Raw genomic sequence first — 144,179 nt, 5'->3', positions numbered from 1 at the left:
TAATGATAAGTAAGTGGTGACTCTGAAAATTTTATAGCCACCAAATTAAGAAAACATTGGCAGCAGAGTCCTTGTTTTCATTCAAAATAAGCGACCTGATGGAGCATATTAACAAATAGGGACATGATTTATTCATTACCATTTGCTCCATCTTGACTGAGAAAATGAAATTGTTCTGCAGATGCTCGATACACTCTGAGACCTTTCCAATTTCTTCCCTGGCCTTCCCTTGTTAATTATTCTTGTTTTCTTTAAAGGACTGCAGACAAATAAGCAATATCCTGCCTCTGTGGCAAATAATTGATCATTTGCCTTCTTGAACTTCTTCATGGATTCTGTCTCTCCCCAGGTTTACTTAACGCCTTGAGCAGTGTGATGGAATTAGAGTGATTTCTTACTGGAAACCATGCACAGAAAGGAGTAAGTGCTTCCTATTTTGGCCACAGTGCAAGATAAAGCAGATGACTAGAAAAGGCACTCCATCATATCCCTTTAAAACATGTTTCACTGATCTTCTTTATCTCAGGGAAATTTTGTTCCTACTCATCTTTTCTGTTGCTGTTCTTATAAGTATCCATTTCAAATTATAGAGTTGAAATAGAAAAGCCACACTAGACTTCTAATGTGATGTGTGAGTGTAAATAAATCAAGTAAGATTACTTTGCCTTTACTATTAAGTAAGACATTATGAAAACATCTTACATCAATTATTTTTCTAAAATATCCTTATAATGAAATTTTGTGTCAAATTAAAGATATTGTCCAAATTGAGGTTGGGATTTTAATCACTGTCAGAAACAATATCTAAGTCAGGAATTAGTAATTTTCTGATCTACTGCAAATAAAGTTTTATCAAAATATATCCATGTCCTTTCTTTTGCACATTGTCTGTGACTGCATGCATCCATGCTACAATAACAAAACTGAGTATCTGTAACAGAAGCTACATTCTGAAAAATCTAAAACATATTCTCTGGCCCTTTATGAAAGATATTTGGTGACTCTTTGTGGTGGGTTGAATGTAATTGGCTCCCATAAGCTCATAGAGGGTGTGACTATCAGGAGATGTGGTTTTGTTGAAGTAGGTATGGCTTTAGAGGAAGTGTGTCACTGTGGGGATGGGCTTTGAGGTCTCCTTTGCTCAAGCTACATGCAGTGTGACACTCAGTTAACTTCCTGTTTCCTGTGGATCAAGATGTAGAACTCTCAGCTCTTTCCTAAGACCATACCTGCCTGTATGCCACCATGTTTCCTGCCATGATGATAATGGATTAAATCTCTGAAACTGAAAGCCATTCCAATGAAATATGATTTTCCTTTATAAAAGTTGCTGTGGGCATGGTGTCTCTTCATAGCAACTGAAACTCTAACAGAGACACTCTTGTATAAATAGAAAACTTGGAAACTGGTCTTTTATACTACATTACATTGAAGCTAATGTCTAGGTTTATTTCTAAGTGAAGGAGAACTTGGAGATATTTCAGAATTTCATGGGAATTAGTAGAATTGGCCAAAAGGGGATATCATCCTTTAATAATCATGCAGTTATGTCCAGATAATGTTATCATAATGAGAGATATAGTAAGTAAAAAAAATGCATCAACACTCCTAACTGAACATAAAGTTCGCTCACAGAACACTATAGAATATAGGAAGTGACAGCTCACTACCACTGTTTGGTACCTGAGGAGCACAGCATATTGCTAAACTAGGAAAATATCAAAGTAAAACCTTGAACAAGGACACCTTCTTTTGATGAATGTGGCTTTCTCATCATTGGAAAGTCAAAAGCAGTTAAGCTGAGGAGTGTATTGGTGTCACATCAACCTCTAGGCTGTCTACACTCACATCTTTATACCATGCCTTATTTCTCTTCTAAGTCCTCTAGGTGACTGATGCTGGGAAGTGTTCATTGAGATGCTTAGCCTTATTGGAAATGTCCATTGTGGCTACCATGCCTGGACTCTTCCTTCCTAAGCTAATCTTATTTTCTTATGTTGTGGTGGGGTACAGCTGTGTACTGACTTGGCCTGGCAGTACTCTCTAGGACTCTGTAGCAACTTTGAGCTTCATCTCTGTGCACAGATTCTTCTAAAATGGTCCTCATTCTCAAACCTTAAACATTAGTAACACTTTTCAACTTCCGATTCATAAATTCCTATCTTGTGATGCCTTCATCTTCTGTGACTGACCAAGCAAGATACACCGAGTGACAAAGGACTTGGGCAGAATCTTGACACTGACCAGGTCATTGGAGTGGAAAAGGAGAGACAATAATGTACAGCTAAGGCTGGATGATGTGGATGATTGTGTACCACAATGATGCTCCATACAGGGATAACAAATTATTTGTTTTCATCATCTATGGGAACATATTTAAAAAATCAGACTTCATAAACATGAAGATTGGGATAAAATAGTAGGAAATATTTGTCAAGAATTACAAAGTTTGTGAGGGAAAGAAATCCACACACAAGATAATCTCAATCACTTGGGATAGGCAGGTGGATATAATGTTTAAAATTGGCATAATACTTATGATCTATAAAGTTTTCTCTGAGCTATGTGATTGTAGTAACAGCTCTTTTTTCATTAATACTAGAAATATCTAGATGCAAAGTAAAAATATAATAGACCCCAAATTAAAAAAAAAAACACAAAGATCCACATTTGAATTACTATGAAAAAATAAATAAAAAAATTTTGCTTTTCTTTCTAGTTGCTTACTGGCAGCTACTTTTTTCTTTAGAATCTGATCTTTGAGTAAGCATTTTAAAAATGATATTTGAATCCGAGAATAAGGTTTGGAGGCCGGAGGGCAGAATACTTGGCAAAGAATAACATAGTTGTAACCCAGCTCCCACATAACAGTCCTGTGCAGACCTGTCCACCCAGCTGCAGGCGAGGTTGATGTAGGAAGGTCACTAGTATTAGACTAGAGGAGAATCTAGTAGCCTAGGTCAAGGTGAGGCTCTGCATTAAAGGAACAGGCAGAGAGTAATAAAGGTGAACAACACACATACACACACACAGACACACATACACACACACAAAAGTACATATACACGTGTGTGTATACGTGAACACAAATAGACTAAAAGCAAATGAATAATCAGTAATTGTAAAAGAATAACAGACTAAATGAGCTATAGAAAAAACACTCCATAAAGAAAAAAAAGTGGAAGGGAAATGGGTACATTCTTGTAGATATTTCAGAAGAGCTGTCTGATATTTCAGGATTCTGGGAACCAGGTGAACTGAGAACTGGAAGATAAGCATAGGCTAGGTGCTGCCATGCCTTTGACCCCATGGAGAGCCATTTAAGGAGAGATGGAAACTAGTGGCTGGTCAGAAAGGGAGTGTTAGCTACTCTGACAATTATCTTGAATATGAACAAAAGACACAAGTCAAATTTGGCAACTACATCAAAACCCTAGGTCCTGGGTGAAAGGATCCATGAAGATGAGCAGTGCTGGTTTAAAAGACCAACATAGGCATGGTACCTTGAGGAAAATCAGGTGTAAATAAAAGAATGAGACCAACCACCCTGGAAGCAGAGCTTTGAGTGGACAGGGAATTTTCCTGACAATGGAATAAAGTTTCTTGATAGGATTTTAGAAAAAACAATGAGGTGATTAGGAAAAATACATGGTTGATGTGCATAAGAAGGCATTGCCGGTCAAGGTGCTCATTTAGTGAACACTTATTTAAGGAGAGCCTTCTATATGTTAGAGCTCGCTGTTCTAGGCTGCTGAAGATGAAATACTAGGACAAACCACAGTAGGACCTCAGAATGGTGGCATTCCAGGGCTGGGCGATGTTTAAAGAAAAGAATTATTTATTCCTATGAAGAGGCATGATACCTGCTTCATTCCATGAACTGACAATTTATTACATTTTCCAGACCCTGTGAAGGGAGTGCACATGGAAAGGAGCATGCATTTAAGAGCCAGGCTGCTTAGGAAGAGGTGGTTTTTCTGCTCTACCCAGAAGAGGACAATGGTTAAGATGAGTCTTAAAGGGCATGTAGGTTCTCAGCAGGTGTCGCACGTAGGCAAGGGTAGGACACACAATGAGCAGTGTAAGCAAAGGCCAGGAGCCTGACAGAAGAAGCCAGAGGGAACAGGAAGATGAGTCACACTAGAGGAACCAGAGGAGCGTGAGCTTGAGGACGTGAGAGGACAGGAGACTAACTGCAGGAGTGTGCCTTTTGAGAGGAGGCCAAGGATGCATAGTAGCAATGAATAGCTCTGTGGGATTAAGTGGCCCCAAAGTTCTGAAAGACTCTGGCTTGGAACACTTTTCACATTGTTGCACGCACGCGCGCACGCACACACACACACACACACACACACACACACACTCACATAGAGACAGAGAGACATAGACATAGAGATGGAGACAGAGACAGAGAGACAGAGAAAAAGGGAGACAGAGAAACAAGAGACCGAGAGGAAGACAGACAGACTGGCAAAGTGCTACTGTCTGTCGCAATCCAGACAGCTGGCTCAGTCAGACTTGCAGACTGGATGGCTGAGAAGAGTACAGCATGCCTCTGTTGAGCGAGGTCCAGCTTGGCTGGAAGGACAGTGGTGAAGTGAGACTTCAGGCATGATGGAAGCATCCTCAAAGTGAAAGATTCCACTGGGTCGTGTGGGCCCGTAGTTACATGAGACATCTGGGTAGACACTGCCCTGGATCCTTACTCAGGCGACGTCACTGTGAACAGTGGACTCTTGCTTCCCTGTGTGGTCCAACTCTTATCCAACTGGAACAGGCCAGGGTCAAGGAGGCCTTCCTAAGTTCTCAAATTTGGAGAGTCGATTTGTGAGCAGAACTGCTTGAGATAAAGACACGTACTTTGTCATCATGAGAAACTTTTTACCCTCTATACTAAAAGATACCGAGTTACAAATGCAAAAATACAACCTGTGCTTACATTGTCCTTTTTTTTTTTTCTTGCTTAGATTTTATTTTGATTTCCTGACAGCAGATACTTCTGAATTTTTCTGCTGGTGGTTCTCAGCTGACAAAGCTCTATGCACATCACCCGAATCCAGAGATCTGTACCCCAAAGAGCACCTAAGTAAACATTTAGTAATAAATATTTTTGTGACGCTTTTGAAGAATGTGATATTGGTCCATTTGAGGGGTGCCTCTCTTTGTGTTCAGACAAGCCTTGGCACCAAAGTAAGACTCGGGAGGCCATGGAGCAGGTTTAAAAAAATTGTCTCTGTCCTTAAAACGTCTGAGTTTGGGAAGGATACTTCCCTATTATTTTCTGTCCCATTTATCAGCAACTTTTAAATTAAGTTTCCAGTTGTGAACACAAGCCTCCCTTTTCCAAAAGCTTAAAACCAGAAACAGTATTGAACTTATAGATGCTGCATGTAAGTCATTTTGCCATGTAAGTGTACTTACGATGAAGCTTATAAAGTAGGCATAATAAAAAGGTAACAACTAATAACAGAATGCTACCATTGTTGCAATATGCTTTAATAAATTGCTAAGTAACACATGGAACCGGATGACTGCCATGGTACAAGACTTAATCACGCTGTTCAGAATAATACAGAGTTTAAAAATTATGAATGTTTTCTTCCTGGAATTTTTCCATGCAGTATTTTAGACTACAGCAGCTGAAAATTCAGAGAGGGAACCCATAAAAAAGAAGGACTCCTGGATCCTGCCATTCTTCTGGTCAGATGCGATTTCACGTTTATCAACGTGCAGCATTCTTCCTCTTGAGAGCCTGCTGTGAGTGTTGTCTTAAGATCTTCATTACTCTGTAGATGACACGTGTTCCGGCCCCAGTGAACTCAAATCCTGACTCACGGAGGGAGGTCTTTGGGTTCAGTCCTCCTATGGGAAGCTCTCCGTGTGCGCGCGCCGCCATTCGTCATGACCCTTTCTTTACAGTCTCGGGGCCAGATTTCAACTCCTGCCGCAGCTCTTCTGCCCAAATCAATTTGTATCAATTTTTCAAGTCAGATTTCGTGAGGCACTGGATCCAATGTGCTACAAACATCCAAGCAAATGACTTGGACGCCTTCCTTCATCCAGAGACTTTGTCATTAGATTTTTTTTATTTTTAAGTAGGGCTGGGATGGGTAGGGAAGCACCAGGTTTCACTGGCGTAATAGGCTGGACCACCTCAACACTTAGCGAAAACTCGTGGGTGGAAAAATTGACACAGACACAGTTTAGTCCTAAAGATAAGCTAAAAGGCTTTTTTTTCCCCAAAGAAACTGATACACCAGCTGTTCCTCATATTCTTCAGCTCATTTTGTCTAACAAGGCACCCCCCCCCCCTTTCAGCAGCTCTAGCCAGGAATCTTGGCGTCATTTTTGATTTTCTCTTATCCTTTGATCTGTGAGATGAAGCGAAATTTGGAGTCTATTGGGTTCTCTGCAAGGCGTTCTATGTTCCCCTTTCTCCAGCACGTAGGCAGTGATTCCATTCCCAAGACCCTGAATTCATTTCCAGCTAGCTGTAGCGGGCTGCAGTTCTTGACTTGGGCATCAGGTTGTCACGTGGCTGTTTTGGCGGTTTTAAAGTCAGCTGGTCAAGTTGACCCCAGTGCCCCCGGCATAGGCCTCATTACTCAGGCACTTCATGTTCTTAAACGAACTTGCTCAGAAGCTTCGGTTCATATCGTCCCTTGTCTTCTGCAGAGAGCTGAGGGCAAACAGAATTTTCTGGAATGCATTGCCGTCTTTCGTTTTTAATGTCTAAATGCATCTACCTTAGTAAACAATGAGCAGATTCTGTGTAGTTGTATTTTAAACGCATCTCTGAACAGAAGAGAAACTATGAAGCACTTCCCTGTATCATCTGGGAGCATTTGCATTTGGAAAATCCTACAGAATATTGTGCAGTTTGCAAACGTAGATAGTTCTAGCCTAGATTCTGCCTCTCGGCCCAAATCACCCTGATGGAAAAATAGTTTTGAAAAAAAAAAAGGTACTGTCATTAGCGATTGTAAGGGGCATGTGTAACCCCTTTGGATGTATTTGTGTGTGTCCCTACTTGTCCAGTAAGAATAGTCCCTCGTGCTTTAATTTGAATCATCTGCGAGGTACCCTGGTCATGTCTGAGCCTATGAACTTTGCCCTATGTAGTCTTCTCAAATCTTTTCACCCAAAATGCATTTTGTAATATTTGACCTTTTAATCGAGAAAATCAAATCCTCTTGTAATTAAATTAAACTTTCCATGGGATGAGCCCAGCTATCAAATGTCATCTTATCTTCAGCGGCAGGAGATCATGCCGGAACATCAGACACTGTAGACACAAAAGTCAAAACAGATCATTAACACCAGGCTAAATGCTTCTAGACAGTTTTACAACGTCTTCATGTTTAGCTGTTAAAAATAAGCTGTCAAAAACTAGGTTGCTGTCTGCTCATAGAGTACAAAGCATCATACTAAATACATTTGCTTTGAAGAATGGCTGGACAGCTCTGATAAAGACAACTTACTATAGACACATGAATGCTAGAGTGAGTGGAAGTGCTTTTCGTGAGACTCCACCACCAATCCTAAACACACTGTGTTGTGTTTATAATGGCACCCTTTGATAATAAACACTAGTCAAAAACGAGAAAGGACCAATTTGACCTTGCTGATTGAACGTGAGAGGGTATAGCATAACTTATCCTTAAATAATAACATGTTTTAAAACTTTCTTAACAATTCAAAATGGACTTCAGGGACCTGCAAGAAATGAGTGGGTTAAATCCTCATTTTCAAACTGCAAAACTATGTGTTGTCTTGCCTATAGCATGGAAAAGAATATTTTCTAGCTATCTTCTAGACAGGGAGTTCGTATCTAGTATATATAAGGAGCTGCAAAAATTAAACACTAAAGAAACAAAACTGTCCATCACTACGAATAAAAAACAAACAAGAAGCCAAAACAGTTCTCAAAAAAAAGAAACACAATGGCCAACAAATAACTTTGAAAATGTACAGCCCCCTTAGTTGTCAGGAAAATGTGAATTTAAACTATTTTGACAATCTATAGCATTTTTTTTTTGTCAGAATGGTCATCACTAAGAAAATAAATAACAATCGTTGCGGTGGATGTGAGGAAAGAGGACTTGTACACATCTTTAGTGGAATGCAAACTTGTGAAGCCACTGAAAATCATTGTGGGGGCTTCTCAAAAAGCTAAGTGATAGAATGTCATATGACCAAGATATGCCACTTCCAGACATGGACACCAAAGACTTTATATCCTACCATAGAGATATTTGTACAACTGTGTTTACTGCTGAATTATTATTAACAGCTAGGAAGTGAAACCTGACCCCCACTTATTACAGATCCTCTCCAACACTTGAGAACCACAGTGGGTGTAAGAGACAGTTGTAGCAGATGAGGCTGAGGTCCCTCAGGTTGCAGCAACACCTGCAGTAAACTTCCACCGAGTCCTCCAGTTTTCTCACGTTGCTGTCTTTGACTTATGCCATGGATCTCCTCTGAAGCCAGACTATAGCCAGAATGAGTTTCAGCAAGGCAGTGCTTGACCAAAATGGTATGCAAGCCAGTATATCAATGACCCCTCCCGAACCCCGTGTGGAAAATGCTGAGATTCTGTGGATTTTCCTCGAGCAGTGCTTCTCAACCTGTGGGTCACAGCCCTTTGGGGGGCTTGAATGACCCTTTCACGAGTGTTGCCTAAGACTATCAGAAAACACAGATATTTATGTTATGATTCATAGTAGTAGCAACATTAGAGTTTTGAAGTAGCAATGAAAATAATTTTATGGTTGGGGCTCAGCACAACATGAGGAACTGTATTAAAGGGTCACAGAATTAGGACAACCAAGAACCACTGCTCTAGAGTAACAATACAAGGTCATCATAGCATCAACCTTGCAAACACATTTGCATGTTGGATTCCCTTCTTATCTGTCCTTCAATCCTGCAAGCTCATTTCTGGTTTGGGTATCATGTCTTTCTCCAATGGATTACTGTATACAATCCTTCCCTCTGGATTCCGCTAAGGAATCTCATCACTAAAAACAAGTCCTGGAGAGAGTAAGATGTTCATCATTCAAGCAGCAACACTACAGCACATTCAACAAGAGAGCTGAGGCAACAGCAGCCGGTGGGTGAGGTTTGGAAGGGAAGGGGACTTTTTTTCAGAATTCTATCCAGTGCTACTCCATGAGGAAAGAAAGGTGAGCACAAAACCTGGCTATATTTTCATATTCTGTTTGAGTGAATGAAAGCCCAGATCTCAGATTTGCTTAGACAGATATCAGCAGGAGCCAAGGTAACCCCTGGAACTATTGATAGAGTACTCGGAAGATTTAAATATGTTCAGGCCTGGAAAGACATGATCTTGGCTAGTTAGCAGTAAATAATTAATCTTCCTTAAAAACAGATCTGGCTTTCCCTCTGGGTACCTTGAAGGTAACTTTTAAGCCTTTGAACTGTGCTGATTTAGATGTGTATCTTTGTTTAGCTGGAGGCCTCGTTCCAGTTCAGATCCTTGATGCCAATAATTTGTGGAGGAGATCCATGGGAAACATGTTATCAGTTTGGTCCCTGTAAGAGCTAGTGAAGGAGAGCAGCCATGTGGTGAATCAGTAGTGTTCACAGAACTGAGCCTTAATTAAGCTCAGGACATCTCTGATTGGCATTACTCCATAGCTATGGTTAGTAATTCCTGCTAGAAGAAACAGACATTGTCTTCACTGCTGCTCTAGACTTAACTAGAAGCCCCAAACATGATGTCTTCTTGCCCTTTTCCAGGTCTCCTCCCTCTCTGATGATTTCCATCAGTGATTTAATTGCTCATTGCTAAATATAATGGCTTTTCAGCATCTTGGGGTGGTCTTTACATCATCCACACTTGCAGTTAGTGTCAGAATAGTCAAGAGATGTTATATCACTTAAACTGGTGTTTATAAGAAGGAAAAAAGCATGGAGTTGATAGCTAATGTTTTGAGGCTACTGATGGGTAACAGCCACTGGCTGTGTCTATCAGCACAGAACTGTATCGTGACTTCCCTTTGAAACAGGTGCTGGAGTCTGATAAACCAGAACACAGAGCATGAATGGGCTAATCCTTGTTGTACAGTCATGATTTGAAGATTGGCTGGTGACTAAATTAATATCATCGTGCCTTGAGAATTGTGATAGTAATTCTGGTTCAGAGAGTATTAGCACCTTTTCTTCCTGTAAGACATAGCTGGAATTGAGGCTAGATTGGATTAGTTATGTCCAACTTTTGCACAAAGCTGCTGATTGCCATCTCACAACCTGGAGAAGATTGCCTTTCCATTTAGATTTCTGTAATTGGTTATGAGAATATATTTAAATACCAGAGAAATCCTTTCAGTGTTCATAAGCCAGAAAAAAAAAAACCCACCTGTGTTTAAATGTGTGTTCATCAGTCTGTCTCAAGGCAGGGGCTGCAGATAACATAGCTCATTTGTATTTTTGGTCTTTCCTATGTCAATTTCCTAAAAGTACTTTGCATCTAAAATGTTGCTTTCCCACATGGCATACACTCAATGCCAACTAAAGAAGAGTTAATGGATCTCACAATAATGAGTGATCTGTAAAGTGAGTCAGAGCGACAGGACACAGTGACAAGTTAAAATTTGCTCATGAATTGTTTACTATCTAAGTTACCCTTTTGTTTAAATAGTTATTCAAAAATTTACAAAACTGTTAAATGCTAGATTGCCCAAGATTAGAAGAGATGATTTTATTAAAGTATTGGAAATATTGAGCAGAAAATACATAACATCAGTACAGATTTATAATGCTGTCTTCTTAAAGCTTAGGATCAAAACATAAAACTCTTTAAATCCTTTAGTCTTGTAAACTCATCGTATGGATGAGTTTCCTATATAGCTCCAATTATATATGTGTGTGTGTGTGTGTGTGTGTGTGTGTGTGTGTGTGTGTGCGCGCGCGCGTGCACGTGTGTGTGTGTCTGTGTGTATGTGTATGTATTGTTTTTCATACCCTTAATACCCTTATTTGATATCCTCCTTCTGAAAGTGAGCTATACACAATGGACTTGTTTCTAATGGCTACAACTTCTAAGACTAAGTGTGAAAAATCAGTGCTGTCCATAAAGCTCATACTGTGTCTGTGTGTGGTGAGGGAGATCTTCCTTAGTCATTGTTCCAGTCATCTGCCGTGTTCTAGCCTGTGTTGTGAAGGGTCTCTTATAAGTGGCCTCCATGAAACAACCTGCAAGACGCTGAGGCCTTCTATGCACCAGCTGCTAAGCAATGGAATTTCCCCAGCAGCCATGTGAGCTTAGGAGAAGATCCACCCTCAATCAGGCATTAAAGTGACTGTAATTTACACCTAGTAAGTAATGTTGAGCCAGGGGATCCAGATAAACCACAAGGAACTAAGATATAATGACTGTTATTATTTGAGGCCAATAAGCTTTGAGATAGTTTGTTATGTGTCCATAGAACATTAGGTTGCCTGGGTTTTAATTTCAGCTTTCTTCCCTTCTGGCACTGTGATTATTCACTTGTTATTTAAGCTAATTGTACCTTCATTTGTTTAGTTACCTGCCAATTTTTCCTTAAGAGTAGTTCCTACCCAATAATATGGAAAGCAATACAGAGGATTTGTCCATATGATGAGGTGAGTATGTATTCACTGCATTTCCACTTGGGCTCACCTCCTGTAGATAAGTGTGATGACTACTAACAAAGGTGACTGGCAGTGGGGTCATCACATACATACTGAGCAAGTTTTAAATGATGGCATCTACAGGGATTAACTACCAGTTGGTTCCAATATGCAAATGATCAAATCAAGCAACTTGAAAATGCAGTTTGAAAAAATAAAAGTCAGTGCTGCAATGAGCCCTTATTGAGCACCAAACATTTCAAACAATAAGGCACCAAACTTACATAGCATAATTGTAACACCAAATACGTAGTTCCAAGTATTTAGAGTGTGACGGTAAGAACTGATGAGTGAACTACATTGTGAGTTGAGGATGAAGGTCAATATGGGTGGTAACCAGAAAATAGAACCACCAAATCGTACTCTTCCCATTGTGAGTCTTATACAGTGGACTATTGAGTCATCAAAGCTTTCTAAATTCAGATTGCTTTATCCACAAACAAACAAACAAAGTAAATGTATTGCATTAGTCAGACTACTGTCTTCCTCCAATACAGTAAATATTAATTAGTAATATTTGACATCTATAATTATGGTTTAATAAGTACTAAGTCAAGCCAGTGGTGTTCTTGTGAGTCAAGCTATATATAATTCAATCTACTTCTACCTCAGACCTTCTCTCAGCTAGTTCTCTACATATCATGCATTTCCTTTTATCTTTTATAGTTTAGAAAAGCGCTAAGTCATGCTTTTGAGAGACACGCAAACAGCCAAGATTAAGGACACAGTCAGGCTAGGGTCCTGCCAACTTAATTTCATTTAGGGGTTCCAGACTTCCAGAAACCTTTCTTCTGGGCTAGGAAGACATTTCAGGAGGATGTGATGGACTGGCAACCCTTGCCTGAGTAACTTGTGTTTTCTTGCCAGCCAACTACAATAACATCAGCTTGAAGTGATAAGAATATTGCTAAATTTGTTTAATTAATGTCAAGTCCCAGAAAAATAAATCACTATTAATTCTTGAGTTTGGCTTTTGGAAATAGTCTTGCTCTGTCTTCTTGGCTGCCAGTGGAGTTTGGCTGGGGAAGTCTCCCACTTGTGGAGGCCAATCAACTCAACCATTGTCTTTGCTGTTCTTAGTTTTTCAAGGTGAAATTTCAAATAGCTAGGAGGAGCTCTGTAACAGGTCTCTCATTTCTCCTTGCTATAACCCTGACAAAATCATGACATTGACAGCTTTTTGTGTAGATTTGGACCTATTACCAGAATTATTATCTATTTTTTGGTAGGGATCTGCACAATGTTCAGGTAACTTTACATTAATAAGGTTCCTTTAAAAAGTATGATTAAATTTTAAGGAAGGAAAATTTCTACATAATGGGAAATAACTGATTCTCAATTCTATTTTCCACATTTTGGTGGTATTGGTAGGATACACAGAGTCTCTTCTCTTTTACATCTCTTCCCTGTAATTTGGGGGTTGGAGAAGTGGGCTTTCTATGTGTGTGTGTGTGCGCTTGTGTGTCAATATGCACATGAGTGAGTGTGTGTTCATGAGTGTGTGTGTATTTATGTTTGAAGCTCTATCTACTAGTCATGACCTTTATTTTCTTCTTCCTGTTGATTTGAATCTGCCTCAGATATACTACTAGGCTCTTAGGCATGCTTTCCACTACCGTGCTACACACCCAGCCATAATACATTATTTTCTTTATAAAAAGAGGTCAATGTCTGTGCTGCTTGCCTTGGCAAAGTCGAGTTTTTCAAAGAATTTCTCTTCTCAACTGAGGAACACTTACATTGGCTAGTTCCTTTCTTCTGAGGTTCCTCTAGGTTCTCTTTTTCAGTTCTGTTTTGACTGGCATCTCATGCTTACAATGGGTGGCTTTTGTCTCCTTGTAGTCTGTTGTGTCAGTCATGAGCGTGTTAGAAATGCATAGGTTGAATCCTGGTCTGGACTAATCCACGGAAACTCAATCTTTTGCGTAATTATGCCCTCTTGATATATTTAACCACAGGTCATTTCAAATTTCATTCCATTTAAAGGATTCTAAAAAGCATTATTGATCTGTGAATTCTTGGATGTCAGGGATCCTATCGTCTTCTCACTAGATGTAACCTGTTTTAATCCTTTGGATTCTCTGAGAAATGTCTGACCCAGGTCAACACAGAAACTGCTTTCTTCATGCCTTTGTATTGCTGCTGAGGTATCCATTAGGAATCTGGCCAAGTTAGCAGGTCAAGCCTCAGTTGATTCTAGTAGAGGTTGTGGAAGGTTGGCATAAAGAGAGTTGGCCTGGGAGTCCGAGTTCACGGCACTGACATCAGAACACTCAGAACAGACAGTTCTCTAGGCCTCTTTTTCAGACCCATTAATTCAGAAGTGGCAGATGGCTGTGGGAAGATCTTCAAGACCTTTCCATTACTGACATCCTGAGAGCTGTTTGCAATGTTTACCTACACCAGTGGACTGCGTAATGATATCTTTATTTCAGCAGAACAAGAACGACTGCCACATAGGAAAAGTCAGTCAGTCTATATCTTTTCTTTTGTTCTTACGACTTGTGACATCTAGGGCCAATTCTGACGAAGGAATTAAGTCACTAATGAAAAGAGAAAGGGAGATTGTTTATGGATTTTTGACACACAGTGTCATGTCTTTTATCACCATGACAAAATGCCTGAGATAGACAACAAAGGAAGAAGAAAGGTTTGCTGGGGCTGTGAGGGTTAGACATAACTTGACAAATCTAGACACACCCAGGAGGTGGGTCTCTGGCCTTGTCTGATGGGGGTTATTCTTATACCATTAATTAGCCATGCAGACCCATCCACTGAGGGTGGTAGCACTTCTGGACTGGGATCCCAGATTGTATAAATGGAGAAAGCAAACTGAGCTGCAGTATGCATTTATTGCTCTCTTCTGGTGATGCAGTGTGACCAGATACTTCAGGACCCTGCTACTTAGACTTTCCCATCATAATGGACTGCACCTTCAAATACCAGCCAAAATTAACTCTTTCTTCCTGAAATTGCTTCTATCAGAGCATTTTACCACAGCAACACACAGAACAAAACCAAGCCAGAGCCCACAATTTCAGAGATGTTTCATGACATGGTCCTGTTGCTTGGAGCCTGTGTTGGCAAGCACAGTGTGGTGAGAGCATATGGCAGACCAGTCCTGCTCACTTCATGACATGGAAGAAAAGGAAGGAGAAGAAAGAGTCAGGGCTCCAGTATCTGCTTCTAGGGCATTCTTGCAATGACTTAACTTCCTCCAACAAGGTCTGGTCTCTCAAGTGTTTCATAACCTCCCAGTGATGGGGTAGTCTTGGGACCAACCCTTCAACACCAGAGCCTCTAGGGAACATTCCAACCCCAAATTAGAGCACATGGCATCTATTAAGTTATCATGGGAAATTAAGAATTTGCTTCCTCTTTTTCATCAAATGTTTGCTAGACAGTCAACTACAGTAATTTCTGAGTGTGCCTCATGGTCACCACCTACTATTCTCAGGAAGCAATGGGAGTCTTCAAAGCCTTGAGTTCATTTATCCCTCAGCTGTAATCATCAAAGCCTCTTTTACCAGGTGAGAACGCACACCCAGTCTGCTGTTTTCTTACACAGCAGTGGTAGAAATGACAGGCAAAGAGGGGATTAAGGTGGTGTGGAGGGTTTTACCTGCTTCTCCAACAGCCTCGCAGTGATTGAGGGATCCCTGCTCTAAGGCTATGAGGGTGTCAAATACGTAGTACTTGGCACAGGGAAGATGAACTAAGCGTCAGTTAATTATAGCCTATTGGAGAAGGACAGTACATGCTCTGGCAGGTCACTTGGGAAAACTAATCCATCAGGAGCTTGCTAGGCCAGCTTTACAGGACAAAGACTGTAGAGTACCCTGATTCCCACAGCAGCTTGGGATTGACTTGTCTGAACAGTTCCTTGGGATGATGGGAAACAGAGCCACCACTCAGCTACACAGCGGTTTATGGTTCTTCACTCAGGAATAGAGTGAGGAGTGGAGCATCCAAAACCCTCTGTTTGTAGCGGACCCCGAGCAATCAAAAACACTGAGCAATCAAAGACATTGAGCCTGAATTTCTGCCTCTATGTCACATAGACATAGGAGATTCCTGTCTATTTTATGTGAAAGTAAAATGATGAGACTTAACAGTATCAAATTTAAATACATTACGTGAACCTTTATCCTCAAGAAATATAGACTAATACTTCTTAATAACATATCAGAAGATCACTCAGAATTTAATGAGTAACATCAAACAATGCCCCCCTTCCCCCGCCTCACAAAAAAAATTTTGTTTGGCTGGAAGGAGCTAGTTGTATTTTAGATCTTCTCAGTTTTAAGCTTTGGGGATTTTTTTTTTTTTATCTGAATGATGGATAATGTTTGCCTTTCTCCTGGATTTTGTGACTATGTATCTTTTTGTGATTTTCATTTGCCTTTTTCCTAAAGCCCTTCGGTCTAGGTAGCTTGTTAAAGCTTTCTCTGCATCTTACAAAGTTCAACTTAGCTCTTTTCTTTGTTTTTCATTGTGCACATTTGTATTCCTAATTTTAGGTTCGCTCTGCTCTTTTGTATGTATGAACATGCTTCAAAAATAGTCATTTAATGGATTGACTTGTAAATATTGGTATAAATTATAATACATTTAAGGCTTGGAAACTGTACAGAACTGAAGGGCTATTTGTCCAATGAATGTTGATGCATCTTCTACAAGGGGACAGACTGTATGGCAGTGGTTGTTTCTCTTTCACTGATACTTGTTTTATCATCTTGGGGGAACTGGAGTGGCTGGTCATCCCACTCAGTGTCTTCCGTGCACCTCTATTTCAGAAGGTCACAAATACAGAAAAGATGATTGACATGCCACATTGTAGTATGTCATTTTGCACAGTTGCTAGCCTTAAAAAGGTATCTATTACCACGGAAGGTTTTATCTGATGAAGGAGTAACAGAATATAGCCAGTTAATCAGTGTCTCAGTGCTTTGAAAGACGTTATATCCCACTGGACGAGCATCCTCAACTTGGAGAGGATTTTTTTCACTCTAATTCATGTGACTCTAACCTGAGGATAAAACAACAAATTGCCCTGAATCAATGGGAAGGTACAGGTGTTCCAAACTGTGAACATAAATCCATGTGTAAGAGCATTGTTGTAAACTCCAAGTTAAAACTTCACGTTATGGTTTAGCATACATCTCATACCATATTTTCAGCCACGGTGGCGTCTCTGAGGACAATGGTACACTGACCTCTTTGGTGACCTATGGGCAGGAGAGTTGTTGAGAAGGCAGTTTGGGGCCTCTTGGTTCAGGCTGACCAGCAGGGGGCATTGGTACTCCTGCAGAGGGGTGAGTGGTGATGACCAGTCAACAAGATGCCCCTGAAAATGCAGAAAACTATATAAAGAATAGGGAGAGATTTCATGCATGAGAGTGTGACATGAGGCACAAGCTGAAGTCACCAGCTGAAGTCACCCAACCAAGTCTGTCATAGACAAAGAAAGTGTCAAGCTTTTATCTAAAACAAAACATAAATAACATTCCAATAAATATTCTTTTTTGTTTGTTTGTTTGTTTGTTTGTTTGTTTTTTCGAGATAGGGTTTCTCTGTAAGCTTTGTGCCTTTCCTGGAACTCACTTGGTAGCCCAGGCTGGCCTCGAACTCACAGAGATCCGCCTGGCTCTGCCTCCCGAGTGCTGGGATTAAAGGTGTGCGCCACCAACGCCCGGCTCCAATAAATATTAAGCACCATCATTCCTAAGGGCCAGCATGCTAACTAAGAGACATTCTAAATAATGCTATATAACCCATATCAAGGGAAAATTTATATAGTCTAAAATAACTTTATTCTGTAGTTTCTGGTGTTAATGATATCTAATATGTTTAATATTTTTGAAATTCAAACTCACACATGAGTGTACACAGATCACCTTGTTAACATATGCAGGTATCTGTCCCAATACTTTGTATGGAATGGTGAAGTAATTTATATAGAGACATACAGCTAGATGAATTGATGTCAGGTACTCTGAACACAATTCTTTTTCTCTTCCTTCTCCTCCTCCTCCTTCTGCCACTATCTTTTTTTTTTTCTTTTTCTTTTTGTGTCTGTCATGTCCAGTTCTATTCTAGGTGTCTGGGCCATCCGGCCTCTGGTCCATGGCCCTCCAGACAGTGTGGGCTCCCTCTCCTGGCATGGGTCTCAAGTTGGGCCAGTCATTGGTTGGTGCCTCCCACAAGTTCTGTGCCACTTTTATCCCAGCACATCTGGCAGGTAGGACAAATTGTAGGTGGAAGGTTTCATGGCTGGGTTAGTGTCCCAGTCCCTCCGCTGCAAGCCTTACCCGGTTACAGAGGATAGCTGGTACAGGTTCTGTGTCCACCATTACTGAACACATTTCTTATTGGCTCCACTTACTTATAATGCTCACTGTGTAGAATTAAATCACAAGTATTAACTGACCTATTGTGTTTTTCATGAGCTATTATGGTGCTTTCTAATTTCTTACACGTTTTAAGAGAACTTCACCAAGACCAAGTTGATCATCTGGTCTAATACATTAAATACATCCTAATACATTAAACTGCCTTGCACATACGAATTCAGAAAAGGTAAAAGGAATACTGCTTTTCAAAGAGCAGATTTTTTTTTTGTAGGAAAAAAACCCCCACTATTTCCAGATGTGGTTACATTTCCAGTCTTTTAGGAAAGTGCTCATAGCATCTTGGGAAATGAGGACTTGGAGCTGTTGGGAGGGTGCATTCATTTTGTTTGCTGGGGATGAAGGAGAAGATGAGTGTCCAGCTCCGGTTCCCAATGTGCCCACAGCAGTGTGACACTGCTGGATGTGTTTTCCAGAAGCAGACAGCTGTTTGGCGTCTCCCTATGCACGTTGCATCATTGGCTACCTTACAGTAGTAAGTAGTATCTGGCTGGTCCCTACTGAACGTCGGGGCCTGGGGTTTGCCACTCATATTCTGCCCCACTTCTACTGGGCTGTGTGACAAACACAAAAACAACCCTAAAAACCACACACGGACACAAGGGGTCCGTTCTTCGACCAGGGGGCTTCTGGGTTGGTATGTAAAAAGCTTCCATTTCCTGAAATATGCTACAGTAACCTGGTTATACAGTTTCTTTTCATCACTACAATGTGGTTCCTCCCAAGAGGCCTTGCGTGTGCCTCTTAGTTGCCTGTACTGAGCATTTCCCTCACACCACTTATCAAGCTACATTATAATTTCACACATCTCTTCCCCATTAGACTATAAACTCTGGAGACAAGATTTGTGCTGATGTTTTTATCATTGATGTTGTTCAGTCATGCAGCCAGTTGAGGTTTGTTTTTTCTTTTTTTCATAGCTTAGCTATCTGTTAAACATCCACTATAAGCTACAAATATTATGTAACATATGCATGCTTCGGATCTGCTCTCATTTGCCTTTCTGTTGTGATAAAACACGCTGACAAATCAATTTGGGGAAGGAAGGATTTCCTTTGCTTAGACATTCCAGTCTATCATTCAGGTAGCCAAAGCATAAACTCAAGGCTGGGGCTTGAAGCAGAACCCAGGGAAGAATGCTGCATACTGGCTTGCTTCCAGGCTCGCAACCTACTACCTGTCTTTCAGAGCTTAGAGACCTATGCCCAGGAGTGGTACCACCCACAGCACCCTGGCCCGGTTGTACCAATTAGCTATTTAAAAAAATGTTCCATAAACATGCCTATAGGCCTAACCAATCAAGAGATTCTTCAATTAAGAGTGTTTTCTTTCAGGGTGTGTGAGGTCGATAACAAAACTAACCAGAAATGGATCAAAGCACATATTTTCACTGTACTAAATTATACAATCATTGATCTCATAGTCTAATAAGGCAGGAGGGTATTAATCATATAATCAAACAGATATAATATATAATGATTAAATGTGATCAAAGAAAGTCCAGGGTATCATGAGATTAATTATATCTGCTGGTGGTCCAAAATGAATTCTTTGAGCCAAGTCACTTCTGAGATGAAAAGGGATTCAGGGTTCTGGGCTGCTGACGTGGCCCAGAGGGTGGAGGCTGTCATCTGGGTTCCTTTTACTGAACTCACATCAGTGTGAGAGGAGAGATCAACTCCACAAGTTGTCTTCTTATCTCTCACACATGTGCCTCCCCCCACCCACTTATTGTGTCCACACAGTAATAATAAATAATGAAAAAGGTGGCCAAGAGCTAGGTAGTTAGTTAGCTAGTTGGGTAAGGGTAGAGTTAGAAACAGGACCTTCACACAGCTTTACCCTTGGTTTCTCATACTCTTCATCAGCCAAAAGAAAATGGCTTCCTCTTCTCAAACTTGACAATATTGCCCCTCTGAGCACTCTGCTCTGCTTCTTGAGCATGTGTCTAACTCTACCCCCATCTATCTAGTTGACTAACTAGCTCATAGTCGCCTGGTTGGTCTTTTCAGGGACCCAGGTTTGGTTCCCAGCCCCACATGGTAGCTCACTGTCTTTCAGCTTCCACCGGCACTGCACTCACGTGGTGTCAAGACAGACATGCAACACTCCTATTCCCAAAGTAAGGAACAAATAAATCTTCTTTTAAATGTAGTTCAGGAGGGACGATGCATCACTGACTTTGAAATTCAAAAGCCCTGTGCTGATCTTTGAGAGAAAGTAATTTTCAAATTGAATGCAAAGTTTGATTGTTCATTTGTTTATTGCTTTAGAGAGTGGCTACACCCAATGCCAAGTCTGAAAGCATGCCGAGGCCTGCTCTGGCTCTCCGGGGCAGAGAGCTCTGTACCCTCAATTCATTTCACACTGGTTGCAGCACAGAAAAGGGGGTACAGTGAGCCCCACAAAGGCACCCTGAACTGTGATGGAAACGCTTTTCAGTTTCTTCAATGGTTTAGTATATTTTTTTTATTTTGCTAATGCCAGCTTACTCTTGCATTCTGTGTGCTCAAATCTCTCTCTCTCTCTCTGTCTCTCTCTGTCTCTCTCTCTCTGTGTCTCTCTCTCTCTCTCTGTCTCTCTCTCTCTCTCTCACACACACACACACACACACACACTTTGTCTGAATAGGAATCATTTTTAAGAAGAGCATAGTGGTTTTGTCTACATCAAGGGATCTTCTTTTGATCACCATCCTGATATAGTCACTGCTTGTAATGCTCTTAGGAGACAAATGGTTAGCTCCCATGCCCACGGAAATAGAGTCTGAGACCTCTGACCTTTCCTTCTCTCCAGATGCTCCATTTTGTGAGTGAGATCAATGTCTATTTTTTCCATCTGTCTCCAACTATTGACCCCCTTGTCCCTTTTTCAGCAGCTCTGTATCATTTAATTCCAGATATATCAGAACCTTCCAATTCATCAATAATCTGACATGAATTCTTTTCTCTTTAGTGCTCAGATTCTGAATGGAGGCTCAGATCCATCCCATTGTGACTGCAAAGTTCTCCACATCAGCATCCAAAAGGAGAGTTTTTAAAAAGATTTGTTGTATGGAGTGATTTTGTGTGTGTGTGTGTGTGTGTGTGTGTGTGTGTGTGTGTGTGTACCCATAGGCCAGAAGGGTGTGCCTAATCTCTCTGTACTTGGAGTTATATGCGTTTTGTGAGTCACCCAACATGGATGCTGGGACCCAAAACTTAGGTTCTCAGCACAAGCACTCTCTCCAGCCTCATGAAAAAGTTTATTTGAAACCTTCAGAGCTAGCCATGTATTTATTCAGATGGATAAGTTCTATCAGCATTGCTAAAACAGAGAGTTAATTCTTTCTGTCATTAAGAGATGACAGTAATCACCCTCAGATTCCCCAATGCCACAAGACTAAGCAATGGCATGCAAAGCTAATCCCATTGGCCCTTACATGCATAAATTCAACAGGAAATCCCAACACAAAACATTAAACCCTAGGCAGACTTAATTTGCTCTGCTACAACAAAGCTGAGGGCCAAGTGATGAAATCTTCAGCAAGAATATGCCATCCTATTGTTTCTGTCTAGTAATATAATTGGTATTGCATAATCTAGAAGAATGAATTGGCAAAAATTTATTTTAATAAGAAACAGCAAAAACATACAATGAAAGACAATAAAATAATCCTGTTAGTGAGCCCTGGTGCTTCTTTTTTCTAGTATGTTAATCTTTTCTTTCTGCCACAGTTGGGGACGCTCTACTTTCTGAACCTTGCAATTAGGCTAGACTATGAAACCAGTCCCTGGAAAATATTGTGAGAAGTGATATTCTAACCTGCTCTTCCAGGCTAGAGCGTTTAATTGGGGCTGCTGCTGCTGTGTGTGTTCTCTTTTCCTGATGCATTGACTGAGAAAATGCCCAGTACAAATGATATGGGATGGTGGAGACCAACCCATCCAAGACCACTGTAACTGCATAAACAACACGTGCTTTGGAAAAGAATCAACAGACATCTTTAGCAAAATAAAAGACAAATAGATATTCTATAAAACCAGTGAGATTTTATATAGTACCATAGAATCCCTGATCTACCCCGATGCATATAGTGACCTTGAGGAAGTTAATTTCTCATCAAATATCATAATGCTACCAGATTTTGCCTGATGACACCCAATATTAAATATTACCTGAGAATGAAAAGAAATTATTATAAAACACATCTTTTTTTTTTTTTTCTGGTCATGGCTTTGTTTAGCCCAAATGAGTTTGGGTTTGGAATAAGGTGTATCATATGTGGTGATGATTTTAAATACAGATATTAGTTATTTTACACTCATTATTCATTTACTGTGTATGCATGCATGAGTGTGCATGCACATGTGCCATAGCATGCATTTGGAGGCCAGAGGAAATCCATGTCAGTTCTTTCCTATCACACAGGTCCCAGGGATCAAATTTATGTCCTCATACTTAGATGTTCACCTTTACCCTCTGAGCATTCCTACTGGCCCCTGCATTAGTTTTTAAAGTCCAATATATTGAGGTAAAGCTGCTTCAAGCATTCACTTTTATAATATTTCACGAAAGCACACATTTTTGTCAGCACGACCTGTGTAAACAGAAGCCTGGGAATGCGCCTCAGTGGTCCAGCTTTTGCACAATGTGTATGAGGCCCAGGATTGATCAACAGGCCCAAGACCCATGCAATAGAACATCTCCACTACCGTGGACATGTTCCTTTTATCCACACATAACAAAACTTTTTTGTTTAATCTAAGTTGTTGTATTACCAGTAAAGACTTGGGAGTCAGATATTGGGGTGAAAACCTGATATAGCAAAGAAGTGGAGAAAGAGTGATCAGTTGATCTTCCCTTTCTTACCATAGACCCGGCAAGCTCCACTCTCCCCAAGCACCCAGGATCACAGGGCAAAATCTCCAAGTCCTCCCTTCTCTTTCCGGTGTATCTTCACTTCTGTATTCCTGGCTTCTCTATGGCTAATTCTTGTCAGTTAGTTGTTGGCTCCACCCCCAATTCAAGATTAACTTTATTAACACAGTCTCGGGGTGCTGTGGATATCGCTCTGTGTAAATAAAGTTCTGATTGGCCAGTGGCCAGGCAGGAAGTATAGGCGGGACAAGAGAGAAGAGAATTCTGGGAAGTAGAAGGCTAGGGGGAGACACCGCCAGCCGCCGCCATGAGAAGCAACATGTAAAGACACTGGTAAGCCACAAGCCATGTGGCAAAGTATAGATAAGCAGAAATGGGTTAATTTAAGATAGAAAAAGTAGATAACAAGAAGCCTGCCACAGCCATACAGTTTGTAAACAATGTAAGTTTCTGTGTGCTTTCTTGGTTGGGTCTGAGCGACTATGGGACTGGCGGGTAAGAGAGATTTGTCCTGACTGGGCCAGGCAGGAAACTCCAACTACATCGGGGTATCAATATCAATCAAATATCCCACAACACTTCCTATTTTCTTTTCCAGCCCCAATGCTCAGTCATTTCTGTGATGTATATGTCCCTGTGGTTTTGTACTCTCCATATATTCAAACTGACGGAATAACATGGTGTATGAGTCCTTTTGCTTCTGACTTCTTTCAGTTTACATGGTGCTTCTGAGATCACACTTCATGCTTTTTGTACCTCAGTAGTAGTTTAATGGAGTGACAGCATATGGTGATCCATTCATTAGTTGAGAGACATTAGCGCTGTCTTCAATTTGGGAGCATTTATAAATAGAGATGCCATGAACATTCACAGATCTGTTTCTGTGGACACATGACTTCGTTACTGTTAGGTAACAACTGAGAAGAATTGCTTTGTTATATTGTAACTCCATATTTGGCAAAATTACATTTTAAAGTGGTGATAGCCTATGCATGGCCACTAGGGATATGTATGAGTTCTAGATGCTTCTTATGTTCATCAGCATATTGTATTATCAAGTTTTAAAGTTTTATTTTCTTCAGTATGTGTGAGGCAGTTTGACTCTTTGATTTTGTAGCTGGCATTTCCTAATGACTAATGGTTTGGGATATCTTTCATGTGCTTTTTAGAATTTGAATTTCACACTATTCTTTGGTGAGTTGTTTATGCAAATCCTTTGTCCACTTTTTAAAATATTTTCTGTATTTTAGTATTCAAATGTTAATGTTCTAGGTTTAGATATATATTTTAATTTTTTAAGAATTATGGTACATATATACAATGGAATACTACTCAGCAGAGAAAAACAATGACATCATGAGGTTTGCAGGCAAATGGATGGATCTAGAAAAAATCATCCTGAGTGAGGTAACCCAGACTCAGAAGGACAAACATGGTATATACTCACTCATAGGAGGATACTAGATGTAAAACAAAGATGACTAGACTACTGCACAACTCCAGGGAAGCTACCTAGAAAACGGGATCCTAGGAAAGAGACAGGGATCACCCAATGACAGAGAAATAGATGAGATCTACATGAACAACCTGGACGACAGTGGGAGAAATGAAGGGCAAGGTTTGAGGGAAGGGAGGCTTGGGGGAGCAGGAGATCCCACCTGGATCAGGAACAGAAAGGGAGAACAAGGAATGGTAGACCATGATGGATGAGGACCACATGAGAACAGGAGTGGGCAGAATGCTGGAGAGGTCCCCAGAAATCCACAGTGATGCATCCTCTGTAGACTACTGGCAGTGGTTGAGAGAAAGCCTGATCTGACCTAGTTTGGTGATCACATGGCCAAACACCCTGACGGTCGAGCTGGAACTCTCATCCAGTGACTGACGGAAGTGGATGCAGAGATCCTCAGTCAGGCCCCAGGTGGAGCTCCATGTGTCCAGTTGTCAAGGAGGAGGGACTGTGGGAGCGTGAATTGTTGAGCCCAGGATTGGAAAAAGCACAGGGACGAAAGGCCAGACGAATGGAAGCACATGAATTGTGAACCAAAGGCTGTGGAGCCCCTAGCTGTATCAGGCCCTCTGGATAAGTGAGACAGTTGAGTGGCTTGGACTGTTTGGGAGGCATCCAGGCTGTGGGACCTGGACCTGTCCTTAGTGCATGAGCTGGCTGTTTGGAACCTTGGGCTTACACAGGGACATTTTGCTCAGCCTGGAAGGAGGGGACTGGACCTGCCTGTACTGAATCCACCAAGTTTAAATGAATCTCCAGAGGAGTCTTGGCCCTGGAGGAGATGGGAATGGAGGGAGGAGATGGAGGGAAGTGGAGGTGGGGGTGGGAGGGGGGAGGACAGGGGAACCCATGGCTGATGTGTAAAATTAAAACACAAATATATATAAAGAATTAACTGTCTTGTTGTATATGTTTGAGTGGTTTTTGCATGTATGTATTTGTACCAAGCAAGTGCCTGATGAAGGCAGTAGTCAGAAGAAGGCATCAGATCTCCTGGGACTGGAGTGACAGATGGTTGTGAGCCATCATGTGGATGCTGGAAACTATACCAAGGTCCTTTCTATGAGCAACAAGTACTCTTAATCCCGGGGTCATCTCCCCAGCTCCTGGTCATATATTTCCAGCATAGGTCTTTTGTCATATACATGTGATTCCTGCATCATTTTTTACAACCAGAGAAACTTAGCTGAAAAGGACATTGGATTGAAATGGGTAAGAACATTGGCATGCATGTATCCTTCAGCTTTTCTCACCCTTTGGGGAAAACAATGGGTAAACATGGTATACATAACCTTATATACTTTCTTGTACTTGTATACACAGTAGAACAACTCATCACCTTCTCTCATGTCCACCTCCTCTTTACTTCAGTAACCACCTTGGAATATCTTCCAGCCAGAAGCCCCACATCACTCAAGGATTTATCCCAATTCAGGATGTCTTGGAGATGAACGGGCTATATTGGCTTCTACCTGTAGTCCCAACCACCTGGAAAGCTTGAGATTACAGGATTGTTTGAGTTCAGGAGTTCAGGATGAGACTAGGAAACATTGCAGATACTTCTGAAAAAAGTACTATGATGGTACTTTTTTTGGTAAGTGTCTTTAATATTTCAATATTTCAGTTTGCCTTATTTCGGCAACTTATTTTATCTTGCAAAGGAACTAACTAAACTTTATTTGACCATTATGGATCACCGAAGAAAGTGAAAATAAGATTATTTTTATTTTAGCAGTTTTGTCTATAATAATAATTTGAGTTGGTTATGAGCCTTGGAATCAAAGGATCATTGCCATCACAACTTAATGCTCTAATTAGAAAGTAGCATTTAAATTGACTTGTCTCCTTTAGGACAGTTTATAAATTCATTCTGAAAACTTTGGTAGACCAATTTTCTACCTTAATTAAAAATGTTTTCACAGGCCCTTTCTAGGTTTGAAAATTGCTGCCACAATTAGCAAGAGTTCTAACTAATACTTCAATTGCAATTTTCCACATTGTATTTGCTTTTGCTCAGTCTCTCAAGGGTTAGAAGAAAATAAACTCAGATTCCATTTCAATACGTCACCAATAACATTTACAATAGAAATTTAAATTGCATCAATTTTTTGTGAATACTTGGAGTTGATAAGTAAATTTAAATTAAGATATTAATCATCAGTCTCTACCCTAAAAGTACATTTAATGTACTTTTAGGGTAGAGACTGATGATTAAAATGAATAAATGAATACTACATATGAAGATCAAAATAAAATATTTACCTTGTAGAATTTAATATCTTTATGTCTTTAATGTAAATCAACTTTCATGAGGGATATTTTTGTTTTTTTAAGGGTGTTTTTATAACATGCAAAATAATTCCCTTTCTTTTCTATTAACTGTATAATGATACAATTAAATTCTTACTCTGTGCCAACTGAATTCATTTCCATCTATTGTCAATATGCTTTAACATGTACTAATAGTAAATAATCACTGAAATAGAACTTGAAAAATGCATATGAATGCTGCGATTCCCAAAGGCAATAAAGACACACTGAGAGATGAAAATGTAGCATGCAGAGCATCTCCAGAGATCAAACATTTCATTTCATAGCCGAGTATCAGGAACTAGAAATGTCCCGAGCCCAACAAGTCTTTGGGTATCAGGTGAAAGGTGACATGGGAAAGAGAAGCAAGGACAGAGCCTTCTTTACTGAACACTTAAAGTATGATGAAGTTGCTCGACAAGCTTTGCAGGTACCGACTCTTGTCTCCTTGTGGTATCTAGTCAAGCTAATGGCACTCCCATTGTGTACATCACATAGCCTGGAAAAGGCAGGATCAGGACTGTATCCTGGCAATTGAACCGATTAGCCCATAATTCTATCCAGTGTGCTCTGATACCTCTATATCTCTCAACAACATAAATTAGTGGCTCAAAAAGACCATCCCTCCTAATGTCTTATTATTTTGTATTGAGCATTATCAGGGAAGACTATAGGAAAATATGATTCTGTCTTCATAGAGGTTTTGGCTGATGGGTAACCTAACATGGGCTCTTTAAGTATAATACAAGTAGGGATGGAGAGCTGGCTCATCAATTAAGAACACTTGCTGCTTTTATAGAGGACTCAGGTATGGTTCCCAGTACCTATATGGTAGCTACCAATCACCTATAACTTTAGTCCCAAAGAATTCAGCATACTCTTTTGCACTTTAGTAGCACTAGATAGATGTGTGGTACACATAAGTACATGCAGGCAAAGTACTCGGACACAGAATAATACTCTAAAATTAATACAAATGATATTTAAAAGTCATGAAAATTTATAAATCTGAATGCATATTGTCCTTTTCAGAGTAGTCATCTAGGGAGCTCTTATATGCTAGAAAGATACTATTATTGATCAGAATATTTTTGCACTTTATTTTAGATTTGTCTTAGAAAGTCGGGCACTTAGAATATGTAGAACTGAATGCTAAACACGAGTATGACAGAACCCGAGTTAAGGGAAGGATATACTTATAAACAAGAATGAGTTCTTTTTATATCCAAATTGTCATTCACTCAAGATCTAAAATGTTTAGAATGTTTGAAAAGTGGAACCACCACAGTTTTCTAGTTTGGTAAGGGGACTAGTGCCTAAAGAAAGAGCTTTTGATGACGTGTGTTCTGGTGTCTTTTACTATCACTGACAGTGCTAACAGTGGATAGACTTATGCCTAACATTTTTTTAATTCAGAAGAATATTGGATATTTTTATGCCAACAGCAGTACTGTACTGTCCTTTGGTTTTCCATACTGAAAGTAATAGTTGTAATGATTCATTGCTGGTGTTTATAATTTTAAGCATAAAAGAAGTTTTCTTGCAATTTTACTTCACACACACATTTTGTATTTTACATACAACACACACACATATACACACACACACACACACACACACACACATTTCCCCATCGAGAACTGTTACAAAAGGAATTCATTTTCCCCTCTCTGGTTGAAATGTGCAATTTCTTTTTTTGCTCTTGAACATGAAGAGAGATAAATTGGCAACCTTGCTGTGAACTGAATTCTCTCCTTGTCACTTGGCGAGGAAATGTAGACTAGGCCATCTAAAGCCATTATGTACAGACTAGAAAAGTCTTCTACTTTCCATTCTTCCTTCCCAAAGTGAAATAAAACATTTCTATAATGTTTGCAAGGCATTAGTTTTTACCAAATAACTAAAACATACAATTTAGATAAAATTTTTTAAGACACGATTCCTCTGTGTTGTCCTAGCTATCCTGGAACTCACTCTGTAGACAAGGATGGCCTTGAACTCACAGAGATCTAACTGCTTCTACCTCCCAAGTGCTGGGATTAAAGGCATGTGCCACCGTAGTCTGACTGAATTTTCATTCTTAATGTAATTTCTAATATCTCATTTTGTAAATTGATACTTAAGGTAGATCAGGGAGTTGCAGTGAAAAGTTCTCTGACCTGGGAACATTTGGCAATGTCAAAAGACATTTTTATTATACAGTTGGGAGATGTGTTCCTACCATTTAGAGGCTGAGTCAAGAGATGTGACAGAACATGTTTATTGAAGATGGTGGTCTCCTAAATGAAATCATCACCTAGACCCAATGTCAGTGTTGATTTAGCTGAGAAGCCCTGGTCTACATATTCAACAACATAAATTGAGACAGGAAATTGATAAAGTAACTGCTGAGGAGACTAATCCAAATTAAAGTGAGGAAACACTTTGAAAAACAAGTTTTCAGAGCACCAAATGGCACAAAATATTTACCTTTCAACTTTCAAGATTCCCTAGTTAAATTCACCTGCAATAGAGCTGAGAGGTGGCCCTGCTGACGGGTATGTATGCAGTTGAAACCCACAGACTTGACCTCATGTTTAAAAATGTATCCTTAGCAGAGATGAAGAAGTCAAAGACCTCAGGAGGAGATCAACCTGAATCATTCAAATTGTTCCTCCATTCCAGGGCAGACATCTTACTTAGAAAACAAGAGAGGCCATGTTCTAAAGACAAAGGAAGAAGTTGGTGTTATGTAGTCACAGGCCAAGGAACATGGAGAGCCACCATGGCTGAGCCACTTAAGGAAGGATTCTCCATGGGAGTTTGCAACTGGAACATGCCCTTGCCAGCACACTGATTCACACTTTGGCCCCAGAACCGTGAAATGATACCGTTCTGTAATCTACAGACACCAGTTCGCAGTCATTTGTTATAAGAGTCCCAGGAAATTAATGGTCCACTGAATTTCTCTCATCAAAAGAACTCAAAATAAGAAAGGAAAAAAAAAAGAAGTCTTCAGGGACAAAGTTCTTGAATAGTTGAAAAGAACAGAGTGAACCTATCTGACTCTTTATCCCTGCCAACAGAGGGGGCCAAAAGGACTGCCAGGCCAAGTCAGTCTCCTGGGGAGCCCTCTACTGGACACTGTGTTCAGCCAGCCTGAACTGGCAGTGAAGGGTGAGCCTTATATAGACATGAACCCCAAAGCCAAAACCAGAACTGAAATACATTTAAAAGGTCAATGTTGGGAAGGTGATGTTTGCTAGGACATTTGCTCCAAGGGTACCTTCTCACCCAGAGTGCAAAGATCACAGTAGGGAATAGAGTACATCAAGACACGGAAAAATCCCAGCATGTGAGAATTTCTGAAGCATGAGTCCTTCCGTGTTGCTCATGGTTCAGAACATCCGAAACCTGAGTCTGCTGGCAAAGCCTGTGAAATCCAAGAGTCACTGGTTCAGCAAACACCTATTGGGCTTACTGTTCTGGATTGTCCATCAAAGCCCTAGAGGGGTTCCCTCAGCTCAAACTTAGCAAGATAATGAATGAATTTGTTGATAGTGATTGGCTCAGAGATAGGTTAATTTTGTAATTTCTTAGACATGATAAATGATATGTAGACACTGGAGTTAGAACATGGCTTAGTTAGAACCTCCCTTAGAGTGAGAAGCTTAGGATGACCCTTAAGCAGCATATCAAAAGGAACAGTATTTTATAGAATTATTCTTTGCTCTGACAACTCTACCCTGGCATTTGTAGTTCAGAAATCCTTCATTGGGGCTGGAGAGCTGGCTAAGCAGGTAAGGGCCATTGCTGCTTTGGCAGAAGGCCTGGATTCAGATCCCAGCATTCACCCAATGGCTAACAAACATCTGTAATGCCTCAAGAGAATCTGATGACCTCTTCTGTGGACACCGCATGCACATGGTACACAGACATACACATGAGAAAACTCTCATACACATAAAAACAAACAAAACACCCCTCGTTACTAATAAAGCCTTCTGTTCATATACATTCATTCTGAATGTCATTCTAGAGGTGTATAGTTTTCTTTAATTTTCATGGTCAATTTGTTTCTATCTTTATTTCTTAGGAATTCTGTGTGAGGATATGAGATACTCTGTGCTACACACACTTCATTTGGTGACAGCAGGGTTAACATTCCTAGCTCTAAAGTAGTGTGGGGAAGGTACTCTAAATGATTTGTGTTAAGGAAGAGCTATGCCTTGCTCAGACAGTGAGCAACACATGGTCTCCATTGACTTCTGCAGAACGTTAGGTACCATGATGCTTCCTACAGAAAAATGCTATATTTTGAGCAGAGGCATACAGGCCTTGTCCAGGCTACCGGGGATTCAGACAAGACCATTACAGTTTACTCTTCTCATTGCTAAGGAGTTTAGTGTGGAATAAGAAAACATTATTTAGTGTTTAGGGGTTATAAGGAAATTCTGATGTAGAAAATTTTCTCTCTCATTCTTGAGATCTTCCTTGACATGAGATATCTATTTTGCAATTTATACTTTTGAAAAGCTCTTCCATGGAACTCTGTGAGCTACAAAAACAGCCTGTGTGGCAAAAGTATGACCATGTGTGCAAAGTGGCGTGAGCAATGTGATGATAGCCTGATTATATTTAATGCCCGTTCCACCAGGGGAAACACATGCCCAGGAAATCTAGCCAAGAACCCATGGCTGGGGAGCTTACACACCCAGAGTTTCTATACCTGGGATAAAACTATGACTATTATTTTGCTAACTGGACAGAGTGTCAAACTGTCATCTGAATTTTCATCTCTGTATCCATAGACCAGTGCAGCATGCAAACATCCTCAGAGAAGTTTCTTTGTGTAGTGGATGGCAGTTAACCTAGAAGCTCACAAGTGCTCAACATGTCTGTGGTGTGCTCATCGACAAATGTGACATCTATCATTCCCTCACTTTAAGGCTCAGGTTCCATCGAGAAAGATGGGGTGGAAATACTGTAAGAGGCAGAGGGCTCAGAGGATTGGGGGGAACGGTGTTTTGATACAACAGGACCAGTCCACTCATAACTCACAGGAGCTATGGCTGCCTATGTAAGACCTGCACATAATCAATCTCAGCGTGAACTGGAGAAGGGATCCTGAGCCCCCACCCACAGCTGACCAGTTATTCAGAGTTGATGGCTTCTGAGGGAGTGAGAGTCAGTTTGATCTAGGGGTGTGGCCCTCACTCGATTAACCATGCTTCACTGAATGGAGCCATAACACACCCAGGAATAAATTGGCAAAATAAATTCCACTGGGTGAGAAAAAGAGAGGAGGACACCACAGGATGGGAAGGATGAGGCAAACAGACCTAAGAAAAGTTCAAGGGGAGGAACGGGTGGCGGGTATAATCAAAATACATTGTATTCGTGTATGATACTCTCAAAGAATTAATAAAAATATAGTTAATTTAAAAATTAAAGATCCTCGGTGAAGTTATTTTGGCTTACAAGCACTCCACCCCTTAGAGCTAAGTGCCTTAGGTTTGGTGGTCAGAGGGTGCTTTACATTTATTTGCACAAAATTGTACCCATGTACCATTAAACTGAAATTATCAGGAACTAATATTTTATCTGTCACCTCTCCAATTCTTTTTCTGCCACTTGCATTAGACTAGCTTTCCCGGATTAGTTCATCTTATTTTTGTATCTCCCCCTGTTGCTGCATTAACTCTAGGAGGTGGAAAGGAAAGAGAACTAAGAGAGAAGTCAGGGAGCTTTATCACCAATTTAACTTCATACACGTGGAAAGGAGCTAAATTCATTGGCTAAGACAGAAGGCCATCACTGGATGAAGTTACCCTGTGGCTCGTCCGCGCCAGAACTTGACGGTAGTGAAAAATGCCCTCATGTGCAGTTTAGTTTTTGGAAAGCTGCCTCTTGGGGTTAAGGGACTCTCCTGGCAGGCCCTAGTGCGTTTTGTGGGCAAGCTGGGAAGCTGCTTCCCGGCAATACAATGGTGGGAAATCAACACGGCTGTCCCTCTTCAAGAATTCCTTCCAAGTCTCTAAAATATGCTTCAAATTCATTTGCAGGACAAAAATAATAGATGCTGAATCATAGGGTTCTGCTCAGAGGACTGGGCCTGATGTCTGCGGTGCAGGAATTCGTGTTCTTTCTGTTTACAAAGCCGTAGTTCTAATACAAATAAATATTAACCCGACCCACTGGAAAGAAAGGGAAAGGGTTGGATTCTATTTGCAGATGTTAACTAGAAAAATGTGGAGTTCTAGGTCAGTATTTAAACCTGTAACACTGTGGAGAGGTCTTTGAAGAAATTATAAAGACAAGAGAAGGTAATAGAAATGAACAGGTATGATCAATTATGATATATATACATACATATAGATAGATAGAACTATGATATATATATATTTATATATGTCATAATAAAATCTTTTATCTGATATGTTACTCAAACAATGAAAAAGTATAATTTGGACGTTCTCACATTTATACTTACTTGTAAGATGCATCATATGGACCACAGCAGCCACACAAATCGTTAAATGCAGAGGCTGCTGTTTCTTCTAGTACATAGCCAAGATCATTTTCAACCAATCTAACCCAGATGGTTTCATCAGCTGTGAGAGTCAGTGGATTCTCTAGGCCTTCGCTTCGCTGTCTGGTAAAGCCATACCCCTGAGCAAAATGGAGGATTTCATGTGAAATTATCCTTGAAGTTAATTGTTTATTACTGCAAGCTCAAATTTCCACATATGTGTACATAAGTGATGACTAGTTTTTAATGTGAGTATATCTAATACAATATTGAATATTCATTCATATTAAAAGGTTATGTCTTGTTTATCTGAAATTCAACTTTGTGTTTTCTGTATTTTTATCTTTACTCCTTGAACTTGACAGTGATTCTTATCTGGATATTCTGTCACTTTAATTAGACACTTCCATTTTCTGTGTCTGCTTGTCTATGTGTGTGCATGTGCACATATGTACATGTGTGTGTTTTACACACCTTCCACGTGGTTCATCCCCTAGCAATTCCGCCTAGTTGGTAATTTTCTTTCTTTCTCTGGTGCTTGTAAATCTGCCATTGTAAAAGCAACTTTTAAGGCATGAATTACACCCCTCTGTGTTTTGCCAAGCATAGAATGCAAGCATCCTGAAGATTTGACTCAAGGTTGAAAGTGTACTCTGATAACAATGCTCAAAGCAGACTGAAGAGCCCCCCTTGCCCTGATGGCACTGAGGCAGAGAGTTGGTTTGTCTGCCCAGCTGCCTGAAGAAGTGCTCCACATTTTGACTTTCATCACTTTTACAACTACTGTCCATCCACTCTGCACTAGCATTCTAGATTACAATACTTACTAGTGGTTCTGCACACAAGCACACACACATACACATGATTGCACATCTAAAAAAAAAAATGACTGATATAATGATGACAGTGTGTGTGTGTGTGTGTGTGTGTGTGTGTGTGTGTGTGTGTGTGTGTGTGCTTTTGTATCGATGTATGCAAATGTGCGTGTTTCAGATTTTCCTCCACATAGCTTATCTGGACTCTCTATAGCCATTCTGCCAAGTTGGTGATTTCTTTCTGTCTCTGTTGGTTCTAAATCAGACAACCAAACTGGTTGGGGTGATGACTTAGAGAGAGCAAAAATTAGCCTGAGTGCAGGTCTGAGGGACTCTTCTCTGAGAAAAGAGCCTGAGCTTTTGCATGTGATTTCTATTTTGAGTCTTCAGAGGCTGCTCCCCGCCACCACTTCCTGGGTATAGCTGTGTTCCCGGTTCTTGAGGTTACTGGAAAGACGACCTCTCCGTAAGCAAGTGGCTTTTTCTAAATGTAGTTCCTGAGTTTTAGAAACTAATGAGAATTTGGCAATGCCTGGCTATCAATAGCTTGTCACTACTAGGCTGTGAGCAAAGTGGCCTCAATTATAAGTGGCTCCTTCAGTTTAGGAGGATCTGGCCATTCTATTTGAGAAGGACACTGGCCATTGGCATCTGGTGTAGGTTACACTTGTTCCATAGGCATCTTCCTTTAGTGTTCCCCAAATAAAATATAGACTGAGCTATCACTTGAAATTTGCATAAGTAATGGCTATGTCTTAAAGTGAATATACCCAATGCAACATCGTGGATAAGTTTACCTCAAAAATTATGCTTTATTTATCTGAAATTCAACTTTAATTGTGTGTTCTGTATTTTTATCTCCCAAACTTAGCAATAATAGCCCTTTTTTTCTAGGAGTTCAGTCACTTTGATTAAACATTCTATTTTCTCCCTTTCCCTTGGTCTCTCCTTTCCCACATGTTGGCCAGACTGGCTTAGTTAGGTTGAATTGGCCTCATCTTGTCCTTGGTTATAGTCTGAATATTCTATACAATAAGGCATGATTGTGTGGGACATCAATTAATTTGAAATAAATGTCTTAATATAAAAATTGCACCTTATTCTATAGCAATTAAAGTGATGCTAACATATATGTGTATATTGTATCTTTACAAGACTGTGGTATATTTGGATGACAAACAGTATATGACAATGACCCCTTAAAATTTTGATGCCTAATGATGACAGAGCCCTCATATTTTATGGAAGTGCCCTGTAATATACACACAATGACAAAACTACCTAACAGCACATTTATCAGAATATATTTTTATTAAAAAGTGTTCATAACTATACATACACATATTTCCATAGATACAAAGTGGCCACTAAAAATAGAAATGCACTTTCCCTTTAATGTTATCATCTAAAATTTTTAACAAAAATATTTAGAAGTTTCCAGCAAGTGGTTAAGTTTCTGAATCATGGAGGAAATTACCTAAAACATAATTTTTTATTGCTCTAAAGCTGTGGTCAGTGACATTAAATGTCTTAATTCCCTTCAAGCAGCCAATGTACTGTGCCAAGAACATCAGGATCCTCCATCTTTCTTTCTTCATAATAATGCAATGATGATGCATTTCAGAAACTTGCTTGTTATTACTGGATACTTTAGAGTTTTTCTTCATTATTAAATATTAACTTTTTTACTCACTCACAGAAGAAAAATAAAAAATAAAAAGCATGCTCTAGAGTTTACCTCAGATTACAATCCCACTCACAGTCCTCCTATCCTGGGACAATGGAGAAATCCTTTGAATGTTCTAAGCACCAGCTCCAGTATCAGGATAAAGGGCAGAAGATAACAATCCCTCAGACTGTATGAAGATGAGATGATGGGACATAAGTGAATTTGGCCTTACACAGTACCTGGCCTATAAATGTTACTCTGAGATGTAGTTAGTATTAGTCATCAAATTATTTGACTAATGGAGCAGTATCTCAGCAATTGGTCGTGGATTCTTGTAATAAATCTGGACTTGATCATTGAAGCCTTTCTCCTCTTTTCTTTTTGTTCTACATATTGTAGGGTGTCTTGAATAGTTAACTAATACTCTATAATATCCTCTTCACTTTTTGCTAAATGCTCATAGCCATATATGGAGAATGGCTTTCTCTTTGGTCTCCATCTAACAGGCATTATGGACAGATAATAGGATAAATTTGCATGCCTGGATGTTTCCTTTGAAAATGGTAGCTCCTAAGTTTTCTTCATCCCTTTTATAATAACATCCATATCATGCTCTGTTGAGTACAGTCTCAGCTACAGTTCGTCTGTGGAGAATGGGAAACAATCTAGAAGAAAAGTTGATCGGAAACTTTTGTAACCTTCTATTTTAGATTTTATTGTTACTAGTTATTATTGAGAGTTAATTTTCCCCACTTTTAAAATTGCTTGGCATACACTTACATAAGGAGTTTCAGCCATCTCCACCCCCTCACCTCTTGCCTCACCACTTTCCTCTCCTGTCGGCACCTTATCAACAAGTACATAATCTATGTCTGTGTCTTCTCTTTGTGTATGGCCCATTGGGTGTAATTAGAGTTACCTGGCACCATGGCTTCACCAAAACCTTACTTTGGTCAACTTTACAAGTGTTCCATATGTAAAATATTACTTATATTCAAGATAACGTGTTTAATTTAACTAGGGTCCCCTATTATTGTTAAATAAATAAAACATAGCACAAATATAGACCAAAAGGCTGTACAAATAATTATTTCCAATGCAAAAAAATAAAATCAACCAACCAACCACCCAAACCAAAAATAAAGCCAATGCCTTAGTTAAGGTTTCTATTGTTGTGATAAAATACCATGACCAAAAGCAACTTGGTGAGCAGAGGGTCTATTTCATCCTACACTTGCATATCACAGGACATAATGAAAGGAAGTCAAGGGATGTAGGAATTGAAGCAGAGGCCATGGATGAATGCTGCTCACTGGCTTGTTCTTCATGGGTCATGCAGCCTGCTTTCTTACACAACTCAGGACCATCTGCCCAAGGGCAGCATCACATATAATGAGCCAGGCACTCCCATATCAGCCATTTATCGAAATATTCCCACAGTCTTGCCCACAGGGCCAGTCTGATGGGGACACCCTCTTAATTGAAGTTTCCTCTTGTCACATGACTATACTCATGTCTACAGAAAGAAAGAAAATTTTTAAAAAAAGAAGAAAGAAAATAAAAAGAAGGAAATAGCACCAACAATGACAAGTTTTCAGTTGGAAAGAAAGGCTCTTTCTGACAAATACCCTTATCTGAAAAATTCCAGGTTTGATAAAGTAATATTGAACCAATATTCTTTTAGTTCATATTACATAAGAGCAAACACAAAAGCATTATTTTGAAAGGTAAGATGAATCAGTCTACAGCAAGCATTTTCCCATCTAATGCAGGCATGATTGGGCTATGGTAAGAGTGAACAGTAGCCCCTCTTGTTAATGCTGCCACTAGCAGTTCTCTCGCAGTATTAAACCACACACATCTACATTCCCAAATGTCTTGTGATTTTCTCTCACATTTTCAATGACAATAGCACAACTCTAACATTTTAAAGTAGGTCCCTATCTTAGTCTATATGTGCTCCTATACCAAAATATCTGAGGTTGAGTAATTTATAAACAAGAATTGATTATCTTGAATTTCAGAAAACTGAGAACTCCACAACCAAAGGGCCAGAAGGTTTGGTGGCTGAAGAAAGCCTGCTCGTTGGTATATCTTTTCTTTATGGTATCCTCATAGTGGAGGGAGTAAGGCTAAAAAGAAATAAACATTGGATCCTCTTATAAAGGAAATGGTAGATGGTAAAACTGACCCTGAACTCCATTAATGAGGTCTTTGACCTCATAATTTAATCAGCTCCTAAATGCCTCACCTGTTAATACTATGACATTGAGGTTTAAGCTCCAATGTAACTATTAGAAGGCACACATACACATTGAAGCTGCAATGTGTCTGTTCACTCATATTAATGAACACTTGTTTTCCATAAAGAGAAAAGTTAGCCTAAAATCCATCTAGCATGGTGATTCAGCCATTTTTGATGGGCTAGAGGTGAACAGCATGATGTCAACCACAGAGCAAACAGAACGGACAAGAGAGAGATTGCTGTAAAGGGACATCCCTCCTAACTAAGTGGTCCAGAGACATCAGGAGAGTCTAGGTGAGGAGAATGCCAGTAGGTATGTGTATGCAATGCTACCAGCTATAAAAAGTAGATGAAAAAACCCTGATTGACAGATAATTTAAATGATCCATTAAATAAAGTGGTATAGCTGTTATAAACCCAAGCAAAATTTCTTTAGGATGCCTGGCTGAGTATCCCAGACAAAGAACAGTGTTCCTTTGACTTTGAATCACATTCTAAGCATGGCAGACTCCCTAGAGAGGGAGGCAAAATAGCTTGCATTTTAGACAGCGGCAGTATCAGCTGGAGTGGTGTTGGGAAGCCAATGTTTCCCCTGTGGCATACAGCAGGAAGGGTGATGGTAAAAGCAGACTCTCACCTGTGAGTTGCCATGGTGATAGAACCTGAATTAATGGGATTCCATGTCTCCAGCTTCAAGAGGTGATTTAGAATGTGGGATAGCAACTGCTCTAACCATTGGCATTTGGGCGCCATTGACAATGGGAGTGTTAGTTAAGCCTGACACAGACAGGGCATCCATCCTTTCTGCTACTCATTGACCTTTGCACCTTTGGTCCTATAGGCGCATTTCCCTAGCACATCACATGGGATGTTTTCCTTGTGGTCTTGACAGCAGTGACCATGGAAACAGTATTTTAAATTTCAAACATTTCCACAGGGGATCCAAGGGGCAAGACAGGAGAGCCTTGGCTGGCAAGTCATGCCAGCCAGTGGCAAGAATTAACAAGTGCCCTGAATGACGTCAGAAATATTAGGCAGAGAAACTAAAAGCCACAGACTTCTTCCAATCAAACTAAAAAGTGGTTTTAAAAAATATACAAATATAAGACATTAATATAAATGGGCGAATCTCTCCTCACTGGTAGATGGCATTCACAACACCTAGGTTTTACTTAAATCTGTGATCTCACATACTTATTCATCAATGTTACTGAGAAACAGTCACTGAACATTTGCAAGGTGCTAGACATACTGCTATGAGCTGGGGATATATTAGAAATGAGCTAGACACAAACACTAATTTTCTTTTGTAGAATTTTCTGCTTAATTGTTATATATCTTCAAGGAAACTTCAGTTGAAAAAAACATTATTTAATTAATCTGAAGCATATAAACACAATTATGTAAAAATGTAAAGTTTTTTTTATAAATGATTGTGTAAAAAATGAAATCCTGGAAAATCTGCCTTAAGGCTAGATATAGATATCATTTTGAGTATGCAGAAATACTGATTGTTGCTATTGTATTCTAACATTTGTCAGAAACATATATATGCATATACCTATAATATATACATATATGTGTATGATATATGCACACATAATATATACCATACATGTATATATGTGTATATGTATATATTCTGTCTAATTTCTTCATTATAGCATAAAATGGTTCTTCTCCTCTGAATGAGGCTCTCATCCTCTTATTTGCATCCCATAATTTCAGCATCCAATAATGAAAGTGTCTGTACTACCTAGATGAAATAAATCTGTCCCACCAATCAGGTAGATAGTAGATATTGCTGTCATCCCATTATTCTCACAAATTGACAAATATTTTTAATTTAGGAAAGAGAGGTTAAATAATTATGTATGTTCTGACACACACACATACACAGACACAAATCACTTCTGTTATGATAAATCCATTTTCTTGGAATACCAGTACATGGTCTGAAACAGAGTGTGGTCATTTGGGTATAGTGTTACCAGTATTATGTATTTGACAACACCTGCCATGATAGGTGTCTGTGATGAGTCAAATAAGATAAATTGTTGTTAGTGCTTAAGAAGTGATGACTTTCTGTTGTCCCTTCAAAGAGTGTGAATGTGGACTATGTTTCATATTTCAGAATAAAAAGGTTGCAGTCTTTTAAGAAAGATAAATTAAAAATACCAAGATGTATCTAGCTGAAAGATGGAAGTGCTGAGGGGAGTCATGAGAAATAACTGGAAATTGTGATGGATTGCACTTGTGCTTCACCTTGAGAAAATGGTAAGTGTGTTTGCATGTACGAATTAGCTGCAGCAATTCCAGGCAGGAGGAAGTATGGATCTGGTTATGAACCTGAGGGATTTGCAGAGGAATAAGTAGACTCAATGGGGTGCAAATGAAATAAGATCCTTCCAAGAGCAGATAACTTTAGGAAAGTCTGAAAAGTGAACGAAAGCTGTTTCATGGGTCGTGAGAAATCAGCCCTGACATGCTTTTGTGTAGAAAAGTAGATGCTTTAATCAGTGGCTGTAGAAGAATTAATCTGACATCTGTGCAAAGATTTGAGGTACAAAGGGCAAGACAGGGAGAACATGGAGACAGCTAGCCACTGGTCAAGGGTGAATCATTGCCCCACACATCCAGCTACAGGGGTACCTGTAGGAGACGTACTGTGGTAAATGGACTAGAGTACAAGCCGGAAAAGAGTCATTCAATGAAACAATGGAAGACAGAAGAGGACGGAGGAGAGCGATGAACTTGGGAAGGCTGGGCTGAAGATGAGGAGAAGCAAGATCCCTGCTGTGGAAGATCCCGAGTAACAGAGCGTTTTGGGTTGAAAAGACTAATTTTGGAAACATAGTTAATAAGTGATAATTGGAGGGACTTAAGAGAGATTATTAGCAGGGCCCCGACTTTTGCTGACCTACTGCACCCTGGTAAAATACACACATTATGAAGCCATGTTTAGAGGCAAATGGAGTGCCGAGGTCACTGTATGCCCCTATATCCTCAAACAGGTCATTCTCAGAGATCATCCCTAGACGAAAATGCGGAAAATGTACCATGTTCAAATTAGCATGCAAAATAAAACATCATTGCGAGGTAAATTATGTGATTATGCCATGAATAATGCATCAGTGCTGGCAATACAATTAGCTGCTTATAATATAATGATGTAACTATTACATTCATGTACAGTAAGCCTGACCTAAATTGTGCTAGTAGTAAGACCAAGTTCAAAAGCAAAAGAAAGCCTCCACTGTCTCCAGCCCAAAGCCACACAATGGTATTTGTTACTTGTGGAACAACAAAATAAGTAGGCAAAACACTTTCATTGTTAGAGTTGGTTACACAAAATAGAAACATTTCACATATGAATATTTCATAAGATATTGAGTAAAGTTACTTTTACCAGTATTATGACCTAGTTGATATATTCATAATAAATATGTATCTTGGCTAACTTTAAGATTTTTATGTAAAAAGCACATAGACCAAAACTTAAGCATCTAGAAATCTTATCTTTTAAGTTTTATTTTGTATTTGGTTCTTTTGACTGCGTGTATGTCTGTGTATCACATGTGTGTTTGGTGCCTATGGAGGTCAGAAGAGGGTTTTGGATCCCCTGGGACTGGAGTTACATACAACTGTGAGCCACCATGTGGGTGCCAGAAATGTAGTGTAGATCCTTGGGAATAGTGACCAGTTATCCTAAGCATGAGACACTTCTCCAGCACTGTTCTCATTTTTAAATTTCATTTCATTTATTATGATCTCTCTCTCTCTCTCTCCCTCTGTGTGTGTGTGTGTGTGTGTGTGTGTGTGTGTGTGTGTGTGTGTGTGTAATGTGTGATGCACATGTACTACAAGTGTGGGCATGCTGCAGTACAGGTGTGGAAGTCAAAGGATGACTTTTGGGAGTTTGTTTTTTACCTTCCATGTGGGTTTCTAAAGTTGAACTTAGGTTTCAGACTTGCAGAGCAAGCCGTTTTTATGTGCTGAGCCATCTCACTGGGCCAATACCCGACTGTCCTGAATGAGAAGCATTTTAACTCTAACGAATCATCCCTTAAGCCTTTCAAGAGAGCAAAATCATGAGGTTGAATAGACACAAGATGATCAATGCTCGGGTTGGATCAATAAAGAAATGGCATCTCCAGTCAGCTTCAATAGAAGCTTCACTTTCTGGAGATTCTGTTCACTTAATCCACTTCAGTCATGTTCATGATGAAATTTGCTCTCCCTTGGGCTGGGATTTTGTTGGCTCAAGGCTAAGTTTGCCCATAACTAGTCACTCTAGGGGGGTTTCCTTGAAACTTAATTTTCTTTCTTTTTTTTTTTTTTTCATTTTTCTTTATTAAGAATTTTCTACTCACTCCACATACTATCCACAGATGCTCCCTTCCTCTCTCCTCCCCTCCTCAGCCCTCTTTCATAAGCCACCCCACATTCCCACATCCCCCAAATTGAGGTCTCCCATAGGGAGTCAGCAGAGCCCAGCACACTGAGACTAAGCAGGTCCAAGCCCCCTTCCCACTGCACCAAGGCTGTGCAAGGCATCACACCACAGGCTCCGAATTCCAGAAGCCTGCCCATAGACCAGGGACAGATCCCGATCCCCCTGCCTGGGTGCCCCCCAAACAGTTTGAGCCAAACAACTGTCTTCTGTATACAGTCCCATGGGGGCTCCACAGCCACCAGTCCACAGTTCATGGGCTTCCACTAGTGTGGCCAGTCATCTCTGCACGTCTTCCCATCATGATCTTGACATCCCTCGCCTGCAGTATCTCTCCTCTCTTTCATCAGTTGGATTCCTGGAGCTCAGCCTTGTGCCTGTCTCCATCTATCACTGGACAAAGGCTCTATGATGACAGCTAGGTTATTTGCTAGGCCGGTCACCAGAGTAGACCGGTCCAGGCACCCTCTGGACCACTGCCAGCAGACCAAGATGTGGTCAACCATGTGGATTCCTGAGAGCCTCCTCAGCACCCTGCCTCTTTCTATTCCCATGATGTCCTCATCTATCATGGTATCTTCCTCCCTGCCCTCCCATTCTGTCCCTGTTCCAGCTTGACCCTCCCATTTCCCTATGTTCTCACCCCAACTCAGCCTTATTCATAATAGCAAGAACCTGGAAACAACCTAGATGCCCCTCAACTGAAGAATGGATAAAGAAAATATGGCACATATACACAAAGGAGTACTACTCAGCAGTAAAAAACAGTGATAGCATGAAATTTGCAGACAAATGGATGGATCTAGAAAATATCATCTTGAGTGAGGTAACCCAGACTCAGAAGGACAAACATAGTATGTACTCACTCATAAGTGGATACTAGATGGGGGGGAAGGGATGGCCAGACTGCAACCCACAACTCCAGAGAGGCTAGCTAACAGGGAAAGACCCTAGGTGGGACACATGAATGACCTTGTGAAGGAGAAGTGGATGAGATCTACATGAGTGGACTGGGTGTGTGGGGGTGGTGGCAGAGGAACTTAATTTTCATGGTCTTTAAGTGCTGCCAGGTCTCATGGCAAAGAATCCATCTGGGCAGAATGGATCCAGGTGACTGCTAGGAAGTTCTGTTTTACTACCAATTAATGGGCGGCAGTGAGATACGGCTACACAGAGTGCTCACTTCTCAAAGTTCTTGTGACCTGGTTGTTGTGAGTACTCTAACGGGGGAGGACAATATGGTTCTGAGGATCAAGTGAAATTCTGCTTCTCAGGCGGGACATACATTTCACTAGGAATTCCCACAAGAGCAGTTCTGAGTCTGTTATCATCCTTCTTGCCTATGACACACAACGTATACATTAATGTACATTTGTTTCACAGACCATTCTCACACACATTATACACACACACACACACACACACACACACACACACACACACATATATATACACGTATGGCAGAAAAAGTTCATGAAGAAAGCCTCATCTTATGTTTTTCATATTTATAAGCTCTTTTAATGTATCTACCCTTTCCCACACAAAACCAACCTACAAACAGGACTACCATTTCTGGAAATACATTGAAAACCCACAAAACCTGTTTATTGGGAAACATTAAAAAGACTGAATAAAGTACCCAAACACATGCAAACATGCCCACGCTCACATTGTTGAGCTGGCAAGAATCATTAAAGTATGCACATGTAAGAACCCAGAACAAGGAGGTCTAGAAGAGCAACCAGTCCTCTCTAGTGCCATCTAAAGAGTAGTGTTGAGACTCACCGGCCAAATGGAGCAGGAAAACAGACAACTTTGGGCTTCCCAATATGTGTCCAAACTTCATGCAAAACTGGAACTTCACAAAGATCCTTCGTGAAATGATTAGGAACAAATTTGAGTAACTGTCCTACAAAGGCTGGCATCAAGGGAAACGAACTCTTTCTTGCTTTATGTAGGAGGAAAACAAAACAAGAAGTAAACTAATGAATAAAACAACAGAGCAGGATGCAAGCCCAACACACCGAACTCACAAATCTCTCTACACAGTAGCAAAGAGCAATCCAAAAAGAAAATGACACTCTCCCCTCCTTTTTTTTTTTTATATAAAAAGCATCAGAAAGAACAAAATACTTAGGAATAAATTTAGGCAACGAGACAACAAACATTAAATTACAAAAAGGTCAATTAAAAAAAAAACTACATGAGATCCACTTAGAGAAACATATTTTGTTCTTGAGTTAGAAAGACGATATTGGTAAGATGGCAGTAACACCTGAAATAATCTATGGATTCTATCAAAAACGTGTGCTTGGGTGTTCATGTCAACCTTATTCACAATAGCTACAAAATATAAATAAGGGTGAGGATGTAGATCACTGTAGAGCCCTTGCCTCACAGGTATAAAGGTTTGATCTCTACTACCCAATCTGGACACAGAAATCAGATTACAAATAGAACATGCTGTAGAATTCCGTTTATATACCACAAATTTTGCCTTGATTTGGAAAACACAAAACAAAATGAAAAACAGATTAAAAAACCAAACAACACCTCCCCCCCACCCCAGTATTCCTACTAGGAGTGTATGAGCACATGTGGACCCTGACTTGGGTCTGTACTCTGAATTTATTGTTGCTTCTGTGCTTCTGATTGGTTGTGCCAGCAAGTGGATGGAATTTTCTAGAGAAATACTCTCTCTGTCTAGGACTCAGAATAGCCCTGCAGAAGAGCCTCATCAAGCCTAACTTCAGAGGAATAAGAGAATTATAAAATGCAACAGGAAATAAGATCCCCAAGTCTGATAAAAAGTACAAATTCCAAAGGAAAACCACACCCACAAGGACTGTAGGTAGCAGAATTCCTGAATTTTGCATGTGATAAGAATGCCCCATCTTTAGAGATTCTTTTTGAAGAAAGGCATCAAGCATTTCCAGTATGAGAGCAATGAGTATAACACGGAGAAAACTGACCAGATAGAATTTATTTAAAAAAATTAAAAATATAAAAACAGCAGTGCTGGGAGTTTTATGTCAACTTGACTCAAGCTAGGATTGTTTGGGAAGAGCAAACCTCAATTGAGAAAATGCTACCACCAGATTGGTCTGTGGAAAAGCCCGTTTTCCTGAATAATGATTTATGTGGGAGGGCCCAGCTCTCTGTGGGCGGTATCACTCCTGGGCGGGTGGTCTTAGATGCTGTGTGAATGCAGGATGAGCAAGCTGCAGGGAACAAGCCAGGAAGTAACACTCTCTATGACCTCAGTGTGAGTTTCTGCCTCCAGGGTCTTCTGCCTTGAGTTCTTCTCTGACTTCCTTCAGTGATGGATTGGACCTCAGAGTTATAAGTTGAACTTAACCTGTTCTTTCCCAAGTGCCTTTTGGTTGGGGGTGTTTTATCACAGCAATAGAAACCCCAATGAAGACAATACTTAAAATAGATACACACAATTCTTGAACTCTAATAGGGAGTAGAAATTAGACAATGAACACAGCTAAAGAGACAATCCACAATTGGAAGTTCAAGTAGAAGAAATGACTCAAAATTCAATTTGAGTAAGGAGAGCTTAGGCAACATTAAACGTACAGGGTCTGGCTTATGTTTTATTATTATTTCACAATAAAATATAGATATGAGAAAAGCATCAAAACAGAATGATATAATAGGCAAGAATTTTCCTACGGCAGTCTCAAATAAACAGCATTTACACATCTTAGAAGAAGAGCGGCTCACCACAAAGACAGCACAGGATCTCCAGGGAAGCCAGAAGAAGATGAAAGGTACCATAAAAAGGCTTTGGAAATGACCACCTAACTACCAACGAATTGAATATTTACTAGAACTTAGTGAGGACAGCAAGGTGGTGGCAGTGCCTGACTAATCCAAGTGCTGAGAAGATAGAGGCAAGAAAATTAGGAGTTCAAGGCCAACCTGGGCTGCCTTAGGCTCTGTTCCAAAACAAAACAAAAGATAATAAAGGAAAGCACAAGAGGAGCAAGCTATGAAAGAGCTCTGACTTTTATAGAAACCTCAGTGATGTAGACACTATTGTACATACTCTAAACCAGAAAGCATTAAGTTCAGCTTATTTCCCAAGTCTGCAACTAGTGAGAAAGAAAACCTTAATACCCACGTCTGTATGACCTACAGCCTAGCTAGTCTTCAGTCTCTTTGCTTATGCTTCTATAATTAAAAATGTCTTTGCTATGCAATTTAAGTACCAAGAATCCTAATTTGTTTTTTCTAGCTCTGAAGCTTGGAAATTCCAGAGTGAAGCTGCTGACTGATCCAGTTTCTGGAATGAAGGATCTCCTCCTTTGCTGATGGCCACCTTCTTCCTATGTTTTTTCATGGGGGAAATGGGAGTGGGGTCAGGTCTCTAGAGATAGGCAGAGGGGCAGAGGGCTGACGAGAGAGAACATGGATCTTCCCTCATCTTCTGAGACTGAAGTCTTACTGGATAAAGGCCTTACACTTTAACTTTGGGTGCAGGTTAAATATTCTGTCTTTTTTTTTCTGTTGCTGAAAACAGAACACCAGAATCAAGGCAAGTGTGCAGAGAGTGACTTATTTTGGATCACAAATCTGGAGATAGGGGGATAAGAGGCTGAATAAACCAATGGTCTTTGTACTGGCAGAGTCCTAATGTGATGTCCGGCATGTCACAGCAAGAGGAGGTGTGTGTGTGGTGTGTATATGTGTGTATGTGTCTTTCTGTCTGTGACTGCTGTTCCCTCTTCTCCCTCCCCGCCTCATCTTAAAAAGCCACCAACACTGAATTATGAAGGCTCCATCCTGATGGCATTATCTGTTCATAGGAAACTCCTGAATCTGCCTCCAAACACTATGGATCAATTAAGTCTCCATCAGCTCAATACCTCCCAAGGAATAAACTCCCAACATGCATTTCAGAAATGAAGTGTTGTTACTCAAAGCACAGTAAACCTCATCTCCAGGGGGCAGTCACACTCAATGAAGCAGCTGAGGGCAAGACAGTTGAGTCTCTAGAGTCCTTGTCTTTCACAAAGCAGGTTTGTGTCCAGACCCTATGGTTGAGTTCACCCTATTCCTTAATTAAAGAGCAAGTTTCATGGTGGGTGTTCCTTTCTCTCCCCTCCAACCGGTCTCTCAGCAGCACCTTCCTGGTCTGTGCCCCAGGAGGCCAGCCTCAGCAATTGCTTTTTTGTTTGCAGGTTACTGATTGCATTTGGCTCCTGGATAAACTGGTAGAAGATCAATGCTCAGGGAGAAGAGAAGCCAAGGTATTAATTTTTGTTTTCTCCCCTGTGGTAGTCTGCACCTTGTGTGGCTGCTCTAATCCTCCAAGGCTTCGGCTCCACCTGGGCACTTCCTCCCTCATCGTGCTTCTAAAAGCGCTCTGGTAACATTTCTTCTTCCCTTTACCCCTTCAGCTAAGAGGTAGCCATGTTGCTAGAGCTGGGGGTAACTCTTGAAACTGTGCCCAGGCCTCCAACAAGAATCTTGCCATTAACATTTCTTCATTTAAACCCTACCATCAGTGAATTCCATTTGTTTGAGTTCCAGGACTTGGCCAGCTTTGCTTAATGATCATTTTTCATTTAAATCCTAGTTGTGTGGACTTACATGCCATTTCCCATTTATATTTAAGGGGGAAGGTTTATAGATATTCATCAAAACTAGAAGTGAGACGTGAAAAAGAAAAGGAGAAAATGCTAGAATTAGTTATAAATTTGCTTAAAGACATTGTCCCTTACACCTGTAGAATCCCTCTCATTTGCCAAGGGATCTCAGAGGAACCACACAGACAAATGCCCACTGTCTTCTTATGAATAATCTGAGAGTCATCCTCCAAGTCCTCTTCATCGCTTTAATGGAAAGGTCTGGAGGGGATCATTTTTCTCCCCATGAATCACCTTTTCAATTTCCCTACTTTGGAATGAGAAGTAGCCATTTTCAGTACTGAGTTTAAAACAGGTCATTTCCCTCTTGCTCTGTCAGGGGAGCCTGGCCTCCTTAAACTGGGTGACTGGGTTTGTCCATGGAGTCCCTCTAAGCAGTGTGTCCTCGGTGTTGAGCATGGGTGGTGGAAACAGCTGGAATTGCTTTGTAAACATGGAAAGAAACTCTGAAGGAAGGTCTAAAGGCAGCAGGTCTCACAGCGGGCACTCAGGAAAACCTTCATCAGGAGAGCAACTCCCTGGACCACAGGCAGCTGCAGGTCCAGATGCTCTATGCAAAGCAGGCTTATTCTCTGATAGAACAGTAGAGAGGGAAGAGCAGGAGACAGGTGAAGGGGACAGGGATGGGGAAGGGACTTTGCTGTGGTGGCCAGCTTTGTTGCCCAGACTGAAGACTGTTCTTGCCCCAATGTAAGGGAATTGGTAAGAAATGGCCTAAAGGGAGAATGGATCTAAAACTTACGCTAACTGAATTGAAACTCAATTTACATTATTCATATTATAAAGACTTTTCAGCACCAGCTCCTCTCTTCCCCTTTTCCTTCCTTTCTCCCCTACTCTCCCATCCTTCTTCCCCCTTCCTCTCTCAAACAGACTCTCATGTAGTCCAAACTAGCTAAGGACTCAAACTTGCTACGGAGTAGTCAAGTGTAACCTTGACTTCTGATCCGTCTACCCTGCACCTCTGAAGGATTACAGGCATGCTTCACAAGAGCTGGTCTATGCCATGCTGGGGGTTGAACACAGGGCTTCATGCATCCTAGGCAAGTGGTCTATCAAAGGAACTATATCCCTGCCCTGTCCAGGGCTATTTTTGTATCCCTGAATTGTAAGAGTTGACCCATGTTATATGGCCAAGGTGAGAGACTCCAGGCGGGAGAAAATGGCTTTTCAATAGGATAAGGCCTTTGATACTTCATTTCTTAACTAGATGGAGCCCCCCAAAAGGAAGCCAGCTATGATAATCAGCATCTCCTTGGGGCTTCCGTGGAATAGTTATCCAGCTCTGGGTTTTTGCATACGGAACACCTTCAAGATGCGAGACATGACTTTGTGGACTAGTATGCCCAGCATACAGAGTGAATTCTCTCCTCAAAAAAGTAAACTTTGAATATCGACTAATCATTGACTAATTGCAATAGTGTTCCCATGTTCTATTTTCTTGTGTCCTTTCATCCACAAGACCTACCTTAGAAGAGGTGACCTCAAGGACACTGTTCCTTACCCATGCCAGGACAGAACAGCATCTGTCACAGTGTGTGTTGGTAAAATTTGTCTTTAAGACTTGATTAGTGCTGTTCCAGGAGGAGGAGGGGGAGAAGGAGGAGGTATATTTTCTAGCTAGATTCTGTTCTGAGGAAATATTTCTGAACTGGCCCTGCAACATGCTGTATATAACATCACTAAAGCCAATGGAAGCTTTTCATCCAGGGAAAATCCACAGCAGCTCTCTGTGCTATGCAGGGCCAGCAGCCAGGGACACCTAAGGGCAAGCGCTGGCCTTGCTCTCACTCTGGGCCACGGAATGACAAAGGGAGAGATGAGGGAATGTCAAGTCAAACAAATCATAGCTCTTCTCTGGTAGCTTTTTTGACCTTGTTCTGAGGTAAGTCACACAGGCAGGAGGGACGTTCAAGGTAAGCACTGTTTGTCATCTGAGGCTTCTATCTGCTCCAAAAGGAACCCTAAATCTCCCTTATGGAGGCATTGACATTTAGTTTGGCACATTTTCAGATACTAGAAAAAGAAGCATGACTTGACAAGAAAAAAAAAAGTCAAGCTAATACAAAGCAGAGGGAGGCCATTATTTCAGTAATTCAGAGCTGATTGACACAGAAGCATGCAAACACGTTTCCAGATACTGGATTTTTTTTCTTCTCCTTTCCTTCCTTTCCTCTTTTTCTTTCTTTCTTTCTTTCTTTCTTTCTTTCTTTCTTTCTTTCTTTCTTTCTTTCTTTCTTTCTTTTTTCTTTCCTCCCTCCCTCCCTCCCTCCTTCCTTCCTTCCTTCCTTCCTTCCTTCCTTCCTTCTTTCCTTCCTTCCTTCCTCCTTCCTTCTTCTTTCTGTTTCTGTCACTGAGTAACAGTGACAAATCCCTAATCCAGTAAAATTACTTTCCCCTTGCCACTACTAGAGTCCTTTCTCGATCTTTCTGTGCTTGTTTTTCCATCATGTGTGGTTTTTATTTATTTTGTTTATCCAGGATTTGTCATGTCACATATCAAGCTTTATCTCATCTGGAGATGAAGGAGGAGGTTTACCAGAGAAGCAACAGCATTCATTTTAGGGTGCTTATAAATCTTAAATTTGGCACTTGCTTATCTGATGAACCTTACTGTCTGTACACATTCCAAGTTTCAGTTAAATCCCTTCTGGGGCAGGATGCAAATTTGTTCATTTGAAGGGGTGTATGTGTGTGTGTGTGTGTGTGTGTGTGTGTGTGTGTGTGTGTGTGTTCTTTTATCTGACAAAATGATCGAGTCACTTTCCGAAATTAAAACCTAAGAACTCTTGAGGGACATTGAGTACACACATATCTTCTAAGATAGAGATACAGTTCATACTTGATATGCTCGCTAAATATTTTATTTTCCCCCTTGTTCAAAGGGGTGCTTGATTCTGCCTCCACACACCTCCGCCTTTTGCTCTGCTCTTCTCCAGTCTGCACACCACGTGATTTCAGTAGTCCTGACATTTTAAGGTGGTATTTGATCCTTCCAAGTCTTTGAAGATCATTTTCTTCAGACTAGCTCTTCAGCATGCCACCTTTAAAGATAAAAGGCCAGCCTGTGAGTGGGATCAGGAGCAGAAAGTTCAGTTTTGTCATCCCAGCAATGCGACACCTTCCACACCTAATACCTCCCACGAATTAGTTATTTGAGACAGATTTTTTTTTTTTAAGAAGAAAAAGAGACTCAGTGTCAGAAGTGCTAAGATGCCATGCCCAAATCATCCAGAGTCTCTTGAACTTTGAGAGGTTAAGAAAAGACAGCCTGCTTTCCCGCTTTCTACTGTCCTTATTAACTTTGACCTTAGCCATTTCTCAACCTGCTGCTTACATGTCCATTCTGTACAGGAGAGGTAAAGGAAGCTCCAGAAGAAATGCAAACAGCAGAAAAATGGCTTTTACAGGAAGTTCAGCAACCCCTGAAGAGATTGAATACCACGGTGTGCTCAAGTAGCCCACTTCGTTTGTTAAATGAACTTCCCGATGTGTTAAATAACTCTCTTTTTTAAGTGCACAGGGTTTGTGCGGCCCTCCCCACTGCCTCCCTTCCCATCTGCAGGATTTATGATGCTCTCTTGACAGGCTCCATATGCCTGAGGCCCATTAGGTAGGAATGAGGTTTCACCTCTTCTAATCCTGGAGTCATCCTGGGGTGAGTGCTCTTACTTGACAGTGTCTCTGCAAACCTGCAAAACAAACACCAACAGAATCACCTGGAACAGAAGCTTTTTGTGAAGAATGCTATTCCTGTAGAGTTTTCTTCCCTGGAAATTATTATTATTATTATTACTAAAAGTTTTGCTGATTTGACTATTTATGCCCTACTGAAGTTAGTTGCAAAATGATGCAAAGTTGTAAATATTGTTACTTGCAAAACAGTATCACAGACCAGTAGAAAAACTTTCAAATTCACCTCTACCATGTGGCAATTAGATGCCGTCCAGAAAAGTGTCCAAGCAACTCAGTGTTCTTCCTCTGCTCAGACTGCCAGTCCAGTTCAGTTTCGACCCAGAGTGGGTTTTGGGTATGAGGGCCAGGACTGCCTCACGTCTTCCATAGGATCCTCTATGATTGACTGGACCCATTCCACTCTGGAGGTCACTAGATGTCACCCCATACTAGATCTCTGGCTTTGAGTGGCACAAATCTTCACATAAAGCTTCTTATACCCCTTGCTTCATAGTCCCCAACAGCTAAATCTAGACTGTGTGGTACAGAATACAGGCCGGTAATTGCCCTTGCCAGATTCAAACCTTAGCTTCACACATAAATGAATGGGGCAAGTTAGGTATGTTCTCTGTGCACAAGTTAACTCAGTTGCAATGTAACAATTACAGTATTAACTGCATCAGGAGTCTGAGAGGATTATATAATTCACATGGAGCTACATAGGAAAATAAAAGCATTCATGTTTGTATAGTAGTATATTAATATTCTTTTATATTTCCATTGTATAAATGTGTATTTATTTCTTTCTTAATGTCATACAGAATTGACACAGAGATGGCATTAGCATGGTTCATTTGGTTCAGAAAACATGTACTTGCCCACATTGTAAACTGAGGCCACTTCTGGGAACCCTGAGGAACAGGATGTCTTGCTGTGGAACAGGGTCTCCTGCCTGGGAATAAACAGAAGATGTTGGTATATGTGGAAGGTTCTGGCACTGTATGAAAATAGCGCTCACTGCTACGTTGAGTGTATGTGCAAAACAGAAGCCAGAAAACCAGAGTTGCTATGGGGCTGTGCATCAAGCGAGTGTCTGAATAATTTCAGGTGTCTGAACTTCTTTCCTGTAGAACTTTATAACTGCACACACTTAGACACACCACTGCCATGCTAGGAGAATGGTCATGGAGCATGTTCCTGCTGGGGCTGACATGTAACAGGGAGTGATTGACTTGAAAGCAGGATCCATACATAGGTTTATTCCACTGGTGGGTCTGCTCAAATTCCTTTCAAATGAGACTGCAAATTTATCCCTTCTTCTTCTTCTTTCCTCTGAGTGGTTTTATTACTAGATCAAAAACTACCTAAAGCCAGGTCAAGTACAATTATAGATAATTCATGTCTTCCGACCCTGTAAAAGGCAGAGAAATCTGAGTATCTTTTAGTTAAAGGAGTAATAATAATAGTTCTTAAAAGTCTGGAAATACTGGTGACTGATGCCCACCTATCCTGAGGCCTCCTTGCTAACACATGAGCTCAGATGAAATCTAAATTTGGTATTAGGAGCCCACTGCTCTGTTGATCGCTTGAGATACAAATGTCATAGTTTTGAGTCTCTGGAAACTGCTGCACTTAACTTCCAAACTGTTGCTTTTTAAAAGTCTAATTTGGGTACATTCATGTCACTGTCTTATAAAACAGTAAGCCAAAAAAAAAAAAATAAATAAAAATGGCAGCAGAGACATTTTTTTCCAGCCGATGTCAGCACAAAAGGGTGACTCGGTTGTTTCATCTCACAACAGCTGCATGCTTTCATTGACATTTGGTGACCTTTCTTTGTGCACCCAGCCTGACCTCTTAGGTTATTTCCTGGCCTCCCTTCTGTGACCTATGACCGAGGCTGACCTTTAGCTGGAGAATGTGACATTTTGTTCTCCTCTAGCTGACATGTGATGCTCTCATTATTCAAAGGTATGTGAAAATAATGACCCTGAGTGACCTTTGAGTTTCCTTTCATTTCTTGGTTGTTTTTGGTGCTTGTTCAGCATGTACTGGCCTTGGCGAAAGGGGATGAGGGTAAGGGACAGAGTAGGAGAAGAAGCCAATGTCTTTTTTTAAAACTCACAATTCTATCTACTTTCCTCCTAGACCAGCCTCTCTCTACTGTGCAACAACACTTCAGTGTTTCCTGTTTCTAGATTCGGGAACAACGTGGGCCTTCAAACAATAGGTCTTCTTGGAATGTAAGCACTTCAATGTAGTGAGTGAAGTTACTTATTTATTTATCGTCCAACTAATGATACCCCTACATTCCTGAAGAAAATTTCCATACATTAGTGTTTGTTTCATACAGAAGGAAATACATAAGAAGGTAATGTATGGCAAAAGGAATAACTGAGAAACTTGTCATTTATGTTCTCTACGTGTGTGTGCGTGTGTGTGTGTGTGTGTGTGTGTGTGTGTGCCAAGCAGATTCTGAAAGCATTCTGTTGGTATAGAAAACATTTTTGTTTTTATCATATATTTTAACAAATTTGATTATACTTAAGGAATTAATGTCACATTAGTTAAAGAATGCATGGATATTAATATGTAAATGTACAAGCAGGTCAAAAATGAAAAGTGAAATTCAATCTGAGCACTGAGGAAATAGTTGTCATAAATTACTTATGTATTTTAGAATCAAAGTGGAAGGTATTTACCCACAGGAATTAGATATTAAAAATATTTATCTCTAAGTAACCCATTAAATAATTTATGATTTCTGGCAATAAGCTTTTCAATAAGGCAAAGTATATTTCCACTTTGACAAAATAATAGGTCAGGAATCCGAATTCTTTGCATGAGGCACGTATCGGCTTGCATTTGCTCCCAGTCAATTCTCACTTCTCCTATAACCATCTCTGGAAGAGCTCCAGCCCATGGAGAGAGTGGATGACAAAAGTTTGCATTGCTTGGCCCAAATGTAAGCATTGTCATTTAGCCTGAGACTCTACAACTTTCCAAGGCCCGGTGCAGAGGTGCCGATGAGGTCATCCCAGGGCCTAAGTCCAGCATCAACTGTGGGAGTTTTAGCAAGAACACAGGGCTTTCTGGGTACGTGTTCAAAGACAGAAAAGGTCACCATGCTGAGGCCATTTTGTCTTCTGAAATTTCACCTCCAGACACTTGAAGAAAAGAGCAATTGCAACCAGTACTGTGTTTTGTTGTGTTTAGTACAGTTAAAAAATAAAACAACATCTTGCATCCCATGAATCTTTTCCTGTGTATGACTTAGTTAACAGTTTTAGCTTGCTTCTAGAAAACAGCAACTCAGCAAGCAGATGTCCTCCAAGACAGTTGCTGAAATTATCATCTTCTCAGGGTCATAACGTCTGTGGTTAGTTGCAAAAAGGCTAGGACAGAGGTGGGTGCTTTAAGAAAGCCATGGTTTCAAGTGTCCCAAGGATCTTCGACTCCTCCTGAGTGGTACCTTCTGGAGGAAGGATGCATTGACCCTCAGTTTGTAAGATGATGCCATATAAAGGTGCTATATGGGTATACAGTCAATACATATTTGAATGATATTTTATACAGAGAACTCCAGCAGTGATAAAAACACAACTTCCCCTGTACCTGGCCTTCAAGGAAGATGTACACTTCCTTAGAGCACACTGAAGTTTCTAACTCACATAAGCAAGTTTGCAAGTTTCAGAGTTGGACAAGATATGGTGGCTCAAGTCTACAACCCCAGGTCTTGGGAGGTGAAGTGGAAGCTTAGCTGTAAGTTCAGGGGTGACTTATGCGACATGGCAATGTGCTGTCTCAATACAAAAGTTCTGTGGCTCCAAGAAAAATGAAGAACTTCAATCCATGTGTTGTTATAGTTTTAATAGTTCTATTCAATGAATTCTGGTGTTCTATTCACAGATAAGTTCTTGGCTTACCTATAACATTTATGTCACATGCCTTTTTTTATGCCTATCATCAATCAAACATCTTTTTTATGTATATCATCTACCAAACACCTAAATATACTTTACAAGTCATTAAATACAGGTCCATTAACTCCTGCAGCATGGTAGGGGCATTGTCAAAGTCAGTATCCTGGTACTCAAGCAACACAGAGTCAAAGCTTAAGGCTTCCTTGCTTCAAACAAACTAAGGAGATAATGAAGTGTGAGATTTAGTCCCCTTAATTAACATGACCAAGAATCACAGCAGAAAAAAAAATGTAGTATTTGTTCAGAACAGCTGCATGCTTATTATCCACATTCGACATGACTGTTTGCTTCTTTACGTTTCTTTTCTCTCTACCACTGAAAACCTACTTTTTTGGCAACAAAACCAAACCCCAAACAAACTAATGAAATGCTGAGTAGCCCAAGAAGAAGCCTGGACACTTATTCTGAATTAAGTCCCTTGGGATTTACAATTTGCAAGTATGATCTTGTGGGCTACTTTGTTTCTATTTCAAATAGGCTTAATGCAATAAATGGTCAAGTTCTCCAGTGAATTAATGATGTTTCATGGGTTCTCTGTTGAATTCAAGAGGATCGTGCTGTATGCATTAAGAACCAGAAGTGCATGAGGAGTGTATGAGCTGCAGGGGCAAAGAGGTAATGCACAGGAGGTCTAACAGGAAAAGCATTGCAACTGGGGGATTTGATGCCACTGACAAACAACTAATGGATTATTTGATCACAACAGTTTCTAAAATGGAGAAGCCATTGTCTGCTATTTTTAGGGCTTTACATAGGGGTAGTTACACAGACTTTAAAGACATCTTGAACTTCTTGACTCAGGAATCCTCTGTCTCCCATCCCCCCTATTCTGTGGTTATTTACTTTAGGGTTTAGGATCCTGCATTTGCGCTTAGCTCATTTTGTTCTCTGTAAAGATCCTCAGTTGTCAGGCATTTAGTCACAATTAAAGACAAATGCTTTCTCTATTTGGAAAAGTTTTCCCTGATTATAAAATATGACTTTCTCCTTGTGTCCCCTTTCATAGACAAAGAGCCTTTAAGTAAGGACCTAAAACAGAATATCTATGGAGGAGAGAGTAAGGCACCCTCTCCAGACCCCCCACCCCACCCCACCCCAATAACCTCACATGGAGGAGACCTAAGATCTGATTGCTTCTTTGAGGAACTACCTAATCACCATTTAGATGTCTTTAAACACAAGACACTGTGCGCTGGAGGTACATTCTTAACAGTCGTAAATCTAGGCCTCCTTGGCCAAGTAGGACTTTTCTGTGTAAGTTTTCTTGAGCACCAGTAACAGTGCACATAAGAAGAGTAGGAAAGAATCATTTTTGTTTGGCCTGCTCCTAATTCCCATAGCTTTACACACCTACAGCTTAAAATTGGCCCATGATTCCCAGATCAGTACAAATTCAGATAATATCACTAAAACTGGGGATATCAAAGCCTTCATGGCTCACACAGAAAGAGACATTGTAGTTTGTGTAGACGCTGAGGATGAATGCACATGTTTGTTTCATTTCATATAACAAAATAATTTCCCCTTATAATTCTTTATAGAATCATAAAGAATTCTGTCACACTCACAGTGAGGACCACTGTAACTCTTGTTAATGCCCCCGAAATTCTCAACTTCCTCCTGAGAAACAGTCTAGAAATCATTAATATTTGTGCACATTATTGACTCAAATGTACATGCTTCTTCTTTCTCTTTGAAGAAACATTCACCCTAATTTTTGACATAAAAATACATGAGAATGTTTTTTTTATCTTAGATCCATTAAGTCCAAAGTCTAGCATTAGTTTACTTTAGAACACGGGAAGAAATGATAATAAAGGAAGCCAGGGAGGATCCAGTAGGTGGATTCCTACTTTGTCTAGTAAAAACAAGTCAGAGGACCTATCCCATTTGCCACACTGCGCCAGTGGACTACCTCACTGTAAAAATCAGGAATAACCAGAATGTGTTTCAAATATCAGATTTTTATCCTTTCAAGTCCAATTGACTTGTCTTACTGATATAAGTGAACACATATTCCTTTAGGTCAAGAAAGTATTTTGAAATGATGGTTTTTAAATTAATAATAAAATCTTAGATTTTTAGAAGTCAAAAATCAATAAATTATTTTATAGGGCACACAAATTCCATATCTACTATTGAATGAAATTAAAACACTCTCTATATACATAAAATCAGCAAAGGAATTTATTTCATCAGAATACTGGTTAATTTATAGTATTAAGTTAAAAAAGGTGAAAGGAGATAATTCAATTTAGGCAAAGGTGTAGCACAAGCATGCTATAGAAAAAAATCAATGTCACGTAGAAGCCATATCTGGAATTCAGATCACATTCTGATGTACTCCAAAACATTAAGAGCAGCGTGTGTGTGTGTGTGTGTGTGTGTGTGTGTGTGTGTGTGTGTAAGGGGTGCCGTTGTTCTCCAATTAAATGTCCTTTTCTCACATCTATCACCCGTAACTTAGAAGTTAATCATATGGATTTACAGGGATGTTGGAGGAGTAAAAGGTGAGGGGAGTGGGGGATGGCCTCTGACAGGAAAAAAAGGATGGGTAATACAACATTTTGAGACAACCATGAATTACCAAATTTAGCCTGGGATGGAGTAAGGGTAAGTTAAAGGAAAGTCATTCAAACAGCCATAGTATTTATATTTCCTCTTTGTGTGTGTGTGTGTGTGTGTGTGTGTGTGTGTGTGTTAGATGTCATTGTCATTCACTGGAGACTGTGTTCGAAGCCTGGGAAAAGTCAGCTAAAGAATCCCAAATCATCCCAGAGCCTGTAACTTGACCCTGTAGGTTTCCTAAGGTTGGAACTGTTCCTTGGGGGTTTGCTTCAGACAGGTATGGGAGGTAGACACAGCAGTGCTTGCATTCATTTGTTGAAGGCTAGCCCAGGTACCGGCAGATCCATTTCCATGATGGAAAACTTGGAGACAGTGGCAGCCACTTGCTCTTAAGCACTAACTGTGGGAAAAACTTGGAGGTGGGAAAGTCCCTTAAACATGAACCAGAAAGAGAAGTCAGCTTCGATGCATGATTCTTTTTCCAAAGGAAAATACATAAATCTGAAGAGGAATGTAAATCAGACATTTTGAGGCAGGGTCACATGAGCTCTTTGTTGCCCTCAAAGGCCCTGGATATATGTGCAGTATTGATGGAATGAGTTTTATAAAACCAAGATAAATTATAGTTGACTCTGTAAATTTGGAAAAGGACACAGCAAACTCACATGTGTATAGATTCCTGTAAAATTCTGGTTTTCCAGTGGTTTTATGTCCTCTTCTGAGGATGATAATTACTGAAAGCTATGTAGGCCAGTTGACAGACATTTAAGAGACTAGTAATGTGTTATTGATAATATTACACTTTCTTTTCCTGTACTCTTCATGGAATGCTTGGTCTGTTAGCATAAGGAGCAAGGAAATAACATGAAAAGAAACTCAGGAGCCATAGGCAGCTGTGTTAATTGGCATGATGTTGTCACAACCTTAGCCATCACTAAGATATCTGTTCATGCAGTCATGCTCCACATTCTAGTAGTGTGGGTCTTATATGAGATCTATACTCATGACAGATCATAAGATGCCACTGGGGGTAGAAAGAGTTAGGAGGAAATTAGTAGACCGCATGTAGTAGATATGTATGTAAGATCTTTTCATAATGATGAAAATTTATAAATGATGATAGATTTAAATTAAGTGGCTTTTAAGAACATTGGTCATTGATCTGATAAACTACTATAGTTATTAGGACCTGCTGTGCAAAGAACCATTTTCAACAGGGAAACCCTGTCTTGAAAAACCAAAAAAAAAAAAAAAAAAAAAAAAAAAAATGTGTGCTGCTCTATAATAAAAATTCTTTGGAAAAATACAACTTCCTGCATGCTGAATGATCATTATTCAACATTAAACATCTCGGCCAGGAAAACATTTTAAAATTTGAAACCATTTAAGGGATACAGGGTGTGTGCATGTGTGTGTTGTACTGGGTACTGATACCAGGGTCTATACATCCTAGGTAAGTACTCTACCATTGAGATATACCTTTAACCTTAAAAAAGAAAAAAAGAGAGACTTCAACTTACTATCCTCCTGTGTCTGCTTCTTGAGTAGCTGAGATTATAGACCTGTCCCATGAAGCCTGCCTGGGCCTGATTCCTTGTAGAGTGTTGTGACATATCAATTCCTTGTAGAGCGTTGTGACATATCAATGAAAAGGAAAGTTAGAAACTGTCCTTTCCTTGCCAGATGGCTGATGAGGCTTCTTGGTGGCTTGAATGATGGCACATCCTTGGGTGTACTGGAAGCTCCTGAGTACAGGACTTAGAATCGTTTTTAAAACACAGGAACCCTTGCCTTGATAAATGAGGGATGAATTACAGGTGAATGCATGTCATTACCGGGAAGAAAACTTCTCAATCCAAACAAAAAGACTTGAGCTATCAAAAAGGGAAAAAAAATCTTCTCAAGGAAAGATTATGTAGAAAGCGTTTGATATGGGCATGCCATTTGACAGATCACATCCTCTTTGGAATAGTGGCCATTTGAGAATCTATTTCAGTTCTTTTCCTAGAAGCAACTCATTAAACTCTTGACTCCCTTTAGAAAGGATCCCTAGTAATAGCCATGTGAAAGGTGATGGGTTGTCACATGACATTCTTTAACAGAACCCTCACTGCTGACCTCTAGCAGTGGTCAACCTTGGGTCTGACAATGAACATTTCAGTTTCTTTCCCACCCCACTTCCTCTGGAACCCTAAAGAAGGGACCACTACTCTGCCTTGTGGGCCTGATCTCTCCTCCACTGCTCTGTCATCTGTGTGTGTAACTATGGTGGTAACATCTCCTCTAATAAATCTCTTATAAAAATGACAGCTTTCTCTGGGCCCCTCTTAGACCCGCACTTGAAATGTTTTGAAGTGTCTGAGAAACATAAAAAAAATTTAAATTTGAAAGATAGCACTCATTAAATTAAGGTTGATTAAACCTATGAATTCAATGTCCCATTCACTTCAGTTTTACAAAATTGAAACAGTTTGAATACCATTTTTTGCTGTTGTACTAGGGCTTAATCACAGACCTTAGCACACACTAGGCACCCTCTACACCCTATGCCCCTACTTCTGACTTTAATACATCCTTTTTAACATTTTGATCCAAGGTTTACCTAAGTTGCTAAGGCTGGCCTTGAACTTGTGATTCTTTTGTGTCAGCCTCCAAGTACTGGATATGTACCACCGATCCTAGAGGAGATGGCTATTTTTAAAAAAAAAAAAAACCTTGATTCTCTTTCTCCTGATGCAGATTTTCTGTCTTCTTTTGTAGGGGATCACACTTTGTTCTTATTTATCCCTTACATGTCTGATAAATTTAACAGATCCCCTTACTTGGTATCTGGAAGGGAAATTGCCCTGTCAATCATTTTCCTTCTTTGGTTTGAAAACCACGTTAATGGGGTCACAGCAGTCCTGTTTTTCTTTCCCGGCTAGCTCCTCTCAGGACTCCAATTGAGACACTGGGAGAGTGGAGAGGAGTCTAAGGTCCTGGAGGGGAAGGGATTTGTAGGAGCCCTACCTAGAAGTCACTGTTTCACAGGAAGTCTGTGAGGATGATGATCCTTTGCCAGTCAGTCTCAACAAGATGATATTATTAGATATTATTATGAAGGGATGCATAAAGAGCAACCTGGCAGATGAGCTGTCCCTCCTCCCCACCCTACTTCTTATCCACCAAATGCCGCAAGAGAATGGGAGTTAAAGCCATGACATGCTCTATGAGTAAAAACGAACTAAAAGGTCTGAGTCATCACGAACGTATCTATACGGGTTAATCTCAAGAAGCCAATTTCCCAAGCTGAAACCTGTTTGAAAGGGTAGATGAACTCCAAAAGATGCCTGCCTCTCTCTGGAGCCAAGATAAATGCCTTGTGCTGTGTCAATGTTTGCACTGGGGTGAGATTCTCACCGGTGTTTAAAGCAGCCCTGGGCCCCCAGCTGGCCAGAGTACCAGGGTGGGAAGCATGACTGAGCTATCTCTCTCAGGTCGCTGAACTCCGGAATTACTGAAGGATCAACATTGTGCCAACAGTCATGACCTCTCTTGGAGTTCTGTGGCCATGGGCTCTTTTGCTGCCTTTCTCTTTGCCACCTGCTCTACACATAATCTTGTGTGTGTGTGTGTGTGTGTGTGTGGTGTTCTCTTTGTCACAGTATCTTTTTATTCCAAATTCTGATTTGCCAAAAAAAAAAAAAAAAAAAAAACAAAAACAAAATCATTTTAAACCTACAATCACCTCCAGCATTTCAGAGGTTCAGTATAAAAAGATTTGACAGCCCTGGAAAGGACATCATTTATTAAGAATCCCGTGGATAGCACATGTCCTGAGTAAAGTAAGTATCACAGGAACTACAAAGTTTTACTACACAGTTGTACAAATCAATCTCTTTGCCTGGTGGACTTCAGCTGGATACGTTCACAGTGCAGAGCACGTTGACAAGGATATATGCATAGGTACTTGGGATCTTAGCCTTATGGGCCAGCATTGCCCCTACTAGATTTACCTGAATATGAGTTTATAGTTGGGCTTCACTGACATTGGATAGAATTCGGGCATATTGGTTCTTTAATATTTTAAGCATCTAAAGGGATCTCTAAAATAAATGCCTGCCAGTTACTAAATAATAACACACTGTTCACTCAGTACACCTTCCTTCAAGTTTCATGGGCACTGTGGGGAACCAGCAAACAGGCTTCATTATCCCCACCTGAGTGGTGAAGGAGTCTAATTTGAAGAGTTGCAGAACTCATGCTTTGTTTCTTCCACAGTAGTCAGCCATTGCTTCCCACCCTCCACTCATGAAGAGCAGCGAGTTCACTCCCAGCACTGTCAGGGAACAGATTCTGTTTGAAGGTGACACCCAAACAGTGCTGTCAGGGTGTGGGGACCATTCTGCACATAAAAGAGAAATACCCAGTCTGTGTTAGCAAAGTCCCTATGATCCCCAGTGTAACTGGACAAGAGGAAGGACCAGAAAGTGGTGTCGTCATTTGGAAGTCCTGCTTTGGTGTCCTACACCCGTGGCTTTGATCTCCCCACCTCCCCAGATGAAGGGTATGTGGTTATTGCATCATACTTTGGTTCTGTGTATACGATTTTTTAAAAAATCTTTACTCAAAAAAATTAGTGTTTAGATATAAAGTACCTTTTTCAAAGGTTCATGAATTGAAGACTCAGTCCCTAGCTAGTGGTGTTACTTCAGGAGGTTCTAGAAACTTTAGGTACTAGAGTCTAATAGCAGCTTTATCCCTGGCCCCACTGTGACCAACCTCTATCTCACTCTCTTTGCTTCCTGTTTGCCATGAGATGAGTGGCTTCTAGTTCATGCTCGCTCACCATGAAACTTTAGTGAAGTCAGAGACTGTGGACTGAATTCTCAGAAGCTATTCAGCTCAAGTAAATCCTTTAAAATGTTAGATATTTTTGTCACAGTAAGGAACGTCGAATTCACCAAGTAAGTAACCTGTTACATCCAGAAATGAGTAGCAGGCAATAATGTGAAGTGTTATTCTCAGAAATATTTGCATCGCAATTAACTTCTGCAAAGGGAAGCATCCCTTGGCATTAATTAGTGTATGGTAAGGAAGAGGCAAGAAAGGTAAGGCAGTTGCTTAGATGTGCTATCCAAACTCACCTAGGTGGAAAAACATGCTGCCCAGCTTCTGGGATGGGTAGTAAGCAGACAGCCTGCCCAAACTCACCTACATGAAGAGAATGCGATGGCCAGCTTCCTGGGTGGGTTTGCAGACAGCCTGTACCACATATCCCCAAGAGCTGACTCAGCTATAGATCACTGCCTCTCTACACAGGTGTCCCTCTGTCTTCAGGACATCTATGTCCTGACCGGCAAAAGGTGACAGGAAGAGCAAAGGGCTCATTAACAGGTAAGGCACTCCTCCAAGCTCCCTTCTACAGTGGCTCAGGCTTTGACTGGCTGTAAACTTACAGGTCATCTTCTCCCTCGGTTCTCAACGGCAGAAGCCTGGTGCAAGCTGTGACCAGCAAGAACTGAGGAGAAGGAATACTCCAGAGAAATACAAGGTGCCAGATGGTCTGTCTTCCAAAACCTCCTTTATGATGATGTGTAGAGAAACACGTGTAAGAGGGGCCACAGCCAGAAACCAAGAGAGCAGGGAAACAGTTACACATAGATGATTAGGGAGGAAAGAATCTGAATACGGAGATCGCAAGAGATGAGGATGTTGTCACGAGATTCTTCTGGGAGGTTATCAGGAAGCACTGTGTTCAAAACAGCCTCTGGCTCACTTCCTGTCTTTGCAAGTTTCTGTCTGGGACTCTCTGGAGGAAGAGGGGGGTGCTTGGTTCTATGAGGGATGTAATATACTTCCAGTCACAAATTTGCAAACTTCCCTGCCAAATTACTCCCAAATTTAGATTTTTCTTTTTTTCTCCAGAGAAGGTCTTGTGTAGCTCACCCCAGCCTTCGTCTTGTTATGCATTCTTTGCTGTCTTTGAACTCCTGACCCTCTGGTTTCTGCCTTCTGAGAGCTGGCTTGACAGAACCATGCTACTCTACCTCCCTAAGACTTGGCATAGTGACGTCTTACTGAACCTGTGGTTTGGTTTTATGTTACTGTACATGCATCTAGTATACAAAAAAAAGTTACTTTTCAAATTAATAACAAAATAATCTGATATTTTTAGGTTTTACAAATGTTCTCATATTCTTTATCTTAGGTACTTTTCTCATTGCTGAGGTCAAATGCCTGACGAAAGACAACATAAGGGAAGGAGCATCTCTTTTGACTTAGAGATAGAGGAAATACAGTCCCTCAAGGCAGGGAGGGCATGGTGATAGGAGTCTGAAGCCTTGAATCACTTTGCGTCTGCAATCAAGAAGCAGAGAGAGATGAACTTTAAAATCTAGTTCACTTTCCCTTTTAAAATTCAATCTAGGACCCCAATGACAAAAGAACAAAGCTGCCCATAGTTAGGGTGGGTCTTCTTATCTCAGTCAGTCCAACCTGTAATCCCCCACACAGACATCCCAGAGATTTGTTTTCATGGTGATGATAAATCCCAATGAGGTGACAATCATGATAACATGTCACACTACCTTTTTATGTTTAAGAGCCATAGAACTGAGATTGGCAATAGGGACAAAAGGGACAATAGACCTCATTGGCCATTCCTGGCTAATTGCATGAAAAGGTCCGACCTTTCTTGTAACAGTGGTATCAGATAGCACAAGAGATGCAACTGGGTTTCTTCAGGAATGCAGGATGGACTGGTTTCCTTGGGAAGTACTGGCACTCAGAACACGGACTTTACTGCTGTGCCAATGCTTACTGTAGAAGTGAGGACCCAGTTTGAGTGATTAGACTAGTATCATCCCCAAGTGGCACTTTTGAGTTCACGTTAGGATTTGGAAAATTGATTCTTAGTCAAGGTAAGTGTTGTAGTTTGAATGCAATTGGCCCCCATGATCGCATAGGAAGTGGCTATTTGGAGGCGTGGCTTTTTGGAGTGGGTGTGGCCTTATTGGAGGAAGTGTGTCACTGTGGAGGAGGACTTTGAAGTTTCCTATGCTCAGGATACCACTCAGTGTTTCAGTTGACTTCCTGCTGCCTGAAAGATATGACTCTCAGCTACCACTCCAGCACCATGTCTGACTGAACACTGCCATGCTCCCTGCCATGCAAATAATGAACCAAAACTCTGAAACTACAAGCGAGCCACCCCATTGAAATGTTTTCTTTATAAGAGTTGCTGTGGTCATGGTATCTTTTCACAACAATAGAAATCTAACTAAGACAGTAAGCATTCATCTATTCAACATTTTAACACATTGTTTTTGCATCTAGAGGCAGCTTGAGCCAGTATTTAAAGTGAAGAGCAGGAGATGAAGAACTTATGCGCTCAGAATAGCCTAGTGAAAAAGCATGAGTTGATGAGACATGATCTCAACTTGAACCTCAGTGTGTCGCCGTTCAAGCTCTGAAACTAGGACAATGTATCCTGAACCCCACTTTTCACATCTCTATTCAGGAGATAATAATTATTGTCTTCAGGGTCATTGTGAAGTTTGCATTATATCAGGTATGGTACATGCAGGATATAATTGGTACAAAAAGTACTGAATCTCTTATTGCTTATGGGTAATATAGGTTGAACATTTTTATTCCTTGATGATATTCTGGATTTGCTCCCTGCCACAAATTTTTCATCATTGTGACACAGGAGGGTAACAATACCTTGAGAAACATCGCCCTCTCCATCTCATCTGATTTGATTTCTAGAGATAGCTTTCTTTTTTTGCTTTGACACTGATACAATCATATTCTCAATCTCTGAGATTCATGACTTGTGTTCCACATTTTTATATGGTGTGATTCATGTGTCACTATATTTTGAAATATAAATACCATTAGCATACATAGATACTTCTTTTATCATTAAATTTTAGCTCTAGAGAAAGGTTTCTAGTTGTCAATGCTTCATTTTATATGTTGTAAAAGTCACTGTACTCTGCATGATCCATTTTGTCAACGTGTACTTAATTCTCTGTTGTGAATACTCCAATAAGAGGTTGTGTGGTGAAGTGTAGCAGGAATCTTAACAGGTCTTATTAATAAAATCAACCTGAGGCCAGTTATTGGGGTGAATGGTGGAAGATCAGAGAAGCAGAACAAGCCACAGCTGCCTCACCTGGCCAGTTCCTCAGCTGATCCTGTTTTCTCAGACTGAAAGCCTCTGAGTCTTATCCAAATGAATTTCAGCTGAATTGTTGTTCCAAAGCCTAAAAGCTTAACCAGCCAAATGCTTCTAATTTCTGGTCCTCATTCCTTATATACCTTTCTGTTTTCTAACATCATTCCCTGTGATTAAAGGCTCGCTTTCTGAAATTAAAGGCATGATTCACCATGCTTGGCTATATTCTTGAACAGATGGATTTCTGCCTCTGGAATGCTAGATTAAAGGTGTGAATGCCACCATTTTCTGGCTTCTATGTCTGTCTAGTGGCTGTTCCATTCTCTGACCCCAGATAAATTTATTAGGGTGCACAATATTTCAGGGAACACAATACAACCACAGTGAAGCCCTCTGATTGGAAGTCCTTATTAATAACACACATGGATAGACGTTATACATGATGGCATACTGCCTGCGTAGCAGGTGTGAAGCCCTGGGTTTACCCCACAGCATCAGAAAACACATGTGGATCCAAAGGCCACATTCATCTCACTTCCATTACAGTTTCCCAGTACATTTCCTGACATGCTTCCTCATAAGTATGATTATATTACACAGGAAGTATGATTGCTAACTTGAATGATCACATAGAGACTTTGTGACTAGAACAATATAAACTCAGAATAGTGAAGAGCTGGTGTCCTCTTTTCAAAAATCGCCACCTAGAAAATAAGTGGAGGAGAACACAAATTAAACCAGGTAACCCTGACTCCAAGAGACACTGTGTTCAGTGTGTGTGTGTCTAGGTACCAGGAAAGTGGAAGAGGCCATGACACTAGAAAGAGGACCAGGAGATGGGAGACAAGGGAGGTTTGAGGGGAAGACAATAACATCCACATATATTAAAGTGCAAGGAGAAATAGCGGGTGCATCAGGGAAACAGAGTAAGGAGTAGGGGAGAAGAAGGGACAAGGGGAACAATAAGAGTGAAGAATATATGAAAGGGCTATAAAGAAGCTGGCTACTTTGCAAGCTAATTTTGAAATAAACTAAATGAATAAATCAATAAAATTATCACCTGGTTGCTGACACATTATCAATGTAGTACATAGCCCCAGGATGTTGTCTGGCACTGGAATCAGACCTGGGTTCAAGTCCAAGTTCATAAGAACATTTTTGTATGAACCTGGGAAATTGGCTACCTTTTAGGAGCCTGAGCTTTTTATGCCTACAAAAATAGGATGATTAATGATACTACTTCCACACGATGCTGTAAGGTATTGGGAGAATGCATACAGGGCATGCACTACCACTTCTGACACATAGTAATTGTTCAAGTCATAACTTCATTAATCCCATTCCATCATCTTTACAACTGATTATACCTGGACAGGTGTAAGGAGAGAATGCCAGTGATGAACAAGTACAATGAGAGGGTTTTGGAGAGTGTCACATCCTTGAGGAGAGGGCATTCACAAAAAAATGATGTCCCATTGAACACATGACTCACATGAAAGTGTCAGCCTGAACATAACATACTTCACAATTTTATCACACCAGCATTATCACTCTTTTAATATAAGTTTATGTATGTCAAAAACTACATTTGATTAGCATGGCCTATCCTTAGAAGATCCTAGAATGTCACGGGAATAAACAACAAATGAAACACCAGAAACTTTGCATAACATCACAAATAAAACTTTTCTGCTACAAACGAGGTTCTCAAGAGAGCAAAAAGATAAATGAGAAATCAGATGATATTAGCAAATCATGCATCTGTAATACACCAATAGCCAGGCTACACAAAACTTCTTACAACGCAGGAAAAAAATAGATTAATTTTTAAAAAAATGAGCAAAGAATTTGAATGTTTTTTTTTCAGAAGATGTGAAATGAAAAATTAGCATGTGGGGAAAACCATTGAGCATGGTTAGTCATTAGAGAAATTATCACTAAAACCATAACGAGAAACAAGTTCATATGTCCTAAAATGAGCATCATGCAAACAAACAAACAAAAAGCAAAGAGGAAACAAGGAAGAAAAGAAAAATCACAAGTGGCAGTAAGCTGTGGAACATTTTGCACACTTCTGTTTCTGGTAGAAAAGAGGGCGACCATTTCATAAAATAGTTTGGGTTTTCCTCACAAAAGTAACTCCACTGTAACCCAGAAATTCCACTTCTAGATAAATTCTCAAGAAAAGAAAATAGATGTCCATACATAAATTTCTGTCACAGTGTACATTGTACCCACAAAATAGAAGTAATCTGAATGCTGATGAACTGGAAAAAACAAAACCAAGGCGTGTGTATATATATATATACACACACGCCTTGGTTTTGTTTTTTCCAGTTCACACGCTATACCAGGATTAAATCTTGGCTACACTATATTGAGTGGCAGATGCCTATCACCAAACATGACAGAGTGTGTAGGCTACTCCGAAGAACATGAAATCCCACATGGGCAAAAGACAGAACATAGCATGGTGCACCTATTCTTGGCAGGTTTGAGAACAGGGGTACTAAGGGGCAGACATTTCCTTCAGGGACTGATGAGATGCCTTAGATATTGGCAATGTTTACAGAACTCTTGGAGTATATTAATCCCTGGTGAATTTCCTGTTACATAATTATATTTTAATGAAGAATATCTTTAGAGAAAAAAAAGGAAGCCAAACTATGCAATATCTGAAGGCACCAGGGTTGGAAAGTGGTGGAAATACCAGGACTTTTTGTATTTCTGAGGTGATTTTGAAACTACGGGAGTATAAAACAATGTATATCTTCAAAACATATGAATGTATACATTAAATTCCTATTCAATTTAGGTGGAACTAAGTTGAATAAACTGAAATGATATGTCAGTGATATTAGGCCTTACAAAAGTGTCCAGCCTTCTCTGTTTCCCTATTTGTCACATTGAATTTTCATAGCTGTTTTTGACATGTAGGGTTGCAGTATTATTAGCCCGGAAAATAGTTATGTATGGATGTATAATATTCACAGACATTCATTTGTGGACCAGGGACCTGGAGTAGGAATACTGGACTCATTGTGTCCTGGGGACATACTCTGATCACCAGCTCATGCCCCTGGTATGCTGACAAAGAGGTGATTCTACTACGTTTTGGACATCCTTATCATCTTTCCAAAAGGTTTTTTGCTTGCAGGATGGGTTTGCATCTGCTTTAAGAGAGACCTATTCACTTTCAAAAAGATATATTCTTGTGTGCACATGCACACACACACACACACACACACACACACACACACACACACACACATGCACCATCTGTCTAAAGGGCAGGAGGGGGTGTCAGTTCCACTGGACCTGGAGTTATACAGGGTTGTGAGCTGCCATGTGGGTGCTGGGAATTGAACCCATGATTTCTACAAGAACAGTAAGTGATCTGAAACAGGATTGTCTCTCCAGTCCCCACTTTAAAAGAAAAGGGGAAGATTACAATGTGCTCCATTGCTATGCTTGAAATAGATGATTGAATCTTATTGAGGCTATATTCTTGTTTCATGCAAAGGCATTATTCTGTGTGTTCTCAGGGGCCTCAAACACGTCTGTGAATTTTATTCTTAGCTCTGTGCCTGCTGTCTCCAAGACCTCTCCCGTCCACAGCCATCCTTCTCTGTGTAAATAGCACCAGTTCTGGCCTTTCCCCTCCATTTTGAAATCTTGGCCGCTGCCCTGATATGGTCATGATTTCATCCTGAGAAAATTCCAAATACTCTCGGCCAGTTTATTTGCCTGATACGTTACATTCCTACCCTCCGTTTCTCTTCTCTTTCCTCTCTCCTTCCTTGCATCACCTCTCTTTGATGTCTCCTTCATAATCTGAATTTGCTTTTCATCTATGTGTCTGGTTTAAAAGGGCATAACTTTTAACTTGGAAGAGTAGTGCCTAATCCATGCTTCCCACCTGCTGGTCCTCTGCCTAAGAGCTATCATTCTAATAGCTTTCCATTTACCTCCATACTTCTAAATAACAGGAACGAACACTGCTATTTCTAGACTATTCTCAGTTTGTAAATTGTCTATTTACTTCCTTTGAAAAATGACTCATGTTAGTATTCTTTTTTTAAGATTATATTTGTGTTTTAATTTTACACATCAGCCATGGGTTCCCCTGTCCTCCCCACTCCCGCACTGCCCCCACTTTCCTCCCACCCCCCCTCCATTCCCATCTCCTCCAGGGCCAAGACACCCCTGGGGATTCAGCTCAACATGGTAGTTTTAGTAAGGCAGGTCCAGTCCCCTCCTTCCAGGCTGAGCAAAGTGTCCCTGTGTAAGCCCAAGGTTCCAAACAGCCAGCTCATGCACTAAGGACAGGTCCAGGTCCCACAGCCTGGGTGCCTCCCAAACAGTTCAAGCTATTCAATTGTCTCACTTATCTGGAGGGCCTGATCCAGCTGGGGGCTCCACAGCTTTTGGTTCATAATTCATGTGTTTCCATTCATTTGGCTATTTGTCCCTGTGCTTTTCCAATCTCGGTCTCACACTCTTACAGTCCCTCCTTTTTCTCGACAATTGGACTCCTGGAGCTCCACCTGGGGCCTGGCCGAGGATCTCTGCATCCACTTCCATCAGTTATTGGATGAGAGTTCCAGCACGACAGTTAGGGTGTTTGGCCATCTGATCACCAGACTAAGTCAGATCAGACTTTCTCTCGACCATTGCCAGTAGTTTACCACCTTACACCTGTCAGAATGGCTAAGATCAAAAACACAGATGACAGCTTATGGTGGAGAGGATGTGGAGCAAGGGGAACTCTCCTCCACTGCTGGTGGGAAAGCAAGCTTGTACAGCCACTTTGGAAATCAATATGGCACTTCCTTAGAAAATTGGGCATCCATCTCTCCCAAGACCCAGCTATAGCACTCTTGGGCATATACCCAAGGAATGCTCAATCATACCATGTTAGTATTCTTATGTTAGTGCTAGCACACATATTTATGTTTCCATGAGAAGTCTGTAAATTTTTTTAAATCCACATTAGCAGCTTTTATGTTTTTTACAGTTTTATTCTTATCCATTCTCATATATTACTTACATGAAATTTAATTTATTTCTTGATTTAAACTTATTTTATTTATTGCTTATATATATCATTAATACATAACATGTTTGCTGGAATTTTAAGCCCCTATATAGTCTAACATGCTAGTTTTATATTTTGGTGTCATTTGTTGATGAGACCCCTCCTGGAATTCTGTATTTTCCTGTTCTTTTCTGGACTAATTGTTTGGTTAACCCTCAGAAGTTCTTTTTCTGGACCTTTCTTGGTCTTTACCTTGGGAGTTCCCTTAGGTTCTCTGGCCATGGAGTATCACTTCCTGAATCACTTGTCCTGGTTTGGGACTCACACACAAGCATCTTCCCAGAAAAATGATGTGTTCAGGGACATGTGAGAGCAGCCAGAGATAAATGGTTTCTGTGACGTTGCCATTGTTAGTGTCTGATCGTGTCTTTATTTTGCTCTCATAGCTGATTGCTCATTTGGTTTTATATAGAATCTACATTGCTAGTTCTTTCCCTTATGAAATTGAATGGCTTTACCTATTGAATTAGAGTTGTAGAGTCTGATGAGAAGTCTCAACTCATGGCCCAACCAGATCCTTCTTGGCGAACTTTCATGGTCCTGTTTGTTTTGGTGTTTCCTGAGGTGATTCTTTTCATTCGTTGCAATGCCTACAAATGAATTATCTAGAATTGGTGCTCCAAATAGTTACTAAGTTCTCCCAACATGCAGGAACTGCCTTAGAACTTACACCTGGAGTTCTATGAAATTTTATTACTTCCTATTATTTCTTACCCTTCTGTCTCTATTTGTTCAACTTACATAGTGCCTCCTTTCTATCCATGGATACTGTGATTTGGAATCTCCAATTTTCTCACCTATTTAATGACTTATTTTCATTTCCCTTTTCTATTCATTCTTCTGCTCAAGAATTGTCCTAAATCATCTTCAAGTCTTATTTTTTAAAAATGCAACTTTTCTCTACTTGACTCATATTAAGTAGAGAAATATTAATAATAAAATTTAAATTATTTCTCCTTTTTCTCTTGTTTTCTTTTAAGTCAAATCCTGTGTGTATTGGATTATCTACATAATAATGATAGTCTTTCTTAAATAACTGATTATTACTCTCCTTCATATTCAAAGCCTGGCAGGTAAGTAGTTAGCTAAGGGGGAGGGTATTGACCGCAAATGTTTCTCTGGGAATAATAAATCTGGGTGTCCTGTCTCCTGCCAACTGGGATATTTATCTAACAGCCTCAGATCTGTATTCTCTATGAGAAGGACAAGGGGTGACTCAGGGTCTCTCACCATTTAGAATGCCAGTGATCTCTCAAGGCCTTCATTTTCCATGCTGTTTTCTTTTGCTGTCTATGGTCAGAGTTTCTGGTACCCTCCTTTCCAGATCTTCATGGTGTGGCAGTCTTGATGGTAACTGTGTCTCTCACAGAGCCAGAGAAGGTGAGCAGGGGAGCTGCATATGAGAGAAGCACATGGGGATACACCTAGTTTCTATGGTGGTTCATTAGACCTATCTGGGGTCAGCATCTCTTCACCTCATCTCTCTGAGCTGCCTGCTGCACCCAGGCCTAGAATCTGTTCAGAGATTTGTCCTCTGCCTCTGTCCATTGGGTGGGTGAGTTCCCAGAAGACGCAGAGCTGCATGAGTTAACACGCAGACAACAACACCTCTGCTTTTTTGCCTCCCTCTTTGGTGTTTTTTGTCCTTGGGTTAAGGGAGAGAAGGAACATATGTCAAGATCCATGTTTATTTTGCCTCTTCCCTGCAGCCATGTTTATTTATTTTTTACTCACACTGTTCAATCCTTTACTTTATCAAACCAAGTCTTCCAGATGTCCTAAAGCAATAACCCTTAGCTCTCCACCCATCTGTGAACTAAACAGAGAAATCAGAGCATCTAAGAGGGCAAGAGTAGAGAGAGCTAGTGGCAGAGGTGGCCTGACCTCAGTCTAGGTGGTAGGTTCGAATGCATTCAGCAATGACATTGGCTGGCTTGAGGCTGGAAGGCAGTTGGTGACTAATGATTCTTTTCAGAATAAGAGTTCTCCTGGCAGCCTAAAGAGTAAAGGCCTTGGAGTAATTGGCAGAGCCTGATCAAAGGAGAGTCTTAGAAGCCCAATGCTGATCTTGAGGTAGTTGGGGGAGGGGTCATAGCTCATAGCCAGGGGTAAACTATGTCTACTGTTTTCACTTGTTAACTTTGTGGTTTTCTATCCATGAGGCTCCTGGAAGCATACACTGTTTCCTGAACCCCAGTTTGAGGGGTAATCTTGATTGTCAACTTTATTGGATCTAAAAATCACCCTGAAGACACAGTACGGATCCAGAGAGGATTACTTGAGGAGAAATGACCCACTGTGAATGGGGGAGCACTAACCCATGGACTACGGCCCCAGTCTGAGCAAAGATGTAAGGAGTAAGCCAAGAACCAGCATTTATGTCTCTCTGCCTCCATGGCTGTCACACTGTGACCAGATTCCTCATCATCCCACTGATCTGTCTTCCCTGACTGGTGATAGACTGTAGCCCCTCAAAGCGTGAGCCACAATTAACCCTCTTCCCTTAAGTGGCTTGTTGGGTAATTTTATCATCACAAGAAAAGTAATACACTCAATTTCTTCAACTGTAAAATGGGATCATTAGTCATTACTTCCTCCCCAGGGTTGATGTAAAGCCCAAATCTACTAATATCCTGTAGAGTTTAATGTAGTCTCAAATGTAATAAACAAATAAGGATATTGACATGCACACACTAGGTGTTCAGTAACCCCCTTTTAACTAGGTGAATTAAATACATCATATGGGACTACCTGTTTCTCTTAACTTTAGCGTTAGTGTCTGTGGATCTCCAGGAAATAACCAAAGAACTATTCTAATGGCTGCTTTTAGTTAGAATAATTAGCCACAGTGCAATACAGTTGGAGAGACAACCACTTCCAAATCTCCTCCAATAACACCACCAGATAGACAAATAAGGACTGATTAACCAAGAGCTATGCTTTGTTTGGTCCAATAACAATTCTGCCCCAGGCATGTCTGCACAGTCTTCTAGGGACTCTGACTAATCAGCAAGGAACCAAAAGGCTGGTAATTTCTAATTTATAAACACTGCTTGACGTAGGCAGTTGGGCAATCTGCCACCCTGCTATGGCCTGAAATGGCCCAACCACTTTGCAGTGTGTGGAAGGCAATTTCAAATGACTTAATAAGTCTTTACCTACTTCTCCACTGGGGTCCACAGATACCATTGGATGAAGGCCATCCAATGGCCTCAGGACAAGGGGCTCAGGTTACAACTTCATGGGGTTTCCAGCTGAACAATGAGTGTATTGTGAGAGTCCCATCTGTCAAAGTCATCAAAAGATAAAGAGGGAAATAATACAATTAAACCTTCAAGACACATTCATTTATCTTTGGTTTTTCAAAACCGATCTCAATTTGGCAAGGTTCTCTTTGGCAAAGAAGCTAGAGATTGGCATTCTTTGATACAAATTGAGGTCTTACGGAAAACAAATTTCTGTATACAAAATGAGAACAAAATGAGGCAACTGGTACTGTCGATGCTGGTGGTGAGAACCTGACTAGAAACCATGTGTCCTAATAAGACAGATAATTAACTAGCTTAAGTTAAGCACTGAGTGTGTGTATGTGTGTGTGTGTGTGTGTGTGTGTGTGTGTGTGTGTGTATCTGTCTGTCTGTCTGTCTGTGTATGTGTACACACATGTGAATGTACAAAGGAATACATGTGTATGTAGGTACACTTGCACATGTGTGCAAGTGAATTGAGGGCAGAGGTCAACCCTGGATGTAGTTCCTCAGGAACTGTGTATTATAGTCCCATCTCATTTTTTAAAAACAGGCTCTCTCATTAACCTGAGCTCTGCCCACTTGGCTAGACAGCTTGGTCAGGGAGCCTCAGGGATCTACCTGACTCCATCTTCATAGAACTGAGATCACAAGCATGCCAGCTTTGGCTGTTCTTATGGGGTGTGGGGATTGGACCCAGAATCAAATGCTTGTACAGCAATCATCTACTGGTTCTCTCTTCCAGACCCTAACCACTGCATTGGCTTGTTTATTTTAGTTCTAAAAATAACAGAGTTCACCTTACGATAGCATGAGAAATCTCCATATGGGTAAAAAAGGAGAATTGAAAATGCCCTTGGTGGTGAAAGGGCACAGACTTCTCTTGCTGCTGTGACTCCATACAACATCTCCGATGGAATCCTGGTCACCTCAGCAGACCCTTGCCACTCTAAGTAACTCCCGGAGGTCGGGAATCTCTCCTTGAGATTCCTTGGCAGCCATTATCACCTCCTGCCCTCATGCTGTCTGGGGATTTTTCTCCATCTGTCAGATGCTCTGTCCGTGGACAAGTCAATGCCATCTCTTACCTTCAGCCACAGGTAGCAGACATGTGTGGATTATAGACAAGTCTCTCTGTCTCCCTGCAGGTTTGCCTCAGCCTGGGCTGCCATACTCGCTGAGCTCTCACACTGTGGGGCTGGATGATATTGGCCGTGGTTTCTCCACATCTGGCTGGCAGTGCAGTAACAGAAATCATTATCTTTCCAGAAGGAGAATTTTCCTTTCACTTCTCTCTCCCCTTTCTTCCATCAAGCTGGACAAAACACAGTCTCTACTCATAGATTCCTTATTGGTTGTTCGGGACATCTACAACCTTGTCTGGGTCCAGAAGGGCATGGGATGGAAGGCAGACACACAGACATCCCCTAACAGTTCTAAATACCATTCTTCCTTCTGCTTCCTTCCTCCATCAAGGTGCCTTAGGTCCAGGGCTAGCATCACCTGTCTCGACAAAACCTTTAGTTTTCTCATGAACATAGCCTTAGGAAACTTCCAGACCCAAGCAAGACTATCACCCCAGAAACAACCCAATTCAACGTGTTTTCAAGATCCCAAGTAGAATTCCTGAGCCATGTTTTGTCCGGTCAACATGACGGCATAATATGGGACATGATTACATGTGAGTCATATACATGATTAACTCTATTGATAATGACAGTTAACTTGTTCCTTTAGTTTTTCTTACTTTAATGGTTGAAACAACTTACCTGAGAAAGAAAAGGGTTTTCCAGGTACTAGCCACACATGCCACCCTGGCATTTAATTGTACTAATTGTTAATACAGTCCTGGTCTTTCTAATGTGGGTAAAAAAAAGACACCAAGCCTTCTAAGTACGACAAAGGTAAGAAATTCTTTCTTTGCTCCAATCTTGAAAAAACATCATAAAGAAAAGCCAATGCCTGGATTTTTCAGCCTCACTAGCAACTATCAACAGCACCTATGACCTTTCAGACCGCCCTCCACCCCAAAACAGCTGAAGCAGCAGACTCAAGATGTCAGTTCAGGGTTCAAGGTATTTCACATCTGCCAGGTGAAGCAAAAGCCCCAAAGCAGGAGACTATGGTAAGCTGTCAAGGTTTGGCTACCTGGCCAGTGTGCTTGGCCCAGCTCCATCAATTCTCCTGTTACTGCTGAATGAATCGATCCAGCAAAGGAGGTGACTATAGACTGGGTCCGAGGTTGTACCCAGTCCAGCCACTGGTCATAGTGCAAAGATCATCGAGTCAAACTGCAGATATCGGAGTCCCTTGCAGGATTTGCAGACACCCTCAGGCTTTGTTCTTTGATCTCTTACACTCCCAGCTCGCCGGCTCTTCCAGTCCACAATCTAAGCTCATATCCTCTTGCAGCTTCAGCTTTCTCCTTGAACCTCCTTAATGTTTCTTAACCTCAAGACTATGCTAGACCCTTGAGATCTCAGGAGCGATAGTTCTCCCTTTTCAATCTCTCTCTCTCTCTCTCTCTCTCTCTCTCTCTCTCTCCCTCTCTCTCCCTCTCTGTCTCTCTCTCCTTCCTTCTTTTTGTTGACTAAACTTAAGATGCAGCTGTTGATTTTTTTGAAATTAAAAAAAAAAAAAACTTTTCTTTTTTTCCTTCTTTTTAATCTGTATAGGTGGTCATCTGTACACGTAGCTGTTCACCATGTACATGCAATGCCCAGGGAGATCAGAAGAGGGCATCAGATCTCCTTGGAATAGGAGTTACGTCAATTAGGACCCACCATGTGGGTGCTGGAAATCAAACCAGAGTCCTCTGGAAAAGCAATCGGTGCTCCTAATCACTGAGCTAGCCCCAGAAGAGATGTTTTTCAGCAAAGCTTGGCTTCCCAGAGAACCAGTAATCACTCTTATACCACCACCATGGCCAGGCCAGCTTTCATGAGCTGGGTTTTTTTTTGTTTTGTTTTGTTTTTTGTTTTTTTTTTTCCTTTTCCCATGTTAGATAAGGAGGATTATGCATGAACTTCAGGAAGAAACATTTCAGTCTAAATGATTTTAAATTAAAATTGTGTGGTTTTGATATATCTCCCAGGCTGACTCTCTGAAGTCAGTCCTGTTTATCAGTACTTACTAGTTACAGAAAATGACTCCCTTTACAGAAAACCATAGTTTCTACTGCACTTGGTTTTTGTTGAAACATTGATATTTGAAATAATAACCAAATATTTAACAGTTCATTTTACTTCCCTCTTTATACACAGTTGTTTGTGTGTTTTTGTGAGGAGGCACATAGAAAAGCATTCTGTTTACACTTCTGGAATTTAATGGTTGAAAATGTAGGTACTGAGAGAGGCTTGAAAGACTCCTCTAGCTTTGCTTAACTTCTGCCGCTTCTTATTTGTCTAAGAAAATCGATATTCATTTTCTTGTTTCTTGTTAAATAGTTCAGATAAAATACAAAAGCAAGCAAATGCACCTGGTACAAGAAAAGCTCCGATTCCTGACAGCACTTCATCTTTTTTCAGGCCCATATTGGCTTTTCTCCCGGCCCATCCATTCTCTAATGTAAGTGTTATAAATTGCTCTAAAGTGCCATAAAGCATAATAAACATAAATCAATATTTCTTGGTTAAAAACTTGGAAATGCTGATGGGGGCTCAGTTGCTCAGAGGCATCCTGCATCTATCATGTCCCTGGGATATTTCTTCATACCAGCAGCCATTTCTGGTCTCAAGAATAACTCTTGGTTTTTCTCTCTGACTGGAGTTCCCTGGACACTCACAGTGACACACCGCGATGGATGTGGGGAAGATCTCTTCCAGCAGTCTTTGCAAAGACTCATTCTTTTTCCTTTTGGTCCCTGAGCATGACAACTTTGTAAGAAAGGAGTGTCATTCTCAGACAGAGTTAGACCCCAGGCTGGCAGTATGTCAAGCTGGTCTGCGGCTCATTCCAGTTTGTCCTGGAAGAAGAAGAAAAAAAAGAAAAAAAAAAAAAAGCCTATTCATTTTTGTTCAAGATTCAATGAGTTAAGCAAAAATTCCACTTCTTTCCTTCTGCTTTTTGCAAATATGACAACCGATGTGAGTGAACCACCTGGAGGCAGCTTAATGGCAAAGCCCACCTGCCTGAATCCTGCCATCTTTGAGCATGGGATCATTTGTTGTACCCTCGGAGACAAAGTCACATCACTTTCCTGGAAATGACAGCTTACTCCCACAGCCAACTCATGCTATTCATGTGGTATCATGTTATTTATTCTCCTCTCAGAAGGAATGATTGAACACTTTTGTGTGTCTCCCCCATAAGGGACGGTACAGCTGGATAGTTTTATATTTGCAAGTTCGGGTGATCCTTTCTTCAACTTTTCACAGGCTTTTAGGGAACTCATGGAAGGTTGGTAGGGCAATACACGAAGTGGCTTTGAGAACACTGAGCTGTTGTTCACTTTGCAGGCTAATTGTGATCCAGCAAGCACAGGACAGACTATCCCCCCCCCCCCCCCCCCCGGTCTCTGCACGTCTTCACCATGGTCCAGTCCAAAGCAGGTTCTGTCATAGCAAGAAGCAGCTTTTGCCCGGAGAAGATACGAGGCCCAGGCTGTGTCCATAGGAACGGAGGTGGAAAAGTGAAGCCGTCTCTCAGCAATGTTATCACCAAATGCCAGTTGGGCACGCTGTTGTTAACTGACCATGTGTCTTCAAAATCTTTAAATGGTGAATGTTTCCACACCAATAGAAAAGGCACTGTGAGTGACATTTACACAAACAAATGTATGCTCAACTATGTTTACGGTAAGGGCAATTTCAATGGCAAAAGCATCAGGGAATGTCTCTTCATAATGATATCCACAAAACAAAACCTCCCATACTCTCTTGATAAAAGCAAACAGATGCTTCCACAACCAAGTGGAGTGTGTGACTACTCTTTGATTTCAGCAAACCTAATCTGGGGGATTAAACCTACAGTAGACACTATATACACAGATCAAATTATATAAGTGTACCTGTTGGAGAACTTTGTAAATACAAAAACATTCTGTCTGTAAAGGGGTAATTAAAATAATTATGGCGTATCTACACAGTAGCACACAGCACAGCAGTAACAGAGAGAGGAACAGCTCTACATTCTGTACCTGTCTCTAGGGCATCTATTTAAATATAAATAAAAATGAAAACATGAGACCATGCATATATGTTAACATATACATATACAAGAGAAATAAGAATTCATATTTACTATTGTTTTGCTATTTGCATAAGAACAGCTTGATAACATTTGTGATAAAATAATCCTGAGAGTTGTATGTAGGGAGAGATGAGGGAAAGAAGGTGAGGAGGACCAAGACCTTGCAATGTATGCTCGTTTGTTCTTAAAGTATGGAAATGTGTAACCTCTATACACAGCACTTTTAATTAGAGGCTAAACACTCATTTGTCTTGTACAACATTTTTATTGTGGTGAAAGATATGTAAGAAAATTGCCATTTTAGCTGCTCTTTCATTTGTGTGTTTGTATATACGTTTATCTGTATGCGTGGTGTGTGTGTGTGTGTGTGTGTGTGTGTGTGTGCATGCCTATATACCAGCAGTTGATGTAGTGTGTTTTCTTTCCCCATTAGTTTTGAGATAGATTCTGTTATTGAACTTGGAGCTCACTAATTGGCTAGTCTGGCTGGTCATAGAGCCCCAGGGGTTCCCTTCTCTGAATCACCCCCGCTCTGGAATTGCAGGCATATGTGGCTGCACCCAGCTTCCCTCCCCGCTCCCCATGGGTTCTGGATTTCTGTAATGAGATCTTTATGCTTATAGGACAAGAGCATGCACTCTACCTATTGGAACAACTCAAGCCCCAGCCCCAGCCCCAGCCCCAGCTCCAGCCCCAGCTCCAGCTATTCTTAAATGTCCAAGTCAGCAGCAGTAATTGCATTCACAGAATGCACTGGAAATGTCTAAATCTTTGCAACACCCTAGACAGAAGCTGTCTGCCCTTTAAGCGATTACTTTGTGTCCTTCTTGTCTTCCCGTAATTTCTAATGTGCTTTCCGAGTCTATGAATCTGCCTGTTCTAGAGACTTTGTGTCAGCTGAATTATGACACATTTACTCACCTTGTGTCTGGCTAAGTTCACTTGCTGTCTTCAAGGTGCATCCAGATTGTATCATGGATCAAAACCTCATCTCATTTTGGGATCATGTAGTTCAGTGTTGATCTGTGTATAGAATCTTTTTATCTATTCATGTGTTCATGAACCTTAGGTTTTCAGGTTTTGGTCTACAGTGACTATTATTCCTTGAACACTGGCATATAAATACCTACTTAGCCTTCTTTTCAATTATTTTGACCATGTATAAAGGAAGCATAATTGATGGGTCATAAGGTACCTCCATGTTTTGCATTAAGGAAATAGGGTGCTGCCTTCCATGACAGCTACACCCATATGTGAAGATAACCATCCCAGGGAGGCATGAAGCAGGGTCTTCTTAGGTTGACCTATTTGAAATCAAGAAGTAAATCTTTAAAGAAAAAAAAAGTTCGGAAAACTGTAGTGTCAGTGACAGTTATCACTTCCAATTATTTTTATTAAATTATTTGTCATTTAGCAGGCATAAAGTTGCTTAGAGGCTGAGACAGAGTAATCCTTATCCTCTGAATGTACAGGAATGCTATTCAAAATGACAGTTACCAGTATTGCAGACCTACCATGTGCTAATATCCTTATGACAAGATTCTTCCTCCAAACTCCTTTTATCTGTGTTAGGGATACATCTCCAGGCCTTACCCATGCTCAGCAAGCATTTTGTCACTGAGCTATAACTGGAGAACCTGAGGGTAGATATTTTATCCCTATATTATAGATAAGAAATCTAGGTCAGCTGGGCCTGGTGGCATATGCCATTAATCCTAGCCCTCAGGAGGCAGAGGCAGGTGGATTTCTATAAGTTCGAGGCCAGTCTGTTGTACAAGTGAGTTCTAGGACAGTCAGGGCTACATGGAGAAACCCTGCCTTGAAGAAAACAAACAAACAAGAAACAAACAAACAAAAAAAGAAAGAGAAAGAAAGAAAGAAAGAAAGAAAGAAAGAAAGGAAGGAAGGAAGGAAGGAAGGAAGGAAGGAAAGAAGGAAGGAAAGAAGGAAGGAAAGAGAGAGAAAGAAAGAAAGGAAGGAAGGAAGGAAGGAAGGAAGAAAGAAAGAAAGAAAGAAAGAAAGAAAGAAAGAAAGAAAGAAAGAGAAATGAAAAAGGGAAGGAAGAAAGAAAGATCCAGGGTCTTCTAGAATAAAGGACATAGTCGATGTCAAACTGTTAGTAAATAGCCACACCAGGATTTGAACACAAGTCCCTTGGACCTCTGGGCATGTGTTTTTCTAACCTTGGCAAGCTTATAGAGTCATCTCCTTTCTCTTTGGCTTAATATTATGGAACTTGGGCTATTTTCTAACATTTTCTCTGAAATAAAGTATTTCACAGATACAGTGCCAAAGAACATGGGCTTTCTCATCAGTCAGGCACCTGGGGCTGTCTCCTTTCTTTGGGACCTGTGTGTATGTCTTAAGTATCACATCACAGTGGTAAATAAACTTACAGCCAAGAGGCAGGTCCTCCTCAAAGTGGGAGGAGCTACAATAAGGATGATACAGGATGCTTGCCAGGATAGACTAAACAGGAGTATGGCAGTAAGAGAAAAACATGCATATCCACGGAAAGAGTGTGTACGTGTGATCTCATGAGTGGAATGAAAGATTAGTCCTTCCTGTCCTGGTGTAGGAAAAGTGTCCTCATTTGTCAATAAATGCCCCTAAAACAATTTTCTGTGTGGTTTCACCCACCCTTGAGCTATTGCAGAGCCAACCAATCATTCCCCTCACCAGATCCCTGGTGATAGTGTTCTTCCCAAGACCCAGGCAAACATAAGCACATAAAGAAACATTTTCACCTCTTTGCTCCAACACTGACAGGTTTTAAAATATAATGGCTTATTGGCATGTACTCACTGTACATAGTGTTAGGAGTCATGCAACACTTTCAGGCAAGTGTATCATTTACTTGGGCTATATTCAAGTCCCTCCACTTTCTCCCTCGTCTGCCAAGTAACACCACTCATTCTACAGTCTCATTTCTACTGTGTGTCCCATACTCACATAAGGCTTTAGATATCTATATAAAATCCAGTATTCAGAAATGAGAGAAAGTATGCAGTGATCGGGTCTTTGTTCTTGTTTTTTGTTTGTTTGTTTTTTATTCTGTTTTGTTGTTTTTAGTTTTTCGACACAGGATTTCTCTCTGTAGCTCTAGCTGTCCTGCATCTCGCTCTGTAGACCAGGCTGGCCTCAAACTCACAGAGATCCACCTGCCTCTGCCTTCTGAGTGCTAGGATTAAAGGCATGAATCAACACCACCTGGCTGCATTATTTGTTTCTTTAAGCATAAATTGTTTTGTTTAATATTATCTCTAATTGCATAGATTTTCTGCGAAACATGTGATTTTATTCCTTATGACTCTGTTTATATATATAACATAATGTATATACACATACATAATTTGGCGCATGTACACATGTATATGCACATGTACATATATATATATATATATATTTCAAATTTTCTTTATCCATTGATCAGTTGGTGGACACTTAGGTTGATTCTATAGCATGGCTGCTGAAAATGGAAGGCAATAAATTTCCATGTGTGATTGCTTCTGTGGTATGTTGGCATGCTTTCATCTGTCTCCCCATGTTAGAGCTGGCTGGTGCAGACGGGGCTTGTGTTTCGAGGTTCCTTAACAGCCTCCACACTGGCTTCCACAGAGGTAGTGGTAGGCCTAATTTACAGTTTCAGCAGAGCACACGCCTTCTTTAGCCTGCTGCCATGACTGAGTTTGTTACTGTTTTCTTGGTAATAGTTCTTCCCACTGGAGCTGGATGAAACCTTCATATTGTTTTCATTTACATTTCCCTAATGGCTGAAGATGGTGAACATGTTCCTGTATGTCTACATATAGTACTTCCTCTTCCGGCAACTTTTTATTTCAACCGCATATATACTGATTGAATTCTTAGGTTTAGGATATTTGTTCTCTTTTGTATTCTTTATATATTCTAGATTTTAGCCCTCTGTCCAGTTGTTACATGTAGAGCTGACAAAGCTTTCCTCTTGCTTGGCTAGTTGCTTCGTTTGCTGTGGAGAAGCTTAGTTTTATCCAATCCCATATTTCAGTTCTGGTTTTAATCCTGAACAACTGAATTCATTTATAGGAAATGTTAAATTTTTTTGTTTGTTGGTTTTGTTTTTCGAGACAGGGTTTCTCAGTGTAGCTTTGCGCCTTTCCTGGAACTCACTTGGTAGCCCAGGCTGGCCTCGAACTCACAGAGATCCACCTGGCTCTGCCTCCCAAGTGCTGGGATTAAAGGTGTGCCACCACAGACTGGCTTGGAAATGTTGATTTTTATACCTTGAAATGTTTTCCTGTGTATTCCTCTAGCAGTTTCAACATTTTCGTTCTTATATTAAGGTATTCTTTTATTTAATATTTTTATTTTATAATTAACTTAATTTCACATATCAGTTACAGATTCCCCCATCCTCAAGGTATTTTTTTAATTTAAATTAAATTAGTTTTTCTTAGTCTTTTAAATTTTCATATATAGATTTAAAAGTACATAAGTAAGCATTCAGGCCTCTTTGATGCATTTCAGTTGACTTTAGCCGACACTGACAGACATGGTTCTAGTTTCTTTTTTCTTTGTGACAATATGTAGCCTCCCAACACCATTTGTTGAAGAGGTTGGATTTTCTCCAGTGTATATTTTCGGCATTTTTGTCAAAAGCAGGTGACTGAAGCTCTATGGGCTTATCTCTGCGTCTTCTCTTCTATCGATCTCCATAGCTGCCCTTTGTCGATGCTGTGGTTTTTGTTACTATTGTTCTGCAGTATAACCTGAGTTCAGATATGGCAATGTGTCCAGTATTGTCGTTTTTGCTTGGAATTGGATTGGCTATCTAATGTCTTTTATGCATCCATATGAAATTTAAGATTATTTTATTTTATGTTTCTGTTTTATTAATGAATCAAGACTCTGTGATGCAATACCTTAAGATAGATATACCTGGAGATCAGTGCATTATAATTAACATAATCCACCAAATTGGAGCTGTGTCCCTTAGATCAGAGTTATAAAATAGCCATTTTCTTTATTTGGCTTGATATATTATAAAATTCACACACATACACATACACACACACACACACAGACACACACACATATATCTATACTAATTAAGAAAACCTGGTTTTGGTAGCTATATATTTGTTTCAATGGTGATGTAAAAGTATTCTGAAGAGTACTGGAAATATCTGAAATACATATCTCACCCCACAGGTTTTGGGACCTGTATCGATGTAACTGTTTAGAAAGTCAAGATCTCTGCAAGAACCTCATTCTAGACTTCTTTTTTATTAGTTTGTTATATTTTAAAACAAAAATGACAAGTAATTTTTCATTGCAAACTTTAAATATAGAAAAGGAAGCTCCCTTAACTCTGCCCAATCCCACTTTCTGTGAGCATTTTCTGCCTCCGAATTAATGTGCTTGTTTCAATGTATTTTATGAACATTTAGAGTCATATTAGTTCACTGTGAGCCATATCTTCAATCAATGAAGGCATATTTAATAATTTTTTTTGCAAAGTCCTCAAGGACATAGGCAATATGAAAAGGCAAGTCACAAAGTACTTGAACACAGTGAACATGATTTGTGTCAGGAATGGTGTGGAGGGTTCACTTCTGGTATTTGACTTGATTGGAATGATCATCCTAAAAATATAGCACATTTTAATTTTGTAGATGAGAGGACTGAATTTCAGAGAATGTAAACAATTAATTCAAGGTCACCATAGCAATCTGGGGAAAAGCTGAGATTCAAAGCAAGGGCAGATTCTCTAGAGCACAGAATCGCAATGACATCATCTGGCCTTGTCCTAAAATAACAGCTTTCATCTAGCTTGCCAATGACCTCAGGGTTTTAGATGTATGGGCTCATTAAATGTCATGACACTATGAAAACAAGTAGTGATTCACCCCATTTTAAAGATGAGGAAACCGAGGCCCAGGTACAGAGCTGGGATTGGAATGTAGACACTGTAGGTCTATGGAGTTTTCTCTGGATTTGAACGTCATGCTGCATTCCATTATTATGTACATAGATGCACACTGTGCTAAAACACTATTTAAGTCTTAATTGTGTTTGCTTAGAGTCTTCAATAACATTGAAAATTGCTTAGTTGTAATGTAAATAAGATACCAAATTGAGAATTGCACACTGAGTGTAATCCTAAGTATATAAAGTATGTATAGCAGAAAGTTTTCATAAGAAATTCATTTATTTTGGTTCTGACTGCTATGAAGTAATTTTTCTTACTATTTCAAGAAGCTTTCCCAAGTCTCTGTATTCTTTGATCTAAATGAAGTTTCTTGAGGGGAGCTTGAAACAAACCGAAGTGGCCAGGTACTGATGGTGCTGGCGTGAAGTAGAGATCATTGAGAAGTATGAGTTTTGGAGGGGAACAAGAGCAGAAACCAGTGAGAGCACAAGGAGCTCCCTCCATTCCTGAGGCATAGCTGGGACTGGATCTTGGGTTATTTGGCTCAGGGAGACCAATTTTTAAATTCACAGCCAAAAGCACCTTGACAGGACTTAGAAGGAGACACATAAGTATCATCACATTCCCACACTATTCCTCTAAATGTGAAAGATTAATAACCGTGACTGGCAAGTCCATATAATGTCACTGTATCCAGAACTGGAAAACTGGATACTTGAAGTAACCAGTGTGGGATGAAGAAAACAAAACCACAAACAAAAACAAAAACCTATCTCTCTTTCTAGAATGTTCTAGATTGCTGAAGACTCCATGAAACATTTGGAAGATAGTCTTTCTAGTCTGCGTCTATCTAGTATAAATGTTATTGGTGACAGAGATTTTCCACCAGTCCTGCTGGTAGGTATTGAATTGAGTCAGATATAAAGGCAAATGGAATGCAACTTTCCACAGAGACAAAAGACAGGGACAAACCTCAACAGTTGTTTTCAGATGCGAGAATTGTGGGTATGCATGTTCAAGTCTCCTGTGACTCTCGTTCTGCTACTGACAGAATCATCAAACCAATGACTTTATTTAAATTCCTATTAGTTATATTGCTTCACTGTCCATCTGGCTTAGTTCATGCTTTATTTCCAGCCAGACATTTTTATACTGCACATGTTTGTTACAAGTAGGACAGCTATGGCTTTCCTCTGAAAATCTAATCCTAGAATTTGCATTTAGATATATGTAAATTAAAACAATTTAGGCCAACAACATTCTATATCCTACTTTGAAAGAATGTTTGAAGTGTTAGGGAAAACTGGGGCTTAATCAGCTTGTTCCTGGCCACACTTTAAGGCTCAGATCAGAATAGAAAATGTCGACAGGGTCCAGACCACTTCAGGAATGAAGGAAACAGCCCTTTGACCAGTATTCCTCAGCGGTGATATTTTATAGCTATACACAAACATTTTTAAGAACTAGAATGTGGGTCAAAGGCAGAGCCCTACAAGAAAACCTACAGGCTACTTTCTAAGTGAGAGTATCACTTTTCAGTATCTGCTTGAGTCAGTCTCTGGTTTACAGTTGTAGTTAGTTGGATCTGAACTGATACCAAAATAGCAACAGTGTTGAGTATTTATACCAAAGTGTGGCATCCTACTATAATTCTATATCAAAAACAATGCTCTTAAAGTTTCATCTCAGCATAACTCTATCCTATAGCACACTCCTAACACTCTGGCCTCCTGGGACAATTCCTAAGAGCTCCTATATTTGTCTCAGGCATCTAAGACACCATGGGGCTTCTGGACATGTGACACCAATCCCATCTTTTATGGCCTGTGTTCTTGCCTATAATTTTCTTTGTAGTGTTTACACCAACTTTTCTCTGTGGGGCACTATTTTCCTTAAAACTTATCACCATGCTTCTGAGCATATTGTTTTATCAGAAGTTAGCTTCATAAATTCGGACTGGGGCAACGGAAACACTGTCCTCTGAGCACGATATGGCGGTTGCCTTCTTGAACTCTCAAGAACTGTGATTTGCAGCACCAGACCTGCACAATAGTAAACCTATTTCCATCGTCCAGCAGGAGGGATTCACAATACCCAGCAACCTCCCTGCAGATGCATGAGCAGCTAACGGTGGCTTGGAAAGCATTTTTTTCTCCAGTGGTGTAGCCACCTTTCAGTTTCCCACTCTCTAGTTAAACTCACCAAGCTAAACTTGGGTAGGATAACTTTTTTTTGTTTCTGTCAATGATACCTAGTCTAGAGAGAAGGTATTTATTCTCATTGCTTCAGAAAAGAATTTCCCAGAGCACCTAACACTCTGCATGGCACGATTTTTTTGAGTCTGATTATCAACTGCTATGACATTGGCGAGCAAGCTGTAGAGGCATGCTTGGCATATACTTTCTAGTTATAGCTGCTGTCTTGATTCATCTTCCTGTCCCTTCCCTGCTGTCTTCCCTTGACCTGCCCACTGGTCATCATCTCTCAATTTGTCTCTCCCAGTAAAAGAAGGGTTCAACTTTCTACTGTCTTCCTTACCAGCTTTTGTCTTTCCATGTTTCATCACCCATAAAATGAAATGCAGCTGTTACTTACTGGATATCTTATGCTGGTCAAGGAACCTATGCTTTGTGGCCATGCCAATTTTCTAGGACGTCCATACCAGAAGACAATAAAATGTCTGACAGACCAGCATATATATAGTGCCCCACAGTTTTGATGCTCAGAGGTTGGAAGACAAAATCTAGAAACCTGCAGAGGGCTCTTAGACTTCATCTGAAAGCATCTTTTTATAGTTAATGGCACTTAATCCTGAGACTCTCCACTAAGTCAAAAAGCAGAGAATAAATGGCTCTGGAGAACTCAGCCTGAAATCTGCCATCGATGTCATGCTTCACTGGGCAAGATTCAGGAAACCCTGCGGAAGAGGGAGGCAGTGGATAAAACGGAAGGGCCAGAGCTTTTGGAGGAGTGTGCTGAAACAGGGTTTTTCTGGACATGACATGGTGGTTGCCTTCGTGACTTTGCTGCACACTAATGTACCCGACATCATTTTGTCATGAACAGGATGAGCTCATTCGACCCTGCCCTTCCCTCACAGCAAATGATAGCTGGAATGAAGGGGGAGGTTGGCAATTTCTGTAGTGGTGGAGCCATTGGTGAATTGCCCATACTCCAGTAAAGAGCCTCCTGCCCATGCTCAGACAGGCAACCCTACCCAAACACAGTGCCTCACACACAGAAACACACACACACACACACACACACACACACACACACACACACACACATGTATATTCATGAATGAATCTATTGAAAAATAAAAATTAAATATAAAAAACGATATCAGCAGAATTGGACCCTCGAAGAACTGTGAAGAATTAATGTGTCCTTTTCTCTCTGCATCTCTAGTCCCAGGCATTCCTTGGCTGGTATTCTTGCTATGTTTTTGCTTGTAGTTTCTGGCTGGTGGGTATCTATGTCCCAGTGTTCATGAAGGATCTTCCCTGTACTGTATGACCTGATCTTAGCAAGTTGTGTCTGCAAAGATGTGTCTGTGTCTCAATAAGTTCTCATTCTCAGCATGAGGGGGAACCAACCAACACACTAATTTAGAGGGGGCTCAGTCCAGTCCGAACAGCAAGTATGGTGTAGAAAGCTGAATATTACTAATACTGATTGATAGTATTAGTAATAATGTTAATAATACGGCTGAAATGGCAGCAAAGCCCAGAGGAGGAAGATTGGACTATAACTGCGGTCAACGGGCAGAGAGAGCTGTGGTGGGGGGAAGCCAGGGGTTGCACAGTGCCGTTACATTTGTTGTGACCAAACACTGTGACCTCAGCAGTTTATGGAAACAAGAATTTTTCTTTTGGGGGGAGGGGGACTTATGGTTTCAAGGGATAAGAATCCATCACAGTGGGGAGGCACGGTACCAAGTGACCCACAGGGCAGTGGGATCAGGAAGCTGGCTGTTACCCTCCTCAACCACGAACAGGAAGCAGAAAAAGTGGAGCAGTGGGGCCATAAACTCTCAAAGTCTCTTCCCAGCGACATACTTCCTCCAACATGGCCGCACCGTTGGATAATCTTGCCCACAAAGCATCACCAGCCCAGGACCCAATGTTTGCATACCAGAGCCTCTGAGGGCCAGTTTTATTCAAACAACCCCACACAGCTTTGCCATGAATTTTCCCTCAATGGACAGAGGAGGAGAAAGGCTGCTGGCCAGCATATGAAAGCCCTGTCTTGCTAGAGATCTTTCAGGCATATTTTGCACTCATATTGAATTTAACCACAAAGGAAATGGGCTCCCCCAGCATATGTTATCCGACTCATATCTGGGTGTCAGAATCTGCTGCACTGATCAGATTTATTAGATAAAATCACCTGAGGGCGGAAGTACCAGAAAAGTATGAGTAATTAAAACACCGAGCAGCAATATTATTAAAGGTATATTAAAATCAATGACATCCATTTGGAAAGATATATTTCACACCCTGTCCTCCACAGTGGGAGACATGGCTAGGCAGAAACAGGTCAAGCAGAGCGTATTGTTAATGAAGGTCCTCGTGGAAAAGGCTGCCTGACACAAAATGAGTTAAAATCTTTATTGTGTCTTGACAGTGCACATGAATCTATGATGATGATGAATGTTCTCATTTAGAACTTTTCCTTTCCCTGAGACATTTTACATGTTCTCTCCAATTTGCTTTGAATTTCTCAAAAGACATATGTTCTCCGAAGAAAGTCTCTGCTTGCTTTTCATTAAGTAAGATCTTATCAGGGTGTTTGCATGTGGCGTCACGTTCGAACTATTAATCTTATGGCAGGATATTAAAGCGGGGGAGGGGAAATCCTTAACAGGTTGAGGGCCATTACACTTGAGAAACCGCTCTCAGCACCCAGCTGTGAGAACCAGCCCAGGACCTGCAACTGTGATGATTAATAGGACTTTCCTGAAGTGAACACTCTGGGCAGGCAGGTTGCCCTCCTTAGGAGAGGGGTGGGCAGTGGACAGTAGAAGCTAAAATGACTTGTGTGCCATTGGGGTGGAACTTGTTGCAGCTGGATCATTGACCTGCAGGATCCTGGCAGGGCACCAGGGAGCCGCTGTTAATTCTCAGTGACATAAAGATTTCTCTGGAATACAATGTGCAAAGCAATGGGGTAGCATCATAGATCTGTGGTTAAAAAAAAATACAAGTCTATGCTGCCATTATAACAGTTCCATAAACTACACACACACACACACACACACACACACACACACAAAGAGGGAGGGAGGGAGGGAGGGAGGGAGGGAGGGAGGGAGGGAGGGAGAGAGAGAGAGAGAGAGAGAGAGAGACCAGTACATTCCAATGCACATATGCACACAAATAACATTTTAACAGACAGTAGGAAATTAGACTAAGAGAAAGCCTTAGAAATGAGTGAATTCTGTACTCTCTGGACCTTAACACCATAAAAGGTCTTTGACATTTGTTGTAAGAGCACTGGGAAATCTCTGACAGATTTTAAGCAAGAAAGCATATAGTGTAGTCTTTTACTATACTTGGAGGATTGGTTCTAGGACATTCTCCCATAAGTCTTTTATGTAAAATTTTATGACATTTTCATATAATATATGCACATCACTGTCTATAAATTATCTCTGGTTTGCTTTTAATACCAAAGCAATATAAATATTATGTAAATAGTTATTAAACTATATTTTTTAGTGAATAATGGTAATAAAAATTTGTACATGTTCAGTATAGCTGTGATTTTTTTCAAGTTGTTTTGAAATGCCCTTGGTTTAACATGTGGAAAGAATTATGACATCCCCCCCTCCCAGATTATTTTCAAGGGTATGTGGTAGAAGGCTATCCAGGAAATCCAGTGGACCTCCTTGGAGATAAGAAAGTTACAGAGACCTCAGTGACATTCAAATCAAATACCAGGGATGCTGATGAAGATGCTGTTATTAGAGACTTCAGTTATCTGAATATACAAGCAGGTAGATGGTGAGGAATTTCCCCCAATAGGAAGAGATGAAGTAGTCTGGACATGGTAGGATAGAACATGAGCTGGCTTGTGGGTGGAGAGGGTTTGCAATAGTTTGAGCAGTAACTCGGAATTTTCCTTTAATATCATTCTGACTTTTCCTAGGAAGTAAATGTCAAATATTTTACTTCCATTTCCAAATGTAAAGACAGAACAGGTTGCCAAAGGAAATGCCCAAACCAGTCGTAAAGCATTTCCAAAAGAAGGGTGTATGGAATGAAAACGGTAATCCTCATCTTGCTTACCAAGGTCTCATGGAACCTCCATAGGAACACACTTTCTCCTGTGGCTAGGAAAGCTCGTGACGATAACGTGAGCAGGGAAGTGGTGCCATTGCCAGCTGCACTCCCCTTGGCTAAAGGCCCCTTCTCTCTTGTGCCTATAAGATTTGTTCTTGACGCCACAGGAGGGGTACAATCAGCCAAGTATCTCCCCCTTACTCTTTGCTCAGAAAAATAGATGACCGTAGTGAGTGTGAGTGGGATGAAGCAAAGCAGAATTGGATTTTCAATTAGCAGCTTCCTTAAGTTGAAATCAGGATATTGGCCCTAAGTTCTTATTCTGTGAGCTTCCATGGACTGAGAGGCCCTGGTATGCAGCAGATGGAGGAGTCAGATAGGGCAGTTTAGGCCATTGCATTATCTGACCCCCACCCCCACCCCCACCCCCACCCCCACCCCCACCCCCACCCCCACCCCCACAAAAAGAGAAACCTACGGGAACACTCTGGACTTGTGTAAGACTGGCTTCATTCCCATATTTATTTTTCTTATTGCTGTGTGAACACTTTTCGTTTGTTTTAATTTTTATTGTAGTTTTTTTTTCATTTATTTGTATGTGTGTACACATATTAACAACTTATGGGCAGATGTACCACTGAAGAGAAAAGTCTTTGTTTTTCCAAGCAACTGTCATTTACAACTTCTTAAGAAGGCACAGGGTCTTATGAGACCTGACTCTTTCATGATGGAAAGTTAATGGCACCAGTCTTTGTGTAGGTGTTTTCCAGGTTAGCCCTGTCTACTCAAGAGGCAATGGCCATGCCATCCCTGTAGCATGGAATTCCAACACTCACTTTGTTTTCTCATTAAGAACAGAAAACAGCCGGGCGGGAGTGGCGCACGCCTTTAATCCCAACACTCAGGAGGCAAAGGCAGGCGGATCTCTGTGAGTTCGAGGGCAGCCTGGTCTACAGAGTGAGATCCAGGAAAGGTGAAAAGCTACACAGAGAAACCCTGTCTCAAAAAACCAAAAAAAAAAAAAAAAAAAAAAAAAAACAAAAAAACAAAAAAACAAAAAACAACAACAACAAAAAGAACAGAAAACATTGCCTGTAGCTTGTGTAAATACTATGGATATTAAATAAGATGAAAAATGAAAATGTTAGAGCACCATTTGACATTGATAATAGTTCTATATAAAATATTATTATGCTATGGTATTATTTTATTATTATTATTAAGGATGAAATTAATATAAACCCATTAGAGATTGTTAGGGATTACTAAAGAGTATAATTTTATTAACCATATACATCTATATATGTACACATGCATAAATAAAAGGACTCTCAGACAAGAGATTTTCTACCTAAAACAAAACTATTACAATGCTTGTTTTCATGTAGAGATGTAGTAAGTCATATTGGCAAAAGAATAAATCAGTATGCTCTCTTGCAACTATAAAAATGGAAGCCATGTTTTAGGAGTGGCAATGCTTTTGTGTGGCCTGAGTGAGCTCCTCATTGATTCACAGCCCATTCCCATCCACTCTACAATATTGTAGACATTGAAAATGGAAATGGTACTTGAGACATCTAGGCAGTCAAAGATTCACTGAAGATTCTAGAAGCTTTCTCTTCTTGAACCTCTGAAGACTCAGGCTAAAGCAGGTACAATAGGACTTTTCTATTTATGACTTGTCTCTACTGAACATTTTTTGTTGGTTTTATCTGTCTTTTGAGAAGACATTGAAGAATGGCTTCCTCTTTGTATAAGAAATTGCTACCCTAATCCCTGTTGCCATTCTCCTTGTTAGAAAACACCTCTGACTTTTATCCATAGGTACACAGTCACTCAGTTAAAGGTATAGTATCCCTACAGTTGACTAAGGCCATGTGACTATGCTTTTGACAATGAGAAGTAAAGGGAAGTGCGTGATGTTACTTCTGGACAGTCTTCATAGAAAAGAGCCTCTTCTGTCTTTCTGATCCTAGAGGTCCATATAAAATAACAAAAGCTATGGAGCGATGAAATGCCTTTGATGGAAACTAAGGAGAGCAATAGGAATGAAGTCTTAGACTTCAGATCCCATAGAACAACTCTTCTAGTTTGGGATTGTGATGTTTGTTACTGTGATGGTAAGCTTCTCTTACTATGGGCTAGAATTTAATTCCTCTGTCACAGAATGAACAAGCCAGTTGAGTTCCTTGAAATCACCTAGGAGACCAATTGGCAGAGCACAGTGTCCTCAGCACGTAGTTCTAAGGTTTATTAATCTTTACCATCTGAAGCCAGTCAGGACAAAGAGAACACAAGGAGGATATATCTCATGGTTAAGTATCACTACTGCTCACATCATTTTGAAGATCCTAAATGCTCTTGGGTACTCTTGATTACTGGGAACCTAAGAGGCATAGTACTGCTGTAAATTCCAATAACCTCATAACAATAGGAGGATAAAGGTATTCTATACCAGTACTGCCAACCTTCATATTTTCCCCAAATGATTAAAATATACACTTTCATTTTGTTTAATCCAGTGCATTTGGAATCTGTGTTATTTATAGCTTAATATTAACAGATCTATTTCTTTTTTAATTTATTCAGTGAATATCTTCTCTGGAAGTCATGAATTTGAATGGTTAGACAAATGCTAAATTATCTTCCAGATGCAAAATTCTAAGATTCATTATACTTCCTTTTTAGTGCCCTTTAATGAGCAGCATGGAGGCTTAAAAATTAAATGAAAGGAGTTCTCTGCAAAGAGTTTTGTGGTACAGTGGCAGCCATTTCCACAGGGCCCATCGTGACCTGTCACATCCAGGAGGAGAGAGTGACTGGGAATCAGTCTTATCAAGAACTGGGAAGAGGAAGTCCCTCACTAGTTGAGGATGCTGACAGAAGCAGACACTGAAACTTCACCTGCAGAGAACCACAGCTGTGTGAATGCTGAACGGTTTTTTTTTTGTTGTTGTTGTTGCTGCTGCTGTTGAATAATATTTCATTTTCTTACCTATTCAGTAAAAGCCACTCCAACAGGATAAGGATTATATTAGTTACAATGCTTTTATTTGCGAGCAACTGACAACTTAAGCCGAAAGGACTTAAGTAAAGTATGACTGATGTATCTAGAGATACGTTTGTTTGGAAAGAAAGAGTTGTTTGGACAAGAGCTTGGTTCCTGGTTCAAATGATGTCACCAGATTGATTTCTTGATTTTGTTTCTCCTAAGTTAGCTCTATTTTCAGGCTCTATAGGTGAACCAGGAGGTTCAGGTCTCTAACAACACAAAAGACAAAAATCTGCTCCCCCTTTCATTAGTCCCAGAATTGAGTCCCATTGTCCTGATAGGATAGTCTTGGCTTAGATCCCTGACTGTGGCCAGGAAGTAGACTGAACGGATTCATTTAACCTTGCTCACAGACTGTGACCTGCGGATTTAGGCGGAGCCAGTTTCATGCCAAGCACATGAGTGAATGTGGGGAGATCAGGACATCGTGTTCATAAGCAGAACACATAGATAACAATTGACCAGAACAACAGATGCTTTCAGTCTGTTAGACCTAAGGTGTGAAGCCTCAAAGGGAGACAGTTTAGAGTCACATTCAGTTAATCTGTCAATTTCCAAATTGAGAAACTTTGAGAGATGTGTTCCTGATCAGACTAGGGTAAGATACTTGGAGTCCATCAACCTATATCCAATAAATGAGATTGAGCATCCCAATATATCCAGTGTACAACAGTAGAGGAAGGACTCATTCACGATAATGAATACTCTGATTTAGAAAAGTTGAGGGAAGAAGGTTTGAAAATAGTGAACACTGAATCCCAGCTTGAGAATATGCATCTTACTCTCCTGCGCAGGCACTCCAATGACTCACTGCCTGGCAAGTCCACTGCCCTGCCTTTTTTAAGTCGGGCCATCTATTTGACCTTGGCTGTGTTCTCTGAAGTGATTGCCATCACCACCATTCCCAGACTACACACAGCTTCTTGTTCTCGTCTACAGAAGGTCCACACTTGTGCAATGGCCTGTCTAAGACATGGATAGTTGAGAGGACACCTGTTTTGGGAGCTTTACCTTTCTTGGAATGACTCATTTAGTCTGGAGTTTGGGGATTATTTTAGGCATTAAGCAGAAACCTTTCTTAATCAGGCTCTTCACCTCAGCCAATCTCACACTCTAAGATCAAGCATTTTCAGTATTCCAGTCCAGAAATGAAACAGAATAAATTTAGTACTTTTCCACTTGAAGCAAAGAAAAGCCCAAGTTAACCTGACTTAATCAAAGAAGTGAATTCTTGATGTGGATAATGGAGAAGCTTGGGGATAGCATTGACTTCTGGTGCTATTTGGTGTTGGATATGCTGTAGGCTTCATTCATTCATCTACTTCCATTTGTAGTAATTCTATTTTCAGGTTCCATATGATGACAGCAATGATCTTCAAGTACATATCAGAATAACACCACAGGAGTCTTGTTCCTCTGAATCAAATCAAGATAACTGTATTGAAAAGTGCACTGACTCCACATAACATAAAACATATAAGCAATCCCCCAAAGTCTCCATACTAACATACTTACTGTGTGGGCAAAACCCTGAAGACTGCTGACATTTCTTCACCCTCTCCAGTAGAAACTAAACCTGTAGGCTCAGATTCTTGTGTGGGATACTGAGTCATAGATAGGAAATTTATAGTTTAATCTGGATCTTATATCCCCAAAGAGAGTATAGTGCAGAAATATATTGTCTAAATAATTTGAATTGATGGCTTTTTCCTCTGAATACTATTTGTCCCTGAGAATTGAGAAGAACAAAAGAAAATACACTGAAGTGACACCAAGATGGAAATTATAATGGCTGGGCAGCAGCTCTGCAACATGCTGTGGTGGATGATTTTAAAAGTCAACCTGATTGAGCCATAGTGTCGAGATATGTGGTCAAACATACATCTAGAAGTTACCAGAAGGTATTTTTTTAAGAGGAGATTAACATTTAAATCAGTAGAGTCTTAAGAAAGCAATTATCATCTATAATGTGGGCAGGGCTTTATCCAATTAGTTGAAAGTCTTAGTAGGAAAAGATTGAGATCTCTAAGGAAGAAAGAAATCTGCTCAAGACTGTCTTTGCAATTGGACTATGATGCCAAGTCTTTTCAGGGTCTACCCTGCATAATTTCGACCTGAATGCCTCCACAATTATACAAGCCAATACTTTAATATAGTTCTCTCTCTCTTCCCCACCTCCCCTCTCTCTCTCACACACACACACCCACTCACTCACAAGTTCCGTTTTTCTGGAGAATACTGACACATACTCAACTGGATGGATATTTTATATCTATTACACTTTATGTCTATTACACTATGAAGAACCATATCTGCCCTGCTTTGATGTTCTATTCCTACCATAAAAAGATGCCATAAATTCAGAGGTTTGAAAAATAATATGCATTTATTCTCTTGTGGATAGGACATCAGTAGTCTATCTGTTCTAAAATCCAAGTGTCTAAAAGGCCAATTTTCTTCTAGTGTCTTTGAGGGAGTTCTTCATGACTCCTAATGTTCTTCCTCTAGAATCACCTGCCATCCTTGAGTCATGGTCGTTACTTCCATCATAGAAGCCATAGCAAGAGGCAACATCCTATCTTCCAAGTTCTCTTTGACTCCATTTTTTTCCTCCACTGAAGTCTTTAGATAGTCTTCCTCCAAACCCTGAGTCATATCTGAAAAGGCTGTTTTGTCATATAAAATAGCATATATGTGAGGTGTAGAGGCACATAGGAGGAGGACATTACTCTGGTTCAGCAGACATTTTAAAGGACTGCCATATTGTGATTATCGTTTGTGATTCCACAACCCGGGAATCCAGTTAAGCAGCAACTTGAGACTCAGTCAAAAAATAATAACAAATTAAGCAAAAATGTTCCAAGAATGGAGGTTTGGAAATAAACACTCCAGCAAGCTAGGTCTGGCTTGAACTTCGATGAGTATTTATGTCTCCAATCGGCCTGCCTCTATGATCTCTACCTCTATAGCACCTCTTTACAAATGTTGGTGTGGGCAGTACAGTGCATTGAACTATTCAAGGAAAGCACTATACCAACTTAGCTGTATGCCATCCTCCCTCTCTGTCTCCACCTTCCTCTTCCTTCTCTCCCTCCCTCCCTTTTCTCTCTTTCTTCCTTTCTTTCTCCCTTCCTTATTTCCTTCCTTCCTTCCTTCCTTCCTCCCTCCCTCCCTCCCTCCCTTCTTTCCTTCCTTTCTTTCTCCCTTCCTTCCTTCCTTCCTTCCTTCCTTCCTTCCTTTCTTCTTTCCTTCCTTTCTTTCTTTCCTATGCCGTTTCCATAAATACTTGAACTTGAACTCTGCTTAAATCTGTCTCTGTACTGAATGCCAGAATAGAAACTTAAGATTAATTATCAGTTCTTGGGAGGGCTTTAAAAAGTCTCTTCTAGAAATTTCTAGCTTAGCTTGTATGCAAATTTTGTCCCTCCTGGGGTCTTCAACAACAACTTACTTGCTCTGTTATAACAAAATATTATACTCTCTCTAATATAACAAAAAATATAAAAGAGCTTGCTATATAGTAAATTTAGAGACTAAATAAAAGAAAATGGATGTTTTATGGCATTTCATCATATGAAGAATCTTCTATGTATTTAAGCTTTTGTTGTTGAACATTTCATCTAGTTTTTAAAATCATCTGTACTTTGTTCACATCTTAACTCCTTATTAAATTAATGGGAGAAATGGGACTGAATTCATAAGAAGGTCTTTCTCTCAGCACTTTTAAGTTGCTTGCTATCTGTGTCTCTGCAGTTATTGATTTTATTACTAATCCATAAGTATTACTGTGCTATCACTGTTTATTTTGAGATAGGTGTCACTAACTGCCTTAGCTGGCCTTGAACTTGTAATCCTCTTGCCTCAGCCTCTGGAATTGCTGGGATCCCAAGGCCTGGGTCTAATTTGGGTGATAGGAATGATACAGATCTGATTATCATTTCTATATTCCATTATATCTGTCCTAATTTTGTTGGCTTTAATCTCCACCTTTGGTCACTGTTGAATCTTCTAGTTCACTGCATGTCTCCTTTCCTGGAGCTAAACTCCCAATGGTCCCAACCACACAAACCACACATAGACATTTCATCTGACTTCTACCACAGGGCATTAGCCAGCCTTCAAGGCGGAATGGTGCTGAGGGCCGTGAGAGGGGACTAACTGCTACCAATCTTTTATGCCCCTCTTTAGCTGAAATAGTGTAAACAGTCATCACCTTAAAAGACGCTAATGGCAATCAGCGCCACCTGATACAAATGAGGATTAATACAGGAAGTAAAGGGGACTGAGGCAGCTAGAGAAAGACCCACAACACAAAGAGCCCCCAAACAGCCCCGCATCATAGTCCCCAAGCCCCACACTTGATCATCTTTTGATGAACTTACTACTCTACTGTGTCAGGGAGTCAGGTGCAAGGAAGAAGAGGGCCAGCCATCTGTAACCCACCATTATTCCTTAAGGACTTTCAACCCACATTGGATCCTCTTCTGGTCTGTGAGCACTTCTCTTTCATGTGTACTCACGTTGACTGTTGGGGACCTCTTTATCTCAAGATTTCCAGCTTACTTCTTCATAGCCCAGAACTGAGTTAGAGAAATGCAGTAACATTACATCTATGCACTGTTGGTGGAACCTCACAAAATTTGTGTTATATTTTTATCATCACACCATTCAAGATATTTTCTAATTTTTACCTGTGATTTTTTTTTCATTAATCCATGAGTTGTTTATGATTCAGTTACATCCTTTTTTCTGAAAAAAAAAAAAAAAACTTTTAAAAATTTCATGTTTTGAGGAGTATTTTTACTGAATATGGCATTCAATTTTGATGATTGTTTTCCCTTTTAACACTTTAACAATGTCATTACATTGTCTTCTGGTTTGCACTGATTTTGATGAGCAATCTTATTTTCAGGCTTCCCTGTTGGTAACTTGTTTTGGTCTCTATGGATGCTTTCAGGATTTTTATCTGAATTATTATTGAATTGTGATAGACTCCGTGAAGTACTTCTTAGAGTACACTAAACTTAGATCTGGTTATTAATATTTTTAATTAAATGGAGCAAGTATTTGCCCAGTATTTCATCTTATATAAAACCACATTTTTATCTTTCATGGTACCCATATTTCTCTGTAAGTCAGGCCAGCTTTACTCAATTTCTGTATGTTTATTTCACCTTTCTCTCCATTTCCCCAGATCACTTTCTACTGGGGCATCACAAAGTTACCAAGTCTTCCTCCTTGTAGTGTTTTCCATTTTAAAATCAGTTTAGAAATATTTCCACTTTAGATATTATATCTTGCAGATTTTACAAATGTAAAATGCACATTCTACACTTTTAAATGTGTGATTCCATTTGGGTCTTGGTTTCCTCTAAATTTTTAATTACATGTAGAAGGCTTATTTTAATCACAGTAGGCAATTCCATTACTTACAGATTACCTTGATGTTTGCAAGCTCTTAAAAATACTTCATTATTTGAGGCTAAAGAGATGGCTTGGTGGTTAAGAGAGTTTGCTCTTCTTGCAGAGGATTGTAGTTCAGTTTCCAGAGTTCACATGGGAAGTTCACATTGCCTGGAACTCCTGATCTAGGAAATCGGATGCCCTTTTCTGACCCCTGGGGGCATGTGCACACACACATGCCTCACACACACAAGTAAGATGAAAGAAATTTTTTAAAATTATGCTTTATTACTTCATATCCAGAGTGTTTTTACTAAGTGTCTGGTTTCATTCGTCTTAGCTATCTGTACTGGGTGTCCCAGACATTTAGTGAACTCACTCCATTTGGGGTGGTTCAAAACTCAGTATCTTCGAGTTCTTGTGTTTCCCCACAGCCCTTAACCTTTCAAAGTAATATTGATTATTAGAAGTTTTTATGAGTTATCAATAAACCAATCCACTCCATCCTCAAAGGACATGAATATCCTTTTCTTAAATATTCAATAAGCAAGTAACCAGAAAGTACTTCATTACTTCCCAAATGATAAAGCTATTGTCTCCCAAGTGAGATTACATGCAGGGCTTGTATGAAAGATTTCTGTAGCATCAAGAGAATTCTGTGTGCTTGTTACATCATCCTTGCTTTACTTCTGAGCATCCACTGAGAGTCAACTGTCTCTCAACAATGTGGAGAGGCTAAATAACTGCAAATAGTTGCACATAGCACCATGTTCCCATACAGATGGATCTTTTCAAGAAGAACTTTTTCCTAAGATATGGCAAGACAGGAAGATGCTTACTTAACTTACCTTCTTGCCATTATGTATGCTCCAAGATGTCTGAAATCTCAGGAGAAATTTCCCCCTGCTGCCCCCCCACGCCCCTCTCACCCTCCATCCCTGTAGATCTTAGCTTGAATCTCAAATGCCTAATTTCATCAGCAGACCACTCAACTGTTGAAAATAGCCTATGGCAGTATCACCTTTCAGAATCTCTTAGGGGTTCATCAAGACAGTCTTTCTGTAGCTTTATGATCCAGAAAACATGACTCTGGACCACACTTTCAAATCAAACTGCAAGTCTATGAAGTAATGGCTTTGTTTATTGGGAAAGGATATAGATAAAAGAAAAAGGTGTAATTCTTCTGAAGTGTTCAGTACAACTTCCTAACTGATAGCCAGGTAATGGAGGCTGAACAAAATTTTAGGGTTTTTAATACTTTGTTGAAACACCTGAAGATGAAAGCTACTTTATGATTCTAGGATTGTTTATGACTACCTTTAGTTCATTTTAAGATCAAGCCTTGAGTATTTCATTTATTTTAAAATTCAATTTAATATTACTGAGTCAATGTCTTATGCTAAAGTTAATGAAAGTCATGAAAATCACATTCACCTGTACCTTTTTGTTTTTCTGAAAGAACATGCTTGAGGGCAATGGGCATCATAGCCTACGCCTGACAGTTTGTTTTAATTATATTGTAATTCATTTTCTCAAGCTATGACTTATTTCTTTCCATCCACAGGTCTAATCTACATAAGCGTATTAACACAACATAGTGAAACATAATTCTCCCTCATTAAAAAATGCAGATGCTAAATGTCATGCATTTACATTTTGAAACAGTGATTTCCTGCTATCTACTTGATCTTATTTAACTTTTAAAATGTGATTTTCCAAGGGCTAAAGTGTAGGCAAACCAGGGAAGTACCTTTACAGGGAGGGTTTTCTTCAACCACTTAGATATAAGAGTGCTACCTGTAGCTCCTTATTTACCTGTAATGCCTCCAATGACATGCAGCTGAGAACTTGCTGTCCTCAGTTTCTGTTACCTATGACAAAATGGTTGAGGGCTATTATTTGTTATCACCTCAAGGTCTCTTTATTTTTCCAATGAAAGCTGTTTCAAACATCTTCTTTCCATGTGAGGTGACTGACTTCTAGCTTTTGTCTGATGTGCTGGAGTCAGAAATTTATTTGGACTTTCAAAGGACATGCTGTCCAAGGGCTGCCAATGGAAAAAAAAAATGGGACCAAAGAAGTTTACGTTCAAAGCATTGGAATGCTCACAGCCTATTTTTCCCCTGTCCCTCTGAAACAAAAGGACAGTTTGTTGTCCAAAACATAGGTCTAAGAGTTGGTACAAGCCAGGAGTTGTATGACTTTTGTGGATGGTTTGGATGAGAATGAGCACCATAAGCTCGAAATGTGAATGCTTGGTTACCAGTTAGTGGCACTATTTGGAAGGATTAGGTGGTATGACTTTCTTGGAGGAATTGTGTCAATGTGGGTAGGCTTTGAGGTTCCATCCCCAAGGGTATTTACTAGTGCTAGATGGTGTAAAGAGATTCTCCATCATTAGCCAATTTTCACTAATTTATCAGGCCCACCCCTCTTTTAATGTCTATTTTTAATATTTTCTTTTCTTGTATACTTCACAAAACTCCTATTGAGGAGCTTTCTGGAATTGCAAAATGAATGTTAAGTCCTTGTGGTGCATTTCATAGGCAAGGCCACAGAACAGACAACTGAAAAAAAAAAAAGAAGTTTGAGAAAGCCTGAGGGGGGCTGTGGCAATAGCTTAGTTGGTAAACTCCTTGCCATACAAGAATGAGGACCTGAGTTTGATACCCAGAACTCACACACATAATATTTGGGCCTGAGATGTGTGATTGTAACCCCAGGACTGAGGAGGTGGAGTATGGTGGAACATTTGTTTACACTGTCACTCCAGGACTGCCAACAAAGTTAAACTTTGAATCAGAGAGCAGAGTCCATGTTCAGCTGGCCAGAATAAACCATAGCGTTTTTGGCCAACCCAGATTAGGAAAGAGAGACACAGGAAGGAATAGGTAGGGGTTTAGAGAGATTTGTGGACCTTTTCAATCAGAAAAGGTGGAGAGGCAGGGTCATCCAGTCATTTCTCCACTGCTCTGTGGATCTATGGGGTTTCTAACCCTGTATCTGACTCCTGAGTTTTTAATTGATAAAAGAATAACTTAGATAAAAGCTTCATCTGGTGTCCCATGTTGGGTACCATATGTAGTCTGACTTTCCTTTGGACCTCCAGTTCACAAATAACAACTCAGAGACTTTTTTTATTGTTAATTACGAAAGTTGGCATTTAGCTTAGGCTTGTTTCCAATTAGCTCTTATAACTCAAATCTGCCTGTCTCTATTAGTCTGTTTTCTGCCATCTGGCTTTTACACTTCTCCCTTTGTGTACATCTGATTTGTTCTGCACTGGCATCTCTCTACCTCTCTTCTTCCTGTAGTTCCTCTTTGTCCCAGGAAATCCCACCTAGTCTTTCCTGCCTAGCTATTGACCATTCAGCTCTTTATTACATAAATCAGAAGGCACCTTAGGCAGAGACATCTTCAAAGTGTACAAAAAAGTTATCCTACAACAGTGGAGACCAGCAGATAGCTATATCCCTCTTGCTGGACAGCCTAGTCTGTTAAGCTCTAGGCAAGCGAAAGACACTGTCTAAAATATAGTGCTGGAGAGATTAGTCAGTGGTTAGGAACACTTGTTGCTCTTGTAGAAGACCCATGGTTCCCAGCACCCAAATCCTAGCCTACAAGCATCTGTGTGTCTACTGTTTCGGGAGATCTGTGAACTCTTGAAGGTACCAAGTACACATTGGGTGCATATACATACAGGCAAAACACCCAAACATATAAAGCCAAATAAATACTTTCTAAAAATTTTAACAAAACAAGATAGACAGAATCTGAGGAAGGACACTTGAGGTTGATCTCTGTCCTTCACGCTTCACACACACACACACACACACACACACACACACACACACACACTCGCACTCACATACAGAAACATGCACATGCATATAGTATACATGCACTCTCAGGCACGTGTACACTCACAGGATCACTCATGCACTGTGTAGAATAAGAACAAGACATGCAAGGTTCAAATTAAATTTCAGATCTTTCTAAAAGAGGTAATATCATGTGAACAGATGATCCATTAGCAAGGTAATTCAGGAGAGCTGACAGGAGCATTCAAATGAGAAAAGAAAAAGAGAGAAAAGAAAAAGACCACCAGAGGTGGAAGTCTGTAAGAGCATAATGACCTTAGTACAGCAAGCAGTGTGTGCCTTGGGCATTCACTAGGATCTCTCTCTCTCTCTCTCTCTCTCTCTCTCTCTCTCTCTCCTTTCTCTCAGTTTAAGACAGGGAATTGCTATGTAGCTTTGACTGGCCTGGAACTTGCTATATGGACCAGGATGAAGTCACACTTGAGTGATCTTTTTGCCTTTACCTCACAGGTTCATGGATTATACTCCTGAGCCATCACATCCAGACAGTCTCCTTTTTTCTACATTAGTGCTAACCAATTGTCCAACTCAGAGGCCTACCTTTACATATGCTTAGGATTATAATTCTCGAAATGTATGCCCTATGTAGCTTCCTTTCTATTCTCACTATCAAAACCTCACATCTCCTGGGACTAAATACAAAAACTTTTCCTTGGTCTATAATTCGCATAATGTGCTGTGCCCATTCTAATTTCTATAGGCAGATGTACTATCATCCCCTTTCTACATATACTTACACATACATATATACAGTTTTTGGTTAACGACAGATTTATTTAAAACTCTAAGTGTGAAGGTACATGTATTTGTGTGTGTGTGTGTGTGTGTGTGTGTGTGTGTGTGTGTGTGTATGTGTGCATATAGAGGCTAGAAGTTGACATTGGCTTTCTTCCACTATCAGCCCCTATGTTAGTTTTAGAGACAAGCCCTCTCTGAACACAGACCTCACCAATTTGCTAAAGTGGGATCTGCCTGTCTCCATGCCTAGGGATGAGGTCACTGATGCACACCACCATGCCCAGTTTTTATCTAAGTGCCTAGGATCTAAATTCCTGTCCTCATATCTACTCAGCAGGCACTTTGTCGACTGAAACACATTGCCAGCTTCATGTGTAAGACTTTGACTTGTATGTTCAAAACCCCATCCATTTAACCCCCTCTGATTGTATCAAGCCTTTTTAACATCAAATAATACACCCCATCTTTTTTAAATTCTAGTACTCTTTAATATTTCCTGAGACTCAAATGGACATGACATCTTATTCCTTCTAGCAAACTCTTCTTCATCAGGATTCAATTCCAATGCTACTTTTCCCTGACTCTCCTCTTCTTGGCTCTTCTGATTAAACTTACCAGTTTTCCATTTCTCCTCCCATAGCATACTTACTGTGTGCACAAATTATTTGATAATTATACTTTCATAGTCAACAGTAGGTTGTTAGATTGAAGGCATTCAATTTATGATTCTGGTTGCTGAATATCTGTATCTGAAATCTGAAGACTGGAGCAGTTTAGATGATGGCTACCACGCTGGAAAGAATATGTCCATGTCCAAATTTCTGGGATATGTGAGTGTTAACTTACTCAGAGGAAAAAACAATATAGCTGAGTCTGGTATCACAGTTCTGTAATCCTAGCTACTGAGACAATGAACACAGGCCGGCTTGAACTATAGAGGATCCAAGCCAGTCTGGACAACTTTGTGAAACTTTGTCTCAAAGTTGAAAAAAAGTCAAAAATGGCCAGGTACATGACTTAGTGACAGAATCCTTGCCCAGCATATGCCAGGCACTAGGTTCAACCCTCAGTACCAGTGAGGGGATAAAAAGGGGGGGGTTACAAATGTAATTAAACTAAGGATCTTCAAATGAGATGATCCTATGTGATCTAGGAGGTCCTAAATTCAAGGGTCCCCAGAAGACAAAGGTAGAGGGACATTTGACAGAAAAGGAAGAGAAGGGGCTAATATGACTGTGGAGGAAGTGAATATACCAAATGCAGGCACAAGTCAAGGGATGTCTGAGGCTACAAACCCCGGAGGAGGCAGAGGATGCACACTTGAGTACCCAGAGGAAAGAACCCCAGTCATACCCTGATGCAGGACCTCTGCCACCAGGACCACACAACAGATTTCAGTCATTGGTAAGTATCCAGTTCGTGGTAATTTCTTACAGGAGTCAAAAGGATACTAATACAGAGATTAACAGAAGTTCATTCCCGCTGTTATTTATCATCCATAGAAGAAAAATTCTCAAGTTATAAAGTTCATGTTATATATATATGTAAAAGTTTGCCAAACAACAAAATAAAAAGGAAAGCTATAAAATGCATATGTTGTATTTCAGGTTCCTTTGCAAAATGCCTTCTAAAAATAGAGCAAACTGCATCCATATCAATAGTGCATTCATGTATACATATTTATGGCTTGATGCTCTTGTCTGTGCTAAGAACACTGCCTACAGTTTAACGCATTTATTATCCACCTGGATGCTGTCAGGAACCTGTAGGAGAAATAATTATTACAGCTTTGTAGATATGTTGATAGAGACTTCCAGGGTTTGATCATTTGTTCAAAAGAACAAAGAAGTAACAGGCATGTTGGGAAGAGAGACCTCGATATACCCAGCCTCTGCTCTTGACGGAGGCTACCCACGTCTTATATTTTTGGTTGTGAGCCTAGCCTTTAACAGCTGAGCCATTTCCCCAGCCCGGCTACCCATGTCTTAATGGTTAACACGCCCTGCCAATTTAGATATTTGGCATTAGAAACAGTGTTACATTTAGTAAATCTTTTTCTAGAATCTAGAAATTAGACTATAATTAAGTAAATATTCTTGGGCAACTTTGTATTAGATGGAGTGGTTTTGGTTTCACTGTTTTTATACAAAGCATGTTTAGTCTCATTTCTATGGTAAATATTTGTCCAAGATTTTATCCTCTGAATTTGAAATAATGAAATAGCTCACTTTGGTAGTTTTCTATTACTGGCAATTTAAAGTTCAAGAATGTATTTGAACCAAAGCAATAATAGGATTTAACTTAGGTAAAAATGGTAGAATTTCTTTGCTTTGACTTTGAAATACAATTTTCCTCTGTAGTGGAATAGTTCTGCCATTCACAGCCTTCACCTTCTCTTCAATTTGCCCCCTTCTCCTCCCTAGTTCTTTGACACTAAAGGGCCCAATTCTGTTGCTGTATTTTTTTTTCTTTAAGTAGATCAGGTTTACAGATATTTGGTTGCAAAAATATCAATGTGATTCTCTTCTCTAACAAATAAAGGATGTCAACCTCATAGAGTTAAGGTTTCTATCAGGCTAGACCCCAGAGCATTAATAGATGTAGGGAGGGGTGAGGTAGAGATGGCGCAAGGCCACTGCCTTCTGAGAAGCTCTCTTCGAAAATCTTGCAGTGTGTACAAACATACACTGCCATTAACCACAAGTAATTACATTATCTTAGCCTGAGTAGCTTGTGAGGCAGGCTGTTTGTTATTGTCCTTTATTTGTTTTAAGATCAGTATTTCATAAACAAAACCATGTTTATAAGAAATCAAACACACTAAATCCACACCACCAAAACAAAGCTAGACATTTTTACATAACTACTACTTTTGTCTTATCTTTCCAGGAAATAGCAAATTACATGTATACATATATATATATATATAAGAATATTTATTCTTACATTCTTATTTATAAGAATAATGGCTCACCCTGGGAAAGCAGGGACACCTGACTTCAAGACAGATTGGTGAAACAGAGGCCAATGTCAGAAAAGAGTTTGTTGAGAAGGGAGAAGCCAACAGTGGTGAAACTCACAAAAAAGGGCTGAAAACCAGGAAACCAAGATGGATTAGCACAGTTATTCCTTGACACACCTCTTCTGACTCAATACACTTCTGACACACATAGATAAAATAAAATAAAAGCTCCAAAGCTCGCTTCCCAATTAACATAAATAATTATTTTCATTTATATACAAGTGAAAACCAGGACAGTGAGGACTGGAGCTAAAGCAATATGCAGATGAGTGTTCTGGAATCCAAAGAAACTATTCCTGAGGTCTGGAGCATTGGAAAGCAAGTCAAACTCACTTAAGTCATGAGCATGGAGTAGGCTTGAAAAGTATTACCATCATTGTCTGGGACCTTGACTTATTTCAAGCATTAAATCTACCATTTTATATGGTCACTGTCATGTGACTAAGACCTCTGTCAGTATCTTATTATGGGATGGAAAAATAAAAGAGTTAACTTTGTAGAATCTGCCTCCAGACCAATGTTCAGGTGTTGAATAGGCATACTGAAGTACCCCAGCTGCAAGTACTCTTTGGTGATGCAGTCTAGGGTCAGGATGCACATCTACTCCCCGTGTCTTGATGACCCTCCAAGTTTACATGTCTAGCTTTACACTTCTTCTCTGAACACATTTAGTTGCCTACTTGGAATGTCCACTTGAAAGTTCCTAATACAATTCCCCCTTTGCTGCTAAACCTCCATGCTCACTGTCTGATTACGTCGACACACAACCTCTCACGTCCACAGTACATTGCTCCTCACCTCAGCTCCGAGGTGCTCTCCATGATTTTACTTCAGCCTTCCTATAGGCTGCTCTCCACACGATGTCCTCATGAGACTTGGCCACTCATTTCCTATTGCTTCCTGGCTTAAAGTAGCTGAGAAACCTCCCATTATCGAGAACAAGAGCCAAAGTCTTTAGAGTGTGCTGTACAATCTGATGTCTATGTGAGCTGTCTGAGCAAGCTCTCTCCTTGCTTTCTGGACCCCTCCTGGGCTTTCTGGACTCTGGGGTCACATGACTATGAACATGCATGTTTCTCTTTCATTTGCTTTCACGTCTGATCAGAAAAGTTCTTTGCCTAAAGATCCACACTGCCTCTCCTAAACTCATTATATATATATATATATATATATATATATATGTGTGTGTGTGTATGTGTGTGTGTGTGTGTGTGCATTTATCTATTTATTTAATCTATCTCTATATATACATACACAAATGCACATATATAACCATATATAAACATATGTATAGTGAATTTATATATATAGTGAGTTCATGTATATACACATATATGTAGTGAGTTTATATATGTACATATACATATATACATATACATGTGTATATAAACACAGGCACATATATAGCTATAAATATATATGGTAAATTTATATATATAGTGAGTTTATATATACATAGTGAGTTTGTATGTATATATATATTTATATATAATAGTGAGTGGTGGGTGTGTACCTTTTGTGGGCCTTTCTAGTAATTACATTAACAACTGCAACTCTGACCATAAACAGGCCCCACCCTGTGTCTTATTTTCTCCATAACACTTCATGTCATTTCACTTAGTCGCTAATATACACATACATTCATTCATATTCAGTCTGTTTCTCCATTGTCAAAAATGAAGCCTGTGAGATCAGGGATGCAAGAAAATACTTTCAAATCATTCATTCATCACTGTGGTCCCAGTGCCTAGGAGTTTGCCAATAGCTGCCAGGTTCTCTGAAAGTATCTGGAGTATGAGTAGATAATACTGGGATCAGTGGAGGAAAAGGAAGAAAACGAAAGCCGCCATCACTGGAAATGAGCCTGTGAATCAGGTTTCCAGTGTGTTTGAAAATATTTTCTGCTGAGATGACCAAATCCAAAGGCTGTTGGGGAAAAGGGAAATTCATGATGATGCATATTCTGTGACACCATTTAGGTGAAGCTTGAAAATAGAAAGAATGATGCTATGAATTATTTGGAGACTATTCACATGTACCAACAGCACTGAGTATACTAATAAATACTGAGTAGGAATAAGAAATGCCAGTGGGATTTGCTTGTACAGGGAAGGGTGAGCGGGGACTGTTTCTGAACAAGCATGCAGGATTTCTGTTCCCTCAGAAGACACCAGTAGGAAGGTGAATAAAATGAGCAGGTGTGATTCCAGCACCTCTGTCCAGGAGAGGAGATGGGAAGGGTGTACAGGGAGATGCCAAAGTTCTCAGGTTGTGTGATGTTTGGAGATGGTACAATGACTGGCTGCCAGAACTCAGCAGAGAGAGGGTAAAGGTTAACTCATGGGAGATTTTCTGTTTTCTGAAGGTCATTATCCCAAAATGATTGTAGGAAGTTCAGGGGACGCTTAACACCATTCCTCCAAACATCTGGCCTTTGCCATTTCCAGTCACACAGCTGGCCATTTCTTCCAGGCTTACCAATACATTCATGGGGATGGGTTGGAAAGAATTTTGAAGAAGTTAAATATGCTCCTAGAGGTACAGCATCACGTGTAACTTGATGGCAAATGTTGCTTTGGGGTCCCAAAGCTCTATTCCAATATAGTAAGGTTAAAGTTAACTAAAGTCTTCATTATTCTCTGTAGCTTTGGTAGGAAATATGTTCTGTTACAGTGACAGTTTCAGACTAAGTCACACAACCAGTCCTTTACATACCCATGGCTCCTCAGCTTGCTGGGCTACCTAATGAGGAACTGATTTAACTCCACCTTTTGGTAGCCTCCAAACCCCAAGGTGAAGAAACAGCTCTGGGAAGGGACCTACTGTTTGCTAAGCCTCACTCATAGGAAACACTCTGCCCAAGTGGGACCCTTTAAAGAAAACAAAATCATTCATGGAAGTACACTCTGTTACAACGACCGCGATAAAAAATATGCTAATGGACTTGCTGTGAGAGCAAGAACCATGCTGAGCAGGAAGTCACAGGGCAGGGACCTCTTTAAGGCTTCAGCAGCCAGTAGAATAGCTGTCCCTTCCCAGCACCACTAAGGGAAGCCTTGGTTTGCCAGAGATGAAAGCGACAATGTCTTCAAGTGACCTGCCATAGCTGTTATGCAAAATTGAGCAAAATATGCTATAACACATTCAGACCTGTTCTTTCATTTACAACTAACTTTCTTCTTTATATCTTCCAATGAAATTCTCCCCAATCTCCCAAAACCACTATGAATACTTAACGCCTTCCCTAATTTTCCCAAACAAATCTTACCTTTTGCTTGGTTTTGTTCAAATGTTCTCTGCTCCTCTCTGTTAATGTTTTATAAAAGGTAGAATTGGCCTTTTGTATAGTGTCTATTCCTTCATATTTAGAACAAAATTACAACATCTTTTCTCTTTGAAGAATGTTTTAAGTAAAGACTAAGTAATAGATTGAAACAATGTGCTTTGTTGAAAGAGAATTTAGAGATTTTTCTCCATATTAGTTGTTCTCATCTGCCTTTAGGAAACTATTTCCTTGAAGTTAGCTGTTAACAGATGACTTATAGAACAAAAAAGTATGACCAGATGTGAAGTTTGTGTGCCACTTCTGACATGATGCATCTATCTGTCAGCTGATGCACGGGAACTTGCATCGTCTTTACTGTGGACATCTGTGCAGACTGGGAGTGCTTCCAGGGAAGAGCAGCTTTGAATGCTGAGCCATCACACTGAGGACCTTTACCTTAGAGATTTGCCCCAGACACACACACAAGAAGAACTTTGTAGGGAGGAGAAATTAACTTACGTTTCTACTAAAGTGAGGGAGTGTTTGTTACCACACATAAACTGCTCTATCCTGAGGAAAGAGAGACCTGAATTCACAATGCTGGATTTGCCATTTCATAGTAGCACAATTGTAGTTTCCTTACCATTACAAGGGGTGCCACTAGTACCTGCTTTACAGAATGTACAGTTAGGGTTTATTTAAACTTTTAATGGAGTCTTTGGGGATCTCATATCATACACCCCAATTCCACTCATCTCCCTATCCCCACACTTTCATTCTCTGCCTTTGCAATTTTCCCCCCAAACCAAAATTTGAAGGTAAAACAACAAAACAAAACAAAAACAAAAAACAAAACAAAAACAAACAAACAAAACAAACAGAAAGCAAATTAAAAAAATCTCAGCACGGAAGTACTGTGACACAGTGAGTCACACAGTTTACCCTTTAGTCCATTTATCTTTTCCTGCAAGTGTTCATCACAATGAGTCATTAGTCGGCTTCACAGACTCTGGCTTCTGCCACATCCCAAATACTGGGCCCTCTCTGGGACTCCTCCTTGATATCCTCTTGTTGCCTTGTGTCATGGAGAGCCTAGCTCTGTATCTGCAGGTCTGGTCCATTCACATGCTCCTCCAGTTCATAGATGAGGCGGATGTTGGGGTGGGCTACCTTGTAGTCCTGGTTCTGGGCCTGGGTGGTAGCTGGGTTGGTCAGCCCTCCAGCTTTCCCTCATCCTCACCATCTGGATGAGCTCTCTAGCACTCCCCTGGCTAGCTCACCCAATGTGGCAGATTACAATGAGTGGGGCCAGTTCTCCTGCTCTTACCTCACTGGGTCTGGCTCACCAGCACTCAGGTTTTGTTTTTGTTTTTGTTTTGTTTTAATGTCAGGTTGACACAATCTGGAGTCATCTGGGAAGACAGAACCCCAACTGAGATAATATGCCCATCATAGGGACTTTTAGACAAGCCTATAAAAATATATGTTTTAAAGGAGGGCCCAGCCTGCTGTGGATGATGCTACCCTTGGTCAGTTGATCCTGGATTATACAAAAGGCAAGCTGAGTAAGTAAACCATGAAGAGCAATAAGCAACATTCTTCCATGGTCCTGCTTTAGTTCCTTCCTCCAGGTTCCTGCCTTGAGTTCCTGTCTTGGCCTCCCTTCACGATGGTCTCTATAACCTAAAGTAAACCCTGCTCCAAGTTGCTTTTGCCTACAATGTTTATCACAGTGTTAGAAAGCAAACTAGGACACAGTGTCACCACAGGGCAATGAGGAAATATTTATGAAATAATAAAATTATTAATAAAATAATAAGGATATAATATTTGTTTGATTCATCTGATAGGTTAGTGATATACATTTCTATGTCACAGAACACAATGACAAGCACCAAGGCTTTGATGAAGAGTCTTATTAATCTGAGTATTTGCAGAATACCTACGAACTATACAATGAGACTTTCAGCAAGGTGGTCAATAGATCATTGCTAAAGTAACAGAAGGATGAAAATGATGTCCGAGTACAAAGTTGACCCTGACATTTAGAGAAGTCAAGGATAATGTGCTCTTAAATCATAAACCGCCCTTGAAAGATGTCTCCCCTCTGTTCGGTCCAGCTCTTAATACACACTGCATGCCAGCCTTCCTGATTCTCATTGCCTTGTTCAGAAGCGATTGTTCTGGAATTAGCCTCAGTAAGCTACCACTCTTGGTTGTTTTTCCCTTTCTTGTTGTAAATGCATCATTTCCCTCCTCTTTTAACGGTGGTCTCACTTAGCCATCCCAGGGTCTTGGCTTGATTCGGCTTCTAGGATTTTGACTTCTTAGACTCCTTATACACTGGCAACTTGCCACAGTCATCAATATTAGCTACTTCTATTTTGTAGATTATTCTATTAATAAAATTCACATGCTCTTCTCTCATGATTGCTGCTGCATTCTGTCCAAGAAAATTATAAAATACCATTATGAATGCAGTGTCTTGTCTTGAAGATTAAACGTCGCTCCAAAGATTTTCTAAAATGTAGTAGAAAACTCCAATCTGTCAGGGAAAGATTATGGATTCTGCATTGAATGAGGAGCTGGATGCTGAGCTTGGTGACTGTTTACTTTGGAAAATCTGGCTTGGCTAAACCTCTCTCACAGTTACCTGTTAACATTCAGATAATAATGATATTGGTATCCAAGAATTATAAAATGGAATTGAATCATCTCTGATAAGCCTGTCACACAGTGCCCAGTCTGAAGTGAGAACTGGAGGAAAATGTGAGTACCTGTCATCATGCAGGCGACAGGAGGTGATGAGTAGACACACATTAAAATTGGGAAGGAGCTCTATAGAATGGAGTCGAAGACCACACATGTATCCAGAGAGAGGACCAACCCGGCAGTCAGAGCACTTGTTTCTGATAAATGTTTTACATGTATCAGGCTGGCAGTGGAGGAAAAGTCTTGGGGAGTACAGAAGCAGAGATCACCAGGTCTCAGAGAACCTACAGAGTAACCAACATTGAAGAGGGCAGGCTTGAGATATGCTCTGAACTCCCGAGAATGGACCCACCTTAGCAAAAAATCCTCAAGAGGATTTTTCATGTAGGAACAAGGAGCTGAGCAGATGATTGCAGCTGCAGGGTGCCTTGGGGATCAGCATAGAATAGGGCAGGGGAGAGAGGGATAGATGGCTGCATCCATGTGAGAAACTTTTGAAATACCAAAAAGTAGTTTTCAAGAAATGTAGAGCTCTTTCTGTAGAGTGACAGGCGGCACAGTCCTTGATCTGTTTCCTCTGACTGTTGGCTGTGTAGAGTAGTGCCAGATATGGAAAATGGGGAAATGTAGCTTCTTAAGAGTTCATTGGAGTGATAATGGTAGCTGGGTGACTTGAAGTCCTGGCAAATGTGAAGACAGTGTCAGAAGCCAATCTGCAACCCTTCTCTAGAAGTGGACCAACCCTGTAGACTCCAAATAGGAAATCAAGGGAATGACTCTTTATGTCTCCCACTCAGGACCTCATTCAGCTGATTCCCCCAAACCCTACATACTTCCTGTGATGGAGCATTTGTTGAAATCCAAACGATGAATGAAAGAGATACAATTATTTTCTGGGTAGCCTCTGTATGGCCCAGTTTATGACAGGAAACAAAGTGAACACTGTTAGTCTGCTTTGCCTCACAGGAGTATGAGCTCAAAAAGATGTGCATAGTGTGTGCCTTATTTACTCTGTCTGTCTGCACCAAACAGTTAGACTTGAAAGAGTTTGTAGACAAGCTTACTCTCCTGGGGATGTAGACATGGCTTCTGTACCAGGAAAGGATTTCTTCTATTAGGCCAGTTTTCCTGTAGTCTGGAATTTCCTCCATGGTTGCCTTATGCTCACCTGACCCACTCTTTCCTTTCCATAAACAGTGGCTCACATTCAGATAACCAACCTGAAGAGCAAACTGTGAAAGTCAAGTATTGGGTGGGGGTTGAACTAAATTCAAAATGTGCTCAGTAGGAAGTCGTTCAGACTTTGTTGCCTAATTTTTAATAATAATAAAAAAATTATGTCACAAAAAAGAGCTAAAAGATCTGTCAATCCATTCAATGGCTTCAGCTGAAAAAAAAGAAAGAAGGGAAGAAAGGAAGGAAGGAAGGTAGGAAGGAAGGAAGGAAAGAAGGAAGGAAGGAAGGAAGGAAGGAAGGAAGGAAGGAAGGAAGGAAAGAAGGAAAGGAGGGAGGGAGGGAGGGAGGAAGGAAGGAAGGAAGGAAGAAGGAAGGAAGGAAGGAAGGAAGGAAGGAAGGAAGAAGGAAGGAAGAAGGAAGGAAGGAAGGAAGGAAGGAAGGAAGGAAGGAAGGAAGATCTCAAGCAAATGCATAAGAGAATTACATGGGACAGTGCTCCCAAAGATACTAACCCCAAGATCCCTTGCCCAGCAGTTTTAATTCGGTGGGGATGAGAGTGCAGTGTTCCCTGACACTAGTGTATTTTGAAGTCAGCCTGGATGACTACCATGTGCAAAGAGAAATGAGACAAACTTTTTGTAACCTGTCTCAGCTGATTGCTAGGGTCACCTGAATTGCCAATAAACACAGCAGTGTCTGCCCATATTTTCCCAAACACCTTCATCAAAGTGGTTTCCAGTTAAACTTCTGAACCGGTCCATTTAGAAGTTCTCTAGATGATTGTTGGTAAGAGCCCATTTGAGAAGCAATGAGCTGAACACTGGTGTCCAAACATCAAATCCACAGTGAACAGTTAATGTAGACATGGCTACACCACAGTCCAAAGACAATTCCAGAGGTATGAGTGGGACCTGAGAGTGTACGCTTGGTTCTTAAGTGAGGCTACTGGTGGTCCCTGGGGACTGAGCTCAAGAACCACTAAAGTAAACTCAAATGAAGAATATTCCTGAAGGCTTACTCTACTTCATATGTATCTCCATGTACCTTAGCCTCAGCTGAACACATTCCATCTTATTCCCTAGCAACATTATAACAGTCACAGATGAAGTCACTAGTGAGTCCACACTGATGCCACTAGTCAAAAAACTAACTCCTTTACTTTCTAGCCCTGCTTTATTTATTTATTTATTTTTGGTAATTTCAGTTCTTAAGAAATGTAAAAAAAATAAGGATTCTTAATTTGATTTTGTGCAAACAGGAGTTAAGGTCCACTGAACTACTGTGAGTGATTATTAAAAATTATGTAAACACAAAGGAATATGAGGAAATTATAAAATGCCATTGTATAAATCATAATAAAAGGAAAGTTAAGGTCATGTTGACCCACAATGTTAAGGGAACACTGTCTACGAAGCACAAAAGGAAACAAATTGTCCCATTTTATTTGTCCAGTGATCACAAATGAAAGGAGATATTTTGAGGAACAGGATTAATAAAATATTAAAATAAATAGGAAGAAAGGCTAATAATTAAAGATGTACTGTAATTCAAACCGGGGCTGAACAATGGTTCTTCTCTCTTGATTCGGGTTTTTCTTAATTACAGAATACCATGCCCTCCAGAATGCCTTCTCTCTTGTTTGCCATCTCACCAAGGAACAGAGCCAGTTTAAAAAGTCCAGCCCTCCCAAAGTGACTCATTCTTTCCCCTCAATTTTCCACCAGCCTGCCTTCTCTAGAGGATGTGAGAAGACGGCTTGTTGGCAGGAGAACTGCCTCCCTATGTCAGGGCTCGACCACGCCATGTCCATTGACTTCCTCTGTGTCAGCTTCTCTCAACCATGCTCACTAAGGGAGTGAGCTCTAGAGGCCCCAGGAACAATGCTGTTAAGTAGAGGAGCACGTTAGGCTATTCCCCAGAAAGCAGCTAGGATTGCTAGATGACTGAATCTCAATTCACTCAATGGTGTTTTCATTTAAAAAAAATTATGTTCTACCATTTTGCTTGATGAGTCACAAACACTCACAATTGGGGGTGTGATAAGGGAAACTCCAAAAAGTTAAGAGAATGAAACAGCAAAGAATTGCAAACGTAAGTAAAAGTTTTCATTAAATAGATATAACAATAACAAGGGAACCCTACAATTGCACCAAACATTTATATTTCAAATCTATTGCATAATTATTAAAATAATCCTATAATACAGGTGGAATCCAGCATTATTCTCATTTGACAGAGGCACAAATTGCATTAGAGAAGTCAAGTATCAGCTATGTTCATTTTCTCACTGGTGAGGGAACTCAGATGAGAAGGAACATATTTTCATTCCTGACTTTAGTCATTTACTCCCTAGAGGTAGTAACCAGAAATATTATTCATATTTCAGAATTATTTTTCCAGGCAATTCTTCAAAAACCCCACATGGAGGTAATGTATATAAAGCCTTTGCTAAAGGCCAAACTGAAGGCAGTTTGACAAAGAATTTGCTAGTTTCAATATTCTTGAGCTCAAACATAGCACCATCATATGACCCTGAAAGCCAGGGAATGTAAGTTAACAGCAGAATAATATCATCTGTAACACTTTGGGCTCAACCTCAATCCCTAGTAACAAACACAACACACACACACACACACACACACACACACACACACACACACACACACACGGTGGAATCAATTCTTAGTACAAAGTTGATTACATTTTATAAGAAACCATTCCCCTAGTAACCATCCACACAGGTAGATACAATCATTCTCTAATTTTAAACCATACCTGTTCTCTTTTCAGGTGCAAGGTTAAGCTAAAGCAGAGTGCATCTCAAGTAGACACATTTAGACAGGAACATTAAACTATAGAAGACTTTTTATCACACAGAAAAGACTGAACCCACTAAACAAAAATGTTATGTGTGTGTTTTACTGGGTATTGAACCCAGGGCTTTGTGGATGCAAGGCAAGCCCCCTACCACTGAGATATTTCCTCAATAGATTGTGGACCTTGCAATGGACTGTGGTTATTTTTTTTTTCCATTTATGGCATTTAGTTTCTTGAGTATTTTGAACAATAACAAACACGCATTGAGTGCCTACTGTAAATAAATGCGTGAATAAGCAACTGAGACTAGAAGACCAAATTAATCACATCTTGCTACGTTAGTGGTAAGGGGTTGTGAGTCCAGGATCTGATGCCTTCCTGTGTTTTACACTGCCTACAGCAGTTGGACAACCTTGTGATTCTGTGTTCTCATCATCAATGAGCTATGAGGATGTAGCACAGGTAGTCATGCCTGGAAAGGAGACAACTGAAAACGAAGCCATTAGCTTGAAGGCATTACTTTATATAACAATCAGGTTGGTTACAGGCAGGCAAGAATGAAAGAACAGAACAGAACCCAAGGAAATCCACCAACTGTTTATAATTGTGATACGCTGACAGTGTTGGGAATCTAGGAGGAAAAAACCGAAATGCATTGCAAGCTGGCTCTGTGGGACCACACCTCCACTTTGTGCAAGGCATGGATGTATTCTTTTTTTTTTTTTCTGTTTAAAAACTTTGATATCAGGAACTTTCAAATAAATTATGAATTGAAAGTCAAAAATAGTCTGCTCCAGATGTGGTTGGAAGAAGTTAGTTTGAAATTAGAATAAAACAAAAATCCTCTCATTTGTTTTCTTCACAGTCAGGAGTTTCTGTTGCTGACTCTAAACAGATCCGACAACTGTGCAGCAACCAGTCAGTACTCAGAGGAACAATTCCAGTGAAAAGACACGAAGTCTGCTGGCACTCTCTCTCAAGGGTTTGGGGAGGTTAGGTCCTTCTCTGCTGTCTGCTCCATCTATGTTGGTCACCTGTGGTTGGATTGATGCACTGATTTGGCAGAGTCCTTGAGAAGTCACTGAGGTCTGCTGGCTGTAAACGTTCCTGTGGCCACTGTGGTAGGAAGACCCTCTCCCATTCCCAGCAACAATCTGACCTTCTTCTGGAGGCCAGAGAGCACTTTCTTTCTGACTAGTCATTAAAATCCTTTCATTTGGCCACTGGTGTTTCAAGGAAGAGTCCGGTGTGCTTTGAGCCTCCGGGTGGCATTGCTTTTAAGTTAATTTGATGAGGAGCAAGGGAGATAGTACAGTGGCAGGTAGGGTACATTGATAGGCAGGGAGATAGTTATAGGTAGGGAGATAGTACAGTGATAGGTAAGGAGACATTTGGTGCACCCATAGGTAGGGAGATCACTGGGAGACAGAGCTATCAGTTCTATGCTTGTCTGGCAAGCATGAGGATGCAAGCTGGATCTCTAGAACCTACATATAAATTCGAGGTAGGTGAGGGAGAGTTGCTTTTCTTCAGCAACGTGGCTCCTGGAAGGTGATACATACTCCATTAGATGGTCCTATACCCACACAGGTACAAGCAGCATTAAATGAACTCAGTCGATTTAAAAAAGGCAGAACAACATGAAGTTGGGGGAGGGGAAGAGGTGGAGGGTGGGGAAGAAGGGTGGGTTTTATCTAAACACATTATGTGTATATATGTGTGAAATTTTCAATAAAATAAATGCCAAAAATATCTAGATGTCATGGCCTGTACTTGCAAGTTGGGAGTGGAGACATGTACGAGGCTCACTGGCCAGTCAGCCTATCATGGTTAGCAAGCTACTAGTCCCAGGGAGAGACATCTCAGAAAAACAAAGGTGGATGGACAGATGACTCCTGAGAAACAACACCTCAAGTTGACCTTGTGCACACTTCTTATTCATGCACACATATGTACACACACACACACACACACACACACACACACACACACACACACTCAAACATACAGAGAGAGAGAGAGAGAGAGACAGAGAGAGAGACAGAGAGACAGAGAGACAGACAGACATAGACACAGACACAGACAGACAGAGACAGACACAGAGACACAGAGAATGAGAGGTTAGCCTTTTCAGTTTCATGATAGAAAATTATCTGAAAATTTTTCATGTCAGGGAAAAAGTCTTAGTGTGTATCCTAGTTAGGACTTCCACTGCTGTGATGAAACACCATGCCCAAAAGCAAGCTGGAGAGGAAAGGGTTTATTTGACTTACACTTCCCCACTGTAGTCTATCACTGAAAGAAGTCAGCACAGGAACTCAAACAGGGCAGGAACCTGGAGACAGGAGCCGATGCAGAGGTCATGGAGGGTGCTGCTTACTGGCTTGCTCCACATGGCTTGCTCAGCCTGCTTTCTTAGAGAACCCAGGACCACCATGACACCACCCATCAATCACTAAATAAGAAAATGCCCCATGGGTCTTATGGAGGCATTTTTTTTTTCAGTTGAGGTTCCCTGCTTTCAGATAACTCTAGTTTGTATCAAGTAGATATGAAACTGGCCAGCATCATGCTAATTACATAACGGGAATATATTTGACCAATGACCTCTAGTCAGAAAAGCTTCCTGTTGGACACCAGTTTTTAGATTTTTCTGTCAGATGTTCACAATACAAAAGAAAGAGTTATATGGCAGACAAGTTACTTGGCAAAATAAAATTGTCACTGAAAGACACAAGAATGAAATTATCCTACAAAAACAACCATAAATTTGAATGTTAAATTGAGTTGGCAAAGTTCATTTTGTTGATTTCTTGAAAGTATGATGAGATAAATCTCCAAATATTCATCATGTTCTGTGCTATTTCTAGATTGATTCCTTATTCTTAGATTTATTGTGTCTGTTCCTGAAGAAATGTCAATTTCATGCCCTGTTATTTTATAATTGATATTTTAGATTAAAATGGATTCACCTGCCGGAAAGTTAAGCAAAGACATTTTGAAATTTCTCTGCTTCTTTTAAAATAGCATTCACAAAGACAGTCCATCTGTAGGAACACAAAAGATTTTACTGTTTCCAAATGGTCCAATGATTTATGACTATAAAAAAAATCTGAAAAAATTCCATCTAGAAAATAATCAAATGTTTGGAGACCTAAATCCACAACACGAAATAAGAGATGAGTCATATAAGAAATCAAAGTGAACTACAATGTATAGATTGAATACAGATGAAAATAAAAATACACTAAAACTTAATAAATAGGCTAAAATGTTGCTTAGAACTTTTCCCAATACTTTTGAAGAAATATAGGATAAAATATTTATTAATCTGTGACTGAGTAAGCAAAAATGCTTAAGTTACAAAAAATTGTAATTCTTCAAGTATATCCAAAAGATGATTGCCTTCTCAAAGTAAAAGACTTGATTACTTAAAATTTAAATTAAATTAATTTCTGATATATAAACAGGAAATTTTGCATATTAATGGAGTAGCATGCAATGTTTTATATACCATGTAATGTATACACTATACAATATTTAAATCATGTGAAGCATATCTATGTCCTCAAACATTTATCATCTCTTTGTGTAACAACATTTAAAATGCTTTCTTCTAGCTTTTGAAATGTATAGGTCATTGTTACCTATATTTACCTTATTGAAATTGTCTACCCATTGGAAGGCATTTAGAAACTAAAAGGCAAGCTACAAAATCAGGGAAACTATTTGCAATATGTATCTCTGACAAACAACATACCCAGAATATATTGTGAATTGTTAAAACTCAGTAAAAATTTCCAATATGTTCAAATAATCCAAGTAGAAAGTTGGCAAAATAAAATATACAAATGATGCTACAGAATCTGAAAACATGTTCAGTATCATCACTCATCAGAGAACTTCAAGTCAGAAGCAAGAGTACAATATTCACAGGTAGATAGAACTTCAAGTCAGAAGCAAGAGTACAATATTCACAGGTAGATAACGGCTAAAGTGGGAGCAATACCCAGTGTCAGTGTTTAAAGGACCTGGAACAACCAAGATCATGACAGCTCCTGAAAGTACAGATCTTCACAGCTGCTTCAGAACAAAATCGGGCAGTCTCCTGACAGGAAGTTAGATGTCCATTTATTGTGCAGCCTACCATTTTCACTTGGAGGTATTTGCTCAAGATAAATGAAAATGTGTCGCATCATGACTTATGAATGAATGCCCATAGCACCTGTGTTCATAATAATAAAAGACTAGATCCCCAAAGTAGGTGAAATGGTGAACAGAAAAACTACTCCTGGTCCATCCTTACTGTAGACTTCTTACTGGGGAGAAAACGGAGTAAAACTCTGAGAGGTACAATATATAAGGTGACAATTACAACCAGGCTGTGTGTGTAAAAGAGGTGTGCATAAAACAATGTACACCTTGTTACTCCATTTGTATGACTTTCTACAGAGGAGAAACCGATTTATGTTGATAGAAAGTATTCTGGTGACTGACTATCTGAGATCAAGAGTGACGGTCATGTTCCTAGGAACAGAAAGGAATCTTGAGCCTTGGTAGTGTTTAGTTGACTGAGTATGTTTGTCAGAATCCGTGGAACCTTACACTTTACAGCACACATTTTACTTTAAGTGAATTTGACTGGGTATGTTTGTCAGAATCCATTTAACCTTACACATTACAGCACACATTTTACATCAGGTGAATTTGCCTCAATTAAGTTGCTCCTTTTAAGATGACAAAAACATAAACAAGATCAGCTCTGAGCGGACTTGTCAACATGACTCAAGTCATGTGGGAAGTAGGAACCTCAGTTGACTAAATGTCCCCAGAAGATCAGCAGCTTCTTGGCAAGTCTGTGGAGTATTGTTTTGATTAATGGTGGGAATGTGGGGGTTCAACCCATTGTGGGTGGTGCTACTTCTGGGCAGGTGGTCCTGAGTTTTATAATTAAGCAGGTAGCACAAGCTGTGGAGATCAAGCCTGCAAATAGCACATCTCTAAGGCCTCTGCCTCAACTCCTGCCTCCAGGTTCCTGCCTTGATTTTCTACCTGACTTCCTTTGGTTGAGGCCAATATTGTGAGAGTGTATGACCAAATAAACCCTGTCCTCACAGAGTTGCTTTTGGTCATAGCCATAGAAAGCAGACTAAGACAAACTCTCTGTCCATGGCCAAGGGTCTGAGGTGGCTTTCGTCCATTGCTTCATATTCTTTTCACACCTTTCTCTGTCTCTTTTTAAAAAATTCGTTCTCCTTTTCTTTTCTTCAATAATGCACAACTATTTTTCTGTGATAGGAAAGCACCAATACTTTTGGAAGCTTTTTCTAGAAGTGTCCATGAAATTGTGTTTTATTGTATCTCATCTTGCCTTGTTACACATTTTATTTTGAAAATGGAATCAGTAAGGAATACTGAAGAGGAGATCTGAGTTATTTCCCCTTTCCAGGCCAGAAGACTTAAAAATAAATATTGTTCCATCCTAGGTCCTCTCTGTGTTTTATTTGCTAGCAAATTACATGAGCTGAAGACTTCATAGAGCTATTGTTCTGGACTGCTCAACTTGTTGCATCTCAACTCTGGGAACCAGAAACTCAGTCTCTTTGGGACACAAGGGACGATTTCTTTCACCCCTTCCACAGGCCACAGCTGACCTCTCTGTGTCCTCTGGTCTTAAGGACATCTCAGCAAAATTACTATTGAAGACTCCCAAAGTCTGGTTAACTGGCTTGTTGAAATGGTACAGAGCAGGGAGAAACTTTGTGCACTTCAATTAAAAAAATATTTTTAAAAGAATACCCAGGTACACGGCCACATGACCCTCACTTCTTAGTAAATTTAATTAAACCACCTTTTCCCAGGGGAGCATTTCTGCTTTGGTGGGAAGAGGTATTGCAAATAAGGTATACTAACTCTGTTTGGATAGGTGTCCAATTAGATTTTCTCATTTAGACAGTCTTGAGCTGATATACATTTTTGAATGATTCTGTGTGCATTTTGATTTTCTAATTTTCTGGGTCATGTTTTCAAATACTACAGAGGCTGAAAGAACAAACTCAATGAATGAGTTGCAATCCAAGGGGAAATAAAGTATTCGTACCAGGTTGAGCACCCTCAAGGAAACATTTGGACGATCCTTCTTCATTTATTTTTTAGTGGCGATGATAATTACTGGCATTGATTCATTGTTGGACACTTTTGTGATGTCATTAATTCTTTCACTTGTTCATTGACTGAATACATTCTGAGTATGCATAACTAACCTGAAGACACAGAGTTAATGAAACACATGCTTTTTCTAACTTCTTAGATTTGGGGGTATCATACGCACTCTGTGTCTAGTTCTTAAATTATTTTTAGAAATATCTAATTACTCGTATTTCCAAAATGAAAGGAATGAGACTGAACCAAGATCCGAATTCAAATATCGTGAACTGGAAAATTTAGCTGCATGGCACTGGATGCTCTGTCTCTCCACTCTTGTTTCCGACAGAACTAAAAGGTCTAGTACAGGTCAGAGCAGAATAATAAAGACGTGGAAGGAGCAGCTTTGTGCAAGGCGGGACTTCTTGTTCTCTTCTGACAATGGAGACTTCTCTCTCATCTTAGGGCACCACATCTACTGGAGATGTCCCAGATTGCAAATTCCCTCCAAAACAGGAACCATATAAAATTATTGTAAAGGTCTGTTGTTTTCTTCAGTTCTAAACCTTTCTAATTTTTTTTCATTTTTGCCTTGAAACTGAAGACAGTTGACTTCAGAGTTGTATGATAAGAAGTTTTGTGATTTTTTTTTTAAATGTCATTGTGCTTTCTGTTGTCTATTCTTTTTTCTCATTGGTTAAGCTCCCCTCTAATGCAAAAGAAATGTATTGGGCATTTAATTACAGGGAAATTAGATATTGAACTGTCGACAGAATCTAAATAGCATGAGGTAACTTGTGAAGTTGGTGGCAACTTGTGAAGTTGGTGGCGTTTACACTCCATTTTCCAACTTCTCATTTGGCATTGATCCTTGAACATGACAATGTAACATTCTCAATTTCGTGATGCTAAAATATCTTAATCTTAATTAATGAATAAAGAAAAAGTGGTGTTTGCTGAGCTCAAAGCTCGCCAAGTATGAGGAAGCTACATCTCAGCTGTATGTCCTGTTACACAGTGTTCTTGGAACTGATCCTGTGTCTCTCTCGGTCTGTTCATTATGAACTGATAACTAACTATGTTTATCGAATGAAATATTTATATATGCTGTCACACAGTCAGTCCATATGTGCAAAATATTGCAAGTTCCTCAGTAGCATTTAGCATCACCCACTGTTATGCTCGTTTTTTGGAAGAGGCCTTATGGCGCCTTCGGAAGTGTGCTCCAAAGGCACTCAGTTTCCTCCCTGTGAGTGTTGGGAGGAGAGTGCTTCAGAACCTGTGAGGTGACCAGTTTGCTCTCTGGCAACACTCAGCAGCACTGATGTAGTGTTATGGCTTTCTTTCCTGTGCTTTTCATGTGCATTCTGCATAAGTCACACCGTGTCCCCACGGAGCAGAGTTCAGCCTCACGCATCAGCCATCATCAGTTTACTTAGAAAATTTGCAGTTAACTGAAGGAATACTTGGAGAATCTAAAAAAAAAAAAAAAAAAAACAACAACAACAACAAAAAAAAACCCTGCAACTTAAACAAGCATGCATTCTCCTCTACATTGAGAATATGAATGATAAAAGTTGATTGACTTCTGGAAAAAAAATTCCAGAAGCCAAAAGACCATACAGGGAAATTAAATATGTCTCTGCTTTGTTTCTGAATTAAATCTGGAACATCCACCAGTTTAGAGAATTCGAGACAGCTGTCCTCATAGAATATTCACATTGGTAAGCCCCCTTCACTGCTAAGTCTGATCAAGTCACACTGAACAGAGGACAAAGAAAGGAAGTGACAGTCTGCCTGCCAGCTTCGAGAGGTGCACGACTTATTTCTCAACCCTGTTCGGCTCTCTCAAACTCCAATGTAAGGCAAAGTGAGAGAAAGAAATGAGAAGGGGCTGGGAAGAGCGTGAGGTTATTGGTGTTCCTTTAACCTGGATGTTGGCACTTCCTGTACTGAGCTAGTGATACAGCCAATCCTAATGGCCAGAATGGGCTGACCTGAGAAAACACCTGGTTAAGGCACCAATACGAAGAAATATGTTTCTTGGGGCCAGCGAGATGGCTCTGTGGGTAAAGGCACTTACTGCCAAACCCATCTTGAGTTCAGTCCCCAGAATCCACAGAGTAGAAAGAAAGAAACAGTTTCCACAAGTTGCCATCTGACCTCTGCATGTGGGGGCACAGTTTACACATCCGTGTGGGTAACACATAGACATGGACATACAAATAAATAAATATTTTTAATTAAAAAAAAATGTTTCTAACTCCACACAGCTAACGTCTAGTCCTGGGGTACATTGATGCCATTAATTTAGGACCTGTGTCTTTTATAAACCAAGCCTTGTTAATAATGTAGACTATGTTGGAATATACAATTCCCCAGCCTTAAGAATAGCTTTGAAAAGAAGTGATGTCATACCACAACGAGGGTGTTGTGTCGTTACAGCTTAAAGCAGAGACGGACGCATTATTTCTTGTCTTTTTATATCCCAATAGATTTGCCGTGGGATGGTTTAAGAGGCTCCTGCGCTCTCAAGCTGTTGCCTTCAAGTGCTGACCATGAACTGGGCTCCGAGATGATTTGGATACAGTGTTTCAAGGACGAAAATTCTCTTAACAGCAGACAGGAGAAAGACAGGATTTTGTTTCTCTGTCACCAAGATTGCCCAGAAATGCAGGAAGAGATCCTCTACTGAGCTCTCCAGGCCGGACTGTGGAAACTGTGGATGTTAATGGCATAAATGTCTACAAAGGAACGAAAAGACGTGTTGCTGCAACGCTTTGAACAAACAAAACACACGTTCAGATTCAAATACTAAAGTGGCCACTCCCTGCCAGGGCTCTTCTCCAGGCTCGGCGTCCGCCACACTGTTTTTCCTACCGTGACAGATTGGATTTAATTGAAAAGTTGCTAGTTTAGAGCTGTTACCAAAAACTGTTGGAGAGAAATAAAATCAGCCTGGTGATTGTCCTTTAGTCTATTTTTGCGTAGTTTCTTTACCCTGGCCATCATTTAAAAAACAACAACAACAACAACAACAACAAAAAAAACAGTGTTTTTCCCAAAACCATAAAATAAAAAATAAAAAAAAGTACATTAAAAAAGGGGAGGACTCTTTTCTATGTGAAAGAAAAGTCTCGGAGATCATTTTTCTTTTCTTTTCTTTTTTTTTTTTGTCACCAATGAACTTAATGTGTCCCACTTAGGGCATTATTTTGTTGTTACTGTTTGCTCTGAAAGCTTAATGGTCATTTTTATTCTAAAATTTAGCAATATGGTTTTGTTGGTTACTTTTTAGTTTGAACTTAGTCTAGAGTCACCTAGGAAGAGAGAATCTCAACTGAGGAATTTGCCTGGATCATATTGGCCTAGGGGCACTCATGTCTGTGGTCAATTGTCTTAATTGCTGATTTATTTGCGAGAGCCAGCCCACCATGGGCAAAACCATGGCTAGACAGGTAGTCCTGGGCTGAATAAGAGAGCGTGCTAGGTGTGAGCCTGACAAGTCAGAAAGCTGGCTGGCATGGGTTCCTGCCTTGAGTTCCTGCCCTGAATTTCCTCGGCATGAATGAAACGTCTTGTCAGTGCAAACCAAATAAATCCTTTCCCCTCCCAACTTGCTTTTGATCAGAGTGTTTTATCACAGCAACGACACCTGACAGGGAAAACTTCCTTCCATCAATTAGAACATCCTCCCCACGCCGCCACGTACAGCTCTGTGAAACCTAGTGAGAGTATACTCAGAATCAGGTGGGCCAAGCAAGCTGGAATTCGGTGGGACAGGAAGGGCACTGGAAATAATTGAGGTGGCAGTCGTCAGCGTTCAGGGGTTGATGGTTGGAATCGCCCGCACTATAATGGTCCTCAACCTTCCAAAGGCTGCAACCCTTTAATGCAGTTCCTCTCGTGTGAGGACCCCCCGGCCATAAAATTATTTTCATTGCTACTTCCTAACTGTAATGTTGTTACCGCTATGAACCGTAGTGTAAGTATCCGATACACAGGATATAGGAGCCCATGGAAGGGCCTGGAACCCGTGGGGCCGCGACCCACAGGTTGAGAACCACCCCTCCCCTGGAAACACTGCCTTGTCTCTTTAGCTCATTGCTCCCAAATTTCTACTCAGTGCAGATGTGATTTCAGGCAAGTTTGGGACAAAACAGACCTCAGTGAGCTGATGTGTACTGATCACAAATTTATCAAGCATTTTCTATGTCTGAAGCTACATGATATAAAGCTGCAGGCCTTTCAAAGGACTAAGAAGGAACTATTATTTACTGAATAGCATTGAGTAATAATCATGACTGGCCACAAGAGCACTGTCTACTTGTAGATGTTTGCTCTGTGAAGTGGTATCACCAGGATTGCCAGGGAGCTCAGTGGAGGTACAGAGTTGCCTCGACCTGATGGAGTCAGATTTGCATTTTAACAAAGTTCCCAGTGATGCTGTGTCATTAGAACCGGTGGGCATCTGTGAAAATGTCTTTTAATGCCTGAGATTAGAAAGTAGCCTCCTTTGCTTTTGGTATTGGAGCTTTAAAAAAAATTCCGGGGTGGTGTGTGTGTGTGTGTGTGTGTGTGTGTGTGTGTGTATAATATGAGTTTCCATGTGATTCTCATGTCCCAAACTAGGGAATACTAAGATTACAGATATGTGCAACTGAATTTGGCTTTTTATAAATTCTTAAATATTTTTTCTCGAGATTTTCATATAATTACATCATTTCCCTCTTCCTTCCAAACCCCCCATATACCACACCCCATGCCTTGCTCTCTTTCAAGTTTAGGCCTCCTTTGCTTTAACTGTTATCAAGTGTGTGTGTGTGTGTGTGTGTGTGTGTGTGTGTGTGTGTGTGTGTATTTGTATGTGTATTCTGAAAAACATGAACATACCCTGTTCAGTTCATATAGTATTACTTGTAAATATGCTTTCAGAGCTGACCATTTGGCATTGGATAACCATTTGGTGTGCTCTTCCCTGGGTAAGATTATTTCCCCTGTTCTCAGGAGTACTTAGTTGCCTATAGTTTCTTTCTCTTTGAAGCCTAGTAAGATTTCTCTCTTCCACGTTAGATGTTATCCTTGTTCATGTCATGTTTAAGCAGTCATGTTGGTGAGACTTCATGAGCAATCTCACAGCAAACTCTCTGTTTTCCTGGCTCTTACACTCTTCCTATTTCCTCTTCCCAAGTGATCTCTAAGCGTTATGTGTAAGACTTGTGTTGTAGATATATTGGTTGGGACTAAACTCCACAACTCTTCATTTTTATTGGGTGTGGTTTTCTGCAATGATTTATCCGTTGCAGAGAGAAGCAGTGGTGGGGGCGGGGGGTCCTAGGCAGCTGGTCAGCCTGTATTTGACATTGGAATTTCCACTGTGCAGTCCCACTGGAAGACAGGAAATGGTGTGTGAGAGGAATGATGACAAACTGAATTGCACACAGGTGCAGAGGACACGTTAAGTAGCTGTTGAGCTGACACATATTAGCATCAGCTCTGTAAGCATAATTATTGGTCAAGGGCAGATTGTTGTAAAACAGCTAATAAACAGGAAACATTAACTTCCCTCGCACAGGGCCTTTGCAAAACCAATATTAGGCCTGTGTGCTCTGTACATGTATTTTCTCTGAAGCCAATTAACCTCTTTATTGGAAAACAAGGGCTTCGTTATTGTTGAACATGGCAGCTAATCCTTCACAGGAGATAACTTTCATTGAGCAAGAATGGAATGAGTTGTGTTTCCATCACTGAATGACAATCCTATACAATTAAAAGAAAGATTAATTGTTTAATTCCCTCAACATTGGTGTTAGTGAAGGCTAAGAGATCCATAAAACTAAAAACTATAGTTTTTTTTTTTTTCATCCATCCAAAGCCAAGGGAGTAGAGCAGATTAAATTTTCTATGGTGCGTATCTTTTCATTGTCCTGACCGTCTAAAGAATGGTTTGTTTATGAAATCAATTTTTGTCATATTTCTTCCATAGAACTTTGAAGGTTCAGACTGGGACAGACTTCAGCCTGAATATCTATCAATTCACTGTGGCATTTCAGACCCAGACTTCTGGCTGATGTCAGGGCATAGGAGATACCAACAGAGAAGAATAGCAAAAAAAAAAAAAAAAAAAAAAAAAAAAAAAAAAAAGTGAACAATGAATGAATATTTAGTAAATATAAATGCTGAAGGTATATTTAATAATAACATTTTATTCATTCAAGTCAGCCCACCTGGGGTTTAAGAGTTTTGTGAGCAATAGTGAAAAGTTGTTGATGTTTGCAAATCAAGTCAGCAAGACAAGCCTCCTAGGCCCCATGGATGCTCTCTCTCCTTTCCTCTCCTCTCCCTTCCCCTCCCTTCCCCTCCCCTCCCCTCCCTTCCCCTCCTCCTCTTCTTCTTCTTCTCTCTCTCTCTCTCTCTCTCTCTCTCTCGTGTGTGTGTGTGTGTGTGTGTGTGTGTGTGTGTGTGTGTGTGTTATATGTATGTGTGTCAGTGTATAGTGTGTGTATGAGTGTGTATGTGTGTGGTATGTGTGTGTGTTGTAGTAGTCATTATGATTCACCACTTGATCTCCTTTCTTATGTTTCCTCCAATCTGTCCAGTCCATTGACTCCTATCTTGTTTTCTTCATAAATATAAATTAGAACCAGTTTGCTTATCATTATATTCCAGACTAGGCTCTGGATTGATGCTCTTCAATAGAGCATCATGTGCGCTGTGAACTGACTTTGAATTCAATTCTAATGTGAAATCATCTAACACAAAGGACTGTGGTAAGATGTGAGATGAACTCATTTTAATATTTGTATGGTATTTGAAACTCCATATGTACGGCACATTCCATAATGCATTGCATTTAGCCTAGCCACAGGTGGCCAGAGACTACCATACCATCATCATCTTGCACTTACACAAAGGAAATAAACAGTTTTTTTCTACCAAATCTTATAAGCAAGAAAACTAGACATTGTAGACTAAAAGAGCCATCGCCACCAGTAACAGTAACATATGTTGAACATCTGCCCATTTGAAGAATAGTTGTGGATGGGAGTTTTTAATCTTAACCTGTCGGGTTAAAAACCTGAGCACCTTCATCTGACTGGATATGACACTCATTTGGTGGAGATGGGAAGCTATATCAGAGCGCACACAAGTTTGCTTGTTCAAGGAGCCCCCTGCACCTAAAACTCTCCATTTACATTCTTCCAAAAAAAAAAAAAAATTAAGCATGTGGGCAATTTATGCTGAGAAAGAAAAATGAAGCTTTCCTCATTTTTTTGTTGGTATTTTCCATTATGGTTTTTAAAAAATTACAGCTTTGGCTGTCTTTAGAATTTTATAGTCTCTGCAAAATATTTGTGATGTCTGTACCCAATCCTCCCTTCAAATCTCTCCTCTGAGAAGAGATGTGCACAGCACACCTTATTAGTCAGAAAGCCCCGTGGGATGTCCTCCCTTTCAAGTACTTTGAAAATCTCTTACGTCTGTTCTGCCATTCCTGGCTACCTTTATCAAAAGAAAGAACATAATTCCCCATGTCAACTTTGTGATCTAGATCACAGCGCCTGCTCTAAACTGGGTTTATCAAAGACAGCTCATACTATCTGTTAGAATGCACATTGGGAAACCGTGGGGGAAGTCAGGGAGCCCCCTGTTCAAGAGTCTATGCAGTAGGAAAGCCATTCTATAATTAGACCCATTAGAGGGGCTTCTCCACATCTCACAATGATCTTTTCCTTTTTACCACGGGAGTGCTTGAAGTCAGTCTCTGCATCTCCTTGCACCTAGACGTTTGTTTATAAGTCAATAACTAGTTGACATGGAGACCTGAGAGAGAGAGAGGTGGGGTGAGGAAATGCAAACCGAAGTGTTAGGAACCCTTGCCAAATTGAGATTAATCAAAAATGAAGAGAAGCCATTTTTAAAGTTACAGGAAGTCGAAGGGGAATTCATCATTTAAACTTTCAGCACCTTACCATGTCTTGAACAAATCATGAAGTGAAACCGGGTAATGACCTACATTCACCAGTAGCCCTCTGCTAGTCGATGTCCTGAGCACTCACTGCCCCCCCCCCCCCCCCCCCCCTACCTCCAGCCCCCTGCGGCAGAATCCGCACATGCGCAGAGACGAATTTCCAACTCATTCCAAAGACAGCCTTCCAGTGTTCCCATACGAGGAAAGCCACTGATAAATGTTTGCTGAGGAGAGAAACCGTGAGTTTCTGAGGCTGCTAGGAAAGCCTGTTTTTACCCCAAACAGCTGCGAAACCAGACTGACTTTTAACCTCCCCTGTTGAATACAGGAAGTCTTGGCACAATTGCAGTGTAAGTAGCGCAGGCTCGATGGGGTTACCATTATAGAAACAGACTTGGCCAGCAGGAAATGTTTACATCCTGCATGAACCCCTGATGTTTGACATGAAACCGGAGCTGTTCACTATGGCTTCAGAGAACAAAAGTCCTCATCTTTGAACTTTCCTCCTAGCCCAAACAAACAAATATTCCAGTTTCCTTTCCATCAAATGCTTCAACCCCAGCTACTTGCTTCACTGAACTTTTTCCTACTGTGCAAACACAGGAAATAAACAAGCTCTGAGCTCATTTTTCCTGTAACGAAATACACATCACGGCCGCCAAGGAATAGCACTCCGCTTGGGCTGAACCTTGCAATGCCTCAAACATCTCCTGAATATAGCAGTTATAATTTAATAGAAACAGGCTGAGCTTTGTGCTACAAAAGCGAGGCAGGTTCTGCCATGGCTAGCTGAGTTTGAACTTCAGAATGCTGTGTACTGCCATCGCGGCATTTACCAGATCAAGATGAGGGAAATGAAAGAAAGCTAGGCTGAGAAGCTGAGCAAGTGGAACCAGAGGATCCAAGCAGAGAGAAGCACCAACCTCTAGCTCCCTTTGGCAAGGTTACAAAACCAGCAAAAAAAAAAAAAAATCATGGGAAACCAATTTCCAATCTGTAACAGAAGATACGAGGAGGCTTACAAAGCCCCCCACCAAGACAGTGAGGGAACTGACCCCCATTTTCCCTTCACTCGCCAGTTTAAAAACAGTTAAAGAGCAAGAGAGAAAGATGAGGGCTCTGATAATTACATTCCAGTGAGGCTGGCATGCATCTTTAAAACACATCAAGTGCCGGCTTTTATCTCTCAGAGACCAGCCTATTTTGTTGTGACTCTTCACAAGCCACTGTGATTAGCCTGTATTAGTTGGTTGCTTTCCTGTGGTAATATGCAAATTTGCCTACTTCCTAATTTCAGAAGGCCAGAAAGGAACATGGTCAGCCAGAAGGAAACCGGGTCCTGTCATCAGTATTTGGTTCCTAGTTCGACTTGGATTTTATAAGCAGATGTGGGTGAAGGATGGTTGGAAAGCCTTTGAGGGTCACGTGCTGGGGGCAAAGAAAAGTGATTGTAGTGCTGATTATTTGGGTGTTAAGAACAGGCCCCATCTCTCTGAGAGTTCCTTTCTTTATCTGCCATAACGGACTCTCGCAGGACCCGAGCCTGTTGCAGTAAGAAGTGTCCAGGTTCCTTTAGACCCATCTGTGGTAGTTGACTATGAGGGATGGAAACTGCTTCTCATAAAATACCTGTATTCGTTATTTTTGCTTTCTTAACGCTAATTAAATAATCTTTTTTTTTTTTTTTAAAAATCATAATGAATCATGTTGCCATTCATCATGCTTTTCCATTGCTGCTGTAACAACTGGCCACAAACTTTAAGGTTGGAAACCACACAAATTAACTATGGGAAGCTTCATTGGGTCAGAAGTTTGACCTCAGTCTCACAGAGTTAAGTCAAAGTGTAAGCAGGGCAGCATCACTTCCTGGAGGAGCTGAAGATCAGTCTGTCCTTTCTCTTTCCCTGCATCTATAGACCACCCATGTTCCCTAGGTTCTCTTTCTTCCACCTTCAAAGTCAAAGTCATCGGTTGTATTATGTGATCATAGCCAGGGAAGTTTTGTGATTCAAAGAACTCGTGTGATTATACTGAGCTCATCTGGATAACTCAGATTGGACTACTCCCCCAGCCCATTATCACCTTCGCCTCATGAGGGAAGACTCTAGTCACAGATTCTGAGAACAGGATATGGACATCTGTAAGAGTGACTGTCATACCACCCAGAGAGGTAGACGTTTATAAAAGCTGTTTGTCACTTACAAGAATACACTTTAGCCACTTTGGCCCTACTTTTAGAATGCCTATGGACATTTCTAGAACTTTTCCTCGGATCTCCACATAATTCTCTAACGTCAAAGGTGGTAATAGGAAAGTTTATTGATTAGGAAATTGACATTGTAAACGTTTCTGGCTTTTCAGTCAGATTATGTTCAGGATATTTTGACCACACTATTTAAAGTGTATGTTAATTTACTCTGGGATAAATTAGGTAATCATTCTATCAACTAACTTCAAGAAATCACATATTTCAGAAACAGTAAGAAAAAACTGTGCATCACTAAAATGTAGTCAAGTTTTTTGGTTCCTTTAAAAATTTCCTTAGATCTTCAAATAGCCCAGCTACTCTTTTTTTCTGATTATTTTCTCATTACAATAGGCCTTTTTTTTTTCTTCTCCAAATTATGCTATCCAATTCCACTCAGTACATACCAGGATTCTGCTGTAACAGATTTCAGTCTCCAATCTTCTCTTTATTTTTTTTCCTTTTTTAAAAATTTTATTTATTATTATTTTTTTAATTATATTTGTGTTTTAATTTTACACATCAGCCATGGGTTCCCCTGTCCTCCCCTCTCCTGTCCCCACCCCCACCTTCCCCCCATCCCTTCCCCTCCATTCCCATCTCCTCCAGGGCCAAGACTCCCCTGGGAATTCATTTAAACCTGGTGGATTCAGTACAGGCAGGTCCAGTCCCCTCCTTCCAGGCTGAGCAAAATGTCCCTGTGTAAGCCCAAGGTTCCAAACAGCCAGCTCATGCACTAAGGACAGTTCCAGGTCCCACAGCCTGGATGCCTCCCAAACAGTTCAAGCTAATCAATTGTCTCACTTATCCAGAGGGACTGATCCAGCTGGGGGCTCCACAGCCTTTGCTTCATAATTCATTTGGCTTGGCTATTTGTTTGGCTTCCATTCGTTTGGCTATTTGTCCCTGTGCTCTTCCAATCTTGGTCTTAACAATCTAGCTCTGCCTCCCGAGTGCTCCAGTCTTCTCTTCCTGACTGCTTTCTGCTCGGATTCTCCAGAAGTTTCTGATAAAGTACTGTTACTTATTTATCCTTGCCCATCCATCTAATTTTGTAGCTTTATATAAATACCATATTCTGATAAAGCCCAATTCATTCACCCAGGCCCAGTGTCTCCCAAATTTGCTTAGGTCAACTCTTTATCAATATTTCATAGACATATAAAACCTTCCTAAATCTTTCTCACCTGAGGTGTCCTAGTCACTGCTGTACTGCTATGAAGAGACAGGATGACCAAGACAACTATTACAAAAGAAAGCATTTAATTAGGGGCTTGATTGCAGAAGTTTAATCCCTCATTATCATGGCAGGGAGCATGGTGCCATACAGGCAGGCACTGAGAACTACATCCTGATCCATAGGCTGAGAGAGAAAGCCTGGTGTGGGCTTTTGAAACCTTAAAGGCCACCCCCAGGGATACACTGCCTCCAACAAAAGCACACCACCTAATCCTTCTAACCCTTTCAAATAGTGCCACTCCCGGGTGACTAAGTGTTTACACACACGAGTCTATTGGGACCATTCTTATTCAAACCACTATATGAATTAATGGCAATTCTGTTATTTCTATTGCCTCCTAGCTGAAGCCTTCCTTCCATGGTAATAGTCTATCTCACATTCAACCTAAATCATATATGATAACTTTATTTCTCATGTCCATGAGACCTCTTCTCTCACTGCCATGCTCCCTATTCCCTTGACCCATCATCTCAACTTCATCTTCTTCTCCTCCTCCTCCTCCTCCTCCTTCCTCTTCTTCTTCTTCTTCTTCTTCTTCTTCTTCTTCTTCTTCTTCTTCTTCTCCTTCTTCTTCTTCTCCTTCTTCTTCTTCATCTCTCACCTTGATTATTGCAATGGGTCCTAAGTGGACTTCTTAGTTCCATTTTTTTTCCTTTCTCCTCTGTGGTTTCCCTTTGCTTATAAAATAAAGTAGAGTTCATACTAATAGGTACAAAGTCTACCCCATGGCTCAGTGGTTCAACACTTTTCCAATATGTGCAAGGACATGGGTTCATTCTCTAGCATGTTGGCAAAAAAACCAAAACAAAACAAAGTAACATACTGACAGAGTAAATACCTCAAATCACTTCTGAGAATGACAATTGTAGGTTTCTGGAACTCAAAGCCCATGATATCTTCTTGTCCATTTCCCACTCAAACTATAAATATAGTTACTGAATATACTGCATTAAAATATGTTTGTTATTTGTACGAGAATGGTGTGTGTGTGTGTGTGTGTGTGTGTGTTGCCCTACATGGATTTGTGGTCTATAAAGAAGCATTTTTGGTAGTGAGGATTTTCAAAGATATTTTTCTAGTAACACTAATGAAACACCATGGGAGATTGAAGAATGCAAAGGGAAATATTTAATGGAGGAGAGTTACACCGTTCATACTAGTGTAAGATTTAAAGGTAACAACATTGGATGCAATTGGGAAACTATTTTTGTCAAAAGTGTTTAGTAAGCAGAATTACTTGGATGAACAAAATATTAGGAACAAATAAGTTTCCAAAAAATAGTGAGACTTGACCCAAAAGTGTTGAGTAGGTAAGAACTAATGCTATTGGGCAACTGATGTGAACTTGGCTCATGAGAAATTGAAGGGCCCACATTTTATCATTTGAGGAAGTTGAATTAAATGTTTGTGTGTCAAAGCATAGCTGCCAGCTGACTGGCTTTTGAGAGGTGACAAGATCAAGAAGGTTCTAACTTCATAAGTGGACTAATTCATGGGAAAGTTCATAGTTTAATTCAGGAAATTGGGCCTGCTTAGAGGAAGTAGGTCACTTGGGACATGGATTTGAAGATTAGATCTTTTCCTTTGGCCCTTTTCTTCTACGTATCCTTTCCTGCCTCAGACCCAGTACAATGGAGCCAGCTAGCCTTGAACCAAAACTCCTGGACCTGAGTGGCTAAGTCAATCTCTATTCTTACGTTGTTTTCTGAGGTGTTTCATCATAGGCATGAGAAGCTAACTAAGAACAACATATGCACTATTTTATAAAAGTATATCTATGTGTACAAGAAATAACAAACTTAAAAGTTATTTTAAAGTTAAAGTTAGGTCCTAAATTTCTAGCTTAGAGAACTGAAAGTATTGTGGTAATCATAACTAAAACACTGAGTAGGATGTGTTTGACAAGGTGGCTAATAGGATGTTAAAACATAATGTAGAAAAGAACAGCAGTAATATTCACTAGAAGATATTCAGTAGATAATTAAAACTGTGAATCTATATGTCTTTGTACTCTGAATCCCCTCTGCAATGTCTAGACAAGGCAATGAACAGCTATTGAGTGTATGAATAAACAAATGAATGAATTTAGCCCCAATTGCAGTAGATTTTACAGGATTCAACTTGTCAGGGTCAATTCTGTTCAATCAATATCACAGTCTACTTTCTGAATGGGTTACAAGTAATTTGCTGCTAACACAGTTTTAAAAATCTCACCAATTGTTTTGTTGAAAAGGGTAGATTGAGTCATGACAGTCTCACTTACATTCCACCTTGATTTTCTAAATGAAAGATAAATGGGAGATTGAAGTGGTATTTCCAAGAAACACAAGAGATCCTGATTGCAGACAGCTCTGGCGATGTCTCCAAGTATGAGGTTTATCCCTGTGGTAATGTGATATAGAGAAAACAAGAAAAGGATTGAGCATCCAGAGATTTGGCCAAGGAAGCTCGCAGGTGAAAGGAAGTTATCCCATGGAGCTGATGGAAGCAGAGCTTGGAATGTTCTTGGCTGGAGTGATGACCCATACTGTCATAATGGAGCAAGATGGAATGCTTTGAAAGATGCTGTCAACACAGGAACAGATGAGGGTCTCATACTTTCACTTAAAGAATGAACACACTGGGAAATAAGCATTTCATTTACCTGAAAGAAAGAAAATGATTTTGATTTCATGAGTCAGTGTGCTTACCACTGCTGCAAAGACACAGGAATTTAAAAAAAACAAAACAAAAACTATTTAATAAAGTTGGGAATCTAGAAACATTTACTGGTCAAGGCTTTTCAGACCAGTCTCCAAATAATGAGACCACTGATACCTCCACAGTACATGAAGTGCACACAATGTAACTAAGGTATATGGCTTTGCCACTCAAGGTCATGCTGACCTTCTTGATGATGAACCCAATTACTCCCTTGTAAGTTAATCATCACTTATTTGGAGTTGGTGACTGTTTCAGCTTGAAGTTTCGTTCAGAAACAGGCATATGAAAGGCTGCTGAAATGCTGTATTTGTTTATATAAGGTCAGACTAACCCAGAGGTCTTTAAGTACTCCAAAATGGGGAAAGTTTAGATGAGTCCATCATTGTGTATGTGATGGTGCAAAAGATAAGTCAGTCATTCTCTGCCACCTTACAAGGTCACACTGTTCTTAATTCGAAGTGCCCTTTACTGAAACACAAACCAAGCAGAGGAATGCAAAATAGATTTGAGACATAGACATGTCTGGAGAGTTATAAAATATGTTTTCAGAGTATACAAGGAGCAAATCTCTACATGGAAAGGTATGTCAAGAGGGAATGACTTTAAGAGAGTTTTCAGTTCTAAAGTTTAATATCTCACTGAATCATGTCTAAACAATCAGCATGTGTCTGGGTGTAGAGCAGACTACTGGCCTGAAAATTAACAATTAATTTTATATTAAGTTTGGCCGACTGAGAACGACACAATCAATACTGCTAGCAAACAGCATGATTTATATATTACTTTTAATTAAACATGAATTCTTTCAAGTTATTTAAAAATGAACGCATTGAATTTGGTTCCTTCATCATACATATTTTAGTAGGGCTACAGTGGATGCATTTTCAGACACTTTGTTAAGATAGTGTCCACCGGTCCCACCTTCCTAAACACCAGTAGATAGAAGGATCAAGTGCTGATCATTGAACTGAGATGAATTTGAGTTTTTAAATCAACATTTTAAAAAAGAACAATGTGTTATTTGGAAGCAACCATTTTTTTCTTCCTCAGTATTAAATATTTGTCAGCTTTCATAATTGCAACTTGAGCTCAGAACTTATGACTAAGTGAAATTTGGGAGGAGTCGGAGTATGTCTATAGATCAAGCCTGCATTAAAGATCTTCAGCAGGAAGGCTGGCATTTTTCTTTCCCTCTGAGAGGCACTTTCTTCCCTTTAGTGGAGGTCAGCCTGGGAATATTTATAAAGATGGAAGATGGTTAACTTTAAATTGAGCAATTCAATGGAATTGCGACACAGTATATTAAAGCATTGATTTCCTAAAAAGGACAGCGAAAAAGAATCTGTGGTAAAGAAAGCATGAACGAGGACACAAATGACAGGCAGAATTTACTTCTGCAAACGTATTGATAAACCACAAAGTTGAACAAGGTGGAATTACACTATAAATATTTAACTTTAGGAATGTGTGAGTAATAATAGCTCTCTAAATCTAAGTTACGTTCTGTGAATTATCTCATGCATATTTTATTTAAGAAGTAGTAATAGAATACTTATTAATTTCCAGGCACCATGCTAGGAAAGAGCAAGGAAAAGATGTATGCAGTTCCCAGTCACCTGGAGCTTACAAGCCAGTGAGGGTGACAGATAGCCATGAAATGACAGCCACCTGTGTGCAATTACACCCAATACCTAAAGGCTCCCTAAGAAAAGAAAAGGAGTTTATCTTGACAGGTCCTGGCTTTCTGAGAGAATTTAGACACTGTACAAACTTCCATGCTTCGTTAGAGTTGAGATAGCTCTGATGAAAGTGACTTTCAAGCAATAGCTGTTGAATAAATGGGAATAAGATCCCCGTCTGTGGCCACAGGCAGGATGATTGACCTGAACATTTTAAAGAAGTGAAGGTGGAGAACAGAAAGCAAAGGGTTAAAGGGGATGAAATGATTGTTTTCTTTTTTTAGGATCTCTCTCCCACTATTGTCAAGAAGATGATCCTTTAAAGGGCCAGCATGGACATAAGCAGAAGTAGGTAGCTCTTGTCTTGTCTTAGAAAATTATGGTTGTATGTTAGGCTTGGATGGGAGAAATGATGGTGATTCAGACAGCAAAAGGTTTCAAAAACAACTGGAAAAGAACACATTATTGTTCGTCAAATTAATATATGCCACTTAAAATTTTAAGAGAGAAAATGAGAGTGTCTTTTATACTGATGTTTGTTTGGAACAGCTGAAACTGGCATAGAATTATTGGCAAGCTGTGAAGAAGCTAACAGGGCTGATGGTAAATTAGAAAGCTGGTTGTGGGAAGATGGTCAGAATAAGGGAAAGGGAGATTGCTAAGAACAGATTGCTAAATTACAGGCTGAGGGACTGTAGTTTCTAGGGTAGTCACTGTGGATGATCACAAAGTGTTCTCTACTGTCTATATGTCAATAGTAAAAAATGTAACTGGGAAACTACATTTCCTAATTCTCAGGACAGGGCTAACAGCTATGGATACAAGTAGAAAGATTATTTATTTATCTTCAGCCTTCATCCTTTGATGATGGATCCTGTCTCCCATGATAGCCTCCTAATGAGGGATTCCTCTCATTGCACATGTGGGGAATTCATAGGACAACTTGGAACAGTCCATTCTTTTGTTCTACTATGTGAGTCCCTATAATTGAAAGATAGTCAGACTCCATAGCAGGCATTTTTGCCCACCATTGTTGTAGAATAATCTTTTTGTGAACTGTGAAGATTTGTAACTTGGATTGGTTTAATAAAAATCTGAACAGCCAATAGCTAGGCAGGATTTTGGGGGCAGACAGGACTCTGGGAAGAAGGGTAGAGTGGGAAGAAGAAGGGCAGAGGTGTGAGGAGATGCCAGGGATTCAGAGCAAGTAACATGGGCTTTACAGAACAAAGGTAACTGAGCCATGTAAAAGAATGTACATTAAAAGATATGGATTAATTTAAGTTATAAAAACTAGTAGAATCAAAACTCAGCTGTTGGCCAAGTTTTCATAAATAAGAAGTCTCTGTGTGGTTACTTGGGAGCTGTTGGGTGGGACAGAAAAGTGTGCCTACATACCATGCCGTCTCTCTCACTCAGACACAACACCTAGAGCTTGTTCAGGAACTATGTTAAATGAAATGAGGCAGATGCAGAAAGACAAAACATTGTATAGCACCACTCAGAAGTGTACCTAGTAAATTGATTTCAAAGAAGAGGAACATAAAATGGTGATAATCAGAGACTAGGCAGAATAGGAGTGAGGGAGGAGTTGTTTCGCTTGACTGGTCACAGAGTGAAAATAAGATATGTTGTAGAGACTATGGAATGGTATTAAGCATACCTCTCAAAACACAACTACAAGTAAGGGCTTTGAATTTTTTAATGACAATGAAATAATAAATGCTTGAGGACATAGTACACTTATCCTAATTTGAATATTGCATAATATATGCACATGTGCTACAGTTTTGTAAATTCTTTAATGTCTCAATTAAATAAATTGAAATAGTTATAACTCACATAGCATTGTTCAGAAATCATCCAAATCATGTTAATTTTGTTTTTACTGGGATATTTCAATGTCTATGAATGAATATTGTAGGCAAATTTCTAAACAGTCTTAGCAAATAAACACAGAGCCAAATACAGAGGTAATAGCCTAAAAGATCAGAGCAATAGCCATGACTAGCTTTAGCTTACCACCAGCAGTAGCTTCCACACCAAACGTTTTCTTTTTTCCTGTCTGACCTATGCTTTTATTGCTTTCCTGTTCTGCCTTCTCATTGGCTCTAAGCCCAACCACATGACTTCCTCATCACTGCCTGTCTACACAGACCTCCTGGTCTCTATGGTTGGGACTGGGATTAAAGGCTGGTGTCACCACGCTTTGCTGTATCCTTGACCTCACAGAGACTCTGCCTGCCATGTGATTGGATTAAGGGCATGGGCTACCACTGCCTAACTCTGCTTATGGCTTGCTGTGTGACCTGGCTTTGTGACCTCTGATCTCTAGGCAAACTTTCTTTATTAACATACAAATAAAATCACATTTCATCACAATTAAAATATCACCACAGAATATTCCACAAATTGTTTTAGATTCTTACCACCATATCCCCCAATTATGCCTATAATTGACCATTTAAGCACATTTTTTGGGTATGCCATTATTCTGTTCAAGAGTACATAGCTAAAATACATAAATGTAATAAGCAACAACAGCTATATAATTTCTACATTCAGCCTGTTGTAGCTCTGAGATATGTCTAGATTTGTTCTGCCCTAGGTTGCTCCAATTTTGCCAATATGTATGAGCCTCAACTGCCAGGTTCTTTATAGCCATATTTTCTTTTGCCAATTGCTATAATGTCTGTTGTGATGGTTGGAATAAGAAGTGTCCCCTCTAGACTCATATGTCAAAGCCTAGGTCCTCATTGGTGCCACTATTTTGGAAGGTTCCAGAACCTTTAGGAGGTGGGATCTAATAGAAGAAAAACCACTGCAGGGCATGCCTTTGGTTGTACCTTGTCCTTGACTCTTCATACCTCCTCTCTCTTTCTTATCCTCCATGAGGTGGAGAAACCACTCCAACCTCATGGTGTCCTTCTCAAACTCATGGGTCTGACACCATGGACTAAAATCTCAGAAACAATGAGCCAAAATATCTCTTTTCTCTTTTCAATTGTTTTCTTGGGGTTTTCCTCACAGTGCTGGGAACAAAGAGTGATTCTTTCTTCATGCCAGTCATTCTCTACCTGTGGGTCATGGCCACTTTGGAAGTCAAATGACCCTTTCACAGGAGTCACATATCTGACATCCTGCATATCAGATGTTCACATTATGATTCATAACAATAGCAAAGTTACACTTATGAAGTAGCAATGAATAATTTGATGGTTTGGGGTTACCACAACATTAAAGGGCTGAAGCACAAAGAATGCTCTTAGCATTCAAAGTGGCTTTGATTCATATGTTTGAAGCACGATCCTAATTAGTCTTATCAATAAAAACCCAAGTCAGATACTGGCATAAAAGCTGAAAGATCAGAGAAGCAGAGGAGCAGCCACAGTCACTTCCTACCTCTCAGAATCCTCTGGCCAGAAGGGGCCACAATCCTGTCTCTGCCCTGATTTATCACTTCCTCTCTCAGCCCAGCCTTGTCACTTCCTGTCTCTTCTCTGTACAGACCTCCAGACCTCCAGACCTCTATGGTTAACTAGTGGCTAGCTCTGCCCTCTGATCTCCAGGCAAGCTTTATTTGTCAGAACACAAACAAAATATCTCACAACAGATGTTGTTATTGTGCACAGTGTGCACACTCCTCTAAGGAGTTCTACCCTACTGTGGATGGTCACTTCAGACCCTTCCCCAGGCTGCCATGTGCTCACCAACTGCTCATATTTGTGCATTCCATCATCAACACTCATCCCTGCCCCTGACTCGTCAACACCAATGAAAGAGGCTGTAGTTTTCCTCTTGGGTGAGAGAAGTACTTTCCTGAGGAGCTCTGAAGATACCGTGCATATTCTGATTTATTAATTAAAGTTCCTATTGCTGTGACA

The sequence above is a fragment of the Onychomys torridus genome, chromosome 12 (genome assembly GCF_903995425.1).
Source record: "Onychomys torridus chromosome 12, mOncTor1.1, whole genome shotgun sequence".
Taxonomy (NCBI): domain Eukaryota; kingdom Metazoa; phylum Chordata; class Mammalia; order Rodentia; family Cricetidae; genus Onychomys; species Onychomys torridus.
Note: the sequence above shows the minus strand (reverse complement) of the source record.